Here is a 123,672-nt window from a genome sequence, read left to right on the forward strand (position 1 = left end):
CCAGCTATCATCGGGCAGGAGGCGGGGTACACCCTGAACTGGTTGCCAGCCAATCGCAGGGCACACATAAACAAACAACCATTCACACTCACAGTCACACCTACGGGCAATTTAGAGTTGTCAATTAACCTACCATGCATGTTTTTGGGATGTGGGAGGAAACCGAAGTGCCCGGAGAAAACCCACGCAGGCACAGGGAGAACATGCAAACTCCACACAGGCGGGACCGGGGGTTGAACCACGGTCCTCAGAACTGTGAGGCAGACGCTCTCACCGTGCCGCCCAGTCTAAGATTAATACCTTAAAAAAAATCAATTTAATGAAGAATGAAGAGGTGTAATGTACTTCACTCATCTCAATTTAAACTGTCACAAGTAACCTTTTAAAATCTTTTAACAAAAGCAACACTGGAGCTCATTCATCCACATTACTGGTTGTGATGATTACTGTCTTAAAATACTTGGACACCACCATTCACTAGTCTTTTCTGCTTTAAATGGATCTGTTTTCTTCACGGTAACCTTTGGTGGATATTTTTCTTCTCTTACTAACTCGAGTCAGGAAAAAATATCCTCAAAAAAAGTTTGGACGCAATTTAAGAAACTTGGGCTTTGGCATTTGGATTCATGCATTTTCTATCGTGCTTAGGGTTACCGGTGAGCTGACCTTTGGGCAAGAGGCGGAGCACGCCCTGGACAACAACCATTCACACTCACATTCACACCCTATGGACAATTTCGAGTCTTCAATTATTGTAAGACTTGGAGAGAGACGTGGGCTTCACTCTGAACAATTTAGAATCTTCGGCGAACCTAACATTCATGTTTTTGGAGCTTAATCGTACATAATGGTTGAAAGTAAAGTGCTACTATGAGTGCGGACATACGTGCTTCCAATCTGGGCCTTTTTTCCCCTCTCACATCAAATAGAGGAGCGTTTTCATTTATCTGACTGTAAACACAGCACTTCAACACTCACCAGGCACACCGTTTGCCAACACAACTCCATCCGCTTGGATAATTACTTCCAGTAAACACCGTTATGCGCGTGTTCGCTATGATGACTCTTAATAATTCAGAGATGCGTCACGTTTGCTATATTGAGTCGTACTCCACTTCGTTAGGTACACATGCACCGTGTAGAAGCAAAAAAATAAATAAAGTATGCTTGTAGATGACAATGAATCCTGAAACCTTTTGAGACTGTACACGTACGGTACTTGAACGGCTAAGGCACATTACTATCACAAATGGCACAAACAGCTCACATGAATTTTATTGACATTAACTTTACGAGGAAAACGAGGCAAATTTGAGCTCTTAAGTACTGTTACAAAGTCACTAACAGTTTTGATTGACACCATCAAAGTTGTTCATTTAACAGCGTGTTTACCGCTGTGGTCGTAGTTTGTGGTGGTTTTACACAGAGCGGTTTCTAATGTTTTGGTACCCATATTTAGCTACGTAAGATACCTTTTGTGGTAGAAAAAAAGAGTCTTATGTTGACAATAAAGCAACATGCATAAACAGTGTCAATCAAAAGAGTGCATTATAAGTTTGTCAAGGCAAACCTCATCATTAGACATCTATTTTCAAGAAAGCTCAAACTTAACTTGAATCATCTTTTTTTGACGTCAAAGGCATTTTGTTCATGTTGCCTGGTAACTGAACGTTACTTTTGAACATTTTTTATTTTTTCTTCTTCTTCTTTGTCCTTGGTATCTGTGGAATGAATCAACGCTTGAGCACAATAAGAAGGGCCAGGAGAATTAAAGCTGCAAGCAGCGATGAACCATGCATGCCGTTTTCATAGCAAATACTTCAACTTTGAAACCAGGAAAAATCTTCACAATTTAGTGTGACCCATGTGTCTCGGATACCTGCTTCTGATTTGGTGCCCATTTGGGCAAATACCCTGGTGGAAAGAAAATTATTTTTAATCAAATCAGCAATTTCTTGAACTTAAATGACTTTTTGAGAAATTTCAATCAGGTTTCTGAACTCATCACAGTACAGAATCAGCTCTTATCAAAGCGCTAATGATATAAGGTTGAATACTGACTCAGGAAAGGTGTCAATTGCGATTTTGTTGGATCTCAGTGCGGCTTTTGATGCTGTAACTCATAACATACTGCTGAACAGGTTGGAAACGTGGGTAGGACTAAATGGAACAGTCCTCAAATAGTTCAGATCTTACCTGGTGGAAAGGAGTTAGTCAGGAGTAAGGAGTTAGCTTTAGAATAGATTTTAAAGTTCTGCTACTGGTCTATGACTCACTAAATGGTTTAGGTCCTGAATACATGAAAGAAATGCTACCGGAATCTAAACCCAGTAGAGCTCTGAGGTCAACAAACTCGGGTCAAATAGTGGAGTACGGAGTCCAAGGCGAACATGGTGAAGCAGCATTTAGCTGTTATGCTGCACACAAATGGAATAAGTTGCCAACAGAAGTGACGTCAGCCCCAAGTGTGAATGATTTTAAGTCCAGGTTAAAAAAAATGGTTTTACCCTCATGGTTTTTCAAGTATTTCCACTTTTAAATCATATTTCTTGCACTGTACGCTGTTTTAATTTCTAAAGCTGTTTTTTTAAAAAATGCTTTTAATCCTGTAAAGCACATTGAGTTACCTTGTGTATGAAATTCGCTATATAAATAAATTTGCTTTGCTTTGCTTTGCCTATTAGCCTGGGAAGCAAATGTAGCAGTCTTCACTCCGTGTTCCCTCTCATCAAACAGTACAATCTGATTGACTCAAATGCACAACGCCTGTCATACAAAACCCCTAACCCTAACTTCTGTAAGTGGGTCGCGACTTAACGACAATAGAACAATGCGGGTCCCAGGGTGACAACAGTTAAGAACCAATGGTCTATATCATCACTTGGTCAAACAGACACGGCAACAATTTTTGATAGTCTTGAGATTTCTTTTTACCCGACACAGATTTCGGATACCCATGCGAGTGGTTTATGGTGACAGCTCAGGTTAGGTGTGTGCCACACCAAAGTTTAGGACGTCTTAAGCTGCCTGGAACACAAACAGTTGCGTCGTCAAGGCCGCTTGTTTAATAGTCAACGGGCGGCCATGAGTGGAATTGATGTCCTTCGGCGCTCTGAGCTGTCAGACTTGTTTCCAAAGAGAACATCTAAAAAGAGAAACGCGCTGGAGCACAATAGATGGAAAGCAGGGGAGTGCGACGGCCCTTTCCTCTTGTCAGCGTGCCGCTCGTCCTCTTTTGTGTAAGCACTTCCGTCCTGTGAAAGCCCCTGACGGACGGCCGGCCGACCGGCCGGCCGGCGGCTCTTCCACCTGCTAGCGAGCGTGGAGGTAACCCCTCCGAAACCACCCCCCTTCCCTCGTTCGACTGGCGCCAGTGCTGTCTTTGATTATTTGTCTTAACAGTTCATTTAGCGCCTCCGCCGACACGTGCGCCAAAGCTGCCTTCGCTTGCTCATGCATCACCGACAAATGGGACTTTTATGAGTTCCTTTTCACAGGGACGCCCCCCTCTCACCACCCAATCCTACCCCCGCTGACAATCTTCTAACTCCCCCCTGCGAGACACCGTCCATTGGTTTTTATCAAATAAATTTTCCCCATTGAAATCAATTGAAATGCTACTAATCCGTTCCAGCCTCCCAAAAACACCACCATTTTTTGTTACGTTTTTAATAAAGAAAAATAGCTCTTAATTTTAAAATATACACATAAAAACATAGTAAAACATAATAGACAATGGAAAGAAAAACATACTGCTTGTATAAAATGTAATTAAACCGAAAGTTGCACACACACTCACACACACACTGTGTTTATTGAATGAGACGAGCACAAATACAAAAAAAAACGAGTGCACTCAGAAGGAGCTGTTGTGGACCACAACTCAACTCAACACAACTGGCCAACCAAACTGCAGCTCCTGACGTCACTCACTAGGCAACACCCCTAAAGGCACACATCCGAAACACACATCCGAAACACAAATATATATATATTTTTAAGACAACAGAGTGCCATTTTTCTTTATTAAAAACATAGTGTGATGTATCATCTCACATGTGACATCCCTGCATAAATATTTGTTTTTAGAACAAAAGGCGTATTGTTACAAGCATTAAGTCCACTTTTTTAACAAAAGGTGTATTTTTTCAAGAAAATAGTTCATTTTTAGGCAATAAAGAAGGTGTAATATTACAGGAAAAATGTCTTTTTGAATATCAGTTAAAATTTCTCATTCTTCCCTCATTAAGCTTTGACTTTATCATCATAACATTTTGATCTCAACTTAGAAAAATACAACTTTATTACATGTAAGATTGCGACTTTTTATCCTGACAAAATCATTGTTCTTGTAAAGAATTACCGTACATTCCCAAAAAAAATACTTTACTTTGATAATGTTGCAACTTCTTTTCTCGGGGAAAAAAAAATCTACATTAATTTATTATCATAACATTGTTTTTTTCCTCAACAATAGGAAACTTCTTAATTCGTATGACATTTAGGACTACACATGGTGGTTATTTTTAATTGGCGTTAGGATTATGACGTCCTTGGAAAAATGTCTTCCTTGTTGAGGGGTCCCTGGACCCAAAAAGTTTGAGAACCCTTGTCCTACCGAGTATCTTTTCCCCCCACCTCCACTTGCTGATTTCTTGCTCTAATCTCTTCCACATCTTGCCTGCAAGAGTTATTTGTGGCTCGCTTGGCCATGTTTGTGTTATAAGGATACATTTCATGACAACGCTAAAGACCGCAAAATGGGCGCCACAGCTGCTCACAAGAATGTGAATACAGTATCCTTAAAATGCACCGGCCATTTTCCACCGCGGCCTTAACACAGTGATAAATCCTATTGCTATCTGTCATGGTACAGCATCTAATATAGTGTTTCATGAGTTACATGGCCGTTAAAGCTAACATTGGGGGGGAAATACTAACTGGTCGTTAGATGGGCCACAGGGCGAACAAGCCATTATATGAGTTAGCGCGACTGTTAAAGCTAATGCTAGGCACATACCGCTAATGAATGAGACAAGTCATATGCTGAAGCTAATGTTGGGTGGAAAATACTCGCTAAGTAGGAATGAGATTAGTCACATGGTTGCTAAAGCTAACACTAACTAGCCAGTATATGAGTGTTATGGCTGCCAAAGCTAATGCTGTAAAATGCACACAAACTACCCATCAGACAAGTTCTTACAGCTGCTAATGCTAGGTCGCAAATACTTCTCTTTTGGCTGCTTACACTAATGTTAGCTGGAAAGTCCTCACTAACTGTTCATTAGATGAGTGTTTCAGCTGCTAATTCTAACACTGTGTAGAAAATACTTGCTAAGTAGCCATTAGATGAGCCGCATGGCTGCTACCGCTAGTCGCAAATACTCGCTAACTAGCCATTAGACACTTCTTACTGCTACTAAAGCGAACAAAAGGCAGCAAAGAGACAAGACAAATCTTACAGCTGCTAAAGCTAATGCTAGGTGCCAAAAGTAATAGTGGTTAGTTGAACATTGTTATTGTGGGATAGAAACATTCAAAGTACACCGAAAGCGAAGTCACGCCGTGCCTGACGAAGACGAGTCTGGGCGTCAGGCTGCGGTTGCGGCTTCCCCCTGCGGAGCGACCCGTTTTTTTCAGATGGCCACTTGAAAACGTGTCGTGGCGACTGCTAGAGACGACGTGCCGGTTTGTTCTGCAGACAACGAGGAGCTGCGTCCAAATATTTCCATGGCTCCTGCGGCCTCGCGCTGGCATAGCGGTGTAGTGAGCTCATGCGTGCGCCACCGCCGCTAGGTTTTGTGATGGCTCAGCACTCTCTCGTCTCTCCACTCGCCACGACCGCCAAGTATCAGTGTCGCAGTCCTCCTTTTGAGGTTTGAGGTTTTTAATAAAGGCCCATTACGTGTCAGCCTGGCCAAGTGGTGAAAAAGCGCAGGTCGCATTCTGCAGTTTGACTTCATATCCTGAGCGTATAATTCTCCTTCTTGGCCAGACGGCTTGACGATAGCGCCATCCATCAGCTGAGATATGCGTTCTCTTAAGAGAGGCTTAAGTGTGCGAGACTCTAATGGAAAAAGTCAGCCTAAGTCGTAAACAAGACGTCCTGAGACCCGTTTCCGTCCACCGAGGACTTTGCTACGGTGCACTTTGGAATGGTACATACTCATCTAGCTTGTAGAACACTGTATGTAGGCTGGATAGCGAGAGCTAGTACTAGTGCATGATGACACTAAAAAGATAACGTTGTCGTTTTCGTGAAAGTTTCATCAAAAGGTAACTTAAATGATCCCTGAATCTCCTTGGAACCTGCAATATTCCTTATACGTCAACACAGCAATGATGCTAAAGTTCACCAAATCGCTAGCCATGAGACAAGACTTCCTTTGGCTGCTAAAACTCGCATGAGTCAGAAAATACTCGTTAACTGGCTTCAGTATATTCATCCATCCATTCGCTATACCGCTTACGCTGTCTAGGGTCGTAGGTGTGCTGGTTCCAATTCCAGCTGACCTTGGGTGAGAGGCAGGGTACAAACAGGACTGGTCACCAACCAATTGCAGATCACATATAGACAAACAACCATTTATGCTCACATTCACACCTATGGCCAATTCAGAGACTTCAGTTACCCTAACATGAATGTTTTTGGAATGTGGGCAGAACCAGGAGTAGCCGGAGCAAAACCATGGGAGAACATGCAAAGACCACACAGAAGGGCTGCAGCCCGGATTCGAACCAACAATCTTAGAACTGTGAGGCAAATGCATACACCGTACTGCCCGAATTTAATATATATTATATATGAAACAGTGGAGATGCTAAACAAGGTGCAAGGATGACAAATTCAGTAATCAAGAGGGACAGAAGGAGAGAGACTTCCCAGGGGAGCGCTGTCTTCTTCTTTGTGGATTCCCTCCTCTTCCTTCCTTGCATTGTCCCACATCCTCTCCTCCTCCTTGACTGCCACAATAGCGGGCAGCAGCCAAAGCGTCGGGCACCGAGGAGGGCAACCGGGGGGGGGGGGGGGGGGGGGGGGCTCGGCCTGACAGGAAGCCACACACTTCTCGAGGCAATTAAGCAGAACAAAAGAAAGAAGCAGCTTCGGCGGCCCCACTCGGCGCAACAGCTGAGCGTGATGCTTTTGGGCTTTGGCAGCTTTGTCACAAGTGTGATACACAAACATGGCCGGTGAAAATATACTGTGATGTTTTACGCAAGTGCTGCTCATTTGAAGGAAGGACGTTTACAAGCTTTTGTCTCTGAAATAATAATAATTGAAATGTAATGATGCTGCTACATCTAATGCTACATGGTAAATGCTTGATAAACAGCTGTGGAGTGGCTACTGAAGCTAATTGTAGGTGGCAAATACTCGCTAACTAGCTGTTAGATGAGTCGCACTGCTGCTAGAGGTAACACTCGATGGAACACACGCTAACTAGGTGTTAAATGAGCCCCGTGACTGCTAAAGCTAATGTGGTTAAAACTCACTAACGAGGCGTTAGAAGAGTGTGGTAAGTACTGAAGCTGAAGCCAAGTTGCAAGTACTTCCTAACTAGCTGTTAGATGAATAACACGGTTGTTTACACTAGATGTAAATACTTGCTAACTAGCCTTTGGAAGAGTGACAATGCTACTGAAGCTTAACATAGCTAGCAAATACTTTGTTGCACAGGCAAATACTTTGTTGCACGGGCGCTAAAGATCATTTTTTTACGTGGCACAGATTCGCTGCTAAAACTAATGATGGGTAGGAAATACGTAATAATGAAACATTGGATGAGTGATTCGCACAGCTGCTAAAGCTAATACTAGAGAGAAAACACTTGCTTGCTCGCAATTAGAAGAGGTGAATTGCTGCTAAAGCTAATGCTAACTAGCCAATAAAAGAGTGAAATGGCTGCTGAAGGTGGCAAATATTCACTCACCGGCATCATAGTATGTATATATACTGTATATATTGTATGTAGGTATATACTGTGTGTGTGTGTGTGTGTGTATATATATATATATATATATATATATATATATATATATATATATAGAGAGAGAGAGAGAGAGAGAGAGAGAGAGAGAGAGAGAGAGAGAGAGAGAGAGAGAGAGAGAGAGAGAGAGAGAGAGAGAGAGAGAGAGAGAGAGAGCGAGAGAGAGAGAGAGAGAGAGAGAGAGAGAGAGAGAGAGAGAGAGAGAGAGAGAGGGGGAGAGAGAGAGAGGGAAACACATTGCTACTGATGTTTGCAGAAACTATAAGAAACCCTCCATTAAAAGGAAGAGTTTCCAAACAAAATGAAGACAGTTTATGGGCAAAGTTAGTCATGTTTGAAGTGTGATTAAAAAGCACTCATGAAACTAATAATAACCCATTTTACCCCCTCTGGCTTTAGCCAAGAAGCCAAACATCAGCGTTTCTCTCGCTCTTCTTCTTTTTCTTTATAATAATAATAATAGTAATAATAACAAAAGACCTGATGGCACCGCTCAGCGAATGGGATTAGGCTGCTTCATGCCGTATGAGAAAATAAACGGCGGCCAAAACGATCAATTAAGTGGATCCCAGAATGAACGGCTCCAGCAGGACGCACCGATTACTTTTTTTACGAGCCATTTCCTCTTCCTCGTGCCAGAAGGAGGAATGCTCACTTTTCTGCTACACACACACACACACACACAGACACACACACACACATTCACACACACACATACACACAGCCTTTAGTTTAGTGTTGCAACATTTATGTGAAGTAATTAAAAACATCCACTGGTAATTTAATAGTTCTCACCATGCAGAGACATGAAGTCTACACTCTTACTACCCCCCTTCGCTCGCTCTCGTTCTCCTATTGCTGTATAAATAACCTGGAATGTTGCAAGTACACAGATGATTTTGGCCAGAATGCAGCATTTTTTGCAACAAGTCCTGTTCTGTGTCACTTTGACCCTGCGTTAGCTTGCCGAGTTGCAAGCTGCACAATCGCTACAGTGCTCCCGCCAAGGAAACTTAAAACTAAATGTCAGATTTTCAGGAAAATCAAAGTAAGGCCTTATGTGTCATACAAACGTCCTCACTCAACATTATTTCAGCCAACATCAAAGGATGAATGCAACAGTTTTTTTGTGGTTCAAAAATTATAATAATATAATATGTAATTTAAAAAAATACTGAGATGCATGGTTTTTGTTGGAAAGTGTTTGTTGCTTTTTGGATAAAAATAAAAACAAAAAATGGAAAAATATGCTTTTTGTTTGAAAGTTGTTTTTTTGGGGGGGATTAAATAATTAGGCAAAAAAATGAACGAGAGATATAGGAGCTTTTTAAAGATGCATGCTTTTTTTGAACAGTTTTTGTTTTCTGGATTTGAGAAATGTGAGCCGTATGCCTTTTGTTGGACAGTTTTTCTAGTGTTTTTTTAAATAAAAAAATAATACAGCAACATGCTTAATGTTGAATAGTGGTTTTTTTAGGGGGGGGGGGATAAAAGGACAGATAAAGGCAGAAACAATAATGGTTTGACAGGTTTCATGTGGCAGAACCCCATCAAAACCAATGTTATGAGGAAAAAGTTGAAATTTATAGTAATATCACAATAATAGTTATACTACTATTAATAATAAACTATTTTCTTCAAAGCGGCAATTTAGGCTGTGTTTTTAGCATATTTTGACCTACGTTTAGCATGTTGGTGAAGAATCACGTCTATAAAAAGTGAACAGAAGCCTCACAGCGTCTTGTATAATCATTTTTATTCTCCACCCACTGCTGTCATGAGGGGAAAATAAATAGAACAATTTGGAAAAAAAAAGTCATTGCCAGCACATTGGTGACATAAGCACAAATGTGAGCGTGCCTGCCCTTTAATGCTCTCCATTTCCCATGCAGCCCACAAGTAGAGCGAGGTCGCCTGGCGCCACAGTCATCATGCATGTCCATCACTCGCAAGGCTCGCTGTTTTCCTTAGCAGGATGAGCTCAGCTCCTCCTCTGGCGCTAAGCGTTTATTCTACCGAGATTCTAACGCTTTATCTTGGCCATGTTGTTTCAATAGCGGCCAACGGCGGAATCTCCCCAGAGACACACCCCTTGCCCTCCCAATAGGCCCATTCATTTGGAGGACAGCGGTTGAACATGTGCTTTGTGTTAGCACTCCCTACAAGACGCACCCAACCTTTACACTAGCGACCCACAGCCATTTATTATGTTGTACTATCAAGCAAAGTAGCCTGCAGACTCCAAAGGTTCACTCTGTTTAGTGATGATTAGATCACGGTAGTCACAGTCAGCTGCGCCTTGCAGCTGTTAGCCTAGTGGCAGGCAGTAGTTAAACTATGCTAACAAGCTTAGCGACGTGCTATATCTAGCTAAAAAAAACGTAAAATCTTTGGTATATCACATTATATCATCTGTGTGTAATTTGTACAAAACACAAATAAAAATGACATAAAACTAAACAGTGGCGGGAAATGGCTAAGCAAACTTAACAAGCTTATCGACGGGAAATAGCCAGAAAACAAGGCTCAACACCCCAGTTTATCATGCTATATCTTTTGGGCGACATTTTTGCAAAACAATTAAGTTGTTAGCTTAGTGGCGGGAAATTGCAAGCTAAGCTCACAAGACTTAAACTCCCCTGTTTATCATTTTGTGTTTAATTTGTAAAAAAAAAAGCAAAAAAAAACAGGTGATATATGTGATAAACTATAATTATTGATTATATTGTATATTTTGAGTCACGCTAAATAGCCGTCGATTGCTATCTGTTGACTTTATTTTCCAGTTCATCAACTTGACAGCATTTTTCGTCATGATTATTATTATCAGACGTAATAAATATTAGCTTGTGTTTAGAACAGTTATCTTGTGTCTATGAGCTAGCATCTCAGTGGCGGGAAATAACAATAATTGACAAGATTAGTGACAGGAACTAGTTAACAAGACTTTAACGCCTTGGTTTATTGTGTAATATCTGTGTTACTTGAACAAAACACAATGTTATAGTTAACAGAAGCTAAACTAAAAAGTGTCAGTGTGAATTTGTTTTCACTATGGACCGGATTTTATGAAATTATTCTATTGCCTACAAACTAAGGGCCATAATTTGAGGAAACTGACATGTTCACTTTGTTTAATCATAACTAGATAACAGTTACCAGTGCCTAACAGCTAGCATCATAGCAGTGGGAAATAGCTATACTAACAAGCTAAAAGCTAGCTATCAAGACTTAAATGCCTGATAAAATCTCGTGTGTAACTTATACAAAACAAAACAAAAAATAAAGGTTAAAACAGCTTGTTAGTAGCAGGAAATAGACAGCAAAGCGAAAAAGCTAGCTTTGCGTCACTAAAGACCACATAATGGCACAGAAAAACATCCTTTATTATTAGATTCCTTATCATGCGTGTAGAATTCATAATTTGAGTCATGCTAAGCTAAGTTAGCTACATCTTGACTAGTTTATTTACTAATCCATCAACTCAACTACAGTTGGCGATATTCTAGATGATGGCTGTAACAATAAGTCCCAGTGCTTTGTTTAACAAATGTCAGCAACTGCTTAGTACCGTCATGCTACGAGTGCGGATAAACATCCTTTTAGTCCAAGATCATGTAAGGAGGACAAGTGAGTTGACTGACACCATCTTGTCAGTATGTTTTTCTTTTTGTATGAACTAAGCGGAGCTTTTAGATTGGATGAAATTATTTATAGAGCGTTTGTGGATCACAAAGCCATTCATTGTTAATTGCCTCAAAGCAGACTACAGCAAGACTCCAACTCCAACACATTTTGTCTTGAAAAAGTCTCTTAAAGCTACAGGCATTGCACCAAGTTCTCCTGTTGCTATAGAAATGTTGTTATCCATCGATCAATCGTATCCCTGAAGGCTCCATGACATCTCAGTTGTGAGGATTGCGCTAAAATAAACATCTACAAAGTATTTTGTCAGTCAAAAGACTTTAAAGTAGAAGTTAGGAACAACTGGATTGTCTTAAAATAACTATCACGTCATTTCAGTCAAATATTCATCATGTTTGCAAACAGTTATGTTAGCAGCAATTTACCAATATGTACATGCTTCATGTTAATGCTAACAAAACCAATACACGTGGCATCAACTTGTCTTCAATTTGTCTTGGTTGTTCCTCCTCAATTTGAGTGCAATGCCCTTTATTCCACTGCTGGAAAACACGAAAATAACCATGAGTTTCGTTCGCATTAGCATTTAGAATGTACTTAGACCCGTAATACAGTCAATTAGCCTCTGAGAGTGTCACTTAAGAGAAACAAATCTTCCATATTTCTTCTTTAATGTGGCCAACCATTTACTGTATGAGGCACCTTTGCCTTTAACAAACTCTTTTTGACTTTTAATATCTGGCCTCAGCCATCACAGATAAGAACGGCGACCGTCTGGAATTTCCAGATTTCCAAGCGTCGCTGAGCATTACTGAAGTGTGCTTTAGTAGGAATTATGACGCTTTAACGTGTGGCGTGAAGCGGCGATGACGCTGATGATTCCGTGGCGCCAACGCCAGAAAAAAAAACAAAAAACAATCAAGGAGCCTTTTGTTAATATTTATTTCCCAGTTAGCTTCCATCATGTGAATGACTGGCAGAGGTGCTACAATTGGACACATTGTGTGGTATTAGCATTGTGGAACCCGAGGTGTTTCCCCACCCGCTGTTTTTTATTTGTCACCTGGGAGGGCCGCACTGAGGCCGGGTCACGGACGGGCACAGCAGGGACGCCCCCCCGGCCCACAACTGAGGCTGAGCCGCAACAAGGCCGGCATTCAAAGCCCCCTCACCCTGTTTGTCAGGAATGTCTCCTGCACCGGCAGGGGGGCTTCAACGGAAGTCAGATGTGCTTTAAAGGGAACACACGGATGAAGCGTGCGCGGACACTGTTGCCTTTCAAAGGACATTCAAAGAGGTCCTTTCACGCTCACTCTTTTCGGCTTTATCGCTTCAACGCTAATCAGCTTCTCGTGCTGCCGCGTCATCAGCTGTCGTCCAACATCATTGATTCACTACAAAGGAGTATCACACTCAAAACAAACAACCAACAAAGTCAAATTAGAAGGAAAAAAAGTACTGACATCATAATAACAGGAGACTTAAGCCTTAATTTTGATGAGTGAATGTAAAAAAAAAAAAAAAAAAAGGTTTCCAAAAATACTTTTGTTCCTCGTCATATAACTTGATTTTCTAATTTAACAAAATTAAGTTCTTCCTAAAAAATAGAGCTTCACTCTGTCTTTTTCATAAAAAAACAAAAAAAAAACATATTTTTTTCCTTATTAGATTGACTTTGTTCTTAATGAAAATTCAATAATACTCTCAGAAAATAATGACTTTTCCTCAAAATAAATCTTATCCCACAACTCCCGACAGGCTGCGATGGAAAACTGCAACCATTTATTGAGTTTTGAGGCGCTGCAGACAGTGTATTGTAATGTATCTTTTTATTAAACCATAAAAACATAGCTTGACTGTCAAGGAAGAAGCTGGTTGACACAAAGACAGGAGGTGGGCGAGAATATATATATTATATATATTATGTCAATTCAATTGACGTGCCATTGGAAAAAAGGGCTCAGCATCGTTAAATGCAATTCACTTCAATTCACTCAAATCTGCCACTTAATTGTTAGTACATTGCTATTATGATCCATTGATAAACACTTTGGTGCAGAGTGAATTTATTTTCATTTTATTTTATTTTATTTTTGCTGTTGTACAATCTACCCTCCACTGTGTCCATTTTCGTCTCCTCTTTGTCCCACCAAGAGTAATAATGACACTTCTTTTCCGCCCAGTGGGATTATTAGACAACCGCTGTTACATTTAGAGACGTGGAAGTCAAAGCAAAAGGTGGTAAATGATTAAAGAGGTCACTTCGATGGAAAGATGGCGCGAAGCACAAAGGCGGCGGCGGCGGTGGTCCAAAAATGCGTGGCGAAGTGTGCGTCATCCAAATTGCAATAAATGTAGCCAGTCGCAATTGCGGGGGGATGTTGTGTTGCCAAAATAATGAATACATGCCATTCTAATAGCAAAGCATGTTAGTCTTTTGCCTTCTTTTCAGTATGCCTCCAGCTCCTTTCTTTCCCTCACAACCGATTAAACAACTCTTGTCGCATGAGACATCTTGGTATAAACATTTGTTTTGCATATGTATTCAAATAATGTTTGTTCTTAGTTGGAATCGGACCAATGATAATTTCAGTGCCATCCATTTTCTACATCACTTGTCCTAATTAGGGTCACGGGTGAGGCATTTTCAATGAAGTGGATTTTTAAAATGGTATTTTATGATGTTATTAGTTATTATTTGTGCTATTGAATTTCTATTTTAATTGCATTTAATATATATATATATATATTTCAATGAAATTATAATCCGTTTTTCATGGACTTTCACTATTCGCTATCCCGCACGAATCGCAGGGGTCCAATGTATTTGAATTCCTATGGCAACCTATTTGTGCAGCTGACTGAACCAATTGCTGCTTCTATTGGAAAATCACCAAATGAAAAGTTAGCCTTGTTGATTTGATCATTGAAGTGATCAAAATTCCACATGACTGACTGAAAATCCAATTTTCGTGCGTGTCCTTTTTTTGGAAGGCTATCGTTTTAGCAATCCCAAGGGCGCAATTTCCTCTGTTTTGCACTTTGGAGCAGTCATTGGAGTGCGGAAGCCATCAAATATTCATCCCATGTATTATTTAGGTTGGGCTGGTGGCAGCCGTCACCAACTTCAGGAAGACAAAATATTCAATGTGTTGTTTGCTTTGCTTACATAATCAACAGTCAGGTGTCACGTATGTCAAAAGTGCAGCATGGACGCATGGACGCATGCCAGCCTGCGGTCGGGCCTGCCAGTGAGTGTCGGCGGGTAGAATAAGTCCAATCAGGCCGAGGGAGGATAGACCGCCAGTGTTTGGGCAGGCAGAGAGGGAAGCCAGCTCGAGTTCTGGCGGACCGCAGCGTTTGCTGCCTGGCTGGAATTGGAAGGGTTGGTGGAGGGAGGGGTGGGGTCGGTGGTAACGTGGAGACTGTAAGTCATTGTAGCCTGACTCGACTGGCTTGGGTGGCAAAGATCATGAAGTCCTGGACATTCATCAACCTGCCGAGGAGGGCCGACTGACTGGAGCCACGGGCTGCACCAAACCCCGCTGCCCCCTCCCCACCACCCGCCCGCATCCCCGCCGGTCCCCCTCCTTCTGCCTCACGCCGAGTCAATGGGATCCAGTTCGACTGTGCCCAGGTCGCCCGCCCTGAGGAGCCAGACCGGGGTCAGTGCAAATAATCAGGCCTCTGACGCCTTGCCTTGTTACTGGGCCGTTGAGGGGAGGCCCGGGGCTTGAATGTGGGGGATCCCAGAGGAAGCTAGTGGTCATGCACTGCCTCTGTCTTTGCAGGAGGTAAAGGTCACAGCGTGGCCGAGAAGGACAACAACAGTGTGTTCGCTATTACTTTTTCTCTCTTGCATGGGCACATATTTTGGAAAATTCACTTCTTAATGGCTTGTATACAAGTAGTTGGGTCTCTGGCCTGCCCAGTGCCCACCCATCAAGTCGGAAATTACACAACCAAGGAAATATTTAAAAAAAAAATACATTATCTAAATACATAACATCTCATTTTAATTAACATCTAATTTACATAATACCACCCCCCCCCCTCCCCCCCAATGAGTTTCGCTGTGCATGATTTGGGAGCAAGGCTGGGCGAAGCTCCAGAGCCTCTTTCAAGCAACGGCCGGACTACTACTGTCTGAAATACAATCATGCAGAAACATCCACATCCCCGACGGGTGCGACGCCCCTGCTATCATGTCAAAGCCGAAAGGTAAGCAGAGCTGCATTGATGTTTGTTGGATGCACAGATTAGCGCTAGCTTCTTATAAGCGGCATTTACGTGATTGCTCACTGAAGGTAATTTTGGTGATTTAGCCACACAGCAGTTATCATTTTTACACTGGTATGACTTGACCAGGACAAAGTTGCTTTTATATAGCGAAAAATGTTCCACTAAGCACAACTGATCGGTTCGTTTTAGTACAGTCCGCAATTTTGGGGTGTTTACATTGTCACAAAGTATGTAGGGTGCTAAAATGACAGAGCCATTCCATTTTTGGGAACACTTGTTTGTTATCAAGTTGCTGGAATAATCTAGCTGCATGTTACTCTGCTCCTGGGTATCTACTAGAGTCTATTAGGTACTCAGGAAATCATCCATCCACACTGTAAAGTTTCAGCAATTGAGCGCACGATTGCTTAAAAAAGGCCAATTTTAAAATATGAGGTCACTGGAAAAAGACAGCAACAATAAAAAGCAACTTCCTCCATCATCATGCTTCTATCACTCCAGAATCACAGCCATTAAAAGTGACCACTGCTGACTCATGTGACCTGAGAATGAATTACTTAACTTTTCCACTGAGGGCAAAAACGGGACAAAAAAAACCAGATGCTAATGCATTTTAGTGTTCTGGTCATTCCGTGTTGGCTCGCTTATTTTTCACTGCTCGTACTGCCCAGCAATTGCTGATTCAGCTCAGCTATTCCTGTGAGCTGTCAATCAAACCAACAAGAAGGTTGTCCAGAGGCTGCATCCAGCAGTGTTTTTTGTTATGAGTCAGAACAGGAGGCTACTCTGCCATAAACCGTACTGCAGGGGCTGTACTTTACGTTTCATGCTTCTCGTCAACAACACGATGTACTGGTACGGCATGCATCCTAAGTCAATCACAACTGAGTCAAATAAAATGACCATTTTATAAAGTGTAAACAACAAAATAATACTTTTGAATGGATACAAAAATAATAAAAAAAACGTAATAGATTGATTTAAAGGGGATTAAAAATTTTTTTTGGTTTAGTTACGTGTTGCAATAGTCAAACCACGGTACTCTGACTAATGTTGCAATCGTGGAATAAGAATTAAATGGAATTCTTCTTCAACGTACAGGCAGCACCACGTTGGGTGAAAATGTTATCAGCTGCACAATGAAAGTTACGCCACAAGTACAGTAGCTCGTTGCCTTGTTTACAGTACATAATCATCAATCAGGAATTCCCTTTGACCTACGTAATATATAATACGCTGCTATCCATGCTCCAAACATGAAGTATTATTTGTATTTTACTGTGTGCATGCGCTGACGTTCGCGTCGCTTCCTCAACATGCCTTTCGACTCAAGTTCTCATATTAGCAAAGAAGAAAGACTGTGATGGACTCAAATCAGGGGCCAGGACCTGGACCGCAATCCACCTATTGAGGACCTCTGATATAAACTCCAGCCCTCAGTCCGCTACTCAGTTATTCCTTTTCCTTTTTTTGTACGCTTTCTCATGCTTCCAACTCTCCAGTGTCACAGAAACACAAGTGACCTTTAATATCTAATGGGAGGAAACGCTCCGAAGGACAGTGATAAAACATGAGCATGCACACGAGGGCTTTGCTCTGCAAGTCATCAGCGGCTCTCCTATGCAGCACTCACGGCCCCCAGACTGCCTTCTGCATCCCTGAGCTTGGAGCCTGGGAAAACATAAAGAGATGGAATGTGGGGGCGGGGGGGGACACTGTCTGCCCTGATGACACTCCAGAGTCCGCGTCCTCCATCTTCACTCTGACTCACACCACTTGTATTTACATTACCGGGTGTATTATCACTAATAAGCCTGTGTTGCGCTACGTGCACGTCGGCCGCCAGGGGGTCGTAAAGCCCGCCGTGTTGTTTCAACGACTGTCTCATTTATGCACGTTCAAAGCGGGAGTTTCCGTTTACGGCATCTGTCTTGCCAATTTTCTGCAAGATTTATCCATTATTACCTCTGTCAAGCACAATGTCGAGCAGTATTGTTTGAATCCCCATTCGTGGGTTAGTTGGGATTACCAACCATTCATTCATTTTGCGTACCGCTTATCCTCACTAGGGGCTATCTTCGGGCGAGAGGCGGGGTGCATCCTGAACTGGTCGCCAGCCAATCGCAGTAGCTGGGATTACTGGATGCAAAATTGTTACTTGGGGTTGCAGATTGAAAATTGTATTTTCTCTTTTCGAGGCACGGCGGAATCATTCCCGGCAGCGTGGTGGTCGAGTGGTGAGCACGCCTGCCTCACAGTTCTCAGGCTTGGGGTTTACCTCAGTACACAGATTATATCGATTCATTCAACACTTGGCAGAGGGCAAATTCCTGCCTAATTTCTACATTGAAAATCATTTTCATTGTTTCATGATTGTGTGTTATGTAATATTCTAAATTTTAGAGATGGTGAATTTTGGATCATGAAATATTTCACTCTGAGTGTGTGTTGTGCACCTGTATGAGTTTCACTTTTTGAAGTGAGCGACTTAACTAAATGAAGCTTTTGACAATGGTCTCATTTATTGACATGTACCTGTATTTGCTGTTTGAATCATGACAGAACTGTCGTCCCCTTGCCCCAGAATGCAAACGGTAGAGTCCTGTCTGTAGATTACTGACGAGGAAGTAGCAATGCAAATGCTAGTCTCACCTGTCTTAACCAGGAAGTAGCCCGCTTGCTGATAAACTAATGGCCAAACAAACAAAAATAATGCATTCCCCCCCCCCCCCCCCCCCCTCCCCACACTGTTAGTAGAATAATTTGACTTTTGTTTGAGTCATGATAGGAATGTCTCCTTGCTCCAGAATACAAATGGTAGTTAGTCATAATGTCCTATCCAGGAAGTAGCCTGCTAGCTACCAAACTAACAGACAAACAAATGAAAAATACCTTTTTTTTTTCAGTTTTGGAAGGAGAATTTGTTTTCTTTTAACTGCTTGATAAAGTTGTCCCCCTGCCTCAGAATGAAAATGGTAGAGTCCTGTTCCATCTCTTCTGAACGTCTTAACCAGGAAGTAGCCTGTTTGCTTACAAATGAAAAGACAAACAAAGACAAATGTGATGCTTTCATCTTTTGTTTTTGCTGTTTGAGTTGCAGTGGAACAATTCTCCCTGCCCCAAAATAAAACTGGTATGTTCCAAATGTCTGTTGTCCAATTGTTTACCATTTGAGTCACAATGGAATAAATAATGATGCAGTCCTGTAATCCTGAGTCCTCCACTGTGAACCAGGCAGTGGTATGCTATTATTATCATGTACAAACACAAATATGGCACCCCATTTTATACATTTCCTTTGTTGGAGGAACACATTTTCATTTTTTGCCTTTGTGTCACGATGAAATCATTACCCCCTTTCCTGGAATCAAAAACAGTGCAGTCCATTCCCTCTGATCCTAATATCTCAACCAGCAATTAGCCTGCTCACCAGTGGAAAAACACTTTTTTAGTTTTGTTTGCTTTTTTTGTTTGCCGCAAATGTTTGCTTTTTTTGCCGATGCAGTAGGCCCAGAATTTAAATAAAAAAAAAAAAAAAAAGGTATTGGCCCATCATCTTCAATCATTCACCTTGACACAGAAAGTGGTATGCTATGTGATTTCAATTTTTTGGATGAAATTATTATCTCTGGCCTCCAGCCAATGGTACTGTCCTGTTGTCTTACCTTATCCACCGTGAACACATAAGTGGTATGCTAGTGTTAGCATGTCCAAACAGCATTACAACCATTTTTCTCCCCCCCCCCCACAGTTGTAAACAGTTCAACCTTGGCGTAGGTGTGTGCTGTCATCCTAGTTGTTACATTTCCTCTTTATAAGACTTTTTAATGCATATTAACACCCTCGGCCCCCTTGCTGCTCATCAGTCTCGCTCCCCCAAGTATCCTCCCCTTCCCCCCGGGGGCCTCATGGGATCTCTGCAGTGCAAATTTCCGTTTATATTCTCGTGGCTGAGGCTGACGACACCGCAGCGCTCCTACCCCACAGCTTGACGAGCCCTCCGATGGCGATTTACTGTACATGGCAGCCACTCTGGAGCCGCTGCACATCTGGTGCTGAGTAACGCTGACTGAAAAAAAGTGTAGCGGAGCAAAGCCGATGAAAGGCAGCCCCCCCCCCCCCCCTCTAACCCGTCCCGTTTTCCCCTACTGCCTTCCTCATGTCCTCAAAGCCCTCCCTCCTCCCACCAAACACCCCTTCCACAAGCCAGATCCCTAAGCCTTTGGAAAGACTGGATAGTGTAAACAAAAACTTGAGAGAAGCATTAAGAGACATGTTCCCCTAAATGATGTGATAGCGGTGGGAACTTTCTCGCTGTGTGTGTATGTCTCACGTTGATCGCTGGAACGGAATGAATGTTCAGCCCCAAGTCTAAAGCCAGTTATGATTTGACTTGTACACAGATTGGTTTTGACACATTTATTTTTTGTATATTTCCTGGGGATTCCATTTTATTGCCTCCCGGGCACGGCTAGATTTCACGTTTAAGAATGTGAAAACAATGCTAATTAGAGCAGATTGAAAGGGCTCGCATAAATTGGTGGCGTATCCAAGAGCAACACAGAAAGGCGCTCGGCTTCCTGCCGATGAGCTCCGTGCGGATTTTGTAATCTGCTTTTATTTTGCAACCGGCAGCTGACGTCGTTCAACCCCGACAGCCCCCAACCCAACCCGAGCCAAAGCAAAAAAAAAGAGGAAAAGGTCTTGACAACGAGATCTAGTGCAGGAAAAAGACACTGTCAAATGTCAGACGTCAGCAAAAAAAGCAGACGTCAACTGCAACTGTCCTGCCGTAACAATTCAGCCTGACACTTTACAGTCAAATGCCCTTGTGGGTACCTTTATTAACGGGCTATTATTCAGTTATCAACCATAAAAAGTTATTAAGGGATGATACTGCTTCACAACAGGGAATGGTTAGCATGTTAGCCTCGCAGATCTCCACTTGCTTGCATGGGTTTTCTCGAGGTCTTCTGGCTTTTTCCCCACATTCCCAAAACATACATGTTGGGTCCATTAAATTGTTTCTTGGTGTGAATGCTCATTTGTCTTTATGAGCCCTGCAATTGGCCGGTGACCAGACCAGGGTGCCTTTTGCCCAAAGTCAGTTTGGATAGACTCCAGCTCACCCGCAATGCTAACAAGGACAAGCAGAATAGAAACCTCAATCAACCGCTATAAGTAATTCAATAGTAAGTTCCAATGGCAATGGTACCAACATGGATAGTCCTATAAAAAGTTTCGAAATTGGTTATTGGTTAGTTAGTAACCCTCCTTATGAAAGGTCTATAAATGGGTTATTGATAACGTATGAATACATTATAATGACTTCATAAAGCCTTATAAGTACTTAAAAAATAGAAATGATAAATTAATAAAATACTAACATGTTAAGACTAAAAAAATGTTAATTAAGGAATGGTACCACTTATAAAGTGTTTAAAAGTTATTTAATATTGTTCTTGATACATTACATTGACATTTAAAAAAATGGTACCAAAATTGGTACTCTTACAAAGGGTCTATAAAAAGGTTATTGAGAACTGACATTGACATTTTATATGTCCTTAATGAACTGCTACAAGTAATCATTTAAAAAATAGTACCGAAATGGGTACACCTATGAAAGGTCTTAACATCCATCCATCCATCTATCCATTTTCATTACCGCTTATCCCCACTAGGGTTGCGGGCTGCTGGAGCCTATCCCAGCTAGCTTCGTGAGGCGGGGTACACCCTGAACCGGTGGCCGGCCAATCGCAGGATCTTAACATTGGTTATTGATAACTTATTAACAGGTTATAAGCACTTGATAAACCGCTAGTACTTTAGAAATGGTACCACCCACTTCACTTTTGAGGCTTTTATAAAAAGGTTATTGACGAGTTATTAACGCATTATAAATAAATGAAGTAGTTAAGAAATCCAAATGACGCACCACTTGCCAAAAAGTGAGGCAATTCTGAGCTCCACTGCTTTGCTACACAAGTGTCAGCATATTATATACTGTATATGTAGAAATGTTTATTGATGACTTAATAACGCATTAATAACGTCATTATCAGACTATTTATGAATTAATAAACCCTTTCCTAAATCGCTCCACTGTTCAGCTGCTGGAGCGTTTCAGTCGCTCACTCGAAACGTAAGCCAGACGTGAGCTCTGAGAATGTGCTCGACATCCTGCCGCACTTTTTCTCTCAGATCTGCTTTGTCGCTGAGCTCGAACTGCCGAGACGGCGTCAGGAGTCTCTTCTGCTCTCAGTGTTGGAAGTTTGTCTATGTGTGTGTGTGTGTGTGTGTGTGTGTGTACGTGTGAGGGTTAAAAAAAAAAAGAAAAAAAAAAGTGTCAAGGAATTCATTGTCTGCTCTCCACCTGTTATTATTCTGGTCCCAATCAACCTGCTAGCCAGTCTGGAGCCAGTGGCCATCTGGAAACACTGCTCTGTGTATAAACTTGGCAAGGATCAGCACTGCGGGGCTCTGACCTCCCACACAAATGTGGAAACAATTAGAGCGCAAGACAGTCTGGCTGATTGCTGCAGCGAGCGCCGATCCCACCGACGTCTGCCCTGGACGCCAAACGCCTCGTTTGAGAAATCGCTAAGTCAGTAACAGTAAATAAATAAGTAGTTTTTTGTTTTTGTTTTGAATACACACGTTGAACATTGTGCCGTCCTTTTTTGTGTTTATGACCTTTGCTTCTCACAGTGACGCACGAAGCCCACCTCACCCCCCTCATAGACAAAAACACAAATGTATTTATTGATCTTTGCACATTGTGAGGCTGAGGCTGGCTCCCATGACCTCTTGTTGTCCGCTTGTGCCGAAGCCAAAAAGCCAAATTATTAAAAGCTACATTTAGAAAAAAAAGGATGTTAAAGAAGAGAATAAAAGGAAGATGCAAAATCTTTATTTAGCCACTTAGTCATCTTTAACCTTTTCCTTCCATTGCGTCGCTAATGGATAATCTTTTCTAAAAGTTGAACTTGTCCATTTTGTGAAAAAGGGGGTTTCCACTTTGCCGAGAAGCAGGGCGTTTTTTTTAATGTCATGATGATCCAATCAGAGCATTCTTTGATGATTTCTCATAGATTTATATTCATGACAAATTGGGAAGATTTTGGCAGCACAGTGAAGGAGTGGTTAGCACGTCTGTTTCACAGTTGTGAGGTCCTGGGTTCAAATCTCGCCTAACCACCGCGTACGTCACATCACCGTTCTCACGGAGTCGTTAGTTAAGTTGATCATCTCTCTTATATTTTTAATTGATTGTACATTCCCCCCCAAAATACATCATCTATTTCACGTAACTTTGCATGCTCGCAGCCGACCCCGAGAAGCACTCGGAGGCGGCCGCAGGCGAACGGCACGCAGCGGTCCCTTCTTCCGGGTCAATTCCGGCAGGCCGTCGACGCGCTCGCCGCTGACTGAGACGCGCTCTGAGACGGCCAGGTCAGCGCAACAAACCGGTGTCGTGAGCTGGAGGCGTTTCTTTGTGCAGATACACGAGGGGGCAGGGTCGGGGACTGAAATCAGGCTACATTTCAAATATCGCTAGCGGCCTGAAACCGTGTGTTGTCTCTTTAATAACGGTTTTATGACATGGCCACAGGGGGTCCTCGCTTCACGATGGACTTCCGTTCCTACAGCAGTGACATAAACCGGATTTGTCCGCAAGTCGGAACTCAACGCAGTCCAACATGAAAAACACTTGTAGGCCATAAATATAAAATAATCCAATGAAAAACAGTAAGTAACTGTTAACTGTAAGTAAGTGTTAACCGAGAATGCCGTCTTGCGTCGCGTGACCTTGTATTGCCCAAGAACTCGAGGACATCTTGTATTTCTCTATTCATTATTTCCAATGGCGCAAAACTGTGTTTTGAGGTTCTGCAATGGCAAAAAACAAACAAACAAAAAAGTGGGATTCTATACTTGCAAAACATCTGAGACTCGGGGAGTTTTGCAGTGTCCGAAACCAATTCGAAGCTTTGGCTAAACTCTGTTCAAAACTGCCATCGCCAGTGATTGCCTTGTATTTATTACAATTCTCAACCCATTAATTACAGTATTTATCATGCTGCCATTATTTATTATACTTATGTTGTGTATTTGTCGGTTTGTGGTTGTGGTTTTTTTTTTTTTTTTATCTAGATGCCCAGGGACAAGAGATTCAAATTAGCTGTACTGTGGTATAATTTCTTTTTGAATTGTGCACTGTCCCTGTACAAATAAACAATACAATGAAAAAAGGACTGCCATTGTTTGGTTACACAAAAAAAGAATCAGCTATATTGTGCTATTGTATTTGTTTTGAAATGATCAAATTATAGCTATTAATCAGAGCCCCTGCAGAGGTTTATGTCACTGAAACAGTCCAATTATAAATGCAATATAGTTGTTAATATTTTGTATGATAACTAACTTCTTGTGAGAACATGTTGCTTTAATTATGTGATGAATGGAGAATTGTACATGGATTCACGCCACGTTCAGCTGCGATACTCCAAAAGATGAATTAACGACACAAATGTTCCCTGTTAGAAGAAAAAAAAAGAAAAGACGTGATTCACTTCTCAGACGGATTACTGGCCGATTGTGGCGCATTTCATCACTGCAGAATATCAAAGTCATACATCACGTTCACGGTTCCCATTTGGCTGGTTGCTGTTTGTCCACCATCACTCATGAGCGCCACTTTCCACATCATTAAAATACGTCGCCACCGCGCTGGACGACTCCCACATGTGGAATCGAGCGGCTCGAGTGCCTTTTCATCTGCAGCTTTAGAAGCCAATAATGAGGAGCATAATGAATCAAGATGATTATAATGACGGGGGCGTGTGGGGGAACAATTGCTCAGGCCGTTTCTCGCTCACTGCCTCATTTTCCCCTTCTTCTCACGTTCTCGTCTTTTACGAGGATCTGCGGTGTTCTGTGGCACAGCACGTGAATTAAAGCCCGGCGGTTCTGCTTTTAATAAGTGCAGATTATAGGAAATGGGCCCAAAACTCAATAGAACATTTCCAGCTGGAAGTCCGGCCCCACGAGCTTTAACAAGGAGTCAGATTGAATGCAGATACGACATTACATGCTACTTTCGCCCCATTTCGCTTTCATTACTCACGTTGGTGGCCGTGCTGCTTCTGTGCTCTCGTGCTTTTCTCACGGTGTCTACAGTAATGTAACGCACAGTAATATGCCGCATCTGAACGACGGTGTCACAAGTTAGCTAATAATTACGTAATGGCCATGCCATGCCAGTAGTTGGCAGTCTAACTACTAAAAAAATAGATAATATAATCATTTCCACTGGAAGTAAAGCCTCGTAGATCGTCATTGAGGCTAATGTTACTCCTACTTTCCAGTGTGGCCAGAATACCTTGCATTTGTTTGTTTGTTTGTTTGTTTCTGCCTGTCCATCTATAAAGTCATGTAAGGCTCATCGACCTTTTTGTGATAAGCTTACGTTTGATGATTGTTCAAATAGTTTTACACAAAAACGTACAAAAATAAAAGAGTGTTGGTCTCTTCCCGTTATATCAGTGCTGAGTTCTACAGAAAGTTAGCATGATATTAATCAATATTTTCTTGGCCTATGTATGTCTTGTTGGTTCGACGTTCTTGTGCAGCCAATGTGCTAATCAATGGATGGTTTGTGTTTTAAATGTAAAACTTATTTCGCAGTAAACATCTTAACCTTACCTGCTGCCTCCTTGATTGTTATTGTGGATCATATTAGCTACATGCTAAGCTAAAAACACCCTCCTACATTCTAGAGAGGCCAGAATACTTTGAGTTTCCGTTCCTGTTTATCTCTAAAACCATGAGGGCAATACACTTACTGTATTGTGATGGGCTTACGTTTGATGATTGTTGGAATCATTTGTATTATTTCACTCAAAAATGCTTAAAAATGATCGTTGCGCTCAAGGCATTGCAAACAATATATCTTGCTTTAAGTTGCTTTCAGGTACAGTGAATGTGTTTATATGGTTATATTTCACATTTAAAACATATTCTGGGTCCCAACTGCTTCCTGGATGCTTTTGTATTTAATGTAAGCTATATGCTAAGCTAAAAAAGAAAAGAAAAAAACTACTTTGTGGTGAGAGCAGAAGACCTTGCATTTCATTTTTCGTCCTCCAGAAGAACTCAATAAAACATCAAACCCTTAACTGTAGTTGCGTGTATATATTTAAATTGTACCTTGGTAGGTTATTCTTTTACCTTTGACCTCTGCGTCTCACCAATTTCTGCTTATAGCACATTTAAGATGAGTTTTATGGAAAAGAACGTCTTTTCGGGCTTATTGAAAAGGTCAGATGCTGGAGTCATCCTGACCGTTTTTCATAATGTTAAGTGACTTATGATTATGAATCACTGGCGCTCAGCTCACGTGACTTGGAAATTGCCGTGCTGCAATAATCATCACTTCCTCACACAACCGAGCCCTTCAAAGCCGTTCTTCAGTATCTTTTTCCTCTTCAGTGTGCGTCTTCGTTATTCCCTCTTGGTGACATGAGAATCTAAAATTAGACCGACACTACCTGCTTGGGGAATTAAAGTCTTTGACAGCCATAGCCCCCCCCCACCCCCACCCCCCCCCCCCCTCTTTTTTCCCATCCCCACAAAAAGAACATTACCCCCTGCAGGCTGAGTAGATATTAAAGTAAAATGGTGGTCGTGTAGCATCTGGTGTCCTTCCCACTTGTTTACGGCTTCTTGTGCAATGTGGCGCTGCAATTCGCAGGCACTTGTTACAGTAATCGATTGTAAATTGTAAAGCGCGTCATCGATCAGGTCCGAGCAGACGTGAAGAAAATTGTGCTCCGTGGAGGGAACGCGTGCACCTGCCTGTCGGTGTCCAGGTGTTCTCGCGCCGGTGTCGATGCGCTGCGGCCTCGCTCCAGCTGGTGGCAACAGAGCTGCTTCTTTTGTCGCCCATCAGGTGCAGCAAAAACCTTCAATGCGCAGTCATTTCAAAATGGTCTATTTAGAAGGCTGTATGCAATATTCTTTTTTTTTTATTGAAGCCTATTCTGCATATGAACAGTAGCTTTAAAAGGGTACAAAGCAAAGCCAATGTAATTTGTGCTTTTGGGTGTTTATACATATATACGGTATATTTACCACAAAAACTGTTAGAGCAACAGCCGATGGGTGAATATTTGCCGCCTAGTGATGGTTTCTGAAATCAGCTCTTTTTTTAATCCACCAGGTAGATTATTATAGATTGATAAATTTCCCCCCACTGGATAAATTTCCCAATATACGACACTTTCACCATCAACATTTGGGAACGTGTGCAGTGCTCCTTTCGCATTCAACATGACCCTAAACTAATTCAGACTTAGAGCAAAGAATTTTTCCGCAAAACAAGTAGTTGACCTGGTTTTGCGAAACACTTAATAATCAAAAAGTCCAATTTCCCTGCGTTCCCTATGTACTGCACGTCAGCTTTTACATTTAGGGATCAATTGTGTTTAGTTTTCTTCCCCTGTGTTTTTATTTGATTTTGTTATTTCCCTTGTGGTATGGCTCGATGGGTAAACTACTGGAGTTTTTGGACGAAAAGTGTCAAAGATGAGAACGAGTCACGCAGAAAGATGTTTGTGATGAGGGGGGGGGAGGGGAAAGCTTTGTGGTCGCGAAGGATGTGAAAAGTGGACAAATTGGAGCGGCGGTTGAGTGCAAGCGAGCGTGGCGGCAACGTCGCAGGCGGCACCCGACGAACCCCGAGCGTGTTATCCAGTCAAGTCCGAGCTAATCCACACGGGCGGCATCTCGTTTTACGTCTTGTCCGTCGCCGGCCTTTGGCCGGCGCGTTGCCCCACCATTCCGCTCCTCTACCGTCATTGCCTGGGAATATGGCGGCGCACAGGCCCAATCGCTGATGAATGTTTCAATTAAAGAAAGCCAAAGGGGGAAAAAGGTCAGTGAGTAACTGCCGGACTGGCTATTGTCTTTGGAAGCCGTTCTTATTTAATTATGTTGGATGGGGGTTGAGAGTTCTTAAGCCTCTGGATGGCCACATTAGGGCTGGGAAAAGAGAATACGTACATATTTTTGATGAGTAACACATACAAAATGACCTCACTTATCACACTGCACTACTTTGGCGGATTTATTATTTATTTTTGGTTTAATAATGGCTATTTCTGGCTTTTCGCTGCAGCGAGCCAGCTGGCGACGGAGGCTCCGAGGAAGCGGGCTTTGCGGATTTGAGTGGCAGGTGCTGATCTATGCAGCCTGCGAGTAAATCTATGCACGGCATTTCGATTGGAGCGTGCCTCAACGTGGTCATAGTGCACATTAATAGAACATACAGTATATAGTACATTACCGTTATAAAGGAATGTACACGAATGGAATTGTTTAGTTTTGAAAATGGGAGCAAGAATCTGACGGACAGATGACTGCGGGAGGGGCGTACACGGGTTGCTTATCTTCTAGGATTACTGCTGTTTGTATTCCTTTCAATAAAGAAGCCCAGTGACTTTAAAGGCTCTTCCGTGAAAGCTATTTTGCTGCTTGTGGTGCTTAGGTCAGTTTGTATAGTCGCATTGTGTCGACCAGTGCTTCACGAGCTCCTTCGCTTTGCTTTGATCTGATCCCGGACACTCGCTTTTTGACTGTGCCGTAGCCTATTGCAGCTTTCCCATACACATTTATCATAATAATTCCATAATAAAAAAAAATACTTTCCTGTTTTACAAGCGAGTTTGTAATAAATCTGAGTCAAAGTAGCTGAGATAGTGCCAGTCAAAGTTCAAAATCCTTGGAATTCCTTGTCTGTTGCTTATCACCCCACAAGCACACATTATTATTTTACCGTTCAAGGATTATTGCTGTCATATTATTACTAATGTGTGAGCAAGAACCCTATTGCTTTTGAAGGCTACCAAATGAAAGATACTCGGATATTTGTGGTGGTTAAGACGAGTTCCACATTTTCAAATGTTGTGCTTTCCAACTTCATTCAGAACATTATTCATTGTAAACAGCATTTACAGATAGATGTTTAGATATTTGTAAGCACAACAGGTGCTCGATTGAACGATATAGAGCGGTGCGCGGACACATTTAGGTCACCGGTGTTTTTTTTCCCGCCAGCTCACTCTGTATTTAATAAGGGTACCCGCTAACGTTCGATGCTCCAGTCACCGACGGATCGCCGAGCCCTCTTCCGCATATAGTGACGTCACCATGCCATGCCATGGGTTGAGCGGCACGTTGGACGACTGGTTAGAGCGTCTGCCTCACAGTTCTGAGGACCGGGGTTCAATCCCCGGCCCCGCCTGTGTGGAGTTTGCATGTTCTCCCCGTGACTGCGTGGGTTTTCTCCGGGCACTCCGGTTTCCTCCCGCATCCCAAAAACATGCATGGTAGGTTAATTGAAGTCTCTAAATTGCCCGTAGGTGTGAATGTATGCGCAAATAGATGTTTGCTTCTATGTGCCCTGCGATTGGCTGGCAAGCAGTTCAGGGTGTACCCCGCCTCCTGCCCGATGATAGCTGGGATAGGCTCCAGCACGCCCGCGACCCTTGTGAGGAGAAGCGGCTCAAAATATGGATGGATGGATCGACGGCTGGAATGGGTTGAATCGGTTGAGAAATGGGGAAGAATTGGGTCAATTTGTAGATTGTATCCCTTCATCTGGGGAATTCATCTGTGGAAAATATAGGATTTTGGAAAAAAAGATTTCAGAATGTGAAAAATCATTCCGGAGATGTCCTAAATGGGCTGGACTTTTTTGGATATGGAATGGATTGAAAATTGAGTAAGGATGAGGTCCATTTTTTAAATGTCTCACTGAATTTGTGAGGTTTTTTTCCATGGAAAATTTTGGAATTCTGGGGGAAAAAAAGTTAGAATTTTTGAGCACAAAAAAATACTTCCAAAGATGTCCTAAATGAGCTGAACAAAGCAACGTTTTGATGGCTTAAATCAGTTGAGAAATGTGGAAAGACTACTTCCAAATGTATAATGTGTCATGATCTGTGTTTTTGTTTCGATTCTATTCAGTTTCGTCTCGTCTTGCTTGTTAGGTTTTCGTTCCCACCTGTTCTCATTAGCCCTGTTCCTCGTGCCTACCAATCAGCTAACTCCAGCCACTCATGTCTTGTCCAGCTGTGCCTCGTTGTCTCGTCAGTTAGCTTGTATTTAGGTCCCTGGTTTCTTTCAGTCTGTCTCTGTTCATTGATGTTGTTGTTCGGTGTGTTAATCTACTCGCATTATGTTTCCTTGTTAGAGCAGTACGATTTTTTATTTTTTTTGGGCGGTGGTACTTTGTGTCATTCACACAAGTAAAAGTGGACGAGCACAACACTCGGTCAGTCCCAGCCTCGTCCTGAAGCAGGAGCTGCTGAGGTATTTCGTCGAACGCCCGTGGCGTGTCCCAACCTGCAAGCCGCGCTGGCGTTCAGGAATGTCTGTCGGCCTTTTCTGCTTTGCCGCAACTCCCCACTCGCTCGTCGCTCTGTCATTACGGCAAAACGCATGCAAACGCACGCGTAAAAACAAGTATACGGAAAACGCCTCTTCTGAATATTCCGAGCCGACTTTAAGCAAAGTGGATAGATTGGAAAAGGGAAGCGGCTGTGGCCGTATGAATTATGGATGAGTGCGAATCGTTGTGTCAACACTAGACCGCTGTATTCCAGCGCGCATCGTGGAAATGATGCTTCTCGGCACACAAAGCGCAAACAGGCAAAGGCGATTGGGAGGACGATCACACCTGCAAGCCTGTAGCTCCTCCAGCGCCGGTCATCAATGAGACTCGGGGATGAAAAGCAGAAGCGCCTTGTTGCGCTTCACAAAAAGCGATCGGAATCAATGTGAGGAGAGATGTGCGGCTCAAAACGAACAGCATTCAAGTCTTGCCTCGCATGACAGCTGATCTTTCTTAGAGGTTGAAGCAAACTTTTCGCCAGACGCCCTGAAACCTTTCAGAAACACTTTTAATGACCCCCTCTAAATCACCGTATAGCACGGATCAAGAATAATATAGTTCTGTAAACATTTACCTTAGGCGCCGTGATTCTGTGTTTTTCACAGCAGGATTTAGGATCAAACATCATAAATATACATCATGCTGCATAATTCTGCGTTTTCCAGCGTTTCCAGTACCATTTGGATTTAAAATATATCTACAAGAACCCGCGAATGTACTTGTTCAATTCAAATGTGAAGCATCACTATATAAGTACGTGGACCTTGGCTTCCCAAAAATATTTTGCGGCTCCGTCCTCCTTTAAACCAAACGATAGCATCTCTTTCATTACCATGGCAACACGTATTTGTCATTTATTCATGTTTAGGTTGTTGCGAGCCAACATGAATTTAGTTATACAGCAATGTACATCCTGATCAGCAGCATTTTGAAGGAAATTCTGTTGACTAGAACTCGCTAATTACAACTTGAAGCGACACTTTGGGATGATTTGCTCTGAAGGCATCGTCCACTTGAAAAAAAAAAACTACATAATTAGACACATCCTTTTTTTCTATTGTTCACACACAAAATGAAGACGTAACTGCTGAGCCTGTTTGAAATTGGTTGCTAACCAAAACAGCAGCACACACTCAGGCAGGTCAACAGATTGCGCTGAGGGTATATTATTCCCATGACGTTAAAATCGCACAGTGTTCGCTTTCCGTTTGTAATCCGGCCAAATTCCCGTGAGAACGGGCTCTCAAGTGTAATCGATTTGCCGCTCGGTTGTATGTTGTCATCACCGAACGCTGTCGGTTTTGGACGCAGGCTTAAGTGGCTTCGCAAGGGGACAAGCGCTTTTGCCTTTGGGCTCTTTGCGGAGGAACTTCCTGTTGTTTTCTTAGACTCAACAGGTCCGGAAAAGCCCGCAGCCGTGATAATGCGGAATAACATCTTAAATGAAACGACTTGAATCCGTCTTACAACATGCAATGCCAAAGTGTCCGCAAAAGGGTACGCGTCCGCTGTGGTGGCTGATGCGATACACTCGTGCAAATAGCTCATTGTCACTTTGTTTGTGCAGGCGCATTTTCCAGTCGCCACAGCTCCCGGTGCTCGTCTCTGGAGATTGAGTGACATGCGACGCTTTTAAGAGGATTGTGTTGTGCGAAGCCGGCCGGGGAGGCGGCGGACCGTGGCGCTAATCTATTCTGACACCGCCATGCTGGTGGAGGCAATCAAGCAAAGCAAACGGCACAGCCGAGGAGCGTCGTTTGGGTTTGTTGTTGTTGTTGTTGTTGCCTACTGTACCCTCATTGTGGGGATGCTCCACGCATTCAAGTATGATCTGCATCGTCAGTGTTTGTTAAAAAAAACAAAAAAACATAACCATTTGTGCTTGCACTTCTAGGGGTACATGCAGTACAGTTTAGGGATCTCTGTTCCAGGCCTTTTGGCTCCCCCATGAATCTAAGTTACTTATCTTACCAGGACATTTTCGACTGTTCCCCGTATTTCACTTTATAGGAACACTTAGGAGAACAAAAAAGGCCCTTTTTCTCTGCATTACAATTCCCGGTTCTAAATCCTTTTAATTATTTTATTATTTTATTATTTGAGGAGCGGCACGGTGGACGACTGGTTAGAGCGTCAGCCTCACAGTTCTGAGGACCCGGGTTCAATCCCCGGCCCCGACTGTGTGGAGTTTGCATGTTCTCCCCGTGCCTGCGTGGGTTTTCTCCGGGCACTCCGGTTTCCTCCCACATCCCAAAAACATGCGTAAATTGGAGACTCTAAATTGCCCGTAGGTGTGACTGTGAGAGCAAATGGTTGTCTGTTTGTATGTGCCCTGCGATTGGCTGGCAACCAGTTCAGGGTGTACCCCGCCTCCTGCCCGATGACAGCTGGGATAGGCTCCAGCGCGCCCGCGACCCTAGTGAGGAGAAGCGGCTCAGAAAATGGATGGATGGATTGTTTGAGGAATTAAAATAAATATTTTTTTTAAATCTGTCCTCTTCATCATGCTGTTGACATTTTGACATCATGTGATCAAAAAAGGCTTAACAATTGATCAACAGTACTTCAAACACGTTCTCAGACAAAATCGGCCATTCATAGAATATCGTCAGCAGCTTGCAGCAGAGATACACAGAGAGGGACTGGAAGACGCACAGAAAGGCATGGAAGTGGAAATCTATTGTTCGATTCATGGTTCATGCAACTTTTATGAATTTTGCTGTCAAATACTGAAACATTGTAAGAGTTGGATATGCACGCTCAGAAGTTTAGAGAAGGTCAAATCACAGTAAATGAACCTGTCAAGGTTTACAGTGCATTTTGGGTTTGTCCTGAAATTTCACCTGAAAGCCCAATATCCCCTTTTATGAGTTGTCTATGAGTCTATGAAGGTTTTCATAAATTTGTTTTAGTGTGTGACTGTCCCTCGCATCTGAAGTCGTTTTTATTGACCTTTGGGCTTGTTATAATTACGCCCAATAAATTCTGCCCAGCAGTAAGTGGCACTGAAGTTTTCTAACCCTCCCAACTAATGAAGAAACCCTGAAAAGAAAAACACTTGGTGGAGGTATTAAAGTCATTATTCTCTATATTATACACAACATTGTATGTATATATATATAATAATATTATATATTATATTAAAAAACTTGAGTATCACAGGAACGTTGTTTTGAGATCCAAATTAGAATTGTTTGGAGTTGGCCCTACCAAACGCACTTCTACGTAGTTACCTCCGCCAAGGAGCTATTGTTTGTGGTCCTATGTGTTTCTATGAAATGTTGAATTTTTCTAAATTTGGGTGAGGCATGAAGGGGAAGTTCAAGGGATGATTAACACATTGTGAAGTGGATCAGGATGATGTTACAACGTTACTTCATTTCTGTGAGACTCGGATAGGCTTAAAGATGATTTAATACTCCTGCGAGAAGGAAAAACAATCCTCAGCAAAAGCATTTTATGCTCCATGTTGCTACCATTCTTGGTGTGTCTTATACCAGATGCTCTTGTCTGACTTTGTCATCCCCTGAGTTAATCAAACACGAACTATCCGCACAACCACAAACATACTCAACAGTCCAATCAGTCCTCTGTCAGTATTGAGCAAGTCACGTGTTGCATGTGCGCTATATAAGATTGTATACATTTCCCACATTTGGCACTTACTGTATGTAACGGCTGCTCCCCATGACCCATCAAAGACCAACGGGGGCATGTTTCTGCGGGAAGATGTGCAAATGTGGCGGAAACGCAGAAAGTTCTCGGGATTGCTGAAACTCCCCTGTGAACACCGTTACCACTTTGCCATTAGGAGTACACTGATTTATGGCATGTACACTTTAACAGTTTCAAAATTCCCTCTTTTCCCACATCTGGCATGTACTTAGTTGTGTAATTTCACACTTGCTGCGTGGGCAGGCAGTCCATAAATCCATTAAGCAATTAAAAAGTCACTTTTCCACAATGTTGCCTTTAACATTCCAACTCAAGGCCACATTTTTCTTAATTTGGAGGTCAATAAAACATGAATTTAAACGTCAAAAAACGCACGGTGCAGCCGAAATTTTAAATGAGACAATGGCCCGCAGTGTAGTAATTGCTGTTATGAAGCATTATGTGTTCACATTATCCTGCTTACAAAGTACTACAAGAATCCTATAATTTGACATTGAGTCTTTGGGAATTCCCTACAGCCCTCGCACGGCGCATCCGAGCCGAGCCGAGCCGGCCGAGCCGTCCGACGTGTCGCGACATCTCGCCGGCTCGACCGGGTCGGCGGCGTCGCGTCTGCCGCGGCTGCACCTGCCACAGGCAAGTGCCTCGGCCTCACAAAGGAGGAATTGAATGCCGGGGCAGGTCCTAGCCTGCTTTTCCACCTCCGCACCCCCTCCAACCAATCACCGCCGTCTTCCATCACATCCTTTTTCTTACGCTGCCTTGTTGTGCTGATTGTCAAGGAAAGGCCAAAATAAAAATGTCTAGTTGACCTTCTTGGGAACATCTCCTTCCTCATGGACGCTCTCCAAAAGAAGTTGATAATACAACAATGACCCCCCCCCCCCCCCCCGATTGCATTAGCATATCCAATTTGTTCAGGCCCCGTGTGTATGTGTGTATGAGATGTGCTGCATTATATTAAAGAGCTTGCTTTGGTGAAATGCTGCTCTGTGTCTTTTCATTTCAAAACAATATCAGCGCCTGAGAATGTCAGATTTCCATAGCGGCCAAAACGAAGGCAGTGGAGCGACGGTGAGTCAGCGGGAGCAAAGTCACAACACGATCCCGCTGCACGCGCGATAACCTTCTGCATGCCCAAACTGATATTATTTGGAATTCCTTCGCCTTTATGTCTATCCTCCTTCACATCTGCTGGCGATGACATCACAACAGCTCCTCACCTTTGTCTTTTCTAACCCACCCCCACCACCACCACCACCACCACCACCACCGCCACCGCCAACCTCACCAGGTAGCTCAGCAGTCCTCGGTCAGCAGAGGAGGCGTGGGTGGTGGCTGTTGCCTGAGCTGACAAGTGGCAGTTATTAATGTCACAGTCATGTCTCGGTGTGATTTTGCTCAAGGAGCCATATTGAAAAATAATCAACACATTTTCTATGAGGTCGACAACATTTATTTATTTAGGTTTTTGGGGTATTTTGTATGTCAAGTTAAATATATATATATATATATATATATATATTTGTAATAACAAAAACAATAATAACGTATTTTATTTATTCACATTTATTTGTAGTTTAAATTCAGAAATACGTGATATTTATTGAATTTTTTATTTGTTTGCTGAAATAGTTTCCAATAATTTTATTGTTTATGTTGCGACAAAGTTGTGTTTAAGTGATCACAGAAATGAGTTTCACCACTTCGACACTATTGCGTTGTTGCAGTGGTGTCAAACTCGAGGCCCGGGGGCCGCATCCGCCCCGCCATATCACTTTATGTGGCCCGCGGAAGCATGTCATTTGTTAAAAAAATTCCATGATTCTTGCTAACATCAGTACTAAAATTTCTAATCGTCATATGCAATAAAGAATAATGTTGAGTTATTGAAAGCATTTTTATTTTTGACCAACCCCCTTTTAACAGTAAATCAAACAATAGTTGAACAACCTGTTATTCTGGACTTCTCATTTCAACATTAATTATCCATCAATTTATTGTGTGTATATGCAAGAATATAATGAAGCGATTTGGTTCACAGTCATTATGGCCCTCTGAGGGAAACCGTACCAACAATGTGGACCGCGACAAAAATGAGTTTGACACCCCGGCTTTATTGTGTTCAATATCCTCTGTGTGAATGATGATCATAAATTAGGGCCAAGATCAAATTGGTATGTCTGCTGTACTTCCTCTGCTCAATACACCTCTTGTTTCCCCTTCATTGATTTGCATTGAGTGCAGGATGTACACCTGCATCTGCAGGACAAGTGTATCACAGACTGAACTCTCTGCCCGGGCTTGTCGGGCTCTCTGGTCTGGAATGTGGCAATGAGACAATCAGGTGCAGCAGACGCGTGGCGGCTCGCCGCAGGCGTAGATAACCTGCTACGAAAGCGGGCCGAAGACGAGGCGTCCTCCCGCGCTTGACACCCCTCGAAAACCACCGCTCCCCTCCTTTGCTGACATGACATGACCTCGCCCAGGAAGAGGAGACGTGAGCGTTTTAAGGGCAGAACGGCGGCTGATTTGTAAACGGGGGTGACGTCAAAGTGCAGCCTTGACGCCGTGACTCAGTGGAAAGGGTGCAGCACGCTGAGATTTAAAGAGAAAAAAACCGATTTGTTTAGCCCGAGGCAGATGAAATTTCATTTCTGTCAAGAAAAAGGTCACAAGCAATGTTCCACCATCGCAGGAAATGCATCGACACACATAATTGGCTCATCTATCAGTTTTTGGGGCTGTGGTGATTGAAGGATACTTTTTGGCGGCCATGTTTGGTCAGCTGTGTTATGAGGAGGAAAACAAAAATGTCAAGAAAATGGTCTTCTGTTTTTGTGTGCACCATTTTCACGTTTCCATTCCGTTTTTATTTTACAAGTCACAGAAAATAGAAGGGGCGGCGTGATGTACAAGCGGTTGCCAACTCCGCCACACGGGACAGTCTAAAACGCTTAACGTAAACTTAACGTCGCTTAATGACAGAAAACTACCATCAATCATCACCAAAATGTATGTGGGCATAAGTAGAGATGCCCTTTCCACCTCTGAAGATATCAGAATACGTGTCCAAACCATCCAAGTCTGCTCTCTCTGACTTTGTCTCCAAGACATCGATCCTTGGCTGTCCCTCTGATGAGCTCATGACTAATTTTATCCAACCTGGTCACTCCACATCTTCATTTCGGCCACCTCCAACTCTGCTTCCTGTTGTCTCTTCAGTGCCGCTGTCTCTAATCCGTACATCACGGCTAGCCTCGCCACTGTTTTATGAACTTTGCCCTTCATCCGAGCAGTGACTCCTCAGAATCAGAATCAGCATCAGAATCATCTTTATTTGCCAAGTATGTCCAAAAAACACACAAGGAATGTTTCTCCGGTAATTGGAGCCGCTCGAGTACGACAACAGACAGTCAATTGACGGAGCACTTTTGAGACATAAAGACATTGACAAAAACAATCACTGACCAATAAAGGGTTGCTAGTTATCTGGTAATGCCAGTACATTATTATTTTTGTTTTTGGACAATTGTGCAAAAAGATGTAGAGTCCTCTAGCACTTAGAGCAGTTCGAATGACTAATGTGACTTCTGTCACACAACACACCTGACACCTTCCTCCACCCGTTCCAACCTGCTTGGACCCGTTTCTTCACTTCCTGACCACACTCACCATTGCTCTGGACGGTTGACCCCAAGTATTTCAAGTCCTCCGCCCTTGCTATCTCTTCTGCCTGTTGCCTCACTCTCCCCCCACCACCCCTCTCATTCATGCACATATATTCTGTTTTACTTCGGCTAATCTTCATTCGTCTGCTTTCCAGTGCACGCCTCCATCTTTCTAACTGTTCCTCCACCTGCTCCCTGCTTTCACTGCAGATCACTATGTCATCTGCAAACATCATGGTCCACGGGGATTCCAGTCTAACCTCATCTGTCAGCCTATCCATCACCACTGCAAACAGGAAGGGGCTCAGGGCTGATCCCTGATGCAGTCCCACCTCCACCTTCAATACATCTGTCACACCTATAGCACACCTCGCCGCTGTTCTGCTGCCCTCGTACATGTCCTGTATTATTCTAACATACTTCTCTGCCACTCCAGACTTCCGCATGCAGTACCACAGTTCCTCTCTGGGTACTCTGTCATAGGCTTTCTCTAGATCTACAAAGACACAATGTAGCTCCTTCTGACCTTCTCCGTACTTTTCCATCAACATCCTCAAGGCAAATAATGCATCTGTGGTACTCTTTCTAGGCATGAAACCATACTGTTGCTCGCAAATACTCACTTCTGTCCTGAGTCTAGCCTCCACTACTCTTTCCCATAACTTCATTGTGTGGCTCATCAACTTTATTCCTCTATAGTTCCCACAGCTCTGCACATCGCCCTCGTTCTTAAAAATGGGCACCAGCACACTTTTCTTCCATTCCTCAGGCATCTTCTCACCCGCTAGAATTCTATTGAACAAGCTGGTCAAAGATTCCACAGCTACCTCTCCGAGATGCTTCCATACCTCCACAGGAATGTAATCAAGACCAACTGCCTTTCCATTTTTCATCCTCTTTAAGGATCGCCACTTCCTGGTCCACCACACTTGCCTCTTCTATTCTCCCTTCTCTCTCATTTTCCTCATTCATCAACTCCTCGAAGTATTGTCTCCATCTATCTAGCACACTACTGGCACCAGTCAACATAGCTCTATCCTTAATCACCCTAACCTGCTGCACATCCTTCCCATCTCTATCCCTCTGTCTGGCCAACCTGTATAGATCCTTTTCTCCTTCTTCAGTGTCCAACCTGGCATACATGAGGAGGGGGAAACACTTAAAGTCCATAAAATTAAAAATATTTGAAGATTGTGTTAATATTTTTAGAGATTGAAGTGTGCATAAGTAGAGCTGTTCACATAAATTTTGAGGATGATTGATTGCAGTTTTCGGACATTAAGTGCCATTAAGGTTTTTTTCCTTAAGCATTTTAGACATTCCCGCCTCACAGTTGGAGCTGAAGTTGGTCTTAATACACTGTGATTATGCTGAACTCTTTCCTTGTGTATTTGTGTTTAAATGTTTGTTTTTCTCCTTTAGACTTTTGGATTTTAAAGGAGATCAGCTGGGTAAGTACATTTCTAATTCCCTGCATTGTTTTCTAGTAAAAAAATGAGATCGTCTAGCTACTTCCTGTGTGTAAATCACAGTGCTACATTGTTGTTTTTATTGACTGTCTCACAGTAAGTGATCCCCCAAAACCCATGCAATGATTCATTTCTGCAAACAGTCGGCCCCCCGTAAGTTAAACAACATAAATACAGGGTCCCAGTGTATTTATATGGCTCTCTTGCATCGCAGCCCCTCGCTAGCTGTAAATTCAAACAAACGATTGGATAACAACAGGTCTATTTTATTTTTTCTGCGTGATTTCCCGCCTTGAGGGGGCTATTATTTACCGCCAAAAGCCGACGCAAAGGCAGAATGTGTGTGTTTTTGTTGTCTAGGCTTTCCTTGGTGGCGCTGAACAAAGTGTTCCAGTGTGCAGCAGGAGCAGCGATTGCAGACATGGTGTCTGTACAGGGAGTTCCTGTCCCTGGCCCAAACCCACAGACCCTCAGCAGAGAAGGACAAGGTCAAACATGGCCCCCGCATTCACTTCACAACTTGTCATCCTTTAGGTTAGACTTTTTTTTCTTTTAATTGCTCTCCATTCCGCACAGCATCTTGTCAAATGCAATAAAGTGCGTGCTAATTACTAGCAAACAAACACAACCAGGAGATGGAGAAGACGCATAAAAGGAAGGGCTTGTCATTGAGTTTTGAAGTACAAAGTGTGGCAGATAATTATTTGATTTCCTGCTGAATTTGTGAGTTTGCTCACTCAGAAAGAAATTAAGTCTCTTAAAAATTAAAAAAAAAAAAAAAAAAACAGCCCCAAACATGATGTTTCCACCTCCATGTTTGACTGTGGGGATGGTGTTCTTTGGGTCACGCTCACATTTTTTCCTCATGTTAATGCCAAATAGCTCCACTTCGGTTTTCATCTGACCACATCGCTTTCTCATTTTGATGTTCATTGGCATGCTCTTAAAGCATGGCTTTCAGAACTTAAACAAGAAACTGAGGGTGAACATGACAACTGAATGGACAAAAATTAATATCTTGAAACTGATCTGTTTTTTTTTTCGGAAAGTGCAACATCAAGAGTTTGTTTTCTTTTTAGGAAATGAAGGATCCAGACCAAAGTAACGGTTTTAACAGTCTGAATTATTATGCACCACAAAAACACCAATGGCATTTTTTGTTATTCATGTAATTTTTTCATATGAAAGGCTGTTTAAATGCTGCTGAAAGTTGTGTTTACAACCTCAAGTAATAATGTTTCTGATGCATGCCTGTCCAAATGTTATTTTCCAAGTAAAAGGCAAGCGTGGCCTGGAATTGACTGTAAACGTTTCACTGCTTCTACGATGCAACTCGAATTTGAACACAAGTCGGAACACGTAAAGAGATCGGAGGGTAATTAGTTGATTCAATGATGTGTCGAGATCAGGAGTGCGGGTTGAGTGTGAGCTGCTGTGTGCCACACGGGCACCAGCCAACCTGCGGGAGAAAGAATTCAGGCTGAGGTGTCATAATCATGTACTGTACTTGTTTCATCCAATAAATGCAAAACATTTCATCACTTTTATATCGTGTAATTCTATGCATTTCTGACTCATATTATGTCTATTATCGTAATCAATAAACAACTTGAGTGAGCAAACTTACAAATTTAGCAAAGGATCAAATAAAGATTGGCCTCGCTGTAAACATCTACTGGTGGAATTTTTGATTCATTGAAGCAAATATGAGTGCAGTGAAACTTTTGTGTTTGGACCAACCTCAATGGTTGGTGAACGCCGGTCCAAAATGTGAGACTTTCTGGCTGAAAAAAAATGCCCCAAAGTTAAAACAATTTTGCGAGCTATCTGTCGACTTCATTTCAGCCAGCATTAAAGGGTGAACTCTGACACTTTGAGTTCTGAACACCCAGAGAAGACGATAGCTTGTAGCGCTCTTGCTCATTTTATTTGGGTAGGTTGCAACTTTGACGTAACAGATCAAACTGTCTTAAATCATAAAATCGTTGGCAATTGTACAGGCAACATTGGAAATGCCATACAAATGTTACCAAGTGAACAAGTGTTAATGTGAGACTTAAAAACCCAAAGTCTTAACTTTTTGTAATGAGGTTTTGCATCGCAGATTTATCCAACACATTAAATCTTTTACCATCGTAGTATAGAAGACTATAGTAATTGTATAAAGATAAAGGGTCTAAGGACTATAGTAATTGGATAAAAAAAAACAGTGCGATATTTGAGTGAGAATTGTGCAATTTTCAATAAAACAACAGTATTTGTTTCAACACATTTTCATGAAATGCGACGCAGCGGCATTATCCGTATCGGCGAGTACTCAAATGTTAGCACTTGTACTGAAAAACGTTGCATGTTTAAAAGGTTGACATCCCTCCAACTTTTGGAAACCATAACCAGATGCTTGCTTGAGGATGTTTTAGGCATTGTCCCAAAATCAAGCACAATTGACATCAGTTCTAAAACATTAAATTCCCACAAAAACCTTTTGCTATCATTTCAAAGTAGTTCCGAGATTCAGGTTCTCCATACCATCAATTTATGTGAAAAATGCAGCTTTCCCACTCATTGTTGTTCATAATCCTACCAAATTTCCAAGAGAATTGTCTGGTTTGAGGGTTTTTCCAAAAATGTGGAAACATCTTGGCAGGTTGTATTACAATGAGACTTTAATGTTGCGTGTATACTTCCATTGCATTGTATCGTGTCTCTTTCCATTCCATTCCAGTTACGCAACGATGCGTTACTGGCCGTATCTCGGAAATTTACAGCAGACAAATAAAAGTGGCCTGTTGCAAGCAAACAAAAACACCACTCACGCTCTTTTACAACTAGGAACCAGACATTACGCTCATTCAGAACGTCAGAGTCTTCACTGGTTTACGAACGTGTGTTAGTTGAGTTAATTGTGCGCTCGGCTAACCGGCGATAACGAGACAATCGTCAGAGAAGCTCGAAGAGCAGACGCTCTCGCGCGGACGATAAGACAAGCCGAGCAGTTGTCGCAGATAAAAAAAAGAGCACATGAAAACAGCACAAAGTCTTATCAGATTGGCATGGAATTTGTAGATCCTCACTAATCTTTGTCTGTCGATGTGTGCGTGCGTGTGTATGATTGTGTGTGTGCTCGCTTTGAACCAGCTTTCACTTCATTCCGAAGCTTGCGCGGTTCATCACCTGGGTCATCAGGGAATTTGTGCAGAGCGTTTTTGTGGAAGGAAAGCCTTTGCTCATTAATGAGACTTAAGAGCTAAAAAAAAAAAAGCAGCCACTTTCATCCGCCAGAACAGCTAGAACTTGATTAAGACCAAAAAAAAAAAAAAGACGCGTGAGTGCTGAAAAATGCTATAAGCCCCGCCCACACATCCCTTTGGACCCCATAGATTTTAGCATCCTTTTAGTTATTATGATAGTTCCCAAACGTACAGTATACAATCGGGTAATTATTAGTGGGGTTTCAGTGCATTCAGCGGACAACGCCTACCGTATTTGAGAGCGGTGAGAACGGCTTGAATTGACTTTGAAGCCGCATTTTTTATGCAATACTTGATTTTTTTTTTTTTTTTTTTAGGAATTAAAATTTAGTCTCTTCTCTGAGATGTGTCAACTTTATAAGACATTTATTTATTTTCCCCTTCAGGAACATTAAAATAAAAAATCTGCCACATGAAAGACAACATTACCTTCTCATCATTAAAATTGAGAACCAAAACAATTTTTTTAAATGTGAATGACAGTTAAAAATGTGAAAAAACTCAAAACAGTTTTATGCTATCGTATGGAGAAAATGTTCTGTTGTAAATGAGCTTTAACAAAAAAAAAAAAATGTCAATTCAATTCAATTTTTTCAAATTATTTATATATTTTGGTCACTCCAGTTTGATTGTACATCACTTTTTGTCTTTTAGAATCTTTTATTTATCGTATACTTTTTATTTACTTATTTCGGTGCTGATGGTCTTATTTATTGTCTTATTCAATTATAGCCATGACTGCATAGAAAGAAATATAATGCTTTTTTACCTGACTGTCTGACATAAAATCAGACTAAACGTTCCTGTTTTAGGCCTACTAGAATTACCAAAATTATTTATATTTGCTATATGACCGAATAAAAAAAAAAAAAAAGGATTTTCTTTTTTTAGAGAATAGACAATACAGTCATGGCGAAAAACATAAACACTTGCGCGTAACTTTTATTGCCTGTTTTGTGAAGCACTTTGTGTTGCTTTATTTTAAGTATGAAAGGTACTCTACGAAAGGACTGATTAATTGATAATGGAAGTTGGGCTTGTCGTGAACATGATGTCCATAATGTGTCTCAGCTGGGCCCGTAATGGTTGGAATGTTTGTACAGTATTTAGTGCGCACGTGGAGGCAGTGACAGAGATGTCGAACATCGTCTCCGCCACGTGACAAGCGCGACAGGCGGCCGGCGTGGCCTTTGCAAAGCGACGTTTTAGCTCCAGCTGAGCGCGTCCGCCCGCGCCGCCGCCGCATCTGCGAGGCGGGCGCCGAATAATGCGGAATGTGACCTTTGACTCGGCAGCCTGCGCGTGCGCTGACATCATCGGCATGTTTGAGGACCCCGGGAAACGAGACGTGATCTTTGACAGAGGCGCTGTTCTGACATTTTCGACGTGACAGCCTTAAAATATATATATTTGGCCCCGAAATAGTCGGACGGCGGGAATTTAATTTGTTTTCCGAGCGAGACGGGAGGGAAGTGGTAGGCAGAGGGGAGGAAAAATCTCATTATGAGACTCTCACCGGTGAGCTGGGTCGTGCCTTACGTGTGTTTTTTTTGGGGAACCATGCTGATAGATATTTACTCTAGAAGTCTTCTTATATCACCTGCCCGATGTAAGACATTTTGAAGGGCACATACAAACATGTCCACACCATCATGACTTTTATTTGTAATACGACTTTTCTATGCCTTTTTGTCCACATGCAAACATGATTTTTTTTAACCTGTCCTGCTCGGCCGCTTGCTCATGCAGTATGGTGACTCTGCAGACCATTATGTCGCTTTATGCCGGACCGATTTTGCTGTCAAACGCGAGTTTGATATATTCCCACATGTGGTGATTTGTATGGAGATGGATATTGATTGGAAATGCAGGAAGGAAGTATGTTGAAGTGAGCGGAGGAGCTCCATCTAGTCAGGCCATAGCCTTGTCTAATAGAAAGAAAAGTGCCTTGTTGCCATCGTGTGGCATCGATGTGCAATTACAAACCTTTTTTTGGTGGGTGTCAATTTGCGGCAGGGCTCAGTCCCGTTTGTCCACGAATAGCAGCGGGTTCGCTGGGTAGCAACAATATATGACAACAATGGTGACGTTTCCCACAAAGGTCAAGTAAAGGTTAGGAGATTTGACTTTCCGAAGAGATCTCCGTTGACATAGTACCCGGACCGCCCTATGAGAGGCAGCACGGTGCCACAGGGGCAAGCAGACTGCCGGAAAATACAGAGAAGAAGATAGTGTCGCAGTAGTAGAAGAAGAAATAGGAGAAGCCTGGCTAGCTGTTAGCTTATCTGCGAACAGCAATGGGGTTGCAAATTCCCTTGTCCTTTTCATTGTGGTGAATGACTTGTGAGACAACTTATCCAAACGCTCAACACAACCAGTTCCTCTTCTGCCTGCGCACGGCAACAGCGCCAGCTTCAAGTCGCTTCCCAATTGGCTGTCGTTCACGGAATCCGTGGATTGGCCGACCTCTGTGCTGACCGCACACAGAACTATTTGCCATCGTAAATATTTCACATTTAACATTTGCAATTGTCAGCCCCGACTGTTTTCCGAGCAGATCGGGGAAGAAAAGTCTGTCTTAACACACCGCACACCATATGATAATCACTCGGGATCATATTTCAGAGACATGTCCTTTATTATCATCGGTGAGTTAGCCATATTATGCTGAGCAGCTTAAAATATGACTTTCCACATTGCAATTCTATGGTTAGAACATTTGGTCCTGCTTGACATGACACTAAACGCCAAGGAGAACGCATAGTTAATTCATATTATACTTTAGGTGCTCGTTGAGGACAATAGGAGATATGAGTTATGCTTCCTATAAATGTCGGTTCAACTTTTTGTTTTGACCTCAGAAGCATAATTTTGCGGCTTCAAAGTTGTATGACCATTAGGGAAGTTCCACTGTCGATCATTTTTGTAAAGTGTGTCTTTTTAATTGTATCTATCAGAATTTGCTGGCTTGCAAAGAGTCACAAGAGAACAGAACTTGTCATACACAAGCGCTGTTGAATAACCACAACTTCTTGTTGGGGCTTTTTTCTTTTTTCGTTCTAATTAGGGAGCTTTGGCGTTGCTGCTGCTGCTCGGGGGATTATTCAGTTTTGGACGGAGCGCGGCGGGCAGCTTCCTCTTACTGCCAGTTCTTTTTCTCCTTTTTTTTCTGCTGATCTAAGCAAAGTGGTGTCTGCAGCATGGTATGCGATGTGCCAGATATGAGAGTGCTTGTGATCTCATTTTAAGTCGCGGCCACAGAGTGAGGAAGCGTACTTTCCCCTTCACAAAAATGGATAAACACGGCTAAGACTTGGAGTAGCTTCATTTGGCTCAAAGAGCAAACTGGACATTAAAGGCGCAGTTTGTGGGCCCCTGACTCATAAACCGCCTTGAGTAAAAAAAAAAAAAAAAAAAATAGAAATAAACGCCCGGATGAATTTTATGCTATAAACAAACTTTGATGACAATTTAAGGACAAATAATCACTAGACTCCTTGAAAATGAATGCTGTTCTCGTTTGCCTGTCTCCCAACATATTGTAATACACAAAATGTGCTTTCCGTTGCTCGTGAGCGTCATTTTTCACCCTCAAAAGAAAAAAGCAAAATATTAAACAAATTTAGTTTTAGGAGATCAGCACAAAAATAAGAAACTGCAAAATGGGTTTGACTTCAACATTTAATTGGTCGTGTTTCCGTGACCCGGACGTCTCATTTGCACAGCGATGTTAGCTTGTTAGCTGGCAGTCCGGACTGGACCAAGTCCAGACCATCACCACAATCCATCAATTGATCCTTGAGCCATATTATATCAAGCTCAAACGTGTTTGAAGAGTTATTGTAAACATCTTCCCGCATTACGTCCGACACTTGACAAAATTCTTGTGCTGCAGTCAGATCCAGTTTGAGAACCTTTTCCTTCTTGCCACGCCCTAACCAAACAAGACATACAGTATGCACCTACGGTACTTCCTTGCGTATCATTGCACAGTGGCTGAAAGAATGAAAATTGTGTAAAGTGATGATAACAAAAACACGTTTGTCCTTGATATAAGTGCGAAACGGCTCATTTGTTGAATTGTAGTCGTCGCCCGGACTAATTGCGACGGCGAATAAACTAACGTATTTTTACTGAGGCTTATTACCAAACCTTCACATCAAATTCAGTCCTCCAGTGTGTTTTTCATTTTGTATATTTGATTTAAGCCTGAAGTTTAAATATGAATAGCTTTTTAAAAATGTTTTTGTTTTTAAACGTTTTGTCAATCACTCACTTTTTGATTGATTGCCACTTGAAAATGGAAAGAACGAATGATGCACGGATCGGAACACCCTGTACATTACATTTGGAGGTAACTTGGCCAACACTTATTGCCGTTGCCTTTTTTGGGAAAACGGTGCACCCACATGAGCGTGTCTCCATTGCAACCTCGTGAGTAAGAGTCTCTCCAGACGCTGATGCACTTTTCTCCACCCCTCAGCTACCAAGTCATGTCATGAAAAAAAAGTGACCTCATGCTGACACGCTCGACAAGTAAACACAGTCCAGATTGTGCCCCCCCGGGTCACTTCAAAGCCAACGCACGCTGATAACAAAACAGACCCTCGGGGAGTCCCCTCCTGCGGGGCGGGGTGGGCGATAGTGGTGGCGTGGTGCGAGGGAGGCGAGGTGCGAAGTGGCTTTTGGCAGCACAGCACCTGCTGGCGCTTCACTGTCGGCAGCACCTCGCCTTTTGCTCCAGTTAGCCGATGGTGGACGGGGGTGGGGTCGGACATCGGGGTGTGATGCGACACACCTTCTGTCATCCCAGTGGAACATTCCGGCTCCGTGTGGCAACTGAAGTTCCTCCACCGACATAGGACCTCTCGTCGTAGACATTCCAGCGCTCGGTGGCGTGCCTCACGCTAGCGCTGACTCAGCATTAGCGGGGCAAGGGGGAGCAGGCGCACACCACTTCCAGCAGTTGGCACAGTTTTTTTTTGCCCAACACACAATCCATTTGATAGCAAATCGTCCCTTTGTTCCGGAGTGAAGCTGCCATTTTTTTCTCACCTGGGTTTATGGAGTATCAGACACCTACCATGAGCTGTGTCAGACCTTGATCCACATTTCCAAGTCGCGTTCCTTTCCACTGAAGGTTGGACTCCGCCAAGGCTGCCCTTCCTCACCGATTCTGTTCAGAACCCTTAAAGACAGAATTTCTAGGCGCAGCTGAAGTTGCAGTTGACTCGATTCTGTCGGCTTCGTCAAGCCGCGATCCTCAACTCTCGCTGGAGCGGTTGGCGGCCGAATGGAAAGCGGTTGGGATGAGAATCGGCCCCCCCAAATCTGAGGTTCGAGGGCATCAGTGAAGGGGCAAATACTGTATCTTCGGTTGACTGTAGACTCTAAATTGTCCATAGGTGTGTAAGTAGGTCTTTGTCGTTTTCTTTAGGTGCCCTGTGATTGGCTGGCGACCAAAGTCATCGAGATACAAACCCTAATGAGGACCATCCCTACAGAAAATGGATGGACAAAAGACTTGAAAATGAAGTCCACAGACAATAAGTGACCGTATTGTACTGTTGCTGCTACAGTATATAGCCGCCACCATTTGTTTTCCTCCTATAAAAACGTCACTGCCTCATACCGACGTTATCACGGCTCATCTCGGGCCAGAACTTTTTCCACACTAAATGAGCGCTAATCTCAGCATCAATAGCGTTATCTCCCATGCGGTGCGCTGCCTTTAAAGCCTTAACCTTCTCCCCCATCAGTCAGCGTCCTGTTATCAGCCTCCGTGGTTCTCTTGCGGGGCTCTGAGCAGCTGGATGTGCACCGGCAGCCCGCCGGCCTGTGATCACGAAAGCACGGACGCGCGTCTGCCAGAGCATCTCCGCCGCCGCGACGCTCAAAGGTGAAGGCGGAGGAATGCGCCAGGATATTTATGGCGACCGAGACCGCTAGCTCGGAAATGCAAACGATCTGCTTGTCACGGTGGTGGCAGGGGGTTGCGTGTATGACACGCTTAATTGCCAAATGTCAATCCGTGCAAATCTGCAGCCGCCTGGCGTGGGAGGGCTTCTGAAAATAGTAACTTCATCTCGATGGAAACATGAAGCAAAGCAATTGGAGTCCTTTGCATCGGTATAATGTGCGATATCATACAAGGACCTCGGAGGATTCCTAAAAAAAATATTCGTGAAACACTTCTTGTAATTTTGTGTTCCCCGCAGTATCGCGGTGCATCTTTCACACCTCTGCTATATCGTGGAATTTGATGCTCATTACAAACATTTCGAAAATACGAACTCTTCCGTTAGTTAAAACCTTTTAACACATCAGCAGAAATAGTTGTTCGCACAGAGCAGAGAGAATATATGCCTGTGCGAATTATTGTATGCTCTATGTGTGTGTGTGTGTGTGTGTGTGTGTGTGTGTGTGTGTTATAGTAGCATTTGTTTTTAAAAAAGGTTATTAACTACTGTAACATCGATGCTATTTTCCGTTAGCCCGTTAATGGCATTTTGCATTCTAAGTTAGCATTAAGCTAGTGGACTTTTGTTTTTGTGGTTTGCTTGAACATTTTGGTGTTTAAATCATCCATTGTTTTATGCGTCCAAGTATTTTAGTCATTGCACTTTAATAGGATTGCGGGGGAAAAGTCTTGTTATTGTGCAAGATCAGCAAGTTTTAAAATGAAAGGATTCCAGATGCACGTGCTTTTAAAGTAACACAATTAGAATGTATTACAGATCGAAATATAGAGTCCTTTATTAACTCTACGGGCAATGTTTTAAGTAACATTTTAACTACTACTTTTTTAACTATTCACTCTTTGAACATTCCTGATAGACACGTATGGGAGAGGAAACAGGAAGATGTTTGCCGAGCGATGCCACGAACGTTGGCATCTGCTTGGTGAAATCGATGCATGTAATTGATCGTTAACGATCACTCAAATGCCGAACAGCTACAAGTCAGTTCATTTTCTGGTTCAACTGTTATCACATGATTCCTTTTTACCATCACTGTTACCAATCACCCAAAAGCCAAAGAAAAAGCAAAATATACTTGTGAATGTAGGCCTTTTGAAGCCCACTTTCTTGAAGTCTCACATTGTAATTGTTTGAACTCCACTTTTGATATGTTGACAGGAAGTAGTGGTTGAACTGCAAATTGTTCCACTTTGTTTTAAGTCTTCGTATACAAACACCCAGGTCTCTGTGAAATCAAACAGTAGAATAAGTATTTGGCCTATTTCTCAAAATGTTTCTGTGATTGAGCCAAAGTTTGCCAGATTTTGACAAAACAGTGGGGCTAATTTACACAATACAGTCCCAACACTACTTTTCTGCCCATGACTTGGGAGCTAAGATGAGTGAAGATCCAGAGCCATTTTCAAGTGACACTGTCATGTCAAGCTAAAAGCTCAACTGGGCTGCAGTGTCGGAAGCACAGATGAGCTCGTGAAAGCGGCACACACTTGATTGTTGGGAAAAGTTGCTGGCGTAAACGGTGTGCTGTAATTCTCGAGCCTTCGATGAAAACATATTCAGACGCCTGGAAACTAAATAATAAAATGTTTCCCCCAAAAATTCCATATCTCTTTTAGGTGCAAGAAATTGCATTTCTGCAGTCCAGATTAGGATCAAGTACATCAAACATTTTGTTCCCTGGAGGAGCAAAAGGCCGTCAGCAGGGAAGCGTCTCCTGTTGAGGCTTGTCGGCCGAGTACAATAGCCCCGCTCTGAATAATGTGGCCGCGAGCTAGTTTATTCAAGCACCTTTTGTTTGCGCTCCGTGCTCACCTTTTCCCTTCACTGATGATCAGATAAGCAGAAGCAGACAGAAATGCAGAGAAACCCAAACTATCTGCTGAGATGGCCTTTCCGCTGCCTCTGTGGGTATTTCACAGCGTATTTCGAGTATGCGGCTATAGCGCATCCTCAGAAGGAGCCCGAGAAAATTCCTGGGAGGTGAATGAATATATTACAGGATGGCGCCTAATACGTTTCAGAGAACCGAAGTCATACCAAAGTACGGGGCGGCTCCTTCACAAGCCGCTGCAGTATTCAGTTTCACTATTTACCCATTAAGCTAAGCGTGGTCGCAGAGTGGACGTGTGAGTGTCTGAACAGCTGCACTTTGATGCCACGACCTGCCACTCAACGGGGGGTACACGCCCACAGCAAGGCCGCATAAATCAGCTCAGCACGAATAATCCCAAATATTTCAAATGTTGCAAATTGTTCTATTCAAACTTGGAAAGGACACTTTTTTTTTTTTGCTTTCATGTACAAGTATTTATGTATTCATTATTGTTTATATATTTCCTGTAATGTTTTATCATTTAGGTATAATAATATAAATTATTTTAATTGTATTTTTATCAGATTCATTTTGTATTTATTTGTATTCTTTTCAATTATTCTATATTTATTTTGTATTATTTTATTATTGCATTTTAATTTTTACCAGTCATTTTATTAGTTTTTTCCATTATTATATTTATATATTTTCTCATTTAATAATTTTTTATCAGTTTCATTTTTACTTGTTTTGAATTTTTATTTAATGTATGAAATAAAAAAATATTATTTGATTTCCTTCAATTCATTGAATGTTGATGTTCCTGTCTTTTCTAGCAATGCACTGCATGTTGACGACATCACAGGATGGCAATTTCTTCTTCTTTTTTTGCTAGCTCTAGCACGAATAACCAAATAAAACACAGTGTTATGAACATTTTGGACCATTGAAGGCCACCACACTTCATGGCTGTGCTCATCAATGCGGACGGGAGCCAAGCCGGTCAGCTAATGTCATTCTCGCAAGGGACAAAAGACCCTTCACAAAAAACATCTGAGGGTACTTCCATGTGAACTCACAAAGCGACAACCCTCTCGTGTTGCCACCCCACAATGCAATGCGTTCCGACAAAATGACCGACTCCCGTGTTATCGGCCAAAGACAAAAACTACAAACAAAAAAAATATTAATTGGTTGTTGTCTTGGCAATATTAGACGCTAGCGGAGATCAGAGTAGCCGAAGCTAGCGAGGCTAAGCGCCGTGCCGCTCATTTTCGTACTCTTGGACCCGCGCGGATGCATGCTTGACTGTGCATGGTGACAGGCAAGACAGGATTGTAAAAGCGCGCGATTAGCGTTAAAAGTTGGTGCGGAGCACTGTAGAAACAATTTAAGTCGACTAATCGGTTGGACCGCCGCGACCCGCCATGCATTTTTCATAACAAATAAAACCTTAGAGGTACATTTAACCCACCGATACTCATAATATATCATAATAAACGGGCTAACTCTTGCTATGGCACTACGGTGGGCTTCATAAAAACTGAAACGGCCTCTGATAACAACTAAAAAGAGGGCTGCATTAAATGCTTTGAAATAATAAGCGATCAAAACATAATAGCTCGTTTATTTTTAGTGCTGACGTCTGGTGGGAAATGTAGTGAAGATTTACCTGGTTTCACCTCTGCATCATGGGTTTTGTTTTTTTTAAACAGAGTAAACACATTAAGATGCACGCGGGTAAACACAAGCGAGGCGGCTATTAATTCAACTAAACGGCTAGGGCAACAATTACAAAGCAAATCTCATCTCCGTGATGAGATGTTTAAAGTTCTCTGCAGGTTTTTCTTTTTCTTTTTAATTCTCTGGTGTTAGTTTGCCTCACAGAGCGGAATGAGGAGTCAGTTAGCGAAATGAAAGTGGCTGCGCATCGCCTCTGCGCCGACCCGGAGGCCTCGAGCAGTGACGGAGATCCCCGCAGACAAACAAACCCCCGTGTCGTAATTTAAACTCAACGTTTGACCAGCTCGACTTATTATTCAAATGCTCCGAAGCTTGTTAATCCGCTGATATTAGCAGAACACCCCCACCCGCTCGGCACTCTTAATTCCCCGTCGCTTAAAGAAACAATGACAGAAATTCACCCTGATTAGCAACTACTGACAAGCTGGCAGCCTGTTGGAGCCGCCGATGCTCCGCAGGGCTCAATTTACGTGCAACTCGCAGCGTCTGTCAAAGCATCAAGTGACAAAAAGAAAAAAGCCGCATTTAATATTGCATTCTTCCTTCTCCGCCGCCGCTGAAAATAACAACACATCATGAAAGAATCATTTGTTAGTTCAACGACCGACTTGTGTTTTGTGTTTACAGACGCACACGTAATAAAGATAACATCGCTTCAGTTTCTTCGGAGATGACAAATTGTCGTTAGCAGACGAGCTAGGTGATTTTAAAATTCATGTTTTTATAATTTTAGCTTACTTTTTTTTATTACATTATATATATTTTTTATTTCATCTTATTTGATTGTTTTAGTTCATTTATTGATCGTGTTTGATTCACAGCGGACTCGTGGTGCAAATTCCATCCATACAATTAAAGTAGCTCATCAAGATATGGGCCGAAACACCTGTGTACATATTTTTTATTTTTAGAATTGAATTAAACTTTATTTCATATTGTTTTTTTGTTCATTTTTACAATTTTTGTATTTACATTCTTATGTGTTACAGTGTTTCATTCACATTTGAATGGGGTTGCAAAATTCTATACGAAAAGTGACTTTGGCAAAGTAGGACATGTTGGAATTTCCTTTTCTTTAAATTTGTATTAATCATCAATGCAACTCTTGTTTGTTTAAAATTTCTTCAATTAGTTTCTATTTTTGATTGGTATTTTTTTTCATTTAATTCATTAACAACAATGTTTTTATATTTTGGTTTACTACAATGTTTGATTCACGTTTTAATAGGGTTGTAATATTCCAGGACTTTTCAAAGTTGGAAAATGTCAAGTGGAATTGACAGGGAAAGTTTGCATATCGAAGCCGATTTTATGCAAACTCAGTGAAACAATAAGTGTTTTCGAGTATTTTGGAAAGCTCTGTATAAATGAAATGTACTATCAGAAAGGGCTATTTGAAGAAAAAAAACAAACCAAACCTCAATATCAAAGTGGCACCAAACCCACATGCGTTAACTGTCTTACAATCGTTCATTCATAGCAAATTTCCTCTGCAGCGACAAGAGTCTGAGAGTTAGGCATGTTTTTTTTCCACTGGTAGACACTCAACCACCAGATCGCATTTGAATCAACTATAACGGCTGATCCGCCATCTTGAGACCAATGCTTGGCCCGAGGCTGTTAATGATTTTTTTTTTTTTCCATGCGGAAACCCGAATGTCACAAATTCAATAATACGGTGCTTACAAATGAAATGGCCTGAGGTGAGAAATAAGATGGACCTACAACAGCGCCCTGAGGAACTTCTCACCTTGCTTTCAGACTTAAATTGTATGTGTCAAAGGCAACTCTGAAGTCCATTAGGATTTTTTAAAAACAGAAAATGCACTCACTTAAAAAGAAAAAGTCAGACATTACGCCATGTTTGCTGACATGACGTTTTACTGCAGGCGGTCACGTGGAAACTCGATCGAGTCAATCTGATCAATAACGTGAGGCTTTGATAGTTGCCCTCTGCTCAGTGAGACAGCAACATGAGCTGAGCTGTTATCGATTAGGACAACACGCTCATCTGATGCACTCAACATGACAATCTTTGGTCACCGGCGTCTGCACTTAGCTTGTCTTTTTAAACAACAGCTTTTGCCACTTCATTTCAGTGGCTCAGGGAGATGATTATGGATTTTCAAGATCACCTTTCAGGCTATTGGTTCGATTTAAAGAAATTCATTGAGAAGACATTACGGCAAATAATGTCAAATTGTGAATTGTTATGTAACTTATGAAGGCAGTAATGATAGAGCCACAATGAAAGGAAAAAACATACAACAAGACTATGGTCATATCAGTGAGTGTACTAGAGTTGTAGTAATCCTTTTTGAGAAAGAAGTCATAATCTTAAAGAGTAAAATTGTATTTTTTGGGGGTCAAATTTTTCGGAATCCTACAAGACTCGTGTTTTTTTGTTCAAGAAAAAAGTCGTAATGTTTGTGTGGAATGTAAAGTTTTGTATATGGTCTTTCTCTTGCCGATTTTTGCGGGTGCGTCTCGAACGTATCCCCTGCGATAAAGTAACATGAGATTAAAACTGCCCTCCCCCCCCAAATCCACTCCCTGAACATCCCCTAAGTATTAACCATCAATTCTCATTATTTAATGACACGACACAGCTGAATCTGAAAGAAATTATCCACCCATCTGATTAAATTACAGTGCTGAGTTCCGGTTGTTGAAGAAAAAGATCGCCGATGTAATGAACGTGACACGAGAAGACCCTCGTGCGCAAAAGCTTGTTTCACATCATGAAACAGCGTCGTCGCTAACAAGCAACATTCCTCCGGGCGCTTATTGGAAAAAAACAACGTGCGCGTTACGACGGGTCGGTTTGGGGGCGACTCGGGACAATCGCACCCCTGACGACAGCCTTAATTCTATTTGTTCCGCTTGCCGCTCGTAGAGGAATCACACTCACTGATTCATCGTCCGGTCAGCGCGGTCTTTGCCTTTAATGACCTCCACTCGACCCCACGACCCCTCTGGCCGTTTATATGTGCCTTGTGAGGACAGTTAGTCCACATGTGATGGAATGTAAGACATAAAAGGAATGATCGTCTGTTGGAAATCAACAAGATGAGGTTTTGAACATCTTATCTGCTCTTGAGTTGTCAGAGAAAATCTGTTGGATGGCTATGTTCGTTATTTTTGTTTTGCCAAACACAAATTTGATTTCATGCTTCTTCGATAAAAGGAAAATATGAATGTAATGCATTTTTTTTTAGGTGTTCGCCCATTTCGGAAACTTTATTGATGTATTTATTTGGAAAATTTCTGGACAATACAGAAAGAAAATCCCAAAATATTTTTGCGGTATAGCTTAAGAAGAGGCGGCACGGTGGACGACTGGTTAGAGCGTCAGCCTCACAGTTCTGAGGATCCGGGTTCAATCCCCGGCCCCGCCTGTGTGGAGTTTGCATGTTCTCCCCGTGCCTGCGTGGGTTTTCTCCGGGCACTCCGGTTTCCCCCCTACATCCCAAAAACATGCATGAATTGGAGACTCTAAATTGCCCGTTGGCGTGACTGTGAGTGCGTATGGTTGTTTGTTTCTATGTGCCCTGTGATTGGCTGGCAACCAGTTCAGGGTGTACCCCGCCTCCTGCCCGATGACAGCTGGGATAGGCTCCAGCACGCCCGCGACCCTAGTGAGGAGAAGCGGCTCAGAAAATGGATGGATGGATGGCTTAAGAAGAAATGCTAGGGCCTTATAAAAAAATAAAAATAAAAAATGTTTTGAATACTTTTTTTAAAAAAAATACTTTTTTTTCAATGTTAACAGTTAATTGTAAAAAGATTCACAAAGACTTTTTTTCAGAAAAAAAATCCAACACTTTTTTGCAACTTTTTCCCCAAATAAAAATCTTATAAATTCATATAAATGATTACTATTTTCCTACAGAAAATAGGACAATATTATTATAAATTCCAACTTAATTCTTCTAATATGCAAACTTTTTATTGAAAAATCCAACGTAATTGTCATAAAAAAATATTTTTTTATTTTAAAGAATTCCAAATTAATTAAAAGAAATCTGCCTTCTTATTAAATTATATTTTTATTTCAATAAGACCCTTTTCTCTAAAAGATGTGAAAAGATCCATGTAAAAAAAAAATTCCTTTTTACTCTCATAAGATATAAACTATTTTCTTAATTTCTTTTTTAAACTTTATTCCCTTAAAATTCAGACTTTTGTTCTTCAAAAATACCATGTTCTTTTTTCCTCAATATTGTGACATTATTCTCGTTGAGTTGCGAGTTTTTTTTTTTTTTTTTAAGTACAAAACCAACCATTTTTGAATATACATTTGATGGCTTCATTGAATTTGATAATTTGAGCAAGTCCAGTACGGATAAAAACATCTCCAAGGCCTATTCCGGATCTGCTCGGTTTATATTGAAAGTAGTAATGAGCCCCGCTGCGATATTACGTCATTATTCTTTTGAGTTTTTAAGTAATGCCCTTACATGTGGGAAAGGAGAGCCACAATTGCTGAGGCACTTTTCAGCCATTTATTGACCATCGTGACAGCAGCAAAGTGTTGTTTCCAATACAATTAACGACTGGAATTCTGACTTTACTTCCGTGCTAACGGAGGTTAGCGATCGACAACGGCGCGTTCCGACTTAAGCTACAAATTCTCGTTTTCACGCCGCCATAGGAACAGAACTGTATCGTAAACTGAGGACCAACTGTATGAGCAAAACAGCGCTTCAAAAAAAAAAAAAAAGAAATTAAATTAAAAAAAAAAAAGGAAGTGGCCCCTCGCTCTTCCCTTTTCTATGAGGAGATGTTGTGAATAAGAAAGGAAACCTCGCTTGCACCTGCTGTTGATTTCTTTCTACAGGAGCCTGGAGCCGCCTGGCCGAGGCCGGCAGCACTTGGGAGAGCTTTGCGGTGACTCAAAGGTGCGAACTGGTCAGATCGCAGATCTTATGTCAGTAGTTTTCCCAGCACAAACAAAGACACACACACACACACACACGTGCGTTTGGCCGCATCTTTTTTACTTTTTTACTTGGCTTTACTTTTTTATTGCAAAAATTACTTTTTTGCAATAACAAGACTTTACCCACATGAGATCTTTCCCCCCCCCCTCAACATATATTTCACATGTAAAATCATGACTTAATCAATGTAAGACTTAGTTTTTTTTTTGTTTTTTTTTTAAAAATAGAACTTTTCTCATAAAATTACGAGTCGTCAAATTAGTACATTTATTACTCTTTCTGCGCGTGCACGATTATGGCTTCACTTGAAAAACTTGTAAAGTTAAAAGTTTCCTCTCATAAAATTACGACTTTTTTCTTGCAAAATACGACTTTATACAACGTTTTGATAAAAACGGTATGATTCTCGTCTGATAAATTTATGACTTTATTTGCGTGACATTTTCTTCGAAAAAAAAAGACTTCTCGTAAAATAATGATTGTTATTGTCGTGAGATTATATGTATTATTATAAGATTATGATTGATGAAAAAAAAAAAAAGTCGCTCTGGTTGACAGTTTCTCCCGCTTCACGTATCCGCCAGGCATCAGGAGTATTTTTGCTTCATATTAATCTTAGTTTACATAGGTTAACTTGTTACAACACTTGTATGACACTTAGGACCGTTCAAACGCGGAGTTAGGAATTACGACAGCAACAGTTTGATCCCGGAACGGACTAATTCACTTCTCCATTACTTCCTGTGGGAAAACAACTTTGTTGGACTTTGCAGGTTTGATTGTTTCCGTTGGAGTGGAAACGGTGCACACAAGTCAGGCTGAAGAAGGCGTCGTGGGCCCTCAAAGCCTCTAACAAGTGTGTGCCGATCAATATCGCGCGTATGTGTTACATTTCAACACGGTTTTGATGTGTGCTGGGCCCGGGAAATGGGTTCAGGCTTGATTTTGGGAGCTGAGTCACATCCCCCGTTTGCTTTCGAAACACACTTGGATTAAATATCATAAAAACACGCAAGATTGTGGCCAAACTCTACACACACACACACACACACACAAAATGCCATGAGACTTTTATTTAAGTGTCACGAGAGTATGAAAACCAACCTGCATTGCAGTTTTAATATACAATCATCGGAGTCACGCTTACATTCAATATAGTATAAAAAAATATAAAAGGAAAAAATACATTTTATTGCTGAGTAAAAACTGAGGCACTTTAAAAGGGGGGAACAAAATGGTCCCTACGCGAGTGCTGGCAATCTGTTTGTAATGTCTGTGCAAAAATTCAAGTTCCCTAAGTAACAATGGCTTCGGTATTCCCATCGTGTCCTTTAAACTTGATGTGTCCGAGCAAAGTGAAGGCACAGGAGATGTCGTAGACATGCAAAAAAAAAGTGCATGAATAGCACAGGTAGTGTGAGTGAGTATGTAAGGCTTGAAACAGGAAGCTATTTATTGCAAAAAACAAAAAAAACAAACAAACAAACAAAAGAAAAACCTTGAAATGGACCACTGGTCCAGGCAAAAACATTCCCTGACGACGACTTCCGGGCTTGGAAATTTGCTTTCAAAGCAAACAAACAAAAAAATATATATGTGAAGAAAAACAAGTCTTGTGGTCGTGGAAGAGAGTATCCCGTGCGTTCAGTGTGCTACGCAGCAAGCGGATTCCTCGTGCTTGTGCAGCAGCGACATCCGCGAGAAGGTCTTGGAGCAGTTCTTGCATTGGTACTTTTTCACATCCGAGTGGGTCTGCAGGTGAGCCCTGAGGTTGGAGCGGTCGGCGAACGCCCGCTTGCAGTGGGGGCACGAGAAGGGTTTCTCGCCTGCCAGGAAGTGACACAACAGGAGACCACGTTAAGACACACTGTGACACACACGCACATGTGCAAACATGAAGCATTTTGAAGAGTTGCAGAGGGCGCTCATGGGCCGTTTGCGCTCCACGAGGGCAGTTTATGCAACTAGAAAAACAAATCTATAAAAAAAAAAAAAAAAAAAAAGCACAAAAGTTCTCCTCATGAACGCAGCTCAGCCAGCATCAGTTCGAATTTTGTTGTCGTCGTCGTGCTCCATCTTGGGCGAGTTTGTTCGAAAATGTGCTTTTACGGACGAGCAGGTTGGCATTGAACAGGGATTTCCCGCGCTGTGGTGCGTGCCAGGTGGCAGCCTGGTATAATAATAACACCATTTTTTTTTGTAAACAATAAAAAAAAAAAACAATATGAGTAAGTCCCCTAGAAAATGAATATGCGTATATATTCATGTACGATTAACCTTTTTTTCCAACATTTGATTCCTTTTGTCATAAAGTTCTGACTTTATTCTGTAATATTATAACTTTTTCCTCGAATAATAATAATATTTGTTGCATATATTTATGACGTGTTCGATTCAGATTATTATTTATTTTTTTCCTCAGAAAAACACAGCTCTCGTAAAATTATAACAATCTTGACGTAGGATGGGCTGAGGATACGCGGCTTTAAAAAAATACAGATTCTGAAAGGAAACATGATTTTAAAAATGTATTGTTTGTAATTTGCTTACGAACAGGTGTGTGCGGGTGAGAGGGGGGGGCTGCGTGCGAACTCAGGAAGTTGAGGGGGGGGGCTGCTTAAAACAATACGGAGTATGAATAGAAAATGATGAAACATAATCCCTTTATTAGCTGCAAACAGGTGCGCATGGTGGAGAAAAGGTGTGCGCCAACTCGGTCTGGCTTTAAAAAAGGGGGTGCGCCACTCAAAATATTGATTCTGAAATCAAACAGGAGTAAACGTAAGGCCTTTATTGGCTAGAAATGCTTTGGGGGGGGGGGGTGCGCAAACTCTGTCTGGCTTTAAAAGGGTGGTGCGCCACTAAAAAATATTGATTCTGAAATCAAACAGGAGTAAACGTAAGGCCTTTTTTTTGTCTACAAATGCTTTGGGGGGCGGGTGCGCCAACTCTGTCTGGATCTAAAAAGGGGTGCGCCACTGAAAAGAAATCTTGAACCTGAAACGAAACATGATTCATTGACTATAAACAGGTTGATGTGGAGGAGGAAGGGGGTGCGCCAACTCTAGATGTTGATGGGGGGGGGGGGGGGGGGGGGGTGCACAGATTTTGAAAGGAAACATGCTTTTATATGCTGTCATGCATTCATTGGATATAAATGTGCGCATGAGGGAGGAGGGGGTGCGCCGACTCCTTCCAGTGCACCTCCATCATGTTTTACTGTAATTGAACGCCTTTTTGGACTACAGATGAGTATGTGGGGAGGGAGGGGGGGTGGCTCGAAAGAGGTGCGTGGGTTAGAGTTCCAAACCATCGGTTTGGAACGTGAACCGAAGGTTTTCTAACAAATGCGGTGCACTTTATAAGAAGAGAAGCGTCGTAAAAGGCCTTCTGGTCCCGCAAGGCTCAACTCACCGGTGTGCGTCCTGATGTGGCCCTGCAGAAGCCAGGGCCTGGAGAAGGCTTTGCCGCAGATTTTGCACACGCACGGCAACGTGTGAGTCCTGATGTGCATCTTGAGCGCGCCCAGGCTCACGTACTCCTTGTCGCAGTATTTGCACGTGAAGCACTTGCGGGCCTGCAGCGCGTCGCAGTGCAGCTGCTTGTGCTTGACGAGTCCCGAGTAGGTCGAGTAGGACTTGGCGCACTGGACGCACCGGAACTTGTCCGCGTCCTGCTGAGGCGGCGGGCCGCCGGGCTCCTCCTCGTCGCTGCGGGGGCTTTCGGAGCCGCTGTGGTCCTTGCAGGAGGAGGAGGAGGAGGACGAGAGCGACGAAGGGTATCCGGACAGCGGGGACAGGTCGCCGGGCTGCAGCGGGGAGAGCGGAAGGCTGCTGGTGGTCCACACCGTGATGGGGCTGTACGCGGCCGGGCTCAGAAACTCCGGCTGGGGGATGACGGGCAGCGGGAGGCCCTTGTACAAGTGCGGCATGAGGAGCACTGAAACGGAAGAGGACAAGTCAGCAAAAGTTGGGCACTTTCCAAAACTTTGCGCGCAAAGTTGCCCCCCACCTGTTGGACTCTCCAGCTCGCTGTAGTTGGGCTTCTTGGCGGAGTTGATGTGCTTCTTGACCAGAAACGAGCGCGGCATTTTCAACGCAATTTCTTTATCTCTCCCACCCCCCCTCTTAAACAAGTGAGAAGTAGACGTAAGATAGCAAAAAAAAAAAAAAAAAAAGAGAAAGAGACGGAAATCCTGCTTGCTCAAGTCCAGCTGAGGAGAGTCATGTTGGAGGCCGACGAGTGCAGTGCAGAGTTGCGCTAAACGCCAGTAAAATAGTCCCGAGATCAGGTGCGAGGGCGGAGCCTCGGCTGCTCATTTGCATAGCGTACAAGCCGTCGCACCAATTAGAAGGCGAGCACGTGCAAGGGGGCTTGGCGCGCCTTATAAAGCAGTGGGCGGGGCTAGCCCAGTAAAACAGGTGCAACTTTTTGTTGCTGTTGTTGGCAAGAACGTTCGCGAGGCAGGAGACAACGAACCAAGAACATGAAAGCAAAAAAAAATAAAAAAATAAAAATAAAAAAAGGGCTTGGACACTTTTTCACTCAAAATAAGCAATTGAATCACAGTTCATTGAGCTTTCTCACTTGTACTCGAGTAAAAGTCAAAATCATTTTACGTTTGCTTGTACTATCGATAAAAGTACAATTAACTTACAAAAGTGATAGTACAACTACTTGAACAAGTACTTGTACATAAGTACAGAAGTAAAAGTACAACTACTTTATACTTTTACTCAAGTCCAAGTAAAAGTATGTGTACGAAATTCCCTCTCGTAGATTTGCATCCACTCACAGCAAAGTGATTGATTCTATGTTCAAACACAGTGCACTTAAGTTTTTTCTCTCTTTTTTTTTTCTCTAGACACTTTTAATTGTACTTGAGTAAAAGTACAACTACTTTGATGGCATTTGGCAAAAGTACAAATAAGTCAACAACAACAAAAAAATCTGTTCCAGTAAAGTTTTGTCACAGTTAGAATAGAGTTAACTTAAATACTTAAGTGTCTAAAAATGTTTTACCTCATCAAAGTAATTGTACTTTTATTCGAGTAGATTTGTGTATACACTTTTCCTGCGTTATTTGCAGCCTCCAGTGGCCTGATTTCTTTGCCTCTTTTTGGTCACATCGGCTTGCACTGCATCCCATAGTTCGATAGCTTTCCGACGATACTATAATATGTGAGCGTCCTTTTCTTTGTATATGCGAGCAGAACTATGCGCTGTTGACGTGCATCATCCGCATTGTCATGAGGCGAATGCAGCACATTCCCCAGCCACTAATGCAATAAGGCGTTTGCTCCTTGAAATGCAAATGTTAAAAAAAAAGAAAAAAGTGCCCCCCCCCCCCTTCAAGGTCAGACATGATAATGATATTAGTCCCCCCCCCCACTCTGCTTGCTGGAAGTGAACATTAAAGTGGAGCAAAGTTGGCGGTCGACGCCCCCTTGTGTTCAACTTCTGGGGGGCGTTTGAAGAACATCTGAGCTGCTGGTGAAGAGGCAAAGAATGGTGGGGGTAAAGAAAACCCCAAAAAAACATTCAAGAAATAGCTGAGCTGTGCTGATGTGGAAAAGCCAGATCCTCAGCAGATAGGCAAAGCCCTCTTAAGCTCATTGTGAACCCTATCTCCAATCTTTGCAACGGAATATTGCACATAACAAATAGTTTGCCTTGCATGAATGATAGAGGCGAGGGAAGGTGATCGGTGTGTAATAACGTCAGGCTTCCACTGAGAGTAAAGTCTAGAAATCAATATCATGCGTCCGTTGACGTGCGAGCGTCCCACCCCCCGTCCCCCCGATTGAAAATGCTCTCAATGCGCTTTCTGCATTCAGAGCGACGCTGGGAGTCGTTCTGAAGACGACGAGGCACGGAGCACATGTCATCCTAGTAACGCTCAAAAGTGCAGCCGCTTGTTTTGACACCTCACAACAGAGGAGGCCTCGTCCTTGGCCTCCTCCGCTGCATTTCCAATAGAGACTACTATAGTGCATTTGCATAAAACTAGAAGCTTTCTCATGATAACTGTCACCTTGCACAATAGAAATAATCACAAGGACTAGAAATGATCCGCAAAGTAGCAAAATATTCCACTGCAAGCGCACACGCAACGTTCGTCAGATAAGTGATGCGAACGCTCCTCGTCGTAATCGACATCTTGCACAATAGAAATAAACGCGACATCTAGAAATGAGCCACAAAGTCAAAAAAGGCCCACAGCACATTCGATCTCATATGCACACGCGCAAAGTACGTGGCACACGAGTAATGCGATTGCGCCTCTCATTATGTTTGACCATTATAATGGTCGCCTTGCACAGCATAAATAAACAAAACGACAATAAATAATCCACAAAGTCAAAAAAAATATCGTCTACTGCACGCTCACTCATGTTCGTGGGAATCGTACAATTAATGCGAGTCAAATAAATTATTAATGACAACGTAACCTTGTACAATAGAAATGAACCGAACGTTTAGAAATAATCCACTAAGTATCAAAAGTCCATAGCGCACTCGAGTGTTCCTCTATATTTGCAAAGTAAATTTTACACAATTAATTCAATTGCTCCTCTCGACAGTTATTGAGGACAGCAACACCGTGCGCGAGAGAAATTTAACAGAACGACTAGAAATAATCCACATAAAAGTCCATGGCACACTTGGCCATGTACAGTGGGTACAGAAAGTTTTCAGACCCCCTTAAATTGTTCACTCTTTGTTATATTTCAGCCATTTGTTAAAATCTATATAAGACCTTACAGCTCACAGTGCATGGCAGAGCAAATGAGAATCATGAGGTCAGAGGAACTGCCTGAAGAGCTCAGAGACAGAATTGTGGCAAGGCGCAGATATGGCCAAGGTTACCAAAAAATATTTCTGCTGCACTTAAGCTTTCTAAGGGCACAATGGCCTCCATAAGCCTCAAATGGAAGAAGTTTGGGACGACCAGAACCGTAAATGATAATGCAATCACTCCACTGGCCTGAAATTCATGATGATCGTTGCCTTGCACATTAGAAATAAACAAAGGTGCTTTAAATAATCCACACACAAAAAACACAATATATAGTCCATTGCATGCTCGGGCATATGTATAACATTTGTGTCATTTCCATACTCTTCCTAGTTATTCATCATAAGGGCCACCTTGCACAACAATAATGAACCGCAAAGATAAATCCATAAAGTAAAAAAATAAATAAATAAATAAAAAAGTTAACAGCGTGTTCAAGCTTTCAATGTTCGTGTCCTCTAATTAATACGATTGTTCCGCATAAAACCGACAACACACAATAAAATTAAACACGATGACTAGAACTAATCCACAAAGTCAACAAATAGTCTGTGGTACGCTCGGCCTCACGCACAACGTATGCATCGTATGTACTTAATTATAACGATCGCTCCTCTCCCTATTATTCATCTCGACCATAAACCACAAAAAAACCTCTGCGTGCTCGGCATCCTCTCGCTAGATATTCATAACTGCCACCTCACTTGAAATAATAAACTAAAAATAATCCACACACAAAAAAAAAGTCCACGGCGGCACACTCGGTCACGTACGTGTCATATGATTAATGTGATCGCTCCTCATAATAAGCGGCACCTTGCACAATAGAAATAAACTGAATGACTAGAAAGAATGCGCCAAGTCAAAAAACAAAGCTGAATTATATGGCCAACGCTTTTGTGAAATGTGTTAGATTGAAGCTGAAAGTCTACACTTCTTGATTATTTATTTTATATCTATATATTCCCCCCCCCCCCAGTTAAAATCAATTGTGGTGGTGTTGTAAAGGTTAAATCCTTAAAAGCTACAAGCACTTATGAACTAGATAGATAGATAGACACACATGGAACCGCAGTGTGCGCACTGCCGGTGTGTGCGTATTTGTGCGCGCGTGCGTGTGCGCCGAGATCTTTGCGCGTCTTCAGTGCGCCTGTGATGCGGGACGAGCGCCAAACGTCCCCAAACTGCGCAGGATTACAGCAAGAAGAAAAAAGGGGGTTGGGGGCGGGGTGGGTGGGGGGGTGGGGGGAACAAAAGTGGACCCACGCGTGTCACGCTGTCCCGATTAAGCGTGGACCAGCGCGGGCCAAGACAAGCGACTGGACGGAGGCTGAGGCGCCAATCCCCGGCTTGAGTCGCCTGCTGGCGGCGCGAGCGACGCGAGGGAGGTGGCGAGCGGAGATGTGGATGGCCAGCGAGCCCTCGGAGAGCCTTTAAGCCGGCGGAGATGCAGTAAAATCGGATCCGGTGTGCGGGATCCTGGCCTCCTCTCTCCACCGCTCCCATCTTCCATCTCTCCCGTTGTGTTCGGAGGCTGAGGCGAGTGGAGCGGGATGTGGGCGATGCTGCCACAAGGGATGCATTGTGGCTTGGCTGAGATGCTCCGGAACACCCGTTGCATGCATTGATTTCAAGAGCAAAAGCAGCCTCATAGGACGTCAGCACCTGCTCTATCAGGTAAACTCATTTGTGATTATTTTAGCAAACACTAATCAATCATCACACACTTGCCTTGATGCTGCGCGAGAGTGGGAAGCATGCTCCCTGTCAGGTGGATAATGAAGCACATCATCCGTACACTGTAGGTGTGACTTCACTTCATATTCCATTGCTGTTTGTTGCACATATGTGGGCTGTTTGTGCTCGGAATGCGTGCAAAGCGACGCTTCGGCACTCCTGCATGTATGGGGAAGGCTGCTTGCAGGAGGGAGGAAATGTGTGGGGTCCAAAGCTGCTCAAATCTGTGGCGTGTCACATGATTTCTTTTGCTTCGCGCCCGGTGCGACGGATCCGGGATACAGGCTGGCTTTCCCCTTTGCTCGTCGGTGATTGGGCTTGACGCATTTTGTCCCTTAAGACGCCCTGCGAGAGTTGCAAATCCATGATTTTTTTTTTTTTTTTTTTTAGCATTGTCCCCCTCCCCTGGGGAGCTGAGCTTGAGCAGAGTTTGTGTGTGTGTGTGTGTTGGGGTGGGTGGGTGGGTGGGGGGGTGGGGGGGGGGGGGGTCGTAGGTCAGGAACAATCAGCGTGATGCCCTGGAGATTTCGCAAAGACGTGCTATTGACCGCCCCCAACTCTTATTGTCGCCCTCTTCTCAATCAAAAAGCGCTTTGGACAAGTGGAAAATGAGGCGATTCTCCCAACGTGTGTAACAGTGTGAATTCGACGCTAATTGGACCGAGAAGAGTGTCACAAAGTTTCCCCTCCGACCGGCGTGATCAATGGCCGAGCGAGGAAACCGACTCGACAAAAGAGCTACACCGCACTTTATCTTTTCCCGCTCGCCTAATCGATGATCTCTTGTTGCCTCTGCCGCTTCCCCTGGACCCCTGCTGGCTCGTTAAAATTCCAGACTACTTTAATCGCCTTAAAGATACAAGTGGGATAGGTTGTCTGACGGCATCACGAGAAGCAGCAAGGGTACGCATCAATTATGGATGGTAGCGCATTCCTGGAGTTGCTTTACAACTGCCTATAAACACCACAGGCTGGCGGCAAAGCCTTACTTTTCTATTAGACAAAGCTATGGCCTGACTAAATGAATCTCCTCCCTTCGCTTCAACACAATTCCTTGGCAACAAGGTGCCACAAGATGGCGCCAAAGCAATATTTCTACATCACACATGACTGCGCCCTGTGCTCATAGGCTAGTTTTTCAGCGAATAACAGAGGATAGAATCCCCCAAAAAGTTCAGCGAATAGATCAACAGATGCATTTTTGTGTAGCGGATATAAGGGGGAACAGTGAAATGTTTCCCGTAAAGAGTAACTGAAATGGAAATAGTCAGTTTTCAGGGTTAAACATACCCAAAAAAGCCAGAGTCGAACCACCCTCAACGGGAGTTCTCAGGAGATTTGCTACAGAACGTCGCTCTTGACATTTGGAACAATTTTCCCAAAGAAAATAATAGAAATAAATAATTTAACTGCCGCAAACACCTCAGCAACAAGCATGCAGTTAATCCTTCGATGTTCACTGAACTGAGGTCTTGTGAAGACAACTAACTTCGATTGCGATGTCATGCGTGATGGCAGTCCATCTTGCAGAATAAGTGTCCACCACCTCCCCAAAAAGCCAAAGAGAAAGCAAAAACTAGAATTTCAATTGCTCCCATAAGAAATCATGAACATCAAAATGATTCATTGTAGGGTCCAAACTGTCACCAAAAAAGCCTGAAAACGCCAAAGAAAAAGTAAAACCAACCAACCTTGTTCTTTGCTACCATCAACTGACGTCTTGTGCGGTATGCTAACGTCTCATGTGGGGGCGTTTCGAACTCTGAAATTTTGCACGACTTTAGTCACATATTTTCCGTTGAATTCACCCCGAACACCGAAGATTACACCTACAGGAAGTCAAAATACAGGGGTTTTTCTTTTATGACAGAGTTCTGCTTCTATGGTGGCGACGTAACCCATGTTTGTACATTTTTTGGGAACGCGCCATAGTCGCCCACTAACCTATGCTAACAAAGTAGTAAAGTCACAATTATAGTAAACATTTCCATGAAAAACATTTCTAGGCCATGAATTTTGAATCAAATGAAAAACAACAAGCACGGCGGTAACCGTGTGTGCCTTCTTGTGCCGCAGGACCACATATTCTTACGCCGCTCTACAAGCTAGTTTTTTTTCTGTTTGTTTGTTTTTTAGTGGGCTGCCTGTAACCTTAAATCCTATTCCCGAAACCCGTCGTAAACCGAGGACTCCTCTCTCAGGAGCTGGAACAGCTTCCTGATTATGGTGCATCATTTCACTTCAAGGTGTTTGATGGGCTGCTTCCACACCAAATCTAACCAATCACACTTTAATGGACCTTTTATGGGCCTTCCCGAAACTGTGCCCGCAAAGTTGGGAATTAAATCTGTCCTAAATATCCTGGTAAGGTGAATAATGAATATTCATAAGGCTTATTTGGTTCTGGAAATTGTGGAAACAGAAGTGAAGATCCCTATGGTCTACATTAGCATCGATCGTAGCATGAAGGGCAGACATGGACTCCTTCAGTATGACCCAAAACAACATGAGAGCCACTGCGGCTGGAGAGGAGTTGAGAGTTTGCACTGCTGGACGCCTTCATCGCCATCTAACCTCAGAACTCTCCCGGCGAGAGAAAAATGTACTTTCGGGTTTTATAGCAGGTCACCGCGTGTCCACGCTCCGCATGTCCAAGTCACGGCGACGAAATACGCGACTGTCAGTGGCCCGTGGCCACAAAAGTCACGCGATCGGGAGGCCAATTAACCCGGCTTAGCAGGGAGCGACGGCTAATGAAGCGAAAGCGCCGACACCGGTCAAGACAGCAGCCTCATCTGCTTGCGCCTGGCGTGCAAGCACTGCTTTGGAGGTGTGTGACAGCAATGCGGGAAGCAATTAAGAGATGGATTATACACATTCACACAGTAAAACAGATTTTTTTTTTACATCTTAACTGTTTTTTTTTTTTTTTTTATATGAGTGATGACACAAATCAAGAGAAAAATACACTTAAGGATTTGGTATTGTAAATATTGAGCAAGTTTACATTTACTATTGTCGGCACCTACTGTTTTCCGATCAGGAAAAATCATTCATAACACACCACGCACCACAGGATTATCGCTCAGGATAATCGTTTAGAGACAATAAAGGCTGACTTTCATAGTAAGGGATTTTGGCCCGATTGTTGGAATATGCATAAAGTGAACCCCACATATTTGCTAATTCACCTATTAGTGGATTTTTTTGGGGGGGGGACCTGTCCTCCGTTCTTCACTGTTTTTGTGCTCAGGCTAAAGCAATAAAAGTCATGCATTGTAATGCATTAAATAATAATTGTAATAATAATAGTAAATGGAGTGAATCACATCGTAACTATGGTAAAAGGTTTGTACTATTGCTTTGTATCGTAATTGGATGGACTTTTATTGTATTGAATCTTAACTGGAGAGAATCATATGGAATTGATGCATTGTAATTGGAGTAAATCCTATATTGCATAGCGACTGGAGAGAATCATATTGTATCGTAAATGGAATGAATCATGTCATGTCGTAATTGGAATGAATCGTATCGTAATTACAATGAATCATATTGTATCGTAATTGGAGTAAATCATAGCGTATCGTAATTGGAATTAATCGTATCCTAATTGGAATAAATCATATTGTATCATAATTGGAATGAACCATATCATATCGTACCGTAATTGGAATAATTTGAATCATATATTATCGTATCGTAATTGGAATGATTCATATCATATCATATAATTGGAATGAATCGTATCGTAATTGGAATGAATCGAATGATATCGTATCGTAATTGGAATGAATCGTATCATATCCCATCTTAATTTTTCTGAACCATATTGTATCTTAATTGAAGTATAAAAAGTATTGCTTTGTGATCTTGTGATGGCTTGGTGCAGAGGAACTAGGTTTAAGTGAGTTGTTGAGCTTAATTTAAAGAAAAATAGTACTTCTTGTGGCATTTTGGTGCCAATGAACTATGTTGAAGTTGAGGAGCTTCATTGAGACAAAAATTAATTCATTATAACCCTATTAATGAAGGGTGTCAATTACTCGCAGTTTTTGTTTTTTTTTGCCATTTAGGGTTCTGTTCGTATCCCCTGCAAATAGTACTCTTGTCGTCTGTGGTGTACTCGAGGTCCGCCAAATCTTTGGGGTAGTACCAACATTAACATTATCATTTACGAACTGTAAGGCAGATGTGCTAACCAGTCGTGCACCGTGCCGCCATCCACAGGATAATAGCTCAGGATAATCTTTTGGAGACATCTGATTATCAGTCTTTTGGAGATTGACCGAGGGGGGGGGGGGGGGGGAAATGCTCAAATTTGGCTCGATTATCGGTATGTGTGTTACCCGCTTTCGCCTTGCTCGGCCGTGCCTCTTCCCCTCAATAAAGATTGACTACGCCATTTCCATGGAAGCAACCACTTGAGCTCACGTGATGAAGGCCAAGAGTCGAGAGCATTTCGCCTAAAGTAGCGCTGCCCGCTAGCAGCTCCAGTCTTGATGGAAAGCGAGCATTGTGCGCTGTAAATTACGCTATTCGCTCGCCCGCCATGGAACTTCGTCAATTCACTCAACCTGCGAGGAGTCAAATAGCCCCAAGCAGCAATTAACCCAGATTGCACTTATGCTTATGATAGCAGAACACATCTTATGTGCAGCCTGTTGAGTGAAAGCGTTGTTCGATGAAAGGCTCGTTTACGCTCTGCGTTGGATACGCATACTAGGGTTGTGGGGGGGGGGGGGGGGGAAATACTCAGATATGCTTCGATGCATCATGATAATTGTCTGCGATGTGAAGGCCCAGTTTGGAAAAACAGTCACGGATCTCATTTCAGATACATTTACGATGCAGGTGTCTTTTTAAAACAGGGCACATCACGGAAACAAAGTTTGGTTACATTTGGGATTGATTGTATCAGATTGAATTATACATATTTTAATTGGAGTACATCTCATTGCAACTTAAGTGAAATGAATTATATTGCATTGCATTTCAAATGGAGTGACTTCTTTACCATCATAATTGGAGTTATTCTCTTTTTTTGGGGGGGGGGGGGGGGGAAGCATAGTCTAATTTTAATCTAAAAAAAAGATTACAAAATTATGACTAAAAAATAAATGACATTTTAGTCAAAAGACTGAATAAAACTAAATCAAAATTTACTGACAAAATGAATAATGCTGTTGACAAAGACAATTTCTGTAAACAATCGTTGTTTAGGTTGCACCTTCTTTTGGTATAAGTGTTGCAAACAAAAGCCAAAGAAAAAGCGAAATACATTTGTAACATTGATTTGAACTGGAAGTTTAGAGGCCAATTCTTCCTTAAAGGTGTCGCGAACGTATGAATTATATGATCTCAGGAGTTTTCATCTTTAAAGCTTCCACTACACTGTATCTCATTTCCGAATCAGGATGAAGTATTCATGCTGTATTTTAAAATATAGATGAATTAAAATGGCTCTGCCGAGAATGAAAAGTTACAGCCATTCATTGATATGTATGTGAGCTCTTTACATCTTCGGGCACGTGAAAGAAAAAGCCCAACTTCACGCTTGCTGCTTGAATCGTCAATCAAATGTACATTTAGCTTCATGTGCGCCCCGAGATCAGTCGGCGAGCTCGTCGCACCGTTTGACTTCATAAATAATTGGCAGGCCGATTGAGGGATGGTTGAAGGCATGTACGTTTTGCCGCCGTATATATTTAGACGGTGAGCAGCGGCGCAGATGTGTCCCTCCGCTCTTTTCTGCGTCGCCTTCAGCCCTTTTGAATTTTTTTTCAAGCGCTCCCCTCGCAGAAGCGGCGCCGCTTCCTGGCCCTGTTTCCCGGTCCCGGCTGCTCGGGCCTCGCCGCACGTATTTACACACAGGATCTGTTTGCACAGACGCAGTGGAGTAATTAGGACGCTATTTAGTGGCACATTACAAGGCTTTGTGCTCATTTGTTTCTGATAACACGATTAAGACGCCCAATCCGTTTAGCAACGGACCGTCATCTGTCACAGTTATCAGATGCTTCCAAGTGTACATTGAACATTAAGTGTCGGACAAAATATATCACGATTTGTTTACATCTTTTTATACAAAGGTAGACATGGCGACAATTTAAAAGAAAAAACCCTGGTCGCTTTTGCTTTGTTTTATTACACATAGTGCCAACAACCTGTTTTAAACCAATTGTAAAGGTACAAGGGTAATACTGCAATCTTTCCAGAATAAAAAAAAAATATAGATTTTTTCAAGATTAAACTTGAAATGAAGCTCATGTCTAAACTTGACTGTTTAAGACCTGCCATCACTGTCTCAAAAATGGAGTTAATTGCTTTGACTTTGTGTCAGTAAATCAAATGCGAACAACAACAGATTGTATCCATCCAAGCGGTAAGGCCGGAGCATGGATTCGAACCTCCAACCTCAAAACTGTGAGGCAGATGTGCTAACCACTCTCCCGCCACACCAACCTGATTTCAACTAGCTTTAAAAAAAAGTTTTAAAGCCAAAAGATCAAAGTCGTAATGTTAAAAGGTCATATTTTATTTTATTTACTAAGAAAAAATGTTCATGCAAGTTATTGAAAAAAAAAATGTTTGGATGGTTGAGGTGAAAAAATGATAAAAAATACAAATAAAAAAAAGTTTAGGGATGAAAAAAAAATGTTGAATACCTGTTGAAATGTTGGAAAAAGGGATAAAAATAAGCAATCCCAAAAAATTCTTGACAAAAAAAAGTCTGTTTTGAAAAAATGTATTTCATGAACATAAAGTCAAAATTCCCACATGAACCTAAACGCAACAGTTGGAGAGGAACTAAATCTGGAAAGATATCATTAAATATTTAAAACACCTTGGGTTACATGATCAAGCAAACGCTGTTGTAGAATTATTACACATTGTAAGATTATGATGATTTCAGTTACAGTACTATTACACTGTAATAGCTGAAATGTAATATTATCGCTGGCAAATATTATGCTACCGCCATTGTGAGTTAGTCTCCGATTCCCACCACGATTCAACATGAGGTCCGCAATATGACTGGTGTTGCTTCCACTCACAGGCTTGCAAACGGTGGCCAACTGGGATGAAGTTAAACAGAGGGGCTGTCAATAAAAAGGCCAAAGAAAGAAGAATGAGGACATTTCGGATCACGCAAAGTCGCTTTACCTGCGTCCTGGGTGAAACCAAGAAAAGAAAAAAGAAAAATCTTTGATCCTATGGGGAAACTGCTGACTCGGAGTGTCCTCACCTTGTGTGTGGAGAATGCGACAAGTTGATATCTCCTGGCGGAGGGGATGCATCAAAGTCAGGAAGGCCAAGAGCTCAGCCTATAAATGAGTGTGCTAATTTACTGCTCTGCCCATCACTCAACATGTATGCGGCGCCCAGAGGGCGACGCGGGAGCTTCATGACGCGCTCCTATTTTGATAAATGCTCTCGAAGGACTGAAAGCGCGATGAGAGACTTCTTCTTCGTCTCGAGCGAATGATCGATCCGAGCGTCGTCTTCCTGAGCAGGAGGCGGAGAAACAGATGTCCTCGGAATCAAAGGCCACAAAGGATGAAATGCGTCGTAATCGATTCATTGATTTATTTTTGGTTGAGATTCCTGCCAACTGTGTGAAATTTGTTGATTAATACTGAAGTAACTCACCTTTTTGCTAAGACACCCCCCCAAAACACAGACTGGCCAATCACAGCAGCGCACAGAACAGGTCCGAAACTTGCCTGCGTTGAATTCAATTATAAATTTTAATATTTTCCCCCCAAGTTTTGGAGATACATGCGCTTTTCAAAAGTAATCAAGCAGCACAGTGGAGTAGCAGTTAGCCCGTCTGCCTCAAAGTTCTGCGGCTCAGGGTTTGAATCCGTCAAGTGACGCAGGGGTGAGTCCACAGTGCACCCCGCTTCACTTGCCCAAAATAAATGTCAAAATTCCCACATGAACCTAAACACAACAGTCTAAGCCTGTGACTACTGTCTCTTAAGATTGTGAAATGTTATTAAACATTGGTAAGAAAAGACCCCAAAAAATAAATAAATCCAAATGTCACAGATGCTTAATTGCACCGCCAACATTTCCCTGCTGACTGAAAGGAAAACAAACTGCAATTTTGTGTCTCTCAGTATTTGATATTTGTAGTTTTGATATAATGAAAGCCCTGAAGTTCCTTCAAATGTTGATATTTTATGAGTTATGCCATCATTCTTCTTTTCTTTTGTCATCAGAATTGTGCATCAAATGGTCGACCTGTATCTCGCAGACACAGAAAGCCATTTAAGTTCCTGCAGATAAAGTAAATAAAAAAAAAGACAATTTCCAGCTAAATTTTATTATGTTAGTGCAACTAAAATAACATTCAGTCGAGCGTCGATCAAGGCCAAACAATCCTAATTTGATCCAGAATCATTATTAATCATTAAGCGACACGCTTTATTATCTGATATAGAAAGTAGGACAAATGTTGACATTTTAACAATGTTCGCAAAAAAGAAAGGAAGAAACGATTTAGTTCCAAATATAATGCATCTAGAAAGTATTCACTTTTCCCACATTTTCTTATGTTACAGTCTGATTGCAAAATGGAATTAAGAGAATCCCCACCCCCTCAAAATTTTAGTCAAAACACCCAATAATGGGTTTTTGTGTGTGTGTTTTAAACAATGTAAAAGTGGGACTCTAGATACAAAAATCATTGTACTCGGCTTCACAGTTCTTAATTTGAAAATATTTGTATTTATTTATTTTGCACAACAAATGCTAGCTGTAATGACTATTACACATCAGAAAAACATTCCACGTCATAATACAATACAAATACAGCCACGCATGAAAAGAAGTGCCAAACCACGGTTCGGCCGCATCGCTCTGTGTGCGGCAGCCTTTAGCGTTAGCGTCCGCTATTTGGAGGGGGGGTCTTAGTCAATCAGGCCCTAAATGACTCTGATCTCTCATTCGTGTTTCTGTTATAATGACTGCCATGCCAAAATGTCCAATGATTGCATGAACTACGCCAGGCAAAAAAGCCAGCCAATCACAGTACGAGTACTTGATCACTAACTGTATCCCAGCACTCAATGCGTTGATATTTATCAACATGTTTATGCTGTATGGTTTTTGCAGATCTCAAAACGTGGGCCTATACATTATGTTACCCTTCTACAATGACCACACACAGTTGGTTCTAGGAAGTAGAACGCACCGGAAGTGAAGCCAGCATCCATTTCCCAGTAAAACTTACATTTCTGGAAACAGCTGCCTGAGCTCCGACGAGCGGCGGACATTCATCATCAAGTCACGGAAATGTCCCGCGTAACGTCTCTCCATTGTGTCAGACGCAACATGGCTCTGGCAAAATTGGTGGCACTGCAAATACCTGATGGAGTGTTTGTAAAAAAAAAAGTAAAAAACACTCCTAAAGTGACTCAAAAGGCAACAAAAAGTCTGTTTAATCTTTGCATTCAGAAACATGACGTTTGTTTTTATACGAGCTTTCGCTCACATCCATCACACGAGCTGCTGCTTCTGCACGACGCACTTAAAACACATCGCAAGCTCGCCACATCACAGTTGCCCACTGCTCTGTATACATTATAGTACGCCAGAGCGGGAATTTAGTCATTGATTTCGCTGCCAGATACGTCCACACCAAATCAATGTTTTATACTTCACTGATCAATAAACCATTAAAAACTTCAACGTAAGAGAATTGAGGACTGCTGCTGTTGGTTTTTGTTGCATCGAATGCAGCCAGTGCAATCCAGTTATTGAGCAGCTGAGTCCACGTTGAGATAGTATGATTCGGTAGCTTTTTGCGGGACTGCTGCAAATTACTTTTTAACTTTTTATAGGAAAACGGAACACATCTAGTGATTTACTAATGAGGCAGTAGAAGTGCATAATTTCTCTGAGCCAATCAGCTCAAAAGGGATCAGGGCTAGTATTTAGAATAGTGTTTAGATTACAGCTATTTGGGTTACGGTAGGTGTAAAATATAAGGTTAGGATTAGGAGTAAAGGATATGGGTTAGCATTGGGGGCAAGAGTTTGGGGATACATCTTGGATTAGGGTTAGACTGGTTACAGCTGTTATGGTAGGGCAAAAGGTTAATTTTGTTTTTGGCTAGGATTATGGTCTGAGTTAGGGCTGGGATTAGTTTTAGGGTTCGGCAATGGGATTTGGTTTAGATTCAGGTGCGGAGTTTGGGTTAGGACAAGCATTCAAGAGTAGGGAATAGCGTTACGGGCTATAGCTAGGATTTGGGTTAGAGGTGGAGTGAGGGCCTTGATTCCTGAGGGCCTGCATGCTTTATGTTTTTGGGCTGGGCTTAGAATAAATGCCATCATGGTTTGGCTAAGAGGTCAAATTTACACAATTCTTGTCTAAGTGTTAAATAGTGACATTTTCAAGTATGTTATTAACCATGCAGGTCAGAAGAACCACTGGAGGACTAAAACCCAGTCAAACAATTTTGTTGCAGCATAGCTTAGTCCTAATTAAACTTTGATTAAAAAAAAAAAAAAAAAGTAAAAAAATACAAGTGAGGCTTTTCCAGCAGACGAGCAGAGCTGTCACCTCCCTGTATGAAAGCTTATGAGTTTGACTTTAAGACATGATTAATATTTGAGGGCGTCCCTGGGCTGTTTGGTTAAGGTCATCGCTTTACATTTCAGCTTCTATTCACCTCAGCTCCTCTGCAGATCGCTCGCTCCCGATCCACATGGGACTCAGACATATACATTTGCAAATTCTATTAAGGCTTCCCTTGCTGTATAATAATCAGAGGAGGATGGTTTATGCATGAAATGTAGTTTGGACTACTGTATTTGTTTCTGTTTTTTTGTTGTTGTTGTTTGTTTTTATTCATCCTGTAAAGCAGTTACGGTGGCGGCGACGTTGCCTCTCATCAGAAAGGTGGCCTGCAGCCAGCAATGCATCCTAACAAGCTGTGCGCATTGTTCTTACAAAATGCAATAATAGGAGCTAATTGCATTTTGACAGGGTATTACTAGCCAGGCATTCTTCTCCAGAATGAAGCTTGCTCTAAAATCTCATGTTCTTGTTCTTGCACCTGGTTCAACAACCGTTCTCCTCCCATCCATTCTGAAGTGTTAAATCAGCAACAGTCACTCTCGTTTCCTCTCCGGAGAATTTACTCTTCTTCTGATTCTGATTCTTATCGCAGGTCCTCACCTGCAAGTGCCCCGGAATGAAGCCCTGAGGTACGCCCACCCCCGCAAACCTCCCAAGCCTGTGAACACCGCCACCATTAGGGATGTGGACAAGCCCTCACGCAGCAACGCCACTCTGATCTGGGATCAGCTGGGTGTTCGATGGCCTGATCTCCACATCAAACCAGTTGGGGGCCTTTCTAGTGAAGTGAGTGTCCCTCCCCTGGGGCCCACGGGAGCCGCTTTTTGTGTTCCGGTTGTTGAGTCAAGTGGCAGTCATGTCTGATTAAAAGTGAACGGGGCCGTTTCTGCAAATGAGACACGGTTCAGATGTAGCAGCGATGGAACTTTAATGGCGACGTTCTTTCCCACTCGAGTACAAAAGAACAGTTCTTTTATATGTGGGGAGAAATGGATTGAAACATTTATTAGGACGCCTTACTCTCACCTTCTGCTATCATAAATTATTTCTTGCTGCTTCACGGTTTCTGCTTTTCTCCTGGGGTTACACGCTGCTCATTCTGGGGAGTAAAGTTTCAAAAGAAGAAAAAAATCGAGTAGACGTGCTAGTTTTTTTTACTTTTACTATTTTTTTGATCCCATATACTGTATGTGTGTGTGTGTGAATGAACAGATCGTTGTGCGACAAACAAACAAAAATAATGTGTGTTTAATGGAAATTCACCAGAGCAGGCTGCTACATTTGATCTGAGAATAATGTTTTGATGAAGCAGCATTTAAGCGGCACGGTGGACAACTGGTCAGAGCGTCAGCCTCACAGTTCTGAGGACCCGGGTTCAATCCCCGGCCCCACCTGTGTGGAGTTTGCATGTTCTCCCCGTGCCTGCGTGGGTTTTCTCCAGGCACTCCGGTTTCCTCCCACATCCCAAAAACATGTGTTAATTGGAGACTCTAAATTGCCCGTAGGCATGACTATGAGTGCGAATGGTTGTTTGTTTCTATGTGCCCTGCGATTGGCTGGCAACCAGTTCAGGGTGTACCCCGCCTCCTGCCCGATGACAGCTGGGATAGGCTCCAGCACGCCCGCGACACTAGTGAGGAGAAGCGGCTCAGAAAATGGATGGATGGATGGATGGATGGATGAAGCAGCATTTAGCTCATTGGCCAAGCGTGTTTTTTTGTGCCCTATTGCGGGCAACTGTAAAATGTTAAATGTTATGTTCAAAAGACGAGTTATGTTTAGTATCCAGCAACTGAAACAGCAGGTGCTGTATTTGTCCGAAAACGTTTTATGCCCTTTTACGTGCAATTAATATTACAAACATTATTTGAACCTGTATCAACGTGACCATGACTTTATACAGTTATCGGAAGTTGTTTGGCTCAGCTCAACGGTGGCTGTAAAGGGTCAAAAAAACCTTTGTGCTCCAAACTAAATGTGTGGCATTCAACATTTTTGGGTGAATTGTTTGTTTTCGCGAATCATATGTATACTTTCTACTTTAAAATATTGAATTGAAAAATAGCTTCAGTAGTTATTTACAACATTCAATTCTAAGTGCAATGCCTTATACTGTATGAAGTGCTGCTGTGCTTTCATCTGTTAAAAATGCGATATTTCTACAAATTCTTTAAAATATACAAGTGTGTGTCAATAAATTAGAATATACAGAGTAGAAAGGTTAACTGAGTTCAGCAGTTCAATTCAAAAAGTGAAACTCCAATATTATCCATATTCATTAAACACATGGTAAACTACTTTTTAGCAGGCCGACCTCAGATACGCGGGAGCAAATGGATGGATTTCGACCTAATTTCCATCCATCCATCCATTTTCTGAGCCGCTTCTCCTCACTAGGGTCACGGGGGTGCTGGAGCCTATCCCAGCTGTCATCGTGCAGGAGGCGGGGTACACCCTGAACTGGTTGCCAGCCAATCGCAGGGCACATACAAACAGACAACCATTCGCACTCACAGTCACACCTACGGACAATTTAGAGTCTCCAATTTACGCATGTTTTTGGGATGTGGGAGGAAACCGGAGTGCCCGGAGAAAACCCACGCAGGCACGGGGAGAACATGCAAACTCCACACAGTCGGGGCCGGGGATTGAACCCGGGTCCTCAGAACTGTGATGCTGACGCTCTAACCAGTCGTCCACCGTGCCGTGACCTAATTTCCATGTTAAAAAATCATTTTGGTTGATTTTTTTTTTTTGTAATATTATAATTTTTTGAGATGGTGAATTAGTGGTGTTTGTGTGCTGTAAAAACATTATATCATGAAATATGTCAGTCTGTGTGTGGTGAACCTCTATAATTAGTTTCCCACATTATTCTAATTTATTGAGATGCACCTTTATATTTATTTACAGTATATCCATCGATATAGTCTAACTATTCTGCTACATGCAACTGTTTTTAAAATCCTTGAATAAGACGTTTCCTGAGTTTGTACGTCACATTTCAATGAAGTGTCAGGCCTCCTTTGTAAGTGCTGTTACTGGTAACAAAGCCAGTTTAAATTGGCTGTGGGCTTTTGCTGCAGCCGCTTTTATAACTCTGTTGTGTTTCTCTCCTCTGCAGAATCCCTCACTGCGCGGTAGCACATGGATTTCAAGACCTCAAATGAAGAGGTTGGTAGCATTTAATCAATCTCTGCGAATGGAGAGCATTTAGCCCCCCCCCCCCACCCCCTTTCTCCTTTTACAAGTGGCTAATGCAGGGAAGTGTATATATATCGTATTCCCGCAAATAGTGGCCGGGGGCTTTTATTTACTCAACTGTGGCGAAGGAGTCTATTGGGGGGCAGGTCCTTATTTTGGGAATACTATTAAACAATGTTAGTGGTGTATTACAATTTATGTCAAGTAAAAGTGGAGTTTGAAAACAAAATAAAAAGGACTATTATGGAGACACGCAGAGAAACATTACAAATCGAGGCGCACTGGGCGGAACAAATAAGTCGTGCAGCTCCCCAACACATGGACACATGGACGCACACAACATCGTGGAGTGACCGATATCGCATCAACGTCTACTGGATCGTCATTAAAGGCACCGTCTCCACATCATGAGAGATCATCTTTAACATTGCACAGAGACCTCGTTTACAACTGCACACTTCGTCTGAGAAAGCGCTGACGTGACTCCGTTGGTGCTGCTGTTTTGGTTAGCAACAGAGTTCAAATGGATTCCACAGTTAACGCTTTAAAAGAGACGTTATGCATTTTTTTTTTTTTTTTTTTTTGAAATATAAAACAATTACCAGGTGTCTTAATAATATGTTGGTGGTATGCTGTGGTAAAAAAAAAAAGCCAAAGATGAAGAATCATAAAAATACGTTAAACAACCTATTCCTTGTTTTGCTGAAACCAGCACTTCTTAGCCTACACAGTAGCGTTTGCTGTTCGCCCTATGCACTGAGATAATTACAGTTATATGTTCATATAAAGTACATCCGGTACAGATACAGTACTGTGCAAAAGTCTTAGGCCAGCATTTGATTTGCTGTTATAGGAACACCATAATGATTTATATGACTCGAATGACACTCAGTGGAGCACATAACTGCGCCAGGGTTAAACTACAAATGAAAGTGAAAAAAATTAAAAATTTAAAATGAAGAAAGCCCCATATGTGTGTTCGTCCCAAAATTCATTAGTTGGCATGGCTACTTCCTGGTTTATGGACGATTATGAACAGACGACACTGGGAGGCGGACTGTTTGCATTCACGCCATAGGGGCTGAAATGGTAAAATAATATGTAAAGCAATATATAAAATACATATTCATGGATCCGGAATATGTTTTGCTATTTTTGCGTAATCATGCTGAATAATGTTGAATCCTACTTTGGTGGTTTATATGTCAAAATTAATGCTAAAAAAAATGAAAGTGAGTGGCGGTCAATGAGTTTTGTACAGCGTGTGCTGGGAGAGATCAGACTAAACACGCCCAGATTTCATGAACAAATTGAGATGAGCTCATCATTTTTTCAGTGTACAGTGAACCCCTGCTGTATCACAGTTCAGCGATAGTGAATATTTAAGTAACATTTTTGATATGGGTTTTTACCGAACGCATCCAATTCCGATTTTGAGTTGCGCACCTTCAGTGTAGTATCACGTTGTGCAGCAACATGCAGGGCAGCACTGAGAATTGAATTTTATTTTTATAGCCCTTAATTACAAAAGTCTCAAAGGGCTTCACAGTAACTAATGCTAAACTCTCCAAAACATCATAACAACAAATCAACCAACAAATAATCTATATATAACACATATATCAGGCCAAACACAGAAGGAGGGATCCCCTTTCCAGGATGAAGACCACGCTATAGTGGATGCCAACAATGTGGGTATCATTGATCACGTGAAATTATACACTTAATTCAAGTTTATGTACACACTTTAAACCGCACAAGTTCAGTGCACGAGTCCTTTTGATAATATGAAGCAACTCTGGGGAGGAGGTTTTCTTCTAGGCATGTCCTGGTCGGTCGATATCCCCCACAGCAAACAGCGCCAGCCTCGCCTTTATCGCCAACTAGCCCCCAAAGGCAAAACAGGCCAAAATCCAGATGTTAAGGCAGGGCAAGAGATTAATTGCATGTGGTTTGACCAAATATGAACATGTAGAAATACATATTAAACATTTATATAGAGGTAGCTGCTCTATTTTCAGTAAGTCAAGTAATAATGCTATTGAAGAAGTGACTGTAGCCTGAATAGAGAATTCTCTAGAACCTCCTAACATCTTTTTAGCTCTCTGAGTCAGTGAAAGACCAGCATGTTGTACGCGCAGGGCTCGGAATGGAGCAGCAGGTACCACTAAGTAGCAAACCTTAAAATCACATCTCAGGTTGTAGCCTTAGTCAAGTCTGCAGCATTTTTCCCTAACTGCAGGCTTTTCCTACCAGACATAGGAAGACCTGTAAGCAACATAGTACAATAGTCAAGGTGAGATGTAACAAATGCATGAACTAAGGTCTCTGTGTCACTCATGGAATGAATGAGCTGTATCTTAAAGATATTGAGAAGGTGAAAAAATGCAGCTCTTGTAATGCTCTTAATGTGCAGTTGAAGGGAGAGAGTTGGGTCAAACATAACTCCCAATTTTGTTTTTGCAGAGTCACTTTAGGTAATGGTTGCTTTGGTCAAAGGTCACAGAGGTGTCCTTAAACACGTGCCTGTCTGGCAGGACCAATAACCATCTCAGTTTTCTCAGAGTTAAGAAGCAAAATGTTGCTGGACATCAAGTATTTAATTTCACTGAGAAATGCCTCTCGTTTACAGACTTTGTCGCCAAATACAACTCCAGTTCCAATGAAGTTGGGACGTTGTGTTAAACAAATAAAAACAGAATACAATGATTTGCAAATCATCTTTAACCTATATTTAATTGAATACACGACAAAGACAATATATTTAATGTTCAAACTGATAAACTTGATTGTTTTTAGCAAATAATCATTAACTTAGAATTGTATGGCTGCAATACGTTCCAAAAAAGCTGGGACAGTGTCATGTTTACCACTGTGTTACATCACCTTTTCTTTTCACAACATTCAATAAACGTTTGGGAACTCAGGACACTAATTGTTGAAGCTTTGTAAGTGTTCAACAGTCCGGGGTCTCCGTTGTCGTATTTGACGCTTCATAATGCGCCACACATTTTCAAAGGGAGACAGGTCTGGACTGCAGGCAGGCCAGTCTAGTACCCGCACTTTTTTACTACAAAGCCACGCTGTTGTAACATGTGCAGAATGTAGTTTGGCATTGTCTTGCTGAAATAAGCAGGGGCGTCCATGAAAAAGATGTTGCTTGGATGGCAGCATATGTTTTTCCAAAACCTGTATGTACCTTTCAGCATGAATGGTGCCTTCACAGATGTGTAAGTTACCCGAGCCAATAACACAGCCCTATACCATCACAAATGCTGGCTTTTGAACTTTGCATCCATAACAGTCCGGATGTTTCTTTTCCTCTGGCCCGGAGGACACGACGTCTACAATTTCCAAAAACAATTTGAAATGTGGACTCGTTGGACCACAGAACACTTTTCCACTTTTCATCAGTCCATCTTAGATGAGCTCGGGCCCAGACCAGCCGGCGGCGTTTCTGGGTGTTGTTGATAAATGGCTCTTGCTTTGCATAGTAGAGTTTCAAGTTGCACTTACGGCTGTAGCGCCGAACTGCATTTACTGACATTGGTTTTCTGAATTGTTCCTGAGCCCATGTGGTGATATCCTTTACACATCGCTGTCGTTTTTTGATGCAGTGCCGCCTGAGGGATCGAAGGTCACGGGCATTCAATGTTGGTTTTCGGCCTTGCCGCTTACATGCAGTGATTTCCCCAGACTCTCTGAACCTTGTGATGATATTATGGACCGTAGATGATGAAATCCCTAAATTCCTTGCAATTGTATGTTGAGGAACATTGTCCTTAAACTGTTCGACGATTTTCTCACGCACTTGTTCACAAAGAGGTGAACCTCGCCCCATCTTTGCTTCTGAATGATTGAGCAATTCAGGGAAGCTCCTTTTATACCCAATCATGGCACCCACCTGTTCCCAATTAGCCTGTTCACCTGTAGGATGTTCCAAACAGGTGTTTGAGGAGCATTCCTCAACTTTCGCAGTCTTTTCCCCCCCTGTCCCAGCTTTTTTGGAACGAGTTACAGCCATTAAATTCTAAGTTAATGATTATTTGCTCAAAACAGTAGTTTATCAGTTTGAACATTAAATAGCTTGTCTTTGTAGTGTATTAAATTAAATATAGGTTGAACATGATTTGCAAATCATTGTATTCTGTTTAACACGTCCCAACTTCATTGGAATTGAGGTTATACATGCAAGGTTGGGTATCAGCAGGATAACAGTGAAAGCTGATGTCAGTTACCAATGATATCTCAGAGTGGCTGCATATAGCTACTGAACAGTAAAGGGACCAAGTACCAATCCCTGTGGGACTCCGCAGCTATCAGTGTCTCTATGAGAGATAAGACTGAAACCATTAAATTGCAAAGCCTTTAATAGGAATCACGTTTCAAGGCGATTGAGCAGTGCATTACGATCGACGGTATCAAAGGCAGTGCAAAGGTTAAGTATTAATACTATTGATCAGGTGTCGGAGTCCAAAGCTAGTAAAAGATCATTGAACACTCTTGTGAGGGCTGTCCCAGTAGAATGTTCCGCCCTGAATTCATATTCTCCAAACAAGATTGCTAGAAGCCATTTGATCATTAATCTGTTGTGCCGCGGGTTTTCAAGAATTTGGGAGACAAAGGGAAGATGTGACAATGGTCTGTAGTTGCTAAGAATCATAGAGTCGAGGTTGGGTCTTTTAAATCAGAGTCCTATCATGGCTGCCTTAAAAGCTGCAGGTACTGTGCCAAAGGAGAGATAAGTTAATAATGTTTAGAATAGAGGAAGCTACGATTGGAAAAAGCTTTTAAACAAGCTTTCCAGGGAGCGTGTCGAGCAAGCATGTTGTTTATTTTCCTGGACTAACGAGTTGTCTGACTTTATCGAGGGATATTCCCTCAAGGTGTGACAGTGTAACCATACAATCTAGTGTTTCTATTAGTCTCACTAATCGAAGGGTTTAACCGGGGTTTGGGGCAAAGTGTCTTTACTCTCTTCTTTATGGAGGGAAATGGGGAGCTGTTAAAAGTAGAAAAAGAAGAAAGAAAGCTGCTGTTGGGTTAGCTTGCAAGCACGATGGAAGTCAAGTTTGGTCGTACGCCATCTACGCTCAAGCTTCCTACAGTTTTCTTAAGTGCTTGGGTCTAATTTGCGACCCACGGTGGAGGTTTCTTAGTACGTGTTTGTACTTTTAATGGCGCTACAGTGTCGAGGGAGTACAGAGGGCCACATTAAAATCATTTGCCAGACTGTCAGCTGGACCAAAATAAGAAGGAAAGGAAGCAATAGCTGTGGGTAATATTTCAGGAACTGCAGTCTCTCTATAGCGCAGATTTTCTTGTAACTGAAATGCATCCGTCGTGGTAAACAGGGGTTCCCTGTGTCTATTTTTTTGTGCGGCGGTGTACATTATTATATTTTTCTAATGTAAATTATCTGCCATGGCTTGATAAAGGCTGGGAAACACTGCTGTTGCATACAGTACAGTATGTGTTGAGCGTATGTTTGACTGATTACAGATGATGATGCGGCCAATGATGGTATCGCGAGGCACACAACGTGAGGAGAGATGAGGCCAATTAGAAACAATGCGAGCTCCGACACAGGTCACCGGCGCTTATCCGCGTGAGGCGTTCACTGACCCCGCCTGTGTTGAGCGATGCCCTCCTTTTGCCTGCTTAATGACACGCACACACACACACACACACCCGCACACGCATTCGTCCGAGTAAGGCGAGAGAATGCGCACTCTCTCTCTTCCTCTAAATCCATCCGTCACGCTGCAGCTGCAGGCGGGGGAGCGGAGGCCTCGTTCCTCCGCGACGCTCATTACCAGTGATAACTGACCTGCAGTGGAACTAACATATTGCACCCATGCGGCGCGGCCTTGTTAACTGATGACTGGTGACAAGCGCGCTGACCCGGGTGCCTCCTTTTCTCTTAGCGGTCCTGTCAGGTGAAGGTGCCTTCTTTATTTAGACCCTTTCAAGTCAAGGGCAGACAGGCATCGTAATTAGTCGAGGAGGGGAAGCGGGGCCAAATGCTAATTTATGCAAATGAGCATGCTTCAACGCGTGATTGGAAACACAGTCCTGCTGCTTGTGTATTGCGGGGAAGTGACAACAGAGCCTGCTCAATTTCACTGGTTCGTAATGTGTGTAAAAGCCATGAAAAGTTTATCTTTTTAGGATTGTGTTGATGTGCATCAACAAGCAAAGCCAAGGCAATAACGCACAACAGCAAAGTCGCCGAATTTCCAACGTTCATTTCGCCACCAGCGGCCATTTCATTTCATGGCCACTTAATTTAGCCCTGATGTACGATGTTATCTCTCCCAATGTTCGCAGACAAAGACTGGGATTTATTTGATGCAAGAAGGTAATGAGGAGCCGTTTAATATCCGACTGCACTTGGCTAAAGATATTCTGACCATTCAGGAGCAAGATGTCATCTGCGTGTCGGGAGAACCTTTTTATTCCAGCGTAAGTAACCACAGACATCACGCACACACGCACACGCACACACACACACACACACACACACACACACACACACACACACACACACTCAACTACTGCAAACAACAAACCACAAGTGAAGGCTCTGAGTGTCAGTGTGGGCTCAATGTATCATTTTTAATGGTTGTGCCGGGGAGCACATCTGCCTAACAATGCACAGGTCCTAGGTTCGAATCTCGGCTGTGTGGAGTTTGGATGTTCTCCCCTGTGCTTGCTCCCTCACGTACTCCAAAAACATGCATGCTTGGTTCATTGAAGACTTTTAAGTTGACTATCGGTGTGAATATGAGTATGAATGCTTGTCTGTGCCCCTAAATGTGCCCCTACGATTGAGTCACGACCAATCAAAGTCCGCTGGGATAGGCTCCGGCTCACCCGTGACTTAGATGAGGACACACGCGCTATAGAAAATAGATAGATAGGATGGATGGTTGCCCCTGGCAACTGTGATCAAAGCAGCATGATGAAAAGCCTTTTGATTACAATACATCCACAAGACAGTCCTGTTTCGATAAAACTGTCACAATGGTTTTAGTCAGCCAGTTTTTTTTTGTTGTGTTCTGCATTCTGGTCTATTAAATTTATCCTCATGCTTGCAAGGAGTAAAAAAATGTTTGACGCTCGCTGAACTGTGATCTTTAGGACTTGGGCGTCAATAATGACAGCGGTTTGCATTCTCATTCTTTGTGCCACTTTGGATACATATTTCCCAAAAATTCCAGTCAAATTCGGAGTTGTATGCCCTCAGCGGCATTCCGCTTTTATCAGTGGGATGCTTGGCAAGATGGGATTTGATAGATTTCACAGGAGCTGGAGGGAGCTGGCTTGTAAAGTTAAAATTCAGTGTGCCTTGAGACAGCAGCTCAATGAGCGCCTATAAAGTTTAAGACACATAAATATTCATTGTGTATGACCCCGCGACACAGGAAAATCCCCACGCATATGGCTGCTGTTTATTATACAACAACACTTAATTGGGAACACATGCAAAGTACAATATTTGTATAGTTGTGGGTATTTTTAGCTTTTTTTTATAACACTGTCATGTCATTCTTACTCTTTAGTGAGCTTGTGTTTGACGCATGGCAACAGATTGGACAACTAAGCTCACAGTGGGCTTTGACTCAAATTTGGCAGCCACTCGTTTCAAACATGGCCGATTGCTGGGAAACAAAAGATGAAAAAGAATGGTAGGACACTAAACGAGAGACACAACAACATCTTGGAGAAATGAAATCACGCAGGTAGGCTCCGACTAAAATTTGGCAGCCACTCATTTTAAACAATTACCCTAGCTTTCATTTTACCAAGTCATTTCCAGAAATTGCCTGTGTGTCAAGTTAGTGTGACACCTGCATTATCTCTTTTCTCCAGTCTGATGTATATCTGGTTTAGTATCCCATCTATGTTTTTATTTACCACCACGTTCCAGCAATCGCCTGTATTTGAAACAGGTGGCTGGTTTTAATGAGAACCAACGGTGACACCTACGTGATCTCATTTCTCTAATCCGTTGTTGTGTGTCTGTTTTAGTGTTGTATTGTTTTTTTTTTTGTTTTTTTTTTCATTTGTTGGTTTACCACTACTTTCCAGCAATCTCCTGTGTGTGAAATCTGTGGCGGCGAAGTTTTAGTCAGAGCCGACAGTGACACAGGCATGATCTCATATGCTAATCTCTCCGTGTGCGTCTGTTTTCATGTCCTTTTCATTGTTAGTGTCACAGTGGGCTATGACTACAACAAGGGTGGCTCTCGTTTCAAATCTAGGCGATTGCTGGAAAGTGCCGGTAAATTACAAAGTGAAAAGAGCAACAGGAAACCAAAACAGGAATGGATTTAAGAAACAGCCGTGATGAAATGTGATAATATCATGTAAGCGCGACTAAATGAAGGTTTTTCTTCAAGGAGAGGACTGTAACAATCCGGAGACAGACCATCGGAGGGTTTGGCCTCAGCATCAAGGTAATTTAGGTGCTCGCGCATTTGACGTCTTCACTAAATGAAGTCACAATGACTCTTAGGCTGTATTTACACTCCATTGGTCTCAAAGTTGGGAAATGCATCATGGCAGGGTCAATAGGACAAACATTTGTGGAATGGGATATATTTAGATTGGACTCGGGGCTCTTCCGTGTTGTCACTCTTGAAGCTGGTAGAGTTTACTTGTACATCCAATTCAGGCTTGTTGTTTCGTGTGTTTTGTCAGCGTAAACACTGGCATGTCAGATACTGTATGTGTTACTTGAAATGTGCCTGTACATGGCAATAGACAGTTTAAAAAAATTGGATACAAGCAACCATTAAATCAGAATTGGGCGCTTGACCTTATGCTGACACTCATTCCATGTCTATCAGGGCGGTGCTGAGCATAAAATCCCTGTGTTGATATCCAAAATATCCAAAGAACAAAAAGGTAAATAGTCACTTCATAGGTAAGAGTTTTTCAGTTTCAGTCATCTCATTGTGAAAGTGCTGTTTTTGATTGCAGTGTGTTTTTGTTTTCCAGCTGAACTTTCGGGGCTGCTTTTCATTGGCGATAGTATCCTCCAGGTACACTTGGCGCTAATTAGAGGCATCTCATTTGACGAACTTAATGGCACGTGGTAATGTAATTGTGTCCAACTTTAAAAGTGGGTCACTCGACAATTGGAGCAGTGAGGAGTATTGGTGGAAAGTTGTAAAGCCTCAAAAACAATTAACCACACACAAGGTTTTTGTAGATTAGCCGTTAATTGAGCAAGGTAATCAATAATTCCTTAAGATTTCCCCAAACTGGTTGAAAGAAATTAAAAGCAAACAACATGGGATCTTTCACAGATAGGGATAGCTTTCAAAAATCAACCTCCACAATCTTGTGTCAGATAGCTTTCGTAATTGATCGGCTTCTGCTTCTTAAACGGGCCTGCTGCCTGTAGCTAACGGGCAACCCGGCATTTGTTGGGAGTTGGACTTGCAAGCTGTTACTAACAGAATGGAAATTCGTACAATACTAACCCTCCATGGAGCCACAATGTGGATTCCAGAACATCTTGTGCCTGAATGGACAAGTAGCCTACTGACGTACGGCAGGTAAAATGCTAACAAGATGACGGGCTAACACATGGCAAGATAACGGCCTGAGCAGAGAAAGCGCTAAAGCACAACGGTAATAATATATATGTATATAAAATGCTAACATGCTAAGAGTTGGTATGCTAACATAAAGCATGATGGCAACCTGACAACCTGACAAATTCCTTGTGTGTTTTGGACATACTTGGCAAATAAAGATGATTCTCATTCTGATTCTGACTACGTAAGGCACAAAGGCGGATTGATTAGGCTTTCACATCGTGCCTTGCTACGTCATGTTGTCGCTGGCTACAATGGTCCCCCGCTATTTGCGAATAGCGAATCTCTGTGAATAATTGACGGGTCCCCTGTAGGAGATTATAATTGCCTATATTGATAGTTTCAGACATAAATAATAAATATACAACAACAAAAAAAGAGATTTTTTTTTTTTTTAGTATTAGGATTGCTGACAAACATCCTCAAACATTGCTGTACTCTTCTAAGTACAGCGGTGCATTCCGGTGTAAAAGAATGAATATTTGACTGCACAGCAAAGCACGGGCGTTACATCTATTGTGCGGATGCTCCCTGAGGTGGCTTGCGCTGGTGGAAAGACGGCTGCTTTCTTTGCCACTAGCTCCAACTGATCTATCAGTTAGTGCTAGAATAGTTAGCGCTTTGTTGTTCACTGACCTGAAACTGCTGGATCCATGCAGTGACAACACAAACTGGTTGAGTTTTAGCAATGTTCGGCTCAGCTGTTGTTGCAGATTCCACAGGTTTTGATGCCTTAATGCGTCTTCTCTATACACTCCCAGCTGCTGACCGTCAATCACAAATCTACCGCGGGTGCTGTTAGATTTTTTTTAATTGGTTGAGCGAGTGCGTGTTGGTCGAACTTCAACCACTTCCAACACCGTAAAATTTGGTTTATGGCAACAGTAACCTTTCTTTGTTTCAAGTAAAGAGGCGCTGCAATGCAATAAAAGTAAACTGTAGACAGTGTTTTCCCACATAAATTAAAGGGCAATTTTGGGACACTTATTGCCAGGTTAGTATGCAAATCGGTGAATTTTGAAATTCCGAACTGCAAATGAAATGCGATTATGCGGGCAGCCACTGTATTTCAAATCACAATTGATGAAATGCTAACATGCTAACAATTAGTTATAGAAAGATAGCAAGCCGGGTACTAGTTCAAATGCACGATGCCAGGCCATGATAATAAAAATCCCCAAAACAATCATTTTGGTGTAATATCTCATTACCATTTGTCAAACTAGAAAAGCTCCCCAGACTGGCTATACATCATTTAGCTGCTATAAAAACGTCTCATATTGAAAAACGTACATTTCCTACTCGTAATTTCCAAAGCCGGTATTCCCTAGGAGACATTTTGGCGGCTTCATTAATCATTTTTGTTGCGGTACAATGCCAGCAACAGTACAGTACCGATTGTATTGACACGCACACGCCCCTGTTGCTTGCAGATCAACGGAATCAACGTGAGAAGCTATCGCCACGAGGAAGTGGTAAGCTGTCCGCTCCTATGTGCATTTACCCTTCACATCAGCTTACCTTCTGCTTTTTAAAAAAAAAAAAAAAAAAAAAAAAGTAATTTTAGACTATCGTGACTTTAATGGGAAACAACTCAACTCCTGCAGCATAAATAAAAGTATCTCCTGTATGTCGCAGGTTCAGGTGTTGAGGAATGCCGGTGAAGAAGTCACCCTCACGGTCTCTTTCCTCAAGAAGACCCCAGCCTTCCTCAAACTGCCTCTGAGTGAGGACTGTATGTGTAAGTCATTAAAATACAATTATAGTAATAATTCGGGATGGGAATTTATAAGAATTTAACGATTCCGATTCCATTATTGATGCTGCTTATTGATCTGATTCCTTATCGATTTTCATTGGGTGAGGGAATGAAATAATACAAATCATATGTGACACCATTGATGTCAGTATCATTCTACATATCAATTTATGATCATTATATGATATGATGAAAAAAAAGATGTCTTTGAAAAGTCTTTGATTAAATGAAAGCTTTCTTTAAAAGGGTTTCAAGTAGCTACAGGGGTTGTATCATATGCTAGACTTATTTATATGGCACAACATATGATATATATCGTTATATAGCACAGACGCCATCACTCATTTGTGACATAAAAGGAATCGCTAAGCGGAATCGTCAGACAAGCGATTCCGAAGAATTTGAAAAGTTAATGAGATTTCGATTCGATTCCCATCCCTGGTAATCATCTTTATTTTTTTTCAAATTCAAATACCACATTCATTAAAATTTTAAATAACATGTGCATTAGTATTTACCCCTTTGATGCACCCATATTTTAGGTTACAGCCATATTTCCAAAAGGACTCAATTTATTATTTCTTGTTTAAAATGTACACGTAATTACCCCTATTGGCAAAGTGTATGAATTTTTTAAAATAAATGTATTCCAAATGAACAAACATTCAAATATCACACGTGCATTATTATTCACCGTTTTAATTTTCCCCTGCATTTTGTTGTTACAGCTGCATGGCAGAATTGATCAAATTCATTTGCCACTTAAAATTCTTCACATACCTCATCGCCCATTCCCCATTAAAATGCATAGTGCATCGACACGCATGCCACGCTACAGAAAACCACAACATTTGAAGTAAACACACATTTCACTGGACCACAATACAATAATATTTATTAGTCGGATGCTATCTCGCTAACCAGATCAAAACATCAAATAGGCACATCTGACACGAGGTGAGTGACTCAAATACGAAGTGAAGGACATGACACAGCTCATTGTGCTGAACTTGATTTGTACTTGCATCGGAAAGTCTCAGCCTGTCATCAGACATGAGAGCCTTTATAAAACTAAAAGCCTTTCATAAGCGTATATAGGCCAGGTTGACTGGGCGCTCGACCGCATACAAATTGGCGCTGAGCACCGGCAGCTTTCCCATTATAAAAAAATACAAATAAATTCATTCACTGTATTGTGGATTTATTGTATTTTTTCTTTGCTTTTTTTTCCAAACTTGTAGGCATCCCGAGTGACCAGAGCAGCGGGACCTCGTCTCCTTTGTGTGATAGCGGCCTGCACTTGAACTACCATCCAAATAACACGGTACTTTGTCTGTCCTCATCTGCAGCCTCTTTGCAGGAATCAATACAACCAGGCAGCAGGGATATGTGCAGGCAAGGGAAGTTTATTCTTAAAGCCTACTTTTTCAATGAAAAAAATAAATAAATGCTTCTACAAAAAATAAAGAGAAACAAGTAAAGAGAAAAATATCAATTGCATAGGTTGCAAAGTTAGTGTAAACATTTGGTAAGAATAATAAATACAAAAATACGTTTCACCCAGCTTCTATTTTTTCCCTTTTGCTATGTTACAGCCGTATTCCAGAATTGATTAAGTTTGTTTTTTCCCTTAAAATTCGACACACAATGTCTCATGATTACAACGTGAAAACAAGACATTATTTTTTGGGACACTTATGGGAAAAAAAAACAAAAAAAAATGAGGGTAAGAGTTACACCCTGCAACCGTATCCCCGCCCGAGCACGTCGTCATTGTGTCCCTGGGCAAGACACGTAATCCACATTGCCTGAAATGTGGTTGGATGTTTGGTGGTGGTTGGAGGCACAGAATGGCAGCCTCGCTTCTGTCAGGCTTTCGCAGGGCAGCTATGGCTACACTAGTAGCTTACCACCACCAGGTTGTGACTGAGAAGTGAATGAATAGTACATGCAATTGTGTCCAGAAAAGCGCTATAAAACATTGCTATTATTATTATTAAACTCAAATATCACATGATGTAGGATAGATGCATTCAGAAAATGATTCAGAGTCAGGATGGGAACGAAACCATATCATCATGATATTGTGCCACGACCAAATCTCGTGTCTTGTTTTGGCGCTCACCCGTGCAGGACACGCTGTCCTGCTCGTCGTGGCCCGCGTCCCCGGCCCTCCGCTGGGAGAAAAGATGGGTGGACCTGCGCCTTCTGCCGTTGCTGCACTCTCGCCTCTCCCAGCACGTGCCGGGCTCTGACGTGTGCAGGTAGGTGGGCGACGGGACTTCCGCTCTCGTCCGCTTATCACGTGTCACCGTACGTTCATTTAAACGGCGAGCTAATGTCACATCAGCCGGGACCATCTGCTTTGGGACGGACGTATTAAACACAGACTCTTTGATTTATGGAGCCATTAAGCTGTCCTTGGATACACCTCCATCAGTGCTACACTGCAGCGGGAATGTGCATTGACTCTAAATGGAGCCCACTTGTTTGTTTTATATAAATATATATTAAGCACTACATCAGCTATTCTCCAGGCGCTGGTTAGATTTTAATTAACAGGAAGAAAGGAGATCACTCAGAAATAGAAGTGCTGGAGATGAGTTGAGGAGACGATAGCCAGGCCTTATTTTGGTTATCAAACCATGCAGACGGTTTTTTTTGTAACGGTAAATTAAAAAGCGTTCAGACATCTGACATCTTCTGTAAAATTATTATTATTATTATTTTTACGAACATGGCTTATAAAAAAATAAAATAAAAAAAAACAAGTTGCCAAGTTCCTGAGACCAGGCAAGCATTAACGCTCCCTTAAAAAACAAAAACTGAAGTTTGAGGATTTACTTTGAAAAGGGGGCTTGGAAGGGCCTGTTCCTCAAATGAAGCATTTTGGGGGCGAAGTTAAGGCCTTTGATTCCTTCTAACTTGACTCCTACTAGTGAATTTGCCCAAATGAGCCCCAATCAGAAATAGGTATCCTACACTGATGGGATGCTATTATTGCACACGTCCTTTATCTGTATGTATTTGTCCTACGTCGCCCCCCCCCACCCCCATTCCCCCCCCCTCCCCCACCCCCCAAGGAAAAATGCTTTCCAGGTCGTCGCCGTGGACGGGGTGTGCAGCGGTGTGCTCCAGTTTCCCTCGGATGAAGACCGCTTGGACTGGCTTCAGGCTGTCGGCGGCAACATCTCGTCTCTCACTAAGCACAACGTGAGCTTGCTGGCTTTTCTCCTCCCTCCCCAATGAGAATGGCGAGAGCCAGCGTCGCACGATGCATAACGTATTTCTTCTCGTATGGAGGGATCAGACGCAAAATGCTCCATGTATCAGGATGCGTCTGAGTGAAAGGGAACTCGTTAAGCCGCGGCACTGGCACCAGCGCGACTACAGAGAGAGGTGCGATGATTGTGTGTCTGTGTTTTGTGGTTCCTGTGGGTAAATAATGGAGCCTCGCTTAATTGGAGCGGACGCGGCACAAACCGGGATGACTCACCGAGCAATCGAGCGCTCCTTTGGCCTTTTGCGACCGCAAAGGTGCACAGTGTGCGTACACAAGCACGGACAACACACCCCTGTAATGGAGTCCATTAGACGAGGAGGACATTTTGTACACACACAGACACACACCGTACGTAGCGCTCATTTAAAGAGGTAAAGACACCAGGAGGCTGTGTTGTCCTACGTCGATGTCGTCGCCATGACGACAAGAGAATTTGGCCATTTGCTGTCATTGATTTTTATACTTGAGCCTTGTTGACTACTGGGATATTTTTGTTCTGGATCAAAGGAAGTACATAATTTATTTTTAGTGATATTATTGATTCAGACTGGTATCTATCTACCAAGTTACTTTGGATCCAGATCCAAGGAAGGACCCTTTCGACCTTAAAAAGATGTTGATTTTGAGTGATATCTGACCACTAAAGTAGTTTTGGTTTGGATCAAAAGGAAGGGCATTTTTTATTTTGACTGCTACCTGACCACAAAGTACTTTTGTTCCATATCAAAGGAAGGGCCCTATTGATTTTGAATGATATCTGACCACCAAGGAAGTTTCATTTTGGTCAAAGTAAGAACTCGATTGGATTTGAAGTGATATTGTTGATTTGGACTGTTATCTGACCTCCAAACTTTTAATTTTGAGTGATATATAACACCAAGGTAGTTTTGTTTAGATCAAAGGATGAACCCTATTGACTTTGAGTGACATCATTGAGGTAGTTTTGTTCAGTATCAAAGGAAGAACCCTGTTGCTTTTGAATGATATCTATGATCCCGGGTAGTGGATCAAATGAATACAGCTGGTGGTTACCTGTCACAATGTTTGACTATCTTAAAATAACAGGGAATCAACTTTTTTTACCTATGACCTCAGTCTATTTCTCTATTCACAATGTAAAATGATCTTAGATTGTAGGGGTGTTGTGTCAAATGCATCTTGCATGAAACCTTTGTGCTGGTGTATAAGTGACAGCACAGCGTGAATTAAAGGGCAGCAATAAGAGCAGCGGAGAGGCATGTGGGTGTCGCTGTGCCTCAATGATAGCAATTTGGATGAGGGTGAACATTAAATAAGTGTAGGAGGAGATAATAGGAGCAGATGAAGGCCATTGAAAGAAATACACGCATAACTGCTGCTCTTGTGAGAGTGGAACACTCCATTCTGGATCCAAAGTGCTGTGAAATAATAGTATCAAGTGACGTGTTAGCACATTTAAATAAATCATTAGGTTAAATAAAATTAAAGATACGTGTTCCATTTTTGAAAAAAGGCAATTACACAGCGCATTAGGTTGTTTTTTTCCAGCATGGATTAAATAAATTTTTGCTCAAAATTGTACACCACACCCCATAATGAAAATATGAAAACGCTATTTATTTATTGAAATTATTATTATTTTTTTTTAAAGTAAAGTATTCACAGCATTTGCCATGTAGCTCAAAAGTAAGCTGAGGTGCTTCTTGTTTCCACTGATCCTCCTTGAGATGTTTCTACACCTAAACTGGAGTCGATCTGTGGGAAATTCCTCTTAGCCCACAGCTGTCTCTATGCAGTAGGGTCCCACAGTTGACGATGCATGTCAAAGCACAAGCCAAGCATGAAGTCAAAAGAAATTGCTTGTAGACGTTGACCCTCCTAGCTTAGCGTCGCCGTAGGCACGCAGCTCAAAAGTGGCGTGTCATATCTACTTATTCATATCGATGAGCATTACACTTCCATAAATCAATCAGTTTCCTCGTCTATGGTTATCATCACACTCTATCCCTGGCGCCCTTATGTGGTGACTGAGCTGGAGTCTCATGAGTTGCTTTTAATGACGCATTAATGATGATCTCCACAGGTGAAGAAGATCAACCGGAATTTTCCTGTCAACCAGCAGGTAAAAAGTGATATTTCATGAATGTATTTCATATTTTTTTTTAAAAAAGCGAAAGCAGGTCATCCAGTCAGAGAAAGGACACGCTTCATTGGGGCCGAGGCGTTGCAACGCGAGCTAAATCTTTGCATCATAATCCAGGGAGGGTGAAAAAACAACAACTTAATTGCCTCCAGTCAGTCTGTGCTGTTGTCTGCTTTCGCTAACATGCATCTACATGACACAAATGAAACTGTCATCTGTCAAACAGACGACAGCAGCAACCATGTTAGCTCGACGGCCACACAGAACCACTTGATGTAATCGAATTATCCTTTTTGTAACATTTTTACTTGTCACGTCTGTCTATTGCACAGCTCCTAGTGCCCCCGCCAACCTCCCGCTTTCATCTCTCCATGGCTGTCACAGCCCTGATTAGCATTTTCGTACCATTAGCATTTGAACTTTGAGTCAACTCCTGAAAATCTGCTTTCAAAACATAGAGTGATGCCCTGCATGTTCACGGTATTTACAAATTCGTATTCGTTTTTTTGTTTTCTAAAATTTGTTTTCTAAAAACCGCAAAGTTGTACAGTGCACTAACAAGGAAGTATGTTGAAGTGATCCATTTTAACAGAGACAAGCTCTGTATTTCCGGGAGGAGCTCGGTTTAGCCTGGGTTGTAAGTTGAAGTTACGAAGAGTCTCCTGTGCAACTGCATGTATGTGTGCACCTCCTGTGAATTTTTTTTAATTTTTTTAAATCGAATAATCTGTAAGCTATTTGCTTTTAAGGGTAATATTTTGTATAGTTGACATATTCACTCACTGTGCTCCTTCACAACATCTTAACGCTAATCATTTGTTTTTTTCCTCATTAAACATCACATTTTTTCTCCTACACAACGAATGGCGCAGATCATTTACATGGGCTGGGCCGACGAAAAGGAGCAAGACTCCGTCCAGGAACGAATGTACTCCCCAAAGTTCCTTGCTTTGAGGGGTTCCTCTCTCTTCAAGTTCTCTGCTCCTCCGGTAAAATGTTTTTTAGTGTATTATTATAGCGCACATAGTTGAAGAGCAAGCTCCTCATCATTTTATGTAAAGTGATAATGACAAGCGCTGTAATGCAGATGCGGGAAAGATTGATGTAAATGGAATATGCTAATGCGAGTGGATGGCGTAATATAAGAGGAGGCCTTGTGACAAGCTGCTTCATTATTTAAGCTGCATCATGATGTAGCGAGATTTTCGAGGCAACCGACCTCAACAAACATTCGTTTGCTTTTCTTATTAATGTTTCTTCTTTTATTCACAGGTGACAACATGGGACTGGACCAGAGCAGAGAAAAGCTTTACTGTATATGAAATCATGTGCAAGATTTTAAAGGTAAGACAACACTTTTTTTCCCATAGGAGAAAATGGAAATTACAAGAAAAAAACACACACACAAACCCACGCACGCACACACACACACACACACGCACACAATTTAAAACACTTGCCATGTTCTTCCCAAGTCTCTGCCATTCTTTGGTCAAAATACAAAAAGGCTAATAAATTACTGTACACTAAACATTTAATTCAGTGATTCTTTTGCATACCACTAGAGAGAGCACACGAACCGCGAGTGGTACTAGTACCCACCTGCCGCATTCTGGCTGAATTCGCTACACGAATGAAACGAGATGACCATTCCAAATATTGTACAAAATAAAATCTATCTAGTTTGTCACAGGGCTACTTGGATTCATAATAATGTCGCCACACTGGAGTCAGTGACTGCACTTCCGGCCTGGACGCAGCAGCCGATCGTATTGCAGCGGGAACTTTGTAGGATTCAAAATAACGCGCCAGCCAGTTTACTTGCAGCTAGCGTGAATTGGGACATCTCACTGCTAACCACACAGAATGTGTTCTTTGTGTGGTCAGGACAATGAGCTGGTGGACAAGAGGAGGCACTGCTTCAGCGTGCAGACGGAGAGCGGCGAGGACATGTTTTTCAGCGTTGAGCTGGAGTCTGAGCTGCTCGTTTGGGAAAAGGCCTTTCGGATGGCCACTTACCTGGAAGTGGAGCGGATACAGGTCGGCAAGATTGATGATGCTACACGCAAAGGGAGAGAGTCGCGATGACGTCGGCTGCTTAGCTCTCACAGTTTGTTTGTTTTCTGCTTCTTCCCCTGCGCAGTGTAAAACGTACGCCTGCATCATGGAGAGCCACCTGATGGGACTAACAGTGGACTTTAGCATGGGATTTGTGTGCTTTGACGCCGCTTCCAAGGTGAGGGAACGACAGCATCACCATCATACCAAAGATACGAAAGGAATCTGCGTTTTTGAAAACTGGGAACTATTAAGGCTCTTTCTCACAGAGATGCTCTAGAATTGCTGCATCAGATGACCTGGGATTTGCTTTTGACATAAAATCCAGCAAAATGGATCTGAGCCTGTACAAATGCTAGCGCTAGCATTACACATACATAGGCTCCATGATTTTTAGCTGTGGTAAATGATAACATCAGCATTACACTTTCATAAATTGACCTGAGCTGGCAAATGTTTTTAGCATTAGCGTATTTAGCATTAGAATATTTTTAGCATTAGCATTTTCAGCAACACTTTCATAAATTAGTCTGAATTGGTGCAAATGGTAGCATTTGCATGACACTTCCATAAATTAATACAAACTGGTGTAAGTACTACCATTAAATTAAAATGAGTTGAGTCCAATGCTAGCATTAGCATTACATATCCATAATTGATCTGAGCTGGTAGCATGTGCTAGCATTAGCATTACACTTCCATAAATGAATCTAAAATGTCACCGAATGCGAGCATAAGCATTACACTTCCATAAATTGATCTGAGTGCATACACGTGCTCACTTTAAAATTAGCTTCGCACCACACTTCATCACTTCATCTGAGCCGGCGCATGTGTTAGCATTCGTGTTATCATTACACATTCATAAATTAATCTGAGCTGGTACATGCTCTAGTATAAGTGTTTAAATTTATCTGAGTTGGTAAAAAATGTGAGCATTTTCATTACACTTTCATGGATTAATCTGATCTGAGCTGGTAAAAATGCTAGTGGTAGCATTAGCAATACACGTTCAGAAACTTGAGCCGAGCGACCACATTGTTAGCATTAACACGGGTATTGTTTCCCAACCTTTATTGTGCCAAGGCACATATTTTCCATCCACAGAATATATCCAATAAATCTATAGAATATCACACCGCCAAACAAAAATGTACCAAAAATTGATTTTATTGAAGTTATGATGATCTAGTTTCAATTTACTCAAAAGTGTACTTCCTCAATGTGAACTTAAGGCCTGTTTAGTTGAACACAACGCTGATTTGCAGTACTCGCAGGACGTCATGACTTACTCTGTTGTATGAATGACAGCAGGTTATTTGTACCATCTTGTGAAAGAAGCATTTCATTGTTCTTCTCTTCACTATATGTCACTTAGATACTGTAGATGAACAAATATACTGTACATTGATAGACTGAATAATTCTGGGCCACTGCGAAAGTGACTTGTATTCAGAATATTGCTTACAGACCATACACGGTCGAATTGACATTAGGACTGGAAACTCCGCAACAACGGTACTTAAATTTAATGGCCTTTCGTCCATGTTTCGGCGTAGCCGTTTAATTCCCGCTAGTGGCCATATGAACGAAGGACAAAACCTTTGCATCAGAGGTGATAACTTCCACTGGTGAATTTACCTGAAATCTCATGTTAGCGTCACATTTGACACGATCAGTTGCTGCTTCTTTTTAACAACATAAAACAAAAAGCAATAAAAGCGAAGCATCTTTTTCATTGTCATTTATGATAAATAAAAGCAAAACACAATCCAACGTTTTTCTTGGCCGAGCGCGATGCCAACATTGTACTCTTCCTAATGGACCAAGAGCACTTAGTGTTGATGTGCTCAATAAATTAAGGCGTAAAATATGTGCTTCTCCATGAATCAGCAGATGCATGGGAAGTTAGTCCCATGAAGTTCTGTCCTCTGCTCGGCGACAGGAAGGAACACATTTTGTATGCCTCTGGCCGATATGTGTCCACCGAAGGTTAATTGATGATAAAATCTAGTTTCCATTTGCAGTAAAACATGTTTGAATAATAATGAAAGTGCATGACACGCTGCTTGTTGCTATGAATGACAAAACTGGATTTTGGTCGTGGGCCGTTTGCAGTCATGCTGGAAAAGTCTTGACCATGCATGGTATGCTTCTCTATGAATTGCTTCATCTGGCAGCACGGCACATTAGTGGTTAGCACATCTGCCTCACAGTCAAGAGGTTCTGGGTTCAAATCTTGGCTCAAGCCTTCTTGTGTGGAGTTTGCAAGTTCTCCCATTTCTTCGGGTACTCCAGCTTCCTTCCACATTTCAAAAAATGCCTGTCACCCAAAGTCAGCTGGGATAGGCTCCGGCTCACCCACAACCCTAATAAGGTTAAGGTAAATCGAAAATAAATAGATGGATCGTTTTCGTTGAGGGCCGTTTATAATAAAACACATTGGAAAGGTCATCTTGTTTCTATTATTATTACTAAATCTGCATAGTTTCATTTAAGCAGCTATTCAGCAGCAAAACACTTAAGAATTTTCACGACAGTGTATGCTATGCTGCTTGTTGCTATTAACTACAAAATTGGAATCTGACGGGTATTTGCAGTAGCCGTAAAATATGTTGGCATAGTCACAACAGTGCTTGCCGTGCTGCTTGTTGCGATGAATTACAAAATCTGGTTAGTGATAGTTTTCAGTGTTATGCTGGAATAGTCATGACCATGCGTGGTATGCTAGTCATCACTATGAATTACTAAATCTGGCAGCGCAGTGAAGTGGTGGTTAGCATGTCAACCTCACACTTAAGAAGTTTTGGCTTTGAATCAGGCCTCAGGCCTTCCTGTGTGGAGCTTATTTCGATCAAAATATATTTTTTATGACTGGTTAATGTTTTACTGTAGATGACCCTCAACCAAAATAATCCAGATTCTGTAACTCAAGGCGACACGCAACATGCCATACACTGTCCTGACTATTTTAATGTCTCTTGCTGCAATCACCCTCAAACAAACTATCCAGATTCTTTGGTAATAGTAGTGAATGGCAGCATAACATGTTTTACAGCAAATACATTTTGTTGAGAAAAAGAAAAAAAAAACAGCATACCAAGCACTGTTGTGATTACGCTGTTATATTCCTAAATGGCCCACGACCAAAGGTATCCAGATTTAATAATAATAGCGACAAGTTGCATACCATGCACTTTCATGACTTTTCCAACATGTTTTTCTACACATACACTTCAGTCAAGTATATCCAGATTTTGAGATACTAAGAGTGACGAGCAGCATGCCATCCTCTGTCATGACTTACAATTTGTTTTACTGCGCATAGCATTAGCCAAATCGATCTAAATTTTAGAATTCACTGCAATGAGCAGCTTACCATGCCCTTTCATTCTAACACATTTTACTGCAAATGGTCCTCAACCTAACATCCATCCATCGATTTTTTTTAATAGCGCTTGTCCTCGTCCTCAAGGGTCACGGCTAAGTGGAGCCGATCCCAGCTGACTTTGGACGAGAGGCTGGGCAGGCCGTAGACTGGTCACCAGCCAATGGCAAGGCACATACTGCACATACATTGCAACAACTACATTGGAGTAGCATTCAAAACAATGAATAAAAAGTGTCAGGTTTGCGATTCTGTTTTGTACATTTCTATGGTGATTTCAACAGTCCTGTTGTAAACCTCAGCGCTGATTGCAATACTCCGCCTCCAGATGATTACACTAACATAAACAATTAGTGTATGCCTCACACATACATATTCATGTTCTTTTCTCTGCTGCTATTATTTGCTCAGTGGCTACAAGAATAAAATAAATAAAACACAACAAGCGGTGTCATGCGGAGTCACACATGCATTATTCATGATCCGTTAATAAACAAACAAATGATATGTGCCTTGTGACCTTCTACATTCCAGGCTGTCCTTTGGAGATACAAGTTCTCTCAGCTCAAAGGCTCATCAGATGACGGCAAAAGCAAGATCAAGTTTTTATTCCAAAATCTAGACTCCAAATCTATTGAAGCAAAGGCAAGTAAATCTCCACAAATGGGGTTTTATCGCCGGTGACTTGCTTGAGTAGGCTATATAGTCACGTACCGATATTTTCAACATCTTAACCAATTTTTAAAAGGTCAGAGACACCACACATGATGAGGAAATCATCGGCTTGCGTCATTTTGGGCGGGTCGCGGACGGGTAGGAAAAAAATAAAAAAACAAGATGTCCTTGGTTTATGATGGTACCGACAACATTTCGAGGTTACAGACGAATACGTCTTCAGACGGTATATGAAGGCACGCTCAGTTAGAGCCGTATTTATCGTTTTTCATGAGATTGTTGACTATCACTGGCCTTGAAAGGGTTGTACATACAAATTGTACTGTCACTGCCATGTTCTTCCTCAGTTTCTTGATAAAGTGCTCCAAGGGTCCTGTGTCCATGTGTCGTTATATTGAAAAGAAATGTGACAATCATATGCGTTACCTCATCTGGCAACGACACTGCTGTTCCAAACTCTTTCTTGTCATTTTAATTGTAGTGAATTGTAACACACATTATATATACATTCAACACAACCAGTTGCTCCTCTATTTGCGTTGGGCAACAGCGCGAGCTTTCAAATTGGCTATTTATGCATTTCACCTAACAATCATGTAGTCCATGGCTTGGCCATAAGTAACTGAACAGTTGACATATACGATCATCAGCTGTTTGGGGAGGAAAAATCACTCTTAACACACTGCACACCATCGGATAATCACTCAGGATAATCTTTTAGAGACATACGGTAATTTATGCTTTTGCTGACTTAGATCGAGGTGCTCAAATCCGAGCCGCTTATCGGTATGTGTGTACCCTGATTTATCGATTGGTCTCCCGCAGGAGCTGGAGTTCTCCAACCTGTTTGCGGTACTTCATTGCATTCACGCTTTCTTCGCCGCCAAGGTGGCTTGCCTGGACCCCATGTTTGTGGAGAGCCAGGCCGCGGCGGCCAACGCCGGCATTCCTTCGCTGGCGAGCATCTCGTGCAATTCGCACATCCCCAAGCTGAAATGCAAGAACACTTGACGCAGAGCGTCTCCGCTTTAGTTGTGACCGTAGCCTCAGACGCTGAATGGAATGGGATGAGAGAGGGGAAAAAAAAAATGCATAAGAAGACACTTTAGACAAGGAGTTCCTCAGGAAAACGCCTGAAATCTCATATGAAGCCTTTCTGGTCTGAACAAGAAGCTCCTCACAAAAAGACTCCATGGACACCAAGAGTGCATTGGTTTCAACATCTTTTTAAGTGGACTCACTCTATTGTTGCTCTTGGAACATTAATATTGATGTTATGATTGACACATGATGCTACTTTTGTATGAACCTTTACTGAGGATTTAAAACGCTTCCTGTACTTGGGCGGGGACATACACGATATGGACAAAAGTCTTGGGACAAATCCTGGCGTTCATCAATTAGGGATTTCATACTTTGTTGTTACCAGATTTGTGAAACCCCTGAGAAAGATTTGCTATGAATTACAAAAAAATTGAAAAGATCAGCTTGCATCGTTTCCAGCAAAATAGTAAAATAGTCATGACAGTGTATGCTGCTTGTCGCAGTCTTTTGCACAGCATCAGGATCATTTCTGGTGAGGATTGTTTTGTAGTAAAACTAAATAGTCACAACGGTGCATGGTATGCTGCTGGTCACCACCATGATCACGTTGGGATATTTTCTGTTGAGGGCCTTTTGTAGCAAAACATATGCTCGTCATGACAGTGCATGGTGTGCTGCTCATTATTTCAACTTTGGGATAGTTTCTGTTGAGGGCCGTTTGTAGTCAAATATCAAATAGTCATGAGAGTGCATGTTATGCTCCTTAAAAGAACTATCGCAAGACTGAGATAATTTCATTTATGGGCTGTTTGCAGCAAAACATAATATTGTGTTCTGCTTCTCATTATTATTATATTATTAGTTGTTAATTTCGAGGACAATATGCAGTAACACAAATAGTCACAACATTGCATGCTATGCTGAAAATCACTATAATTCTTCAAAATATCTGGATAGTTCCTTTGAGGGACGTTTACAGCAAAACATTAAAATAGTCACGACAGCGCTTGGGTTGCTGCTTTGCACTACTGCATCATCGCAACATTGGGATCATTTATGTTCACGAGAAACAATAAGTCAAGAGAGTGCATGGTAGGCAGCTAATCACTGATTTGTCTTGTATTGATCATTTGTGGGTGTCGTTTGTCCCAATACTTTTGTCCACATCGTGTACATCAAGAGTAACAAAATGTGAGAGATTGATTACAGAGGTTTGACTTTTGTTTGTATGATAATGTAAATAAACATTGACCTTGAAATGACCTTAAAGAACGATGAGGATGATTTGGAGGGATTCATTTGAGAAGTACTGTAGGTAGTTAACTCATCGTGTCCTTTTTTTTTTTTTTTTTTTAATTCCCTCTATGGACCAATTTAGAAAAATAAAATCAGCTATGATGATTTTGTTTGCTTTGTGAGTTTGGAGTCCAGCTTGTAAATATGAAAAATGATATCAATTGCAGTGAATAAAACAAAAGTAGTGGGATCCGATGGGGGCTGAATGAACGGTCAATGGCAGCAAAAGGAAGTCGGTGTAATGCGTCTTACGAAATAAGTTGGTGGCAGCAATAGCCTTCAAACAAAACAATACTCATGAGAGAGTTTATTTTATTTTTTTGCAAATGTTTTATTAACAAATTACTGTGTCATGAATCAATAAAGGCGATCTTTTATAACACCGCTCGTTGGTGAACGCTTTCCTTTGTTGGGCCGTAATTTTACTGACTTCAATACTGTTGTTCACATTATTATATTATTAAATAAATGGCTCCGTCTAGTAGACCCCGTGCGACGTGGCAGGGCAGTCACTTAGAGTGTCAAACTCGAGGCCCGGGGGCCAGATCGGGCCCGCCACATCATTTGATGTGGTCCGCGAAAGCAAATCATAACTTCCACAATTCTTGCTCAAATCTTGATCAAGATTTCAAATTGTCATATGTAATGAATAATAACATTGAGATATCGCAAGAATGATTTTGTTACCCTTTTCAATACTATAGATTTGTCAACATGGGGACTGACCAATAGTATTGATTGTTGGAAAAAATTAACTTGGCCAAATTTGGACACGGGAGGTTTTGGCAAATAATAGGATGATTCATCTTATACTCGTCGGGTCTGCCGCTATTATTCAGTTAGAAAGAAGATGTAAAATGTAATAAGGTAACACTGCTGACGTCACCAGAGATGAGTCATGGCATGCGGTGACAAATGCATCTGGTGCCACCTCTTTGTCCTGGCTTATGTGCACATTTACACTGCGGAGTTGTTCATGCCAGTGTTGCACTGAAGCTGCAAGGACGTTGAACAGATCAAGGCAAAAGTGCGTGCTCTTCTAACTTGAACGCATGAGTGCTCGCTCACATCACCAGTTTGCATCTTTACCATCTCTTATTCGCTCGACTCCCGGGGCCAAATGCGACGCCGCAGACAAACAGACAGGGGATTGTGATTGTGACCTTTATTCTGGTGCCAAACATCCACAGAGAGAAACAACACATTTTCTTAACGACCTGCACGCCGTCAGTGATGAATCACGCGCGCCACCCTCCGATAAGTCGATGCATTTTGGCTCTGCGTCCAGCTAGAAATGACATAAAAATACTGGCGAATCAATGGTTTCACGATACCGTGGAATCTCCAAAGTCGAACAAAAACGTGCCTCTGAACTTCATTGTCACACGACATCAGCTCTTGTGAAACGTTACACCACCCACACGACATCAGCTCTTGTGAAATGTTACACCGCTGACTCCACAAGTCTGTTTTGCTTTTTCTTTTGTCTTTTTTGCGGTACGAGTGTTTTCGAAGAGTAATCGTGATGGAAATGACGCCTGTTGCTCAGTCCATTTTGGGCAGTACAATTCATTCGATATCAATTACATGTTCATAAATCCGCCGATTTATATTTGCGTTTGTTGTGCTCTTGCTGAAATCCCCTAACATGCCACAAGATTGAGCCGAAAGCCTGGCTAAATGGCACGAATTGGTGTCAAAGAAGTATGCTGAGGTGACCCATCTCCAGTGAAACAAGCTTTGGATGTCGGGGAGGGGCTAGGTTTAGTTGGGGTTGTTACAGAAAGTCGTGTGTGTGTGTATACATGCACTTTGCAGTGTAATTTTTCAAAATCAAAACTCTAAACCTTTTATTTACAAGGGTAATGGTGTCAGATGAGTTTGAAAGGATATTAAAGTGTGTTACACTATTTTATTTTGTGTTTTATTTACAGTTTTAAACTAGTAATATAGACAATAATAAACCATTTTTCGGGGGTGTCAATTGTTTGTTTTTTTATCGCTATTTTCTGCAGGGCTCGGCCCCGATTACATTATCGTTTTACTAGGGAATCAAGGTGTCTTCAGAGAGTATTTTTTTTCCATTTTAGTTTTAATTACATATTCATTGCAGCAATAGCTATAAAAGGCCATTAAAATTCTTACAATAAAAACGTCACTAGGTGACCTTCCTGTCTCCTCTGTTACGTCACAGTATCCATCCATCCGTTTTCTGAGCTGCTTCTCCTCACTAGGGTTGCGGGCGTGCTGAAGCCTCTGCCACCCATCATCGGGCAGGAGGCGGGGTACAATCCAGCCAATCGCAGGGCACATACAAACAAACAGCCAATCGCAGGGCACATACAAACAAACAACCATTCGCACTCACATTCACATTCACACCTACGGGCAATTTAGAGTTGTCAATTAACCTACCATGCATGTTTTTGGGATGTGGGAGGAAACAGGAGTGCCCGGAGAAAACCCACGCTGGCACGGGGAGAACACACAAACTCCACACAGGCGGGGCCGGGGATTGAACCCCGGTCCTCAGAACTGTGAGCCAGACGCTCTAACCAGTCGCTCACCGCGCCACGAGGTCACAGTGCTGCTCTGCAAATGTAGTAACATTATTTTGGTTTTGACGGCGACAAAGCACTACTTGTGTCTCAATGAAGCTCCTCAACTCCGTTCAACCTAGTTCCTTAGCACATAAATGCCACAAGATGGCGGTAAACCAATACGTTTGCTTTGCCTTGAACAAAACACATCAAATAGGTCTTCAACAAATTATGAAGGACAGGAATATGTGAATTTCCCACTGTAAATACGCAAGGTTGCACTGTTCAGCGTTGTTTATTCCAGCAATCGATATAAACACCACTTGGTGACAGTATCACACGTTCCCGTTCCCTCTCCGTTACACGTTTGTTATGCGCCTTCAGAGTGGTTTTTTTCTTTATTTTATTTTTATCATAAATAGCGCATAAGTCAACCAGTGTCACAGTACGGACTGTGTTGGACTTTGGAGGTTCAAGTATCGCCTTAAATGTGTCCATAATGGGTCATGAGTTTCAAGCGGTGCAATGCAAACTTTTTTTTTTTGTTTTTTTTTTTTGTAAATCGATGATAAATTATTGCTCACTTTATAAGCTTTCCAGCGAATGTTGAAAAATGAAACAGTGTGTGGGGGGTTGGGGGGGAGGGGAAATCACCTCATCATCACACACAAAGTGAATTTTTTTTCACCCCTCAAAGAATATTTGTCATTTATGAAAATGATATATATTCATCTATTTACCAGACAGCAGTGGAGTTTTGGTGTACAAAGTTGCCAGTGTCAAGTTACAGTACAGCAAGAAGGTGCTACAACAAACCCCAAATGAAACTGTATCGACTATATCCATAGACTTATATTTATATACTTTTCATTTCAGCTTAAAAAAAAACAAAACACTAAATGACATATTCAAAGATGAAGGTAAAAGTCCCGAGTACACGTGGGAAAAATGAAACGTGGAATGTCGTCTCCTACGTGTGATGTTGGCACTTGAAAAACGCCATTGCTATATAAGATGTGCAGAAAAATCATACTTTTATCAGAACGTTTCATTTCGTTTTACAAGTCTGCAGTAAAAATGATGTCGCCGCCCCCACCCACCTCACCCCAAACCACAATAAGGTGCTTCGTTATACAAAAAGGCTTTGAAATTTGCACTGCTTTCAATACAAAAGCTAAAATCACCTCAGATTAGTCTCAATTGATTGGCGTGACTGAATCAATCAGATTCATCAGATAAGAGTGTTTGCATGCATTAATAACTCCACGGGAGGGTCTTTGCTCCTCCCGCTCCGACAAATACCACATCATGTCAAGTCAGCGCTCCTGTTAGAAAAGGTCGCTTTAAAAGGTGTCCCCGTAGTAAAAAAGGTTATGACACCTCTTAGGTAGAAAATTCCATCAAGTCTCCTCTTATTCATGAACATGACACAATGATTTACTCATAATTAATGTACAGCAGAACCTCCAAAGTGGAAAGTCAAGACGTGCGGGACAATTGGAATTTTTTTCTCGCAACAAAATCTCATGGAAATGTTCTCTGGGTTTTTTTGGGGGGGGGGGGGGGGGGGGGGGGGTTTGTGCCGACGCAACACTGATTAACAGAAAACCAAACTTACTGCCATAATGCTATTGAATGTGAATTGCGCACACTAGTTAATTTCACCTAGCAGATCATAATATAAATACGTTTGTTATACACTCGCTGCTGAATTCCAGCATCACATGAGTAATTTTACTTTTAGTTTCATTACAATTCACATCTCTTTAATGTGACTTCAAACTTTGCCTCAACAGTTAATAATGGTAATGGGAATATTTCATTCACCTCTACATTATTTCCAACTACATACTCAATTGTTACCAACTTGATGCCATCATTAACGTCATACTATAATAGGCCACTAGGTGACAGTATTTCCTTGCATACGCCTTGAATTCTGTTGAATGCAATGGTTGTTTACACTTCTCAATGTCACTTAAAACATTGCCCGTACAGTTATTATTGTGTTTTTTTATGACAGCAACAGTTTGACCTGATCTCATTTGTAGCCAAGCAAATGGTAACATTACGAAAGCAACCCTTCTAAAAAACTGAACTCCTTTTCCATCTCTATTACTTATTCTCAAGGGTGAGTCGTTTTACTTTAATCTTATTTGATTCAAAGTTAGATACATGTATTTAATACTTTAACACTTGTAAAGAATGTTAATGCTACTTACAACATTGCCTGTACAGTTAGGATTTTTACGACAGTGCCAGTTTTACGCAGGAATGGATAACTTCACATGACACAATTCCCAAAAATTCATCAATTTTCTATACCGCTTATCCTCATTAGGTCACGGGTGAGATGGAATTTGGGCAAGAGGTGGGGTACACCTTGGACAGGTCAGCAGTCAATCGCAGGTCATTCTGTATTTAACAGGGGTACCCGTTAACGTTCAATGCTCCAGTCACGCACAGATTGCGGTCCTCTTCTGCATATAGACATCTCCTTGCCAAACTAAGCTTTTAAAGGGCGTGAAAGAAAGCGCTTCGATTGGACAGGGTTGAAATCTGCCGCGGTGATGCGCACACCAGCACAGCCGTCCCGCATTTAAATGTGGCGTACACGCCGGTCCACCAGATTACCAATAGCCCACCTCTTCGTAGTTACGCCAAGCGCACCGCTGGATTTGCGCTATTCACACAAATAGAGCTCAGAATCTTCAATGGACCCAACATACTGTACCTACTTTTCGGAATGTGGGAGGAAGCCGGAGTACCCATGAAACTTGACACACGGGGAGGCTGGAGCAGTGATCCGAACCCTGAACCTCAAAATTGTGAGGTAGATGGGCTGTGCTGCATACCTAATTTTAGATTTATTTTACTAACACAGGTATGTTAATTTAAATAAATGCATTTAATAAGAGTTTTCAATAATGTTAATGCTACTTAAACATTGCCTGTACAGTTACACAGTTTTTTACAATGGTGACAGTTTGACCTGGGAAGGGATTAGTTCACTTCAATGTGAACAATTGTTTCATTGAAAAGGATTTGGAAGTAAACCAGCTTCTCAAAAGGTATTGCGTTCCACTTTGGGGGTTCCAGTGTACACTTAATTTGGCTCATTTTCATCGTGTGTATGTTCTATATACAAAACAAAATCAAAAGGAAAGCAACATATACAAACGAGAATGTCAACATTATTATCCAGTGTGATCTGTGACATCGAGTTCTGCCATCAAGATAGTGTGGAAATAATGCTACATGTGCACCTTAGTTTTGTCACTTCTTCCTGTAGTAGACTAAATATTCCTTGAGGGACTCGGGCAGGGGCAGAGCCATGATCTGGTCTCTAAGCACGTTGGCCTGCTTGAGGATCTCGATGCTGCCGAGGTCCCGCTCCTCCTTGTCCTCCTCCTCCTCCTCCTCCTCCTCCTCGGCGTCCTTGTGCTCCTCGTCGCCGTGCTCCTCCTCGCTCTCCACCATCTGCGGGATGAGCTGGTTGCCCACGAAGACGTACGTGTTGATACGGCGCCGCCGGCAATTCCGCCACTTGCGCTTCTGCGACACGCGCCGGGCCTGGCCGCCGTCGTCCTCGCCGCCGCCCGCCAGCTCGCGGAGGGTGCGGCGGATGTAGATGCGGCACAGGTCCTGGAGGGTGCGCACGATCACTGGAGCTGACGACAAGGAGAGGACACACACGCGCACGCGTATTTTGTGTTGTTGTTGTAATGGAAACCAGAGCAGGAAGCCTTGGTGAAGCAGCATGTGGTTCACTGATCAAGGTTAATGTGTAATCGAGGTGGCTCAATGTTTAGTGTGACAGTAGCTGCCGTGTCCCAATTATGCGGCAAATGAATCCCTCCCTGAATTAAGACACCTTCTTGTAGCACAAGCGTAACAGCGGCTGCCGTTGAAGTAATCACGTACGCTGCATTGCGCGCATCTGCTCCATGCAATTTTCAACTAAAATGGCATCTTTAAAGCGGCTCGGAGGAACTCACGCAACTGGACACTGTCCGGCTTGTCGCCGTCAGCCCTGCTCTGCTGGACCACCGGCGCAAAGGATACGGCCAAGATGTTTTTGCTGTCCCACGTGCACTGGCCCGTCCTGGTGATCTGGGTCAGCTGTGGGGGAAAACACATTTGCACTTTTTGTTTTGAATTATTTCTGACAAGGTTCTCATTTAAATCTGAACTTTTTCTTGTAATATATTTAAAAAATTTCACATGGCAACTTCTTTTCCTATAAAGTATGACATTTTATTTTCAGTGTGGCACTGATACGCTCCCTTTTAAACGGGAGCGTTTTAGATTAATCTCATGTTGCAATGAAAGTGTTTGTTGTTTTTTGTGTGTTGTTGCACGCACAAAAAGTCTTGCTTATGTGAGTGATGTATGTGAAAGCTATCAAGATACAATGAAAGCACACACTTGCATGGATGCTAATGTCATATCTAGTCGAGTGGGGAGTAATAATTAGAGAGGTGTTAAAATTGTGGGCAACGTGGCCATTAAAGCTTTATGCCAGATGTCCTCTTCATCTATTGTAATGGGTCCCGAAAGGAGCGAGTGCAGTTCGTGCAAACTCACCGTTTGAAGAAATTAAAGGATTATGACGGGATAATGCTTTTATTTCCTCAAATGGCGACCCACTCTGTGTCCCAATTGGTTGCAATTAAGACTAAACACCTCCGTCAAATAGGACCCGTCCCCCAATTAGTCCGTGGGGGCGTTTACTCTTTTCGACAAATAAACACCTCCCTCTGATAAGACACTTCATATGGGAAGACAATTTGCTGCCCTTGCCTGTCATCATTCCAAAATACAGCAGAAGCGCCTCCTAATTCGCTCCACAATCAGCCATGAAACATTATTGCACGTCACGCTGTCTTTCAGAAGCAGCGTAGAGAGTCTGTGAGGCTCACCTGATCCTCGATTGGCAGCACCAGGATGCCCCCCACTTTGAGTAGTACTTTCATGTAATATTCATGGATTTTCTGCACCCCGGCCCCGCAGTAAATGCGATCATATTGGTGGCTGTCTGTGGAGATTTCCAGGCAATCTCCCAACACAAAGACGGGCTCACAAAACTCAAACCTGCGGGCAGGGGGGGGGGGGGTGACGACGACATCACATCAGATGGAAACGTACAAAATGAACAAACTCTATTGTTGTGACGCCACAGGTATAGAAACCACTTATAATATACAAGAACAGAATATAAAATTGAATAACTTACTTTCCACGGAAACAAAACAAAAGAGCAGGCATTCGATCACGTAGACTCGCCTTAAAATGCTGTTTTCATACTGAAATGGCCACGTTTTTTTGTTTTTCACTACAGTTGCTTTGTAGCTGGTTTGTGCTTCCGTTCCAATTGTATGTTCTCTTCTCTTCCATTGCGATAAACAGAAGCACTGGGCACAGCGATGTGTAACAAATGAAATGGCAAAGTTGTCGAGCCGGCTTGTGCCCAATCTCTGCCAAGTACATCAACTCTATACCAGCACACTCGCTAAATCTAGGCTGTGCTTCTCTGACACGAAAACATTCCACTTTTATTTGTGGAGCGCTATCACGCATGGAAGCTGTAACCTAAACACGTTTCATCTGCAAGATGCTAACGCTAATGTTAGCAGTGCATAAATCCAACACTCACTTATCGAAGCTGTCGCTGGTCTTTATGAAACTGTCCAGTTTGTCCCTGGCGTAGTCGACCACGTCCTTGTGGAGCTCTACACCGTGGTTCACACCAAACGGACCTGCAGGAACGATTACAAGGAACTCAACTTATTTGCCATGTGAAAATCAAAGCTCATTTCACTGTTATTTTTGTAAATATTCAGTTTTGGTTTTGTTACTGTAGTTTCACATTACAACCTCGATGCGTCCAAACTGCTTCTTCACATATCAGCAAATTTTGTGACCTTTTTTTTTTTTTTTTTTTTTTATTCGAAAAAAAAAAACACTATAGTATTTTCTTTGTGCTTCAAATAAAAAAGAAATGGTAATTTAAGGACATCGCAATCAATTTTTTTTTTTTGCACCCGAGTCCAAGTCACTTGATTTTGAAGTATCTGATGATACCAAGTCCTAATCCGATACCAATGCTTAAAAAAAAAAAAAAAAAAAAAAAAAAAAAAAACTGTATTCCAACATACCTTTTTATACAATCACTTCTAGTACAGCAGTGGTTCAAAGCAAGTAAACTAAAAATATTTTTAGAGAACATCAGTGCTGCAGCACAAAATAATGAGATAGAAAAAAATTACATGAATAAGGACATTACAAAAAATGTTGGCGTTTTTCTGGATTAATGGGGATTAATGGCATTTTCATATATTTCAATGGGAAAAGATGATTTCAGATATGCTTGTGATCACAGAACAAATGAAAACTCTTAAATCAAGGCGCGGCTGTATCTTCCACGGCTTGTGCCAAGCTTACCGATGATGAGGCCCACCATGGTGCTCAGGTATCCAGTCCCGCTGCCCAGGTTGAGGAAGGAAAGACCCGGCTGCAACTTGAGCGCCTCCATCACCTCGGAGTAAATGCACGGTGCCGACAGGTGGATGTTGCCGTGTTTCCACGCCAGGTCTTTGTAAGCGTTGTCCCGGTAGCCGTCCAGATAGTAGTCGCCGCGGTCGATGGCTCGGAAAGCCTGCTCCACTCTCTCTGTGCGAATGTACTGCGCCTCCTTCAGGTTGTCGATCAGGTCGTCGTTGTCCTCCCCCGCGCTCACGGCTCCCCCCATGCCGGCAAAAACTGGTTTTGGCCCGAAAAGGTTCCCGCTGCTGTGACTCCTTACACAATAATCATCGCCGGGAAGCGAGTGACCTGAAGCACAGTCAAAAAAAAAAAATGAAAATATTAAAGATGAGATGAGACACATTTGATGGCACAGGCAAAAAAAAATTTGCGCAAATGTATGTTGTCCATCTGTCTAGTACAGTGATTCTCAACTTACGGTATTAGGTCATGGACAGGTAGTAAAAAGTTAAAGGGAAAACCTGCAAGTCATTGACACCTCCCAAAAAGTTTTTAATTCCCTACAGATGTCACAAGATGGCAGCAAAGCACGAAATACGTCGAAGTGAAACGCTTCAAATCACTTCAACATACTTCCTTGATACCAAGACGGTGCCGAAGCCATGTTATTTTTTTTAGCCTGAGCACAAAAACACAGAATAAGTGTATTTTACAGTGAATAACAGGGGATATAAAATAAAATAATATAAAATAAACAGCAAATAGGCGAGGGGTGTCAAACCTATTCTTGTCACGGGCCAGCCACATTGTAGTTACAGTTTCCATCAAAGGGCCATTGTGATTTTAAAACATAATGTTCATTTGACAATTTGAAAATTTTGGTACAGGTCATTTTAGCAAGAATCATTGAAGGTGACGCAAGATTTGCTTTCACGGGCCACGCAAGATGATGTGGCAGGCCAGATCTGGGCCGTGGGCCCTGAGTTTGAGACCTGTACAATCGGCGAATTTGCGAGCGTTCACTGTATTAAGTCCATCCCAATGCTCATAAAAGATGCTCTCACATGATTCTGTTTTCTTTACAACCATGGTTCTACTACAGCGCCCGGAGTAAACATCAGCGTGATAGCGTTACGTCACAGTTAGTGCTTTTGATAGGGAAGACGCCTCTCGGACTTCCTCCTCAGCATCTCGCCGTCTGACTCAGCTCAGAAATGTACATTTGGGGGTGACTCGATAGCGGGAGGGGAGGCCTGTGCAGAGGTCATTTTCCATCCGCAGCGTTGTCATCCATTTTGCTCACCATCGTCGGCTGCATACTGCATTTCAAGTTCCCCCTCCTTCTGCCCACCCTGGTTGGTCATTTTCAGTCACTTCCAGTGCAAGGAAGCAAAAGTAGGTCAGGCGCAATCTTGTACAAATAAAGCGCCTTTGGCCCACTGCAGTACAGTCTTACAGGAGAAAATCCACAAGGGTTTTAATGCACCTGCTACTCTAAGGCTCCAATGCTGGTCCAAGAGACAGATTTTTTATTTTCATATATTGTTCTCTCACCAAGTCACGATTATACGTGTTAGCTTTTTTGTTTTATGTAAAAAAAAAAAAAAACACAAAAAAACATCACCTATTTGCCCTTTTTAGTGCCAAGGAACTATGTTGACGTGAGGGGAGGCGCTTCCATTAGACAGCCGTATGCCATACAACAGTAGTGCTTTGATACTATCTTGTGGCATCTATTGGCAATTATAGACCTTTTTTTTGGGGGGGGGGGGGGGGGGGGTGCATCATTTACTCATGTTTTGTTTGTATTTGCGGCAGGGCCCGATTCCCATCCCCCACCAATAATCTTATGACGTCACCAATCGGTGCGTTTAGATGAAATGAAACTGGCATTGTCAGGGTATATTCAATCTGTGTTTAAACTGCACCTGCAATTGCAAAGATCAGATACAAAGGGGATTATTCCCATGTTTCTCTCTCATCCCTATTGTGGCACTTGCAAGCGCAATATCGAAACTGTCACTTAAACAATGCAGTGTAAATCCAGCCTAAGATGGTGGAACCATGAAACGTCATCTGACAAAATGTCCTCACTTGGTCAGTGTATGGAAACGGAGGACGGACGTGAACCGGGGTCACGTCTGACGGCGCACGGGGACACCACAGTGAATCATGCCGCATGACCGAACTGAGCCTTGGGCAACACGAGCTCTTGAAGCAAACTTAACACAACCGCTCAGATCATCTAAAAAGCTTAACTCACAGACTACTACATATGCACATGACTTTTCCTTTTCCTTTTCTTTCTGTGTGTGATGCCACTATGGATACCAGTGATGGCAAAAATGAAATGTGTGATAAACACAGAACATTAAATGGAAATTACCTGTACAGCCACTAAGAGTCCGATTGCCAAGAACATTCTAACCAACAGCTGATTAATTCATTATTCCATACAGAAGTTTATTTAACCAAGCAGATGCTGAAATTATTACAATCTTTGTACACAACATGTATTAATACCAGCAACCCCTATGAAACACCACAATGGTGAAAGTTACAATCATCATTTTTTTTGGACTATCGGGCATTTTCAACGGGTGAGTAGTTTTACTTTCTTTCAGTTTTGGGGTTAAATTCTCTTGACACTTGCACGACAGTTAGAAATGTTAAAATGTTACTGAAAACTACAGATAAACCCGTATGAAAATGTTATAATTAGCTCTCTTTTGATTTGTACAAGAAATTTTTTGGGGGGAATGACGACAATCAACACACACACACAACTAAAAAATATGTACATAAAGTACACTCCAATTTTTTTAAATATGAGGTCAGTATCTACAACCTCAATTCCAATGAAGTTGGGACGTTGTGTTAAACATAAATAAAAACATTATACAATGATTTGCAAATCATGTTCAACCTATATTTAATTGAATACACTACAAAGACAAGATACTTAATGTTCAAACTGATAAACTTTATTGTTTTTAGCAAATAATCATGAACTTGGAATTTTATGGCTGCAACACTTTCCAAAAAAGCTGGTACAGGATCATGTTTACCACTGAGTTTCATCATCTTTTCTTTTAACAACATTCAATAAACGTTTGGGAACTGAGGACACTAATTTTTGAAGCTTTGTAGGTGGAATTCTTTCCCATTCTCGCTTGATGTAGAGCTTCAGCTGTTCAACAGTCCGGGGTCTCCGTTGTCGTATTTTACGCTTCATAATGCGCCACACATTTTCAATGGGAGACAGGTCTGGACTGCAGGCAGGCCAGTCTAGTACCTGCACTCTTTTACTACGAAGCCACGCTGTTGTAACACGTGCGGAATGTGGTTTGGCATTGTCTTGCTGAAATAAGCAGCGGCGTCCATGAAAAAAACGTTGCTTGGATGGCAGCATATGTTTCTCCAAAACCTGTATGTACCTTTCAGCATTAATGGTGCCTTCACAGATGTGTAAGTTACCCAAGCCATTGGCACTAACACAGCCCCATACCATCACAGATGTTGGCTTTTGAACTTTGCGTCCATAACAGTCCGGATGGTTCTTTGCCTCTTTGGCCCGGAGGACACAACGTCCACAATTTCCAAAAACAATTTGAAATGTGGACTCGTCGGACCACAGAATACTTTTCCACTTTGCATCAGTCCATCTTAGATGAGCTCGGGCCCAGAGAAGCCGGCGCCGTTTCTGGGTGGTGTTGATAAATGGCTTTTGCTTTGCATAGTAAAGTTTCAAGTTGCACTTACGGATGTACCACCAAAATTTATTTACTGACATTGGTGTTCTGAAGTGATCCTGAGCCCATGCGGTGATATCCTTTAGACATTGATGTCGGTTTTTGATGCAGTCCCTTTATATATTAATATTTATATATGTTTATTAAACAATGCTTATATGTAGACTGGAATATACAACCCACCTTTTTGATACAGTGCCGCCTGAGGGATCGAAGGTCACGGGCATTCAATGATGGTTTTCGACCTTGCCGCTTACATGAAGTGATTTCTCCAGATTCTCTAAACCTTTTAGTGATATTATGGACCATAGATGATGAAATCCCTAAATTCCTTTCAATTGTACATTGAGGAACATTGTCCTTAAACTGTTCAACTATTTTCTCATGCACTTGTTCACAAAAAGGTGAACCTCGCCCCATCTTTGCTTGTGAATGACTGAGCAATTCAGGGAAGCCCAATCATGGCACCCATCTGTTCCCAATTAGCCTGTTCACCTGTGGAATGTTCCAAACAGGTGTTTGGTGAGCATTCCTCAACTTTCTCACTCTTTTTTACCACCTTTCCCATCTTTTGTGGAACATGTTGCACCGATAAAATACTCAGATTATTTGCTAAAAACAATAAAGTATCAGTTTGAACATTAAATATCTTGTTATAATATGAGTTGAACGTGATTTGCAAATCATTGTATTCTGTTTTGATTTATGTTTAACACAACGTCCCAATTTCATTGGAATTGGGGTTATATAACAGGTTTCTCAACATGATCACTATTGTATGACATGCCCAAAAATCTATTAAGGTTGTCGATACACTGATAGACGAACCAAATATTTTTTTCAAACCAAATATTTTTTTATTTGATCACATATTCTAACAAACTGCACTAAAACACACTGTCTCCATTCTTTGGTTTACATTTTTCATGATTTATGGCATCACAAAATTGCTACACAGCACAGAAGACTACTTGTCGCCCGCATTGTCCTGCTTCCAGCCAGGTGCAAAACCTTATATTGCAGGAAACGAGCGCTCTGTGAAACAACTTAAGCATAAAAAAAAGGCTCCAAATAAAATATATATACTGGATACTTCGCTTTTTGCAGAGCAAAAACACTAAAAATGGGAATAGCTCAAGAGGATTCCCCTTTTAATTTATGAATGAACCAAATTGCCCTTTATTTAGCAATTTAGCATGCAAACAGGTGCTGTTTGTGCAGTGTGTTTGCTGTTATTTGTGCACTTCCCCTGTGAACACACCTTTAGAGATCACATTATGTGCGTCTTAACCTCAGAGCAGTACAGACCTGTTTGTGTATTTTTTATTTCCATTTGAGCCCTTCTAACAGCTCTTTAATTTAGTTTAAGCATGCGTGTGCGTCAGTGTGAACATTTCAATTTCAATTCAAGTTTCCATTAGAACTGGTAATGTACACCTACATAAATAAAATGCAGTTTACATTTATGCAATCCATTTTGACAAGAAATGTTTGGGGGATTTAAAGTTTGCTTTATTTTTTTTTTGTCAATGTGTTCGTCAAGTTTATGTTTCTATGGTTACTAGATGTTCCTGGTTCCAATTGAGGGACGCGGATGGTCACTTGCCGTTGCCGTAGTAACAGCCGCCTTTCAGCCAAGACGTAACACAAAATAAACTATTTTTATTGGGCTAAATGTGACGTAGAATCTATGCAGATGTTGTAATGGCGCTGGTAAACGGTTTTCTTTTATGCTGTCAAAGTTTTTGTTGAGTAAAATTTACGGTCACCTGGTGTTCCGGGTACTGGTTGAGTGACACCTTCATCAGCCTATCAGCGTGTCGGATTAGTCACGTGGTGTAGTTGCCACGGAGACAACAGCCTCTCAGCCAATGGGATCGCGCCCAGGTTTGTTCCACAACGGGTTTGACGACGAAGCCAAAACAACAACAAGAAGCATTCTTCACCATAGCACCATGTCGGCCACAGAACGCTTATGAATCACGGCTGTTGCTTTTTCTTCAGGCACATGTGTGCCGAGCCAAGCGTCGCTTGCACAAACTGACACAACAAAAGCGGCGTGTCTTGCATTTTACATGCGTCTTTTGTTCCCAGTTTGAGCACAAACGCAGCATTCACTGCCAGTTTTCTACAATGCGATTACCCCCCCCACCCCCAACCCCCAAAAAATAATAAAAAATGTTAAAATTAAGCGGCGATTTACTAGGTCAGCCGGTTCGTAAATATCAACGTCAACCACAACGCATTTAACAATAATTATTTACATAACAACAAACCGTTATGTAACTCAGCTGATGTTTGTTGTTGTTTTTGCTTTGTTTTAGCCAGCGACAAAACAAGGAAGTAGTGACATTTAAAGATGGCAAACCTGGAGTTAAATGGAAAGAATTACGGAGTAGCAAGCGAGCTAACGCTAGCTCGCAGGGCCTGAGTGCGCCATCACACACACACACACACACGCACACACACGAACAAACCACAACAGACAAAAAACAGCTTTAGCGGATGCCCCCCTCTTTTTTTTTTTTTTTTTTTTTTTTTAAATACACTTTTGGACTTTCCAGCCATAAATAACACATTTCACATCCGCAAAACGCCGAGCTAAGCCACTTTGCACTTGAGCGCGAGGGAACCTGTTAGCGTGTAAACAAACGGCATACTCACAACAACGCCGTGTCGCATTTAGTCACTGCTCGTCTCCGGGTGCAATGCGGCGCTTGGTGGCCATTTGCAGCTTGGGGGTAAAGACGAATGTTGTTATTTTGCGGGCGTTCGAAGCCAAGCGAGGCTCCCCGAGGGCAAAAAAAGTGGAAGGGAGCGAGTGGTTGGAAAGAACAGCTGAGTGAGTGGAGAGGATGTAAACACAGCACGTCACGTGGCCCGGACGCGTCCACAGAGAGCCACGCACTCTTGATATTTTGCATCATATTTACATCATTTATATATCGATCTTTTCTCATACATGATCGATCTGATTCGGCGATTCCCATGGGAAATAATCCTTAATTTGTCCTTTTTTATTTTTTTAAATTGCAAATAATGCACCTTAGTTCAGCTATCTATGGCAGCTATGTGTATTGACAGGCAAAAAAAAAAATCTAATGCTCTTCCACTAGATGGCAGAAGGTGAATAATAAATCTGTTGACGCAAGTAAATTTGTGAGTCACTACTTTTTGACTGCCCTTCGTACATTCTTCTCAATGCATATTTTTGAAGAGATGCATATTTTTGAAGGGAGGTTTGCATCAGTTTGCTGTATTTTGACACAGGCTGAAGCCAAGGGCCCATCCATATTTATGCCCCAGTTGGCCATTTAAAAATGAGGCGAATGAACTTCAATTATTTGAAATTGTGAACATTTATCATGGGTGAGATGTTTTGTGACATTTCCTTCCTCTCAAGTTTTGTTTTTCGAAATGCCTATATGGTTTATGTACTATAAATTTCCCTCCCCTGTTTTAAAACACTTTCTTGCAATAGTCAATCCCTTTTACTCCACGTAAATAAGATTCAGCTCAAAGTGCATTTCGGAGCCCGTTAAGGTCATCATCAACGTTTATTGTTTGAAGACACAATGTCATCATTCCTCAGCCATAATGTGCTTTGTGCGCGACGTGCTACTTCACTTCGTAGGTTGTCCTATTAAAGTGAATAATTTGTTGACTTTCTCTCATTTGGCGGCTTAAATGCTCAACAGTGATGGTTTTTGGAATAGCAAAATTGCCACACAGTGACAAATCAAATAAGGTTGCAGATTAGTGTTCATTCAAGCACATTGTTTTAAATGAGTCGTGTGCTTCAATTAAAAGGTGAAAAAAATGCAACGCAACCGACCGCTTTTTTTTTTTTTTTTACACTCACTGGTTTATTTTTTTTTTTTAATTTATGTTTTTTTTTACACTCACTGGCATGTAAACAGGAGTTCAGAACATTCAGAGTACTTGTTCACTTTCGCATGTCCAGCCCAAGAGTCAATAAAATAAGTATGGATGTGCAAAACGTTTAAAAACAGGAATACTTACGCCCTTCACTGTGGTGCTGAGCTTGATGTAAACATGAGAGACGAACATCAGCGAGGCAAGCGGAGGCCATTAAAAGGAACCCGTAAGTCAAGCAGACACACCTACACACACGCCTCATATAACCTAAAGGGTGACACGGACGGGGAACTCTGTGACACCACAGAAAAACACATTTGTTGTATGTGACATCATAACCTGCACAAGACTGACTGAATCTCGGAAATGATGGAAAGTTAATTGATTTGTTCCACCATCGGAGTAAAACACAAAATCTGGGTTTGAATCTCAGCGCTAGCTTTCCTGTGTGGACTTTGCATGTTCTGCGCGTGCTCACGTTGGCTTCCTCCCATGTCCCGAAAACATGCATGTTCTAAAGCTATTTGACTTTTTCCTAAAAATGTGTCATCTGTTTCTAAATATGGTTCAAAATGTGCAGTTCCTCCGTCCTCACACCCACTCTCAGCATATTTATATTTGTTATTATGCATTAAAACCTGTGTAAAACTCTTGTTTCCTCATGAATAAATGGTTGCTTTTGACTTTTGTTTCGTCACGCATCCCTTCATTGTTGCAGATTTGAAGTTTAACTTGTCATTTTCAATCCTTTACAAAGTGAAGAGAGTGTTTGTTTAAGTAGAGCCGAAATAAAGCTGGTGTTGTGTATGTGGAGGAGCACAATAACCTTTTTTTATGTGTGTGTGCCTAAGGGCATAAATACTCTTTATATTCAACATGTGATGAACAGTTGCAAGTAAAAAAAATGTGAATCCTTTAGACCAGGGGTGTCAAACTCCTTTTTGTCACGGGCCACACCGTAGTTATGACTTCCCTCGGAGGGCCGCTACGACCGTGAACCCATGTAAAGGAAAGATTACCTCATATACCGAAATTACATACAGTATACGGAACACATTGATGAATGGCCAGTTTTGAAATCAGAAGCCTATAAAAACACCTTTTTCAACTATTGCATTTCTTTTCAAAGGGGGATTGGTAACCAAAAAAAAAGCTTGCAAATATCTTAATGTTGTTACACCAGAACACAATGGACAATTTTGATTTGCTTTCGCGGGCCACATAAAATGATGTGGCGGGCCGGATCTGGCTCCCGGGCCACCAGTTTGACACCTGTGCTTTGGAATAACGGAAGAATTGTGCATAAATTGGTCATAACAGTTATGTTTCCATGTTTTTAACAAACACACCATGGGAACGTCACAGCGCAGGGTGAAAAAAGGTATGTGACTGTCTCGACTACAGGTGTCAAACCCAAGGCCCGGGGGCCAGATCTGGCCCACCACATCATATTATGTGGCCCGCGAAAGCAAATCATGTGCTTGAACTGCCATGATTCTTGCTCAAATCTGTAGAAAATGTTTTCATTGTCATATGGAATAAATATTTCTAACCATGTTTTTGTTACCAAACCTCTTTTTACAAAACAGTAGCTTAAACAATAGTTACAACGCATTACCCTTGAATTTCGATTTCCAAACTATTCATCTATCAATTTGTTGTCGATGTAATAATATAAGGAGTTGATTCAATATGATTTCAAAATCTTAACGGCCCTCTGAGAGAAACCATAACTACAATGTGACCCGCGACACAAATGAGTTCGACACCCCCTGGCCTGGACTAATGACTTCTCAAAGAGCTAATTATGGTCATGAGTCATCCTACTGAAAGTTCAATCAGTGTGGGAGATTGGAGGTGTTGGTTCAAACTTTGAGCTTTTTCATTTTCAAGAAGCATTGCCTGATGTGAACCATGCTTTGCAAAAAAAAACCAAAGCTCTCAGAAGAGCTAAAATGATGAACTGTTAAATTGCATGAAGCTGGAAAGACTCACAAAAGTTCAGCATTGTTGCTACTCTCGAAATGAAAAAAAAATAAAAAATCAAAGTGTCTGATAAAGACTTACAGAAATCTCTGCTAAGAAACTTAACAAGAATGGCTCTCGTGAGAGGACGCCACGGAGGAAGCAACTGCTGTCCAAAAAAAAAATATTGTTACACGTTTGAAGTTTGCAAAAGCACTTAGATTTTCCGTTGCGTTAGTAGCAAACGTTTTTTTTGTGGGAAGATGAAACCAAAGTTAATTTGTCTAAAAAGAACAAACAGCGTTATGTGTGAGGGGGAAATGCGTGGCACACCGCCATCAAAACCTTATCCTAACTAAAGTGTTGGTGGAGGGAGCATCAAGCTTGGGACTGTCCTGCTACCTCAGGGCCTGGACGCATTGCTATCATACATTTAATTTTTCGCCTTCCACTTTTTTTGTTTACATATTGTGTTCAGTGAAAACATGGAAACACATAATTTTTTTTGGGTGTGGTATAAATTTAGGGAAACACACATTTGATGACCAATTTACAGAGCAACCCAGGTAATTCCAAAGGGTTCACATATATTTTCTTGCAAA

At 42.0% G+C, this 123,672-nt stretch overlaps 3 protein-coding genes across 5 annotated transcripts; 1 reads left to right on the plus strand and 2 right to left on the minus strand.

Annotated features, from left to right (window-relative positions):
- Nucleotides 1-57,943: 57,943 nt before the first annotated feature.
- On the minus strand, nucleotides 57,944-61,107 carry snai2 (snail family zinc finger 2). Its single transcript, XM_061694185.1, has 3 exons — nucleotides 60,891-61,107; nucleotides 60,294-60,818; nucleotides 57,944-58,705 (listed from the first exon to the last, which is right to left on the minus strand). The coding sequence occupies exons 1-3, from the start codon at nucleotides 60,967-60,969 to the stop codon at nucleotides 58,524-58,526; spliced, it is 786 nt and encodes a 261-aa protein (XP_061550169.1). The 5' UTR covers nucleotides 60,970-61,107; the 3' UTR covers nucleotides 57,944-58,523.
- Nucleotides 61,108-64,939: 3,832 nt separating this feature from the next.
- Nucleotides 64,940-104,825, plus strand: sntg1 (syntrophin, gamma 1). Its single transcript, XM_061693521.1, has 19 exons — nucleotides 64,940-65,355; nucleotides 76,601-76,794; nucleotides 79,133-79,182; nucleotides 85,543-85,677; nucleotides 87,618-87,674; nucleotides 88,068-88,125; nucleotides 88,219-88,262; nucleotides 90,257-90,298; nucleotides 90,462-90,564; nucleotides 91,824-91,906; nucleotides 92,716-92,846; nucleotides 93,666-93,795; nucleotides 95,928-95,966; nucleotides 96,860-96,976; nucleotides 97,260-97,331; nucleotides 97,875-98,027; nucleotides 98,131-98,223; nucleotides 101,968-102,078; nucleotides 102,934-104,825. Exons 3-19 carry the CDS (start codon nucleotides 79,156-79,158, stop codon nucleotides 103,117-103,119), a joined length of 1,581 nt encoding a protein of 526 aa, XP_061549505.1. The 5' UTR covers nucleotides 64,940-65,355; nucleotides 76,601-76,794; nucleotides 79,133-79,155; the 3' UTR covers nucleotides 103,120-104,825.
- Nucleotides 104,826-105,598: 773 nt separating this feature from the next.
- pcmtd1 (protein-L-isoaspartate (D-aspartate) O-methyltransferase domain containing 1) lies at nucleotides 105,599-120,096 on the minus strand. Of its 3 annotated transcripts, none has more exons than XM_061693522.1 (6): nucleotides 119,891-120,096; nucleotides 113,433-113,822; nucleotides 112,645-112,747; nucleotides 111,911-112,082; nucleotides 110,987-111,110; nucleotides 105,599-110,659 (listed from the first exon to the last, which is right to left on the minus strand). In XM_061693522.1, the coding sequence occupies exons 2-6, from the start codon at nucleotides 113,737-113,739 to the stop codon at nucleotides 110,265-110,267; spliced, it is 1,101 nt and encodes a 366-aa protein (XP_061549506.1). In that variant the 5' UTR covers nucleotides 113,740-113,822; nucleotides 119,891-120,096; the 3' UTR covers nucleotides 105,599-110,264. The 3 variants fall into 3 exon arrangements, with proteins under 3 accessions (XP_061549506.1, XP_061549507.1, XP_061549508.1); XM_061693523.1 differs by lacking the exon at nucleotides 119,891-120,096 and adding an exon at nucleotides 118,996-119,883; XM_061693524.1 differs by lacking the exon at nucleotides 105,599-110,659 and having other exon boundaries at nucleotides 110,751-111,110.
- Between the last annotated feature and the right edge of the window lie 3,576 nt (nucleotides 120,097-123,672).

The sequence above is a fragment of the Phycodurus eques genome, chromosome 13, assembly GCF_024500275.1.
Source record: "Phycodurus eques isolate BA_2022a chromosome 13, UOR_Pequ_1.1, whole genome shotgun sequence".
In the NCBI taxonomy this organism is placed as follows: Eukaryota; Metazoa; Chordata; class Actinopteri; order Syngnathiformes; family Syngnathidae; genus Phycodurus; species Phycodurus eques.

Coding starts and splice junctions, on each gene's coding strand:
- sntg1 (XM_061693521.1), top strand. CDS start 79,156: ATGGATTTCAAGACCTCAAATGAAGAG. Junction 79,183..85,542: donor TCAAGACCTCAAATGAAGAG/GTTGGTAGCATT, acceptor CAATGTTCGCAG/ACAAAGACTGGGATTTATTT. Junction 95,967..96,859: donor ATTTTCCTGTCAACCAGCAG/GTAAAAAGTGAT, acceptor CGAATGGCGCAG/ATCATTTACATGGGCTGGGC.
- pcmtd1 (XM_061693522.1), bottom strand. CDS start 113,739: ATGGGGGGAGCCGTGAGCGCGGGGGAGGACAACGACGACCTGATCGAC. Junction 112,083..112,644: donor ACCAGCGACAGCTTCGATAA/GTGAGTGTTGGA, acceptor CCCTGCCCGCAG/GTTTGAGTTTTGTGAGCCCG. Junction 110,660..110,986: donor GCCGGACAGTGTCCAGTTGC/GTGAGTTCCTCC, acceptor CCTTGTCGTCAG/CTCCAGTGATCGTGCGCACC.
- snai2 (XM_061694185.1), bottom strand. CDS start 60,969: ATGCCGCGCTCGTTTCTGGTCAAGAAGCACATCAACTCCGCCAAGAAG. Junction 60,819..60,890: donor CGAGCTGGAGAGTCCAACAG/GTGGGGGGCAAC, acceptor CTTCCGTTTCAG/TGCTCCTCATGCCGCACTTG. Junction 58,706..60,293: donor CCACATCAGGACGCACACCG/GTGAGTTGAGCC, acceptor ACTTCCTGGCAG/GCGAGAAACCCTTCTCGTGC.